General features: G+C 32.1%; 6 protein-coding genes and 2 long non-coding RNA genes across 11 annotated transcripts; 5 read left to right on the top strand and 3 right to left on the bottom strand.

Moving 5' to 3' along the window:
* The first annotated feature begins 6,343 nt into the window (after positions 1-6,343).
* AstC (Allatostatin C) lies at positions 6,344-8,852 on the top strand. Its single transcript, XM_080176057.1, has 6 exons — positions 6,344-6,463; positions 6,895-6,926; positions 7,281-7,328; positions 7,559-7,649; positions 7,975-8,021; positions 8,389-8,852. Exons 1-6 carry the CDS (start codon positions 6,370-6,372, stop codon positions 8,431-8,433), a joined length of 357 nt encoding a protein of 118 aa, XP_080032183.1. The 5' UTR covers positions 6,344-6,369; the 3' UTR covers positions 8,434-8,852.
* Positions 8,853-28,038: 19,186 nt separating this feature from the next.
* Positions 28,039-28,758, bottom strand: LOC145332338 (uncharacterized). The gene is made up of 3 exons (XR_013884162.1): positions 28,576-28,758; positions 28,218-28,288; positions 28,039-28,141 (listed from the first exon to the last, which is right to left on the bottom strand). It is a non-coding gene; the product is annotated as an uncharacterized LOC145332338 (long non-coding RNA).
* Positions 28,759-31,854: 3,096 nt separating this feature from the next.
* On the top strand, positions 31,855-42,087 carry LOC145332323 (carbohydrate sulfotransferase 10-like). Of its 3 annotated transcripts, none has more exons than XM_080177309.1 (16): positions 31,872-31,935; positions 33,064-33,135; positions 33,527-33,643; positions 34,048-34,089; positions 34,472-34,571; positions 35,588-35,713; positions 36,506-36,569; positions 36,805-36,874; positions 36,992-37,045; positions 37,983-38,045; positions 38,457-38,540; positions 38,896-38,962; positions 39,194-39,265; positions 39,967-40,013; positions 41,111-41,170; positions 41,411-42,087. In XM_080177309.1, exons 5-16 carry the CDS (start codon positions 34,530-34,532, stop codon positions 41,475-41,477), a joined length of 816 nt encoding a protein of 271 aa, XP_080033435.1. In that variant the 5' UTR covers positions 31,872-31,935; positions 33,064-33,135; positions 33,527-33,643; positions 34,048-34,089; positions 34,472-34,529; the 3' UTR covers positions 41,478-42,087. The 3 variants fall into 3 exon arrangements, with proteins under 3 accessions (XP_080033434.1, XP_080033435.1, XP_080033436.1); XM_080177310.1 differs by having other exon boundaries at positions 33,527-33,638; XM_080177308.1 differs by lacking the exon at positions 33,527-33,643 and having other exon boundaries at positions 31,855-31,935.
* Positions 42,088-48,134: 6,047 nt separating this feature from the next.
* LOC145331471 (uncharacterized) lies at positions 48,135-50,387 on the top strand. Its single transcript, XR_013883754.1, has 2 exons — positions 48,135-48,241; positions 49,495-50,387. It is a non-coding gene; the product is annotated as an uncharacterized LOC145331471 (long non-coding RNA).
* Positions 50,388-56,100: 5,713 nt separating this feature from the next.
* LOC145332273 (phenoloxidase-activating factor 3-like) lies at positions 56,101-66,392 on the top strand. Of its 2 annotated transcripts, XM_080177232.1 has the most exons (20): positions 56,101-56,157; positions 57,214-57,316; positions 57,960-58,031; positions 58,520-58,608; positions 59,107-59,213; positions 59,578-59,655; positions 59,986-60,048; positions 60,409-60,471; positions 61,115-61,190; positions 61,668-61,713; positions 62,203-62,251; positions 62,491-62,539; positions 62,837-62,890; positions 63,245-63,310; positions 63,637-63,722; positions 64,173-64,311; positions 64,765-64,833; positions 65,284-65,387; positions 65,724-65,825; positions 66,179-66,392. In XM_080177232.1, exons 1-19 carry the CDS (start codon positions 56,119-56,121, stop codon positions 65,821-65,823), a joined length of 1,452 nt encoding a protein of 483 aa, XP_080033358.1. In that variant the 5' UTR covers positions 56,101-56,118; the 3' UTR covers positions 65,824-65,825; positions 66,179-66,392. The 2 variants fall into 2 exon arrangements, with proteins under 2 accessions (XP_080033358.1, XP_080033357.1); XM_080177231.1 differs by lacking the exon at positions 65,724-65,825 and having other exon boundaries at positions 66,181-66,392.
* A 68-nt stretch (positions 66,393-66,460) lies between these two features.
* On the bottom strand, positions 66,461-82,856 carry LOC145332271 (protein-lysine N-methyltransferase SMYD4-like). Its single transcript, XM_080177230.1, has 29 exons — positions 82,711-82,856; positions 82,193-82,257; positions 81,979-82,048; positions 81,370-81,468; positions 80,591-80,685; positions 80,214-80,279; positions 79,785-79,852; positions 78,408-78,478; positions 78,265-78,334; positions 77,693-77,747; positions 77,432-77,551; positions 76,108-76,198; positions 75,738-75,822; positions 74,281-74,330; positions 73,607-73,714; positions 73,347-73,401; positions 72,479-72,539; positions 71,393-71,504; positions 70,788-70,860; positions 70,464-70,531; positions 70,018-70,078; positions 69,129-69,191; positions 68,854-68,918; positions 68,407-68,530; positions 68,082-68,157; positions 67,934-67,983; positions 67,528-67,589; positions 67,021-67,088; positions 66,461-66,605 (listed from the first exon to the last, which is right to left on the bottom strand). Exons 1-29 carry the CDS (start codon positions 82,834-82,836, stop codon positions 66,539-66,541), a joined length of 2,244 nt encoding a protein of 747 aa, XP_080033356.1. The 5' UTR covers positions 82,837-82,856; the 3' UTR covers positions 66,461-66,538.
* Positions 82,857-87,556: 4,700 nt separating this feature from the next.
* Positions 87,557-93,528, top strand: LOC145332941 (uncharacterized). Its single transcript, XM_080178055.1, has 12 exons — positions 87,557-87,637; positions 87,882-87,916; positions 88,642-88,722; positions 88,906-89,419; positions 89,485-89,516; positions 89,847-89,880; positions 90,003-90,068; positions 90,970-91,079; positions 91,935-91,976; positions 92,062-92,093; positions 92,916-92,973; positions 93,341-93,528. The coding sequence occupies exons 2-12, from the start codon at positions 87,885-87,887 to the stop codon at positions 93,396-93,398; spliced, it is 1,059 nt and encodes a 352-aa protein (XP_080034181.1). The 5' UTR covers positions 87,557-87,637; positions 87,882-87,884; the 3' UTR covers positions 93,399-93,528.
* A 7,078-nt stretch (positions 93,529-100,606) lies between these two features.
* On the bottom strand, positions 100,607-115,516 carry phtf (putative homeodomain transcription factor). The gene is made up of 21 exons (XM_080176697.1): positions 115,414-115,516; positions 115,053-115,109; positions 114,180-114,273; positions 113,395-113,506; positions 112,593-112,650; positions 111,835-111,881; positions 111,333-111,381; positions 110,839-110,892; positions 110,320-110,465; positions 109,745-109,835; positions 109,067-109,170; positions 108,600-108,695; positions 108,294-108,391; positions 107,372-107,504; positions 103,752-103,915; positions 103,308-103,411; positions 102,911-102,989; positions 102,262-102,333; positions 101,827-101,958; positions 101,421-101,511; positions 100,607-101,197 (listed from the first exon to the last, which is right to left on the bottom strand). The coding sequence occupies exons 1-21, from the start codon at positions 115,443-115,445 to the stop codon at positions 101,142-101,144; spliced, it is 1,869 nt and encodes a 622-aa protein (XP_080032823.1). The 5' UTR covers positions 115,446-115,516; the 3' UTR covers positions 100,607-101,141.
* Between the last annotated feature and the right edge of the window lie 22,580 nt (positions 115,517-138,096).

Here is a 138,096-nt window from a genome sequence, read left to right on the forward strand (position 1 = left end):
ATGGGGTAGTGGAAATGGTCAATGAAGAGGTTCTAGCTTCATTAAAAGCTATAGCATGAAAATATTATTAGGTACTTATAGCCTGATAAGGAACTGTCATACTATGTCAAACAAGATCCCAAGAACGGTTTTAGATAATCGGTTTCGTCAATATGAAGTTATTAGTAGTTCAGATGTTAAAATAGTCTTTCTTAGTTTTGAGATAATAAAGATGTTTTTAAAAGCGAAGCTTTTCTATAATTAGGGTCGGTCCGTCCGTCCGAGATAGTTAGCTATTATTCATTAACTTAGGCATGATAAAATTGTCCTATCGATTTCAAACTTTGCATGGGGATTCCTGTAGTAGAATAAAGGTACTAAGAAAGAGAGGGAATGTCTGATTGAGCCAATAGGAGAATCGCATCGGAATTTACATTGGATCTCATTGGTTGAAATTATGTACACATTTTCCTACGAAGGCATGTTTTTTTTCATTTCATACATACATAAAAGTCAGCTGTTAACAGTATATTTTCTTAGTAGAAAGCTTTGCGGTATCAGAATTAATTGCCCAAAAATTTCGTTTACAATTTGAAAGCTTGAAACAAAGTTGGATTCTTAAAAAAAAAGTTAGGCTAGCAACTCGCTGGTGAGGCAAAATTATTTTTGTGAAAAATCCTCCAAAATCGAATAAAAAAATTTACAAAAATGAAATAAAATCTTAAGAGGGTTATTAACATATGATTTTGTTTAATTTTTGTAGATTTTTAATGTGCTTTTGGATGATTTTTCACAAAAATAATTTTGCCTCACTATCGAATAGCGAGTCTATCATTTTTTAAGAATCCACATCAGCTTGAGTCGAAAGTAAACAATACTTTTGTCTGCTAGGAATGTTCTCTCTTAGATTTGACGAAAAAAGGGTTCAGAATATTCTTCTACTCTTCTATTTCTATTTGTAGTAGTTAGGTACGACTTAGAAAGCGTAGCAACTCTATAATCGTTACCAGAATGTCCGTACGTCCATTTTAAACAAGTTGATTTTTGTACTTTTTTAATAACAATTTTTTATGTGATAAAATCATCCGATCTATCTGATTTTTTATTACTGATTCTATATTTAAGAAGTTTTGCAACAAATTTACGTATAATTTTGTCAAACCTTTTATTTTCATATTTTGTATATTCAGTTCTGACACTCAACGAAAGTTAATGTTCGTCTGTCATATCGTTTCAGAGCTTCGTTTTTATGGATGTTGTCATCCTTGTTAGATTATATTCTTATTTGAATAATTTAAAGATAACAACATCCATAAGAAGTTAACAAAGCTAATTAACTTAACAAAATAAATAACATGAATTGCATACATAATATACGCTAAAAACAATTACTTTATCTAGAAATTAAATTAAATTAAAACAAAATTTTATCTGTCGGACAAAAAATCGCAAAAGATATAGCCAAGATGTATGAAAAATGAATGAATATATATATCTACTTGTATTTTATTGAATTCATGGACAAAAAATTATAAAACAGAACACAAAAAAACTTGTCAACATAGGACCAAATACATATACACATACATTTTTTCGCAATTCTAGTGCAAGTTAAAAAAACCACATTGATGGGAAAAATAAAAATTTTTGCTACAAGATTTCAGCATACCTGCAAAAGAACCCATTTTTACCAAACTTAAAATAATTTCTAAAATTCTAAGAATTAAAATGCATTTTTAATTGTTGTTTTGTCCGTGGATATGAAAATGATCTAGATAATTCCGCATGTAACAAACGACTGAATTTAAAAATATTATTAATTTTAGCTGTTTTGTAGGAGTTTCCTTGATTGTAATGATGATTTTTTTAGCTACTCCCCAAATTTATCTCTTTTACTTTTTCTTGTTGGTAATAAAGGGTATTCCTGAGTTAATTCTTAAAATAATTCTTTTTAAATATTCATATAAGACTTGCTACTTCAAACACTTACCATGTTTTTGGAGTTTTTTCTCTTGATAAAATAAACTCATGTATATTTATTTATTTGTGGGACCTGACACTCATTCAGGATTTTTTAGGCTCTGGACAGATAAAATCAAAAAAGGGGTTATTGTTCCCCTAACATATTTAAGGCGTAGCTACTTTTACTAAAACAAGGATGACAACATCCATAAGTAGCGAAGCACAAATATTATAGATGGATATCCGGCGAAAATAAACTATGTTGCAGTTTCATAAAAAAACATTAAACTAAAAAATCACGAAACCTAGTATTTATATCTTGAAAATCTAAGAATCGCTCTAGCACCTCAACCAATAAGCAAATCTTAATGAAACCTTGCGGGGATATGTAAATTGTTAACTTAAATAATCCCTATAAATATCAGCCGTCTGTCTTGAATAGGATTAAAGAAAATAACGAAAACTTAAAAATCTAGGAATCGAACTAGCACCCCGACCAATAAGCAAATCTTAATAAAACTTGATAAAAGCATGCAGAATATGAAAGTATTCAATCCCTGAAAGTTTCAGCCGTCTATCTTGAATAGGAGTTGAGAAAATCATGAAAACTAAAAAATGTAGGATTCGATCTAGCACTTCAACCAATTGACGAATCTTAATGAAACTTGGTGAAAATATGAAGAATGGTAACAAATTTAATCCCTGAAAATTCCAGCTCTCTATCTTTTATAGAAGCCGAGAAAATCACGTTTCCCCTTTTCTGTCTCAGACGGACGGACGGACGGACGGACGGACATTTCGAATTATAGAGTAGCTTCGCTACTAAAAAGGATGAGAATTAAGGGTTAAAGAGGAAGTTAGCTTTATTGATGAATTTGCTTCTAAAATCATCTGAGACAGTTCCTCTGATTAATGACCGTCTATACTTTATTTAATTTGTTGATATACTATAAGATTTTATACTTCTTTACATGATGATGTTGTCATCCTTGTTAATCTTTATAAAAAAGTAAGAGGATATCTCTCTGTTTTTCTGTCTGTACCGAAGGATCTCACGAACCGCCACACCGATATGGTTCTCCTTTACCGTGTAGCTTCCCATAGGTCCTGGGAAGGTTTATAGCTATTTTAGGGGAGGCTGCCATCACACTTCCAAGAGATATCGCAAAAAATATAACTAACCCCATCTAGAGACCAAAAAATATTTTTTTCTTAAAACACCTGATCCTAACATAGCTTGAACAAAAAACATTTTATGTGTCCCTAGAGGCCTCCAGGTGCGTGGCAGCTGGTAAGTAAATAAAGCAAAAAACTCTAGTTTAGACATTTCCTACATGTAAAAATTGATAATCATTTTTAACAACTTGTAGTTTGTTAATTACTTTCAATGCATTTTTGCGGGCGTAGATAATAGTTTAGATTTAATTAAAATTAAAGTTTTTGCATTAAATCATATAGTAATCAGTTTTTAAGTAGTAAAGCTTCTTAATAATCCAAAAAGTACGTGTTTCGCTTCTTGCAACGTAGTTTTCTTAGCTAAATTTAAAGATATTTGATAAATTTGTATGTAAATTCCAATTAGCATCAAAACTATATAATATGTTTATTCATCATACTTTTGATATTTACATAGGATTGCATTATATATAAAAACAAGGATGACAACATCCATAAAAGCGAAGCACTGAAACGGTAGGACAAACGGACATTAACACTTGTATAGTGTCTAAACTGAATTATCAGAATATAAAAGTATAAGAGTCGAAGCAAAATTGTAAGTAAATTTGTTGAAAAACTTCTTGATACAGGATAATGTTTATTGAGTTTATGGACACACTTACATTTTTAGGATTTAATTATAGAGTTGCTTCGCTTAAAATATTGTTCTTTGTTGTCCCAGGAATCAATATACCAAAAATCAGATCAAACGGATAATTAGATCACATAAAAATTTGCTGTTTAAAAATTAGAAAAATCAACATGTTTAAAATGGACGTACGGACATTTTAGTAATGATTATAGAGTTGCTACGCTTTCTAAATCATACCTAACTACTACAGGAATCATCATGCAAAGTTTGAATCGATAGGACAATTCTAACATGCCTAAATTAACGAATAAAAGCTATCTATCTCGGACGGACGGACGGACCGACCCTAATTATAGAAAAGCTTCGCTTTTAATAAGAAATGTAATTTTATCGGCTGCTATTATAGATAGCCAGCTGATATTCTGTGAAGACTAAGAGGCAGGTCCGAAGGTGCATGCTTTTGAGATCTTTGAACTTTATTGAGAAACTGTAATTAACCGTCTACTAATTATGATTAATGGATGTTTTTTTTACAATGAATTCTTTGGCTGATCTGTATCTATTTTATAACTACCTTTGTCAGTCTGTCTGTCTATTTTAAACCCTCGACCTTGGATCAACACGTGTTGCATCCACTCTTTGCGAAGAGGTGATAGGTTGGAATCTCGGCCCGACACCGCGTCTTAACTAAAAAAGTTAATAATTGTTCCTACTGCTGCTATGTCAGGTGGCCTAAAACAGGCTCAATTCATCACCATGCACAGTTAGGACTTCTATGGCTAAGGTCGCGCACCAACCTCCCTAGAGTTCATCCATTATGGTAAATCTGCTATTTGATTTCTATGGGTATAAGAAAGTTTACAGCTATTGTAAAAATTTAGCATCTGCTATTTCTTAAAAGGTTTTTTCGGTCAACTAAAAATCAAATTTTATTTTCTCGTATTCATTCGAATCCGGTGGATAAGAACCGGTTCTCATCCATACGAAAAAACTATGTCTAGCATCGTATTATATCCAGCTTTCTACTAATATAAAATGTACAATCTTAAGATTAAAACCAGTATTTTTAGCCCGTGCCTTCGGCACCTCGGGGCAAAAAAACTGGTTTTAATCTTATAATTGTACATTCTTTATCCACGGAAAGCTTTTTATAATACGATGCGAGAAATAACTATTCTTGTGTTTTTCCAATTATTGCTCAAAAGCAAAGATTGGAACTAAATAATAACGTCATAAAATGTAAAAACATAATAAAAAGAGATAATATATTAATGAAGTAAATATTATCAATATATTTTTTATATAAATATGGTGCTTAACCAAAACTATGTTACAGTAGCTTATTGTCATTTATCAACTATTGTCTAGTAGAATAAAAGTAAAATGATGTCTAACAGTCTTTATTGAAACATTTAGCTATTGTTTTAAAAATGAAATTGGCAAAAGCATAAAGCTACTTTTTTATATAATATTCATTCGAATCCGGTGGATAGGAACCGGTTCTCATCCATACGAAAAAACTATGTCTAGCATCGTATTATATCCAGTTTTCTACGAATATAGAAATGTACAATCATAAGATTAAAACCTGTTTTTTTAGCCGGTGCCTTCGGCACCTCGGGGCTAAAAAAATAGTTTTAATCTCATAATTGTACATTCTATTCCCGCGGAAAGCCATTATAATACGATGCGAGAAAAAAACTATTCTCGAGTTTAACTCATATTTTAGTAGATACACATCTGAAATTTCTTGCCAATGTCCCCTTCATTATGCACCATAATTAGGTATAAAGAATCTATGGTAGTCAGACAGCTTTTCTTTTTACAACTTTCAAAGACATAAACCTTATTTTTAAGGTTTCGTGATTTATATGTTTGCCTATTATCTCCCTTTCTTTTCTTTGTTATGATAAAGGATAATCTGCTCTACAACTAACTTTGTCAGTTTGTATATTTCATAATAGATTTTGTGTTTCGCTACTTATGGATGTTGTCAACTTTGTTATAATGATTATCTTCTAGAATGTACTAAGCAAAATTATCTTTTATTTAATGTTGAAAAAGTATATGTTAAAATTTAGTGAACAGAATTGGTTATATTTTATTTTCAGTCATGTAGTATGCAAAACAATAAATCCAATAAAAACAATCCTTTACGGTTCAAAATAGTTTTAGCATACCTAGATTACCTCGTACGGGCGGGATTGCAGTACCGGACCTTATCAACTTGATGTACTGTCCAGGTCCTGGTCCAGCAATCCAGGAGAACTAAGGATGACTAACGCACCCTTCTCTGTCCAAACACCCAAGGATATTAGGCTAAGTAACATCCATCAGACAACCAACTCTCTGTGATGCACGACCTTTGTCTGAGAAGTCCCAACTGTGCATGGTAACGAGTTGCGCCTGTTTTGGGCCAAGGCATTCCCCCTACTCTAACTATTTATGTCGCGCATCTGACATAGCAGCAGTAGGAACCATTTTTAACGTCTTTTAGTTATGACGCGGTGTCGGCCCGAGATTCGAACCTATCACCTTCCCGACGACGAGCGGATGCGCTACGTGTTGAGCCACGGTCGCGGGTTTAGTTTTAGCATAAATATCCCTGCTTATGCTTAATGCAATTGTGCTTGTTTTCATATAACAAGATGGTAGGAGCTAAAATATGTCTAATTTTGGTCTTCATAGCAGCTTCTTGTGGAGCAAATATAGGTTAGTTCTAAGACAGATAATAGTTATTAAGCGCAGCGTTTTATAGACAGCATTTCGTGGATATCAAATTGAAAATTATAAGATTAATTCCGGTTATATTATCCCCGAGGGGCCGAAGGCCAGGGCTAATAAAATGGTAGAGAATTATCTATAATACGATACATGATTTTTCGGTATGGCTTAGAACGGGTTATAATCCACCGGATGTTAAAATTGGTTTCGGAGCCATACTGGAAAAGTGCATAGAAAAACATAATAGATCTTAATAAATATACATCTCAAAGTAGAAGAGAGAGAATTGAATACATTGTTTAGTTGTATTTATTGGATTTTACTAATTTACTAAAATCATATTTGGACGACGACGTTTTAAGTAACTTTGTTTTAGTTTTACTACATATTAAAAACTCTTTATATTTTCATTTTAATAGATAGAGAATTACAACCCAGAGAAGATTTTAAGGTATTAATTATTTCCTATTACTAATATATAAGCACAAACAATGTAAAAGTAACTGGTTGTCTATGTATGTCTCTGTCTTATTCTATATATATTATAATGAACAACTTTAGGAAGCGACTTTTTTGGGCGATGATATTTCTCTCAATATATTTATAAAACTTCCCTAGAACTATAGGAATAAACGTTGAATAAATTTAAAAGTTTGATGCCTTGAGTTTTTCTTTCTGAGGATTTTACATGTTGGGTCCGTAACCATTCGCCCTACTTATAGGAAGTTACAATCAGCGGTTACCGAGATCCTTCAGTTCAGACAGACAGACATACATCCTGTTACTTTTATTTTTTTTTTTGTAGGAAATGCCAATGTCTCTGAACCAGTTCAAGAAAGAAATTGTCGAAGAGGTATACATTTTTGTTTAGTAACTTCAAGTGGGAAGGGCCCACTGAACCGTAAATTATACATGCTCTATTCTTCATTTGCATATAAAGTTTTCAAATCTCGGGACAAAAACAGACGACCTTACTACTTTATATACTTGGATGATTTTCCTCTTTTAACCTCTTAATAAGCCAACTCACATTTTAAGTATTTTATACCTTGCGCATTTTTCTGGCAACTAATGATGTTTAAGGTTTTGACTGCCCTGCATGGTATATATGAGAAGAGAAATGAACTGGTATCACAAGGAATGCTCCCTGAAAAACGCTCGGCTGATTCTCAAGGTAAATTTTTATGTTGCATCAGATTTTTTATGTACACCGCTGGCTACACCCATCATTCATCGCCTTTTCCACATCACCTCCTCTCCTAAAACTGGCTTATAAATGAGGTCTATATCAGCAGGCTATATTCAAGACAAATTTTCCCCGCGTATATCCTATATCCATTATTAAAAGTTTAAACTAATAAAAGTATGTTCTCTTTTTACTTTTGAAGTTTAACTATCAATATTAGATTGATTACATTTCTAACACAAAGAATGATTTTGCGACTATCATACTTAATTGTCTTTGTCATCATTGAGAGATGTTATATTTTTTTTTGTAGGAAATTGGATCAACAAAATTCCTGACAGAATTAGGAGAGAAAAGCAGGTCCTTTTAATAAACCATTGTTAAATTTTGTTAGTTTATTTATAGAAATAACATATCTTTTTTTATTTTTTTAAATCTTAAAGTTATGGTATAATTTACAAAATAAATTTATTATGAAAATATGGTAAATTCAATTAAAATCTACCTTTTACCCAATTACACTAAACCATTAGCATCAACAATACATTTAAAAGTATGTTTTTGGTTCATATGCGATAAGAGTGAAAAAGCCTAAACTTTAGAACATTTTTTTTTAAATGCCATAATAAACAACTGATTATGTTGATATAATATCTGCAATTAATTTGGAAAGGATAAAAATTGCAAGAATTTTTAAAACTATGTAACGTATTCATTTATGTTTTAGGTTCGATTCCATCAATGCTACTTTAATCCTATCTCCTGCTTTTAGAACATCCACAAAGTTCAAATAGCTATTTATCTCATCGTATTATAGACAGCTTTCCGCGGAAAGTAAAATTAAAAAATTATAAGAATATAACCAGTATTGTTAGCCCCTAGGGGCCGAATGTCCAGGCTAACAAAAAAATTTATTTATTTTATGATTTTTTATTTTAATATTTGTGGAAAATTGACTGTAATACAATGCTATACATGGTTTTTTAGTATGGCTGAGAATCCTTTCGAATCCACAGGATATTTATCGGTTTCGAGGCCATACTGGAAACTATTATATTTTAATTATGTTATCATAATCCCTATATAATTGTAACAAAATAGTATATAAAGACACATATAGAGGCTGATATTATTTATATAGAATTGTCTATTATATTATGCTAAACAAATATATATATATATTGAATAAAATCATTTTTTTGTCAATTTTTTTATGGTAAAACAAATGTCGTCTTACTAGTGTGATATCAAAATAAAATGATTATGTTCAGTTCATAGCTAGGCAGCGAATAAAAAATTTTTTTTTTGAATATAATATCTTCCTTGAGTTTGTCTTGATATCTGGTATAGTCTCCGAGACAGAAAGGGGGAAATATTTTACACCCCCCACCCCACAGAATAATGATTATTTAATGTCCCCCCACATGAATATGGTTCAGTATTTTACTACAAACATAGCGAGGTGGGAGTGGACATAGGACTGTAAATTATACTAATACCCAAAGTTTTATGAATATTCCTAACCGCTTCAGAACCTGTAACTGCGGTGCCATAACCCCACGGGGCTACCTAGTACCAAAATCCTGACACAAATTAATAAACAAACAAAACTAACCCCCCCCCCCCTCTTATTTTCTATTCATTTCAAAAAGAGTGGGCAGGGGAACGTCCTCAACTAGTAACTTTGAGGGAAATCACCATTATTTCTGATTAATATATATAAATAACACCATTAATAATTAATAAGGTAAACATGGCTGAAACTTTATTTTCATGACGATAAACAAACATACTGTAGAAAGTCAGAATAGTTCCTTTAGTTGGATTTAGTAGTTTTATAGTTAAATGTTTGTTATCAAAAACAGATACTTTAAATATTTAGGATGTTTCCGTAAATATATAAGACCTTTAGAATCATCCTATTAATTTGAAACCTTATTGAATAGTATTCCAGAAACAATAAAAAATAACTAATTTTAGAGTCATCTCTAAAACCATTCCATTTTTAAGTAAGACATTTTTAATAATTTTTATGCTAAACTTTTCAGCGTTATTACGTTAAGTAGTTTTTTAAAGGATAAACAATCAGTTTTTTGTCTGCTTTTACAGATGTTAAATTTGTTGAAGTTCTTCTAGGATGATAAAATTAAAAAAAGCAAAGCTCACAAAATAGCAATATCACTTATCACACATTTTAATGATATGTCAACCTAAGATAAAATATTAATTACAAAAAAAACATAATAAAATCATCTCTCAAAAATTGGTATTATCCTCTTATAAATAGTTTGTATCGGAACGCAATCCTAGCCGTTCTCGATATCTTAATCTCAAGCCCTCCGAATGACCAACATGTGAAGTTTACAAATGTGTATTTATTACCATGAAAACAGTGAATCTAAAACAAAAATATAAAAATTAATTACATAATATTAATGGTTTATTATTTTTGTAGATCGAGGTTGCGTGATTTCAATTTAATTAAAAATATAAAATTTCTAAAAAACTTTAAATTGGCACGAAACATATTAAATAGCATCAGAAATTGATAATTTTAGATTCAAATGATCAATAAAATTAAGGAAAATATTCGTATGTCAAAAGCTAGCAGTTAAATGGTCTATTTGTTGAAAAATTAATGTTTTAAATTCCTTCGTAAAAATATACCATACTACACTTATTAATAAGAATTGAAGATAAATTCTTACCACATTATGATGTCAAACTAAGCAGAAGGCTTATTTGAGATATTCCACACATCAGAGCACATGTATATTAAAGCAATACATTATTTTTATTCACTTAGCTCCTCACGTGGGACTAATCAAAGGAAAAGTGCGCGTTTCTTTTGTCCGTTTACAAGCCACGCGCCGCGCGGAGATAGTTAGGAATGCCGCGTAACACACTCATTCTCTAGGAAATTTGGTGTAAGGAAACAGGGATTAATGGGTTCGAACTTGCCAGGGAATACAAGAAAACATACCGAAACATAGTTGTTTTCAATTTTTTCTTCTTAAATAAGTTTTGTTCTACTTTTAGTTGGAGGAGAATTGCTACAAAATTATGAATGGGTTAAAAATACCTTCTATGTCTGCGTGTATGTTTTTCATGTTGAACATTAGTAGAGGGCAATAAATTCACCAGCAATGTAAAGATCGACCAAAAGTCGTTTTTTAAATCTTCATAATCCTGATATGAAAGTAGCAGGATATTAGTCTATGCTGAAGGATTTTGCTAATTGCTGAACCGATATGGTTCTCATTTACAATGTATCTTCTCAAAGGACCTAGGAACCATTTTCGGAGAGGGTACCACCACTCTAGTAAGATTAACACCCCTAGAAAAAAAACTAAAAAAGAAAAGAGGGGTAGGCACTAGTTATAAATAACAGAACTACAAATTTAAAAATTTAAATTATGACTTTTTTTTAAAGTATTAAAATTCTCAGGTTATGTTATTTATGTTTTATGTTATTTTAACATGATTGGTTGGATAAAATTTGCAGCGTTCAAACTTTTTAAAGAATAGTTTTATCTTGAGGGGTGATTTTGTGTATATTCAGTGATAATTTATATCAAATTATGTACATTGTCTTAACCCTTTGGATATCTGTATATAATAGCAAAACGATTGTAAGATTCATTTTAAAAAACATTTGTAGACAAATGCCATTGGTTCGACTATCCGTTTCCATAATGCGTTATTTAAAAAGAGTAACAAAAATGTCTTGGTCTAAAAAAAGTATTGAATAAAAGTATTATTTTTCCCTGAAAACATCTTTAGCTGTTGGGTAGATGGGAGAATATTTGGCTTACGCCCTCTCATACATATAAATACGCTGTTTTTTGCGTATACATATATGCGCCGTAACAAACAAACCTTAAAATATTTCCAGTATCTGGTAAACTGGTTCTCAGCCACATTGAACAATTATTTAACCATCTGTTTGAATACAAAAGTTGAGAAGTCCTAACTTTGCATGGTAATTAGTTGTGCCTTATTCCTCCTAATCAACTCCCCGACAACGAGTTGAGCGCTATGTGTGGTGGGTATAAATTGTATAAAATACTAACTTACTTAGTCAAAAAAATGAAACAATGTTTGAAAGGGTTTCCTTTCCCACTTCTCCTTTCATCCTTGTTTTTTATGACGTCACACGTAAAAAAACATAATTTCCTTAGTTAAAAAATCAAAATATTTGATCTATGATATTTGATTAGGGGGCGCTGTGATGCGTACACGTCGTGCGTAGTCGCTTTAGCTTAGCGCAACTGCGTAACTGTACGCAAAAATGCGTCAGTTTTAAAAAGTTTTTTTCTGCTTCTTTCTTTTACAAAAACAAAACAATGAATACAATAACAACAATTTTTCTTTTCTATATACCGTATATAAAACAGTTAGGGAGTTGAATCCATTTTTATAGAAGCAGAAACATAATCTATGATTATGGTTTTGACCCTCTAAAACTGTTATCTACCCTTCCACTTTCCCCTCTCTTGGTGAAGATATCTTCAACGCCGATACTATTTTTGAAATGTAAGATTCCACTTTTGCCTCTCTTGGTGAAGATATCTTCAACGCTGATACGATTTTTGAAATGTAAGATTCCACTTTCAATAGAGGCGAAACTAGAATCATGGTTTACATTTTTAATATCTATGTTTCTGTAATCTTCCATTACTTTTTTAACATCGACATAATAGAAATGTACCATACTATTTTAAAATTATGTCAATTGTGAAAAAAAGCATAGATTTTATACATAATTTAAACATTGTTGTATATTCTTAATTAAGTAAACAAAACATACAAAGAGCCTTTTATAAAAGATGTTTTGTTTATTTAAAAAAATACTTTTAAAAGTGTATCAAATGAGTAATGAAAATTATTTTAAGAAAGTCGTTTATTAATTAATTCAATTGTATATATTTGTAATTTTTTTGTTCAATTTATTTCATCTTAATATTTCCCTAGTAATCTCTCACCATGTAAGTAAGCACTTAAAGGTTAGTTGCTGATCTAATTGTGCATTTTTGTGGTAAATTACTGATCAATTACTGAACAATTTGGTCTGATTTGTGAGTTAAAAGTGGATGGAGTAAATAAATGGACATTTAAAGTAAAAGTTGCTTGTATCAGTTGAAGTGAAGAAAAAGAAGGAGGAGTAATAAGGGGGGGGGGAAGGAAGTTCTGACACGTTTGCGTAAACCTGGTGTATAGGCTTTATCTTTGGACTGAGAGGATAGGTTATTAGGAATAAAATCATTCTTATATGATGAATTTCCCCCAGATTTAAGATTTTTTGGATAGGCCTCCAGGTTCCGGAGCTTCAGGCCTCCAGGTGGTCTCTGTACAGATAAAAATTAAAAATAAGATTTTTTTTGAAGGGTTAAAGGTTAACTTATAAAACAAAATATGCTTCTTTTTTGTTGTTATTCACATTTTTGAAGAAAAAACATACATATTTTGTCTCATAAGCTGACTTCTAACTCTTAAAAAATTTTTTTTTTTTCATTTTTACCTGTAGAGAGACCACCTGGAGGCCTGATTTTGTATATATATATAAGTCAAATAATTTTCATTGATTACTTAGTAGGGGTGTCATGCTTATAGTAGCACACTGAGCTAAATTGGTGAGAGTTCAAGTTCAATTCTCCATATGTTGACTCTAATTTCTCATTCGCAACATTAATCGTGCATCATCCCCTGGTTGTGTAAGATGGGGATTATTGAGTAAGTTTGGATACCCAATAGTCACTTACTTACAGTACTACCTTTAACCCAAGCTCCTCTTTGGAGAGCGTCATTCATTACCATGACTTAATTTGGGACTAATTTGGGCCATATTCGGCAAGAGTAAGGTAAGAGTAGATCTTATGAGATAGCAAGTCAAGTCAAAATGTGCTTGAACATGGAGATTGATAGCCCTATTTCTATGGAGAAGTGTCTCCGCCTACTCCAGGTCAAAACTATACAAAACTATGGCTAATCAATCAAATTGATTACTTAAAAGTATTTTATCATAATATAGCATGATTTGGTATATGAGCCAAATAAGCAATAGTTTTTATTGATTGATTATGAGTATTTTTTTGTAAAATTACCATGATTTGGACAATAGCAAAAATTTTGATTGATTGCTTGAAAGTAATTTATCAACAAATGGTATGATTTGGTATAAAAGCCTAATAAACAAAAACTTTCATTAATTTCTTATAAACAATTAATCAAAAGTTCTTTTTGTACAAAATGAAAGAGTTAAATTTTCTTGATTTTTTCAGTTTTTGAAGAAAGAAAATAGGGAAAATATTAAACTGTTTTTAACCTATTTTTAAAACATACATCAAATATATACTATGACACCATTAGAATCAAACTGCAGAGCCTAAATTTGAATTAAGTCCCCAATAAACTTTTTGGGGGGATTTAAAAATTAATTTTTACTGTTGCTGTGGTCCTTTGTGATCAGAGCAAAAGCTCTTTTTTTATTTGGTTAAAATTCATAGCTTTTAGAATGTTTTGCTTCATAAATATTGTATTCTGGTAAAGAGTAAAATTAGGCCTTTTGATTTCATCTAAATTAATTCATTAAATAGTTAATTCTTTACAATATATCAATGAATTAACATTATCATGTTTGTTTTCTATCACTTATTTAAAACACATAAAAATCAGCTGCAAAGGGTTAAATATATTATTAATAATGTAAGATGACAACAAATGTTTATGCAATACAACAAATTTATTTTTGTCACTTATACAAATATGATATAATATAGAATTATTCAAACTTATTTTTTAAAATATTTTTTAAAAGTATGTATGTTTTATGTGTATGGTTTTCATTCTTTTCATTTTGATTAAATGAAAATTATTTAACTACATTGGAAATGAGTCACTTTGTGAATACACTCTTTTTTGAAATGTAAAGAATTGAAATGAAAGAAGACTTCTTATTGGTTCAGACTTTAGAATTATATGTTTTATTGTATATGTTAGATTTTTCAATGAAATTAATTGTTTTAGAAAAAAAAATTTTTCCATTGAACAGAGTTATGTTTTTTTATTGTATCAATATAAAGTGAATTATATATAAATTGTTCCAAATGCCACAATATAACCCCGAGTAAAAAAGACCTTTGCTCTAGTCAAAATTACCAGAGCAACATTAAAAAATAATTTTTAAATCCCCCCAAAAAAGTTTATTGGGGACTTAATTCAAATTTGGGCTCTGCAGTCTGATTCTATAGGAGTCCTAGTATATGTTTGACACCCAGGGGCGTCCAAGCTATTTATTTTGGGGGGGGGTAAAATGGCGCGCGAAGCGCGCCGCAAATTTTTTTTACCCCCCCCAAAATTTTTACCCCGGGGGTAAAATTTGCTTGGGGGGGGTAATTACCCCCCCTGAAATCTGTTGGCAGGGGTAAAATTTGTTTCCCCCCCCCAAAATTTACCCCCGGGGTAAAATTTTTTTGGGGGGTAATTTAAATTTTATCAAAAATTTAGTATTAGAAATGCGCGCGAAGCGCACAAAAAATTTTTTTGTTAGAGATTTTCCATTTTGGGGGGGGTATTTACCCCCCCAAAATTGTTTGGGAAGGGTAAATACCCCCCCCTAAATGGTTGGGGGTACCTACGGCACCCCCAGGGTAGGAGTAAATTTTAAATGGGGGGGGGTAATCGCCCCATTACCCCCCCCCTTGGACGCCTATGTTGACACCCCATTTAAAAATAGGTTAAAAACAGTTTAATTTTTTCTAATGAAACCAAGAATGTTAGAAAGCTTACGGAAAAGACTATCAGGTTATCCTAGGATTTTAGAAGTTTGATATAATTGGACTTAAAGTCGTTACTGATTAATACCCCACAGGGGGGCTAAACCAATAACGTTTTTTTCAACCTAAAAAAAATCAATGAAAAACAGTCAATTAAACATAATTAGGTTAGGTTAGAGGGATTATCCACAAAAAATTTCATAAGGATTAGACTATTCCTTCTATGTCAAAAATAATTTTTTTAAAGATGGGAAATTTTATTTTTTTTTGCAAAAATTTTCTTTAAAAATAAAATATTTTCATAAAAATCCACTGTCCTACCCACTTTTTGGCCTAATTCTTAAAAAGCCCATATTGAATTTTTGAAAACCTGAAAATGGACCTTAAAAATCAAATTTAAATTTTTTTTCAAAATTACCTGAAAATACCCCGCCACCAACTCTGGACATTTTAAAAAAAAATATTAACTCTATTTTAAAGCTCTCAACCGATTTGAAAAGTATGGACAATTCTTAGTTAAAAAGGTTTTTACGGATTAGTTCTAGGTCTTACAAATTTTTATGTAGGTTGATCTTTAACACCTACTATTTTGTCCAACTTTGAGACCCTAAAAGTACCCTTAAAGGGCGCCTGCAAGAAATACCACGCTCTAACTGCTAAAAGACTGCCACAATTAGACCCAATACCCCAAATTTAAAATCTTTAGCTTCAATCAATAACAAAAAAGTTCTAGGCATTTCAAAATAACATGTTATGTACAATGAAAATTTTGAAAGATTTTCAATGCTCATAAAAAAAACAATATTAAATTATGTTGCCTATAACTTTATCTTTATCAGAAACTTAGATTGCTGGTAACTGATTATATTTTTAAAATAAAAACACCAAATTTCATAGTCAAAATCTATGAAAAAAATTCGATTTAAATTGCATTTGTAAACCAAAATCATAGAGGAAACAAAGGGGTAAACTAATACAAGCTCAGCTGTGTTTGGTTGCTTAGCTGATTCAGCTTTCTGATTGGCTACAGTACAATCGGTATAACGCGAGTTAAACTTAATTTTTTTTTAATGATTGTGACTATAAAAATGGGTATTTTTATTGTAAAAATATAATTAGTTACTGGCAACCTAAATTTATGACAAAATTAAGCTTATAATTTTGTTTCTAGGTCACGTAGTTTAATTTCAAAATTTCTAACATTAGCACTGATATTCTTTCAAAATTTTCATAGTACATAAAATGTCATTTTAAAATGCCTAGAACTTTTTTGTTATAGAAGCTGAAGACTTCAAATTTGGGGTATTGGGTCAACTTGTGGCAGTCTTTCAGCAGTTAAAGCATGGTATTTTGCGTGGTTTAAAGCTATTTTCTTGGGGGTTGGGACACCCAAAATCCCCCCAAAAATGAAAATTCCCCCCCCCAAAAAAAAATAATTTTCTTGGGAACACATTAGACTATAAGCAGCACCAGTAGTACTATATTTTTTTTATTATCTCTTGGGGCAAAGCCCTTAGAGGCTAGGGGCGAAGCCGCTAGTTACATATAAGCAATCAATGAAAATTATTATTTATTTGGCTTATATAACAAATTATGCTATTTTTGATAAATTACTTACAGGTAATCAATGAAAAACATTGCTTATTTAGCTTATATCAGTCAAATCTTAATTTTTTTCATAAACTGCATACAGGAAGGAAGGGATCAATTATTACTCCTCCTTTTTCTTCACTTCAACTTATATAAGCTACTTTTACTATAAATGACTGAGTATTTAAAGTGTGCTACCTTTTTATATGTTTCATTATTATTTGGCCACAACTTGGTCAAAAATGCTCACAAATCAGACCTTTTTCGACCAAAGATACTCAAATGGTTCCTTTACAAGCCCAATCAATCAGTTTTAAGATATCTTTATATTTCAAGGAAAATACCAAAAAAAGGCATATTTGGGTGTTTCCTTGGTAATTTCCTCTATTTTAAAATTTTGGTACCCCCCTCCCCCCCAACAACAAAATAATTTTTTTCTGTAAAATATTATTATGTTGGACAAGAAGGAAGGGAGGGGTGGGAGGGAGGGTAAGTGGAGAAATAAGCCTCATTAGTCTGGTGAACAGAATCACAGTTCTGCACCACAAGCCATGGGCAACTGACATTCAAATGTCCATTCAGCTTATTTATATGCATCTGAAAAAAAATCTGCTATGCTCACTGTTCTACCCTCAGATGTAAAAACTTTATTTTAGTGTTTGGCCAAATTGACTTAGCAATTGTATCTGTAAGTACGTCTAATAACACCCTTTGCTATTTTTAAAATTCGAGAAAATTTTTTTGGCAAGAAAATTGCAAAAGTTTGCAACCTTTTTTTGCACCACTACTTAAATCGAGTTTGAAAACTTTTTATATAAAATCATTTTTACAAAAAATATCAATAATTACTTAGAATTAAGCCTGAAAGCAAAAAATCTCATTACAAGTGTTAATTTTCATGTTTTAGGTCTTTTTTTGAGGATAACTTCTCCTTTTTTGACAATAATATATTTTTTAAACAATTCAAAGTAAAATATAATAAAACTTAATAATGTTTTTAATTATCAGTTGAAAATTTCATCAAACATGCAATTTAAGTGATGAAAATTTGATGAAATCATTTTTTGAATGTTTAGAATTACCAATTTTCTACAATTAAAACAAAATGTTAACAAAATTTAAAAACATTCTAATATATAATTTTAAGAATCAATAACATTTAATAAAATGATGTTTTAAAAGATAAATCATTAAAAGGTATTAAAATGCATTTCAAGTTACTTAAAATTAAAACAAGAACATCTTTTAACACTTTATTCTTTGTAATAGAGTTTAATCATTATTTGATGAAAATGAAACATTTAATAAACTAATTGAATCTTTTTGTGACCATATTTAAACTTTTAAATTTTTACACTAAGGTGTCTTTTAATGAAAATCTTTGTTAATTTCTCTTTTGTGACAAAAAAAGAAAGGGGCCTTTTTACTATTTCTAGGTTATCTTATGTAATTTAAACTATATAATATGAAATAAATTTTAATTATCTTTCTTTTTAGCCATCAAACACATTAAAATGTTTCATATATGCAAAAATAACATTTTTTTAATGAATATTAAAATTTCCTTATATGACGTTACATCACATCATATTCTTCCCATCATATGTCCAGGAAAAGTAGCTACAACTTGGAGGGTTGTGATATTTTTTTAAATATTAAATAAACTTAAATGGTAAAAATATTAGCATAACCTTTGTTAATTCAAATGCTTTATAATATGATTTTTTAATGTACCTAAATTCCTGATAGCAAATATTGCGTTATTGGTATACGAGGTAAAAAAACAACATTTTAAAGAAATTCTTTAAATATAAAACCCAACATGTATTGGCAGTACAAAAATCTTAATGCTAGCAGACATATGTTTATCAACATTAGCAGAAAACTTTTTCCACAAGAAAAATTATTCAAGTTTCTACTTTATAATTTAAAATATTTTTTCTGATAAAATGTTTGACATATATCGTATAATCATTTACCAAAAAATTATTTTGATAATTTAGATTTCAGAGAATATAGATCCCTTAGAAAAACTAAGACAACATTTTTCATCTTCTACTATGACATTTTTCAAAAACAATAAAAAACCAAAATTTAGTATGAAAACTATTTTCATCGATTTTTCTGAAGTTATTATTGTATTTTATGGGTTTTTTATTATCATTTACTTATATCGAAAGTGCCAAACATTGTATCCTAACTTATTCATTTAATAAAAAACGAACCGTGATGCTATTTGCTAAAAAAAACTCCAACCAATGAGAGTCACACTCGGAGGAAGGGGGTAGTTACCAAAATTTTCAAAATTGATAAAAGAAAATTCTCAGAGGTTAATTCCATTTCCTTTTATATGCACAGATACCAAAAAATCAACAGAAAAAAAATATTTATTTTTTCTTTTCTCTCAGTGATAATAATCAGCCCAAAAAGTAAAACAAAATCACGCATGGTATATTTATCTTTTCTTAGACAAAGATTATTTTAAATGTGCATTTATTTCAAACCAATAAAAATTCAAACTGAAGTACAAAATAGAATTCAGAAGTTTTGCCTATCTATTTTGGCTTTCATTGTAGGTGGATTGAATTTATGTAAAGGTAATTCTTTAAAACTGTAAAAATAGATTTAAATATATTTCAAATAGCTTTATAAATTAGATTCAAAGGCCTTATAGATTTAATTAACTTTGGGATAATGGTAAAGGACAATGGAATATTAATTACCCTTGCCAAACCATTTCATTTTTATGTAAAAAGGTATGATAACCAATCTGCCATTGTCCTATCACTCTCAGATAAAGTTTAAACTTTGGCCTATGTTATATGTTATAACACATACTTAATAAAACTTAATGTAATGAAAAGCTTTCACTTAAAGGGAGTGTGAACGTAAAAATTTCTCATCTGATTATCAAATCTTAACATTTTCTAAGCACATTTCACTACACTGATCAACCAAAAATGTCCTATTAACAAAAATATCTAGGAATAATGCATTGATTTTATGGTATTTTGGGAGGGAAAAAGGAAAAAACAAGGAAAATCTGAACGTTTTTGTTTCTTAAAATGTTTGTAGGGGTATTTAACTTGTCATATATAGTTGAAACAATTTAGTTACTGTTAAGGAATTTATTTTGTAATATAAAATTGCCAATTAGTTTTTTTATAACGTAGTAATTAGGTAATAAAGATCTATCTTAAATTTGTATTATTGACAAAAAAATACCTCAAAGTCTACAACGGGCTGAATCTCATAGGTTATTTAGAATAATGATATCCTTTTTTATTGTGTTGGACAATAAATGGACCTTTATTATTTTCAAATTTGTAAATAAAGGTGGGCAAGAGATGGGCCATCTAAAGTTACTTGGATACTAATAAAATAACCTGTTTCTAGCTTTGTTATTGTATTTGGTTTTCAATAAAAAATATTACTTTATCAATTTTTAAGTAACTATACATTGGTTTACAGAAAGAATATTGTTAAAGGTGAGCTTAACCGTTAGGAAAAATAGAGAACTATGTCAAAAAGTTTAGTTTTAGCTATAGAAGGAAAAAAAGACAATTAACTGCACATTTATATAGTCAGGAAATTTTTTCCCCAAACTTGGACATAGTAAAAATCGTTGGAAAAAGCCGTTTTTTAAGGAAACAAGAGACAGTTTTGCCCTATATTTGAGATTATATTAATGATATGATGTTAAGGTTTGATAATCTGATGAGAAATTTTTTCGTTCACAGTCCCTTTAAGCAAAGCAAACAAATAAAATTATGAAACATATTAGGGATATAAAGAGATAAGACAATGGCTGATAAATTAATGCACATCCATAATGATGACGCTCTAAATAACCCCTTCTGTAGATTAAAATTAGTGGTTCCAACGTTTATAAACACAATTTAATCAACCAAAAAATTCAGTAAAAATCGCCAAAGCCAATGAATAAGAAAACGTGGTTGTAAAACTTTGTGTACTATTGTAATAAACAGTCAGTTGTCTCCTCCCTCTCTGGATACGAATACTAACTAAGAAAGAATAAAATGCAATGGTACTCTACAATTCACTTTTCTGCCTGTCCGCCATTCTGTCCATGATTTTTTATGATTTTCCAGTATGGCTACAAAACCAATTAATATCTGCTGGATCAGACCCGTCTAATCCATACTTGAAACCATGTATTGTATTGTATTATAGACATTTTTCTACAAATAGTAAAGTAAAAAGTTGTAATATGAACACCAGTTTTGTTAGACTGGGCCTTCGCCCCTTCAGGACTAACAAAACTGGAAAAACAGATGCAATAAACAACTAATCTTGGCTGTTTAGTTTTGACAATGCCAGTTTTTATCAACCAATTAAGATTAAATAAAAGTAAAAAAAATTATAAATCCAACAAATGTTTATAAAACTTTGGGTACTACTGAAATTTAAACCCTCTCTTATTATAGGCATTATTATGAAGACATAGTTATAGAAACCTGCAAACCATAAGAGTGATTTTTTTAGACATACATATAGACTTCTACCAACCCTTTTTGTAGAAAACGTCACTTAGAAGCAATAACATTTTGTATGTATCTTATCAATTTATATTGTCATAACTCTTATTATAATAAGCTTCGTCAAATGTTTTAAATGGACATTCAGGACTTTCTGATAACGATTACAGGGTGCTACTGTCCTTCTCATTCTGTTTTCTCTTGTTATTATAGACAGAATTTATTTAATTTTTCGTCCATTTTTCCCTTCCTTTAGACAACTTTTATTGTACCCAGGGAGGTAGGGAACATTGAACTGAAATTACCTTCTTAGCTGGTCCAAAACCTCTAGGTACTTTAATTCAAGTTTATCGCCACCAGTGATCTGATGAGTTTAAGACAATAGCCGATAAATGGATGTACATTCCCAAAAATACCCCTACTGTAATTTGCCTTCAGTGGTTGAAACGTTTTGACACTATACTAAATAAACTAACCAATTAAAATTCAGTAACAGTCCCCAAACATGTTAAGCAAACAAAAATGAAAACGTTATTGTAAAACTTTGGGAACTAGCATAGAGAGAGGTGAACAATGGACTGTTTATTACACTAGTCCCCAAAGTTTATGATAACGTTTTCTTATTAGCTTGCTTAACAACTTTTGGGACTTTTATTGGATTTTGAATGGTTAGGTTATTAAGTACTAGCAGCTTCGCCCCTAGCCTCTAGGAGCTTTGCCCCATGAGGTAATTTTAAAAAAAATAAAAATTCTGGTGCTGCGCCCATAATTTATGAGCATCACCAGAATATTTTTTTTTTTTTGGGGGGGGGGAATTTTCATTTTTTGGGGGGTTGGGGTTGTACCACCCCCCAAGAAAATAGCTTAAAACCACAACAGGACCAATAGGTATATACCCTGAAGAGTAGAATCTGATCGGTTCTGTTGTTACTGAGATCTTAAGGGACAGACGGATGGTAGGACAGAAAGACAGAAAGACATCATTCTACTTTGTATTATAGATAGTAGATCCAAATTCAGTAAAAGTCCCCAAAGTTGTTAAGCCAACGAATAAAAAAATTTATGTTTTGAGATTTCTAATATAAAATTTACTTTAAGATAAAAATTTTCTGAAAAAAATTGTTCTAGCTTCAAAAATAAGGAAATTAAAACCATTTAACATTTTAATTAACCTTAAAAAGAAAGTTGTTAAATGAAAGGGTGAAGTAAGCAAAAAATGACTTTGTCTCACTTAAAGTCCGAAATTTATTATTTAACAGGGAACATGCACAATTTTTTTTGCCATCTAACTCTAATAGGAGCTAAGATGATATGTAGGGGGGGGGGGAGCGTTGAACTATTAAGGTCCGGAAATGGGCCTGGTTGTTAAGTGTTAGCAACCTTTATTTTTAGGTCCTTTTTTTCTTAAAAACTTCAAACTAATAAAAATATTAAAAAAAAACTAACTAATATGTACCATTTCTACTATGTCGATTTTAATATATGATATGTTATCTTGAATGTATCATTCCAGTTTTGTCTCTATTGAAAGTAGAATAATACATTACTATTATGTCGATATAAATAAGGAAATCAATGTTTATGAAAACGCTGATATGTAAACATGAATGTATGATTCCAGTTTCGCCTCTATTGAAAGTGGAATCTTACATTTCAAAAATCGTATCGGCGTTGAAGATATCTTCACCAAGAGAGGGGAAAGTGAAAGGGTAGATTACAGTTTTATAGGGTCCAAACCATAATCATAGATTATGTTTCTGCTTCTATAAAAATGGATTCAACTCCCTAACTGTAAAAGTAAAGTATGTCTGTCTGTCCCGAAGGAACTCTCTAACCGCTGAACAGAAATGGTTCTCCTTTTCAGTGAAGCTTTTCATAGGTCTAGAAAAGGTATATAACTATTTAGGGAGAAAGTATCAACAACATGCAAAAAAAAAAAATCACCAACAAAAAATTTTTTACTTCTCTAAAAACTAAGTCGTTTTTTATAGCATTACTTTTTGAAGTTTTATTAAGTATGGAATAATCATTCTAGTTATTCTGGATCACAGTTTACTTCTCTATTGAAAACAAATATATTTTCAGCTTGTCATTGCTTTTTAACCCTAAACAGTCGGGGAAGGGAGGGGAGGGGGCGTTGAAAATTCATTTTTGAAAAATTAAAAAGATAAATAATTTTGAAAACCGAAATTTTTTACACCACTCTCTTTTTCTAACATTCCCCACCCCATCTTTAATATTTACTTTGGAAATGTTTTTCAGTTAGAGCTGAAAACTTTAAAGTTAAAAGTGAAAGGATAAATGCATGCACAAGTATAATTTGTGGAAAAATGTTTAATAATTGATTTTGTAATGTGAGCTGAGGCATAACTGTTAGGCTTTTTTTTTTTGCGGAGAATCATTATTTAGACAAGACATATTAAAATATTAAATATTAGTAGAAATAATAAAATAATTTTCTTTGGGTCCGAAATTGCAGTAAAGTATAAAGCTCCAAAAGTATTTTTTATTCGTTTTGGTTTTTATCCATTTTTGACTAACGGACCTATTTTGATATCTTTATTTATTTAAAATAACAAAAAAACTAAAAAAAAGAAATGAAAACATTTTTACCGACAAACTGTATCTATCTAGTAGCTGCGCTTGTGTAATATTACGTTGTAGTTTAATTTGATTGATTTATATTTGTCTTTATTGTCATTGCTCAATTAGGTGTAAAGCTACTCTAAATGTTTGTTTTTGTAGTAGCAAATTCAAAATGTCCGTCGGTCCATCTGAAGAAACAGAATTGGTTAACAATTTTTCAGGGGTTGTTCAAGATAAACGGCAGATTCTATGTACTATTGATCACCTAGTCTTTTATGATTCTCTATATTTGACTCCGTGCATTTATTTTCTTTTAAAAATGTTGTTATCCTTGTTAGTACAGACAGACGTAAAATTTTAAAGTTTGACTGCGCTATTGAAGAGCAGATGCGGTAAAATACAGGGATCTAAAGGAATAAGACAATGGACTATAAATGCACTTACATCATCCCCAATTGTGATAAACAAAATCATTCCCTCTGTAGATTAAATATAAATGGACACAGGAAGTAAGGAACTCCCAATCAAAATTCAATAAAAGTACCCAAAATTATTTTACTAATGACTTGGTTATAAAACTTTAGGTACTAATGTATAATTTACAGTCCAATGTACCCTCCCTCCCTGTTTAAAATTTGAAGGAGGAAAGGAAATGAATGATTAAGTCAAGTTCAACACTCTCCGCCCGAATCATAAATGGATATAAATATATAGGCCCCACAACTGTATGTGTATGTGTAGCCATTGTTTCTTAGTCAGGACTAGACACTTTTGTATAGCCACTAGGGCTATAAAGCTTTACGCTCAAGTACATTATGACTTAACCCTCTGTTTCATGGGAGCTACTCATTATTACCTCACCCTCGCTAAGTATGGCAGGTGTCCCAAATTAAGTCATTGCAATGAATGATGCTCTTCGCAGAGGAGCTTGATATAAGGGTTGTACAGATATTATGTAATTGACTATTAAGTATCCAAATCACTTAATAATCTTCCTTCTTACACAACCAGGGGAAGTTGCATGAATGTATTACTGCTGAGAAATTCAAGTTGCCACATGGGGAATTGAACTTAAACTCTCACTACCATAACTTAAAGTTTTATGGATGTTTGCCAAATACATTTTGAATACAAAAACTATATTCCAAAGAACATTTAATTTGCTTTTTACAAAACATATAATAAAAAGTTTAGATAAATTTTTGGTTTAAAAAATGCAAATATACAAATAAAACAGGTTATTATTTTCGTTCAATATTTTTTACTTTTGTTCTTTATTTTCTAAGCTGTTTAATGTGAAGAGCTGGACAGTGTTTAGATTTGGAAAATGTTTACAGAAGGAGAGCAACAAATTTAGAAAACTCTTTCCAGGAGTTATATTCCTCTGAAAATTGGAAATATTGATATTATTTAGTAATCTACTCTATGATTCTGACCTACAGTATATCATTAAGAAATGCATTGGGGGAAATGTGATTTTCTGGCAAAAGGGCTAGGGAAAATTATACAAACAGTCTAGAAACATGTAAAGATTACCTGAAAAAAGGGTTGAGGAAAATTATACTAACAGTCTAGCAACATGTAAAGAATACCTGGGAAAAGAGTTGGGAAAACTTATACCAACAGTCTAGCAACATGTAAAGATTACTAGAGAAAAGTATTGAGAAAAGTTATACCAAAAGTCTAGTATCATGTAAAGAATACCTGAGAAAAGAGTTGGGAAAAATTATACCAACAGTCTAGCAACATGTAAAGATTACCTGAGAAAAGAGTTGGGGAAACAGTCCAACAGTCCAGCAACATGTAAAAATACATGGGAAAAGAGTTTGGAAAAATGATACCAAAAGACTAGTAACATGTAAAGAATACCTGGGAAAAAAGTTAAGGAAAATTATACCAACAGTATAGCATCAGGAAAAGAATACCTGGGAAAAGAGTTGGGGAAAATTATACCAACAGTCTAGCAACATGTAAAGCAGGCGACAGCTGTACCATAACTCCTGCAAATGTTCTAATTAGAAACTTTGTAATTTAAAATCTTCAATGCATGTTCTTCAAACTTTTTCATTATTCTGCTATTTCAAAAAATGTTTATGTGTTTAAGTTAACTACATAATAGAATCAAATAATTTCAACTACAAACTCTTTGGTAATCTTTTACCTTAATTAAGAAGTAACATACACAAACAATTTGTCCATATTCTACAGCAGAATTTTTATCAAAGTAAAGTTTCACCGTTATAGCCTCCAAAATATATCTAAATAATAAGTTTAATAGACTACATAAAATATTTAATTTACTAACACCAAATTTCACAACTAAAATTCATGAAATCATCCATGAAATGCTAGTTATCTATTGTTAATAAAACCAGTGGAATTGACAATTTGCCAATTATTAATATTGTAGTTATGAAAAATACTTTTAGGTGTACAATGCACTGTTATAAACAAAACAGACAATCACAATATTTAAAAAATAGTGTGTATTTTCTTTTGAAAGAAAATTGGTGAAAATTATTCTCTGAAAAGGACAGCTTAATCAGTTAAGTAGTCACCCAGAATTTAAGCTTCAAATGGATATATACATATATATATATATAATTTTAAATAAATTATACCTCCAGACTATCATTTCAAACACTAAAACAATTAGTTGCCTGAAAATTTTTAGAATGTGAAAATCTAAAAATTATATGTATTACATAAAATAAAAAATTGAGAGAATGTATTGTACCTTAATGTAAGAATATTCATCCGCTGTTTGACAGTATATTTCCCCAAACTGCTTAATTTCAACACCCTTAATAAAAATCAATATAATTGATAAATAAAAGCATATTTATAGTTTTAAATATAACATCAAGTTTCTACATTGCAAAAATGGAAAATAATTTTTTTCCTTCAAATTTGTGATTTAGTATATTTAAAAATAAAAAATATTACCTTTCACGCTTAATCATATTTCTTAGATGTATAATTGCAATCGTGAAGATAAGTGTTATAATTGCAAAATTCATTAATCTAACCTATCAATAAATATCTTTCTAAATACTATCTTTAAAAACTTGTGTAAATATCTTAGACCATCAAAATACATTTTAAAATATTTAATAGTTATTTCTTTCATCGTATTATAAACCGCTTTCCGCGGATATAGAATGTACAATTATAAGATTAAAACCAGTTTTTTTAGCCCAGAGGTGCCGAAAGCACGGACTAAAAAATCTGGTTTTAATCTTATGATTGTACATTTTTATATTTGTAGATAGCGGATTATAATACGATGCTAGACATAGTTTTTTCGTATGGATGAGAACCGGTTCCTATCCACCGGATTCGAATGAGTACGAGAAATGATTTTAAGTGTTTCTTTCGTTTTATACCTTTTGAAACATGGGACTTGTGTATTCCATAACAATGGTGGAATTTCTATGACAAAAATCAATGTAAATATATAAGAACATCTTCTTAAGAAAGCTGTAAATAAATTTTCTATTACTTATGATATATATAAAAATAGAGGATATTAATCAGTTTCAAAGCCATACTGGAAATTATTAATCTATTTATTATTATGTATTAGTCTAAACTTACCCTTCAGAAAGCACCGCCAAAAAGTTTTTCCTAGGCAAGTTAAAAACATAGGTTCCATCTGCAAAGAACCAATTGACATAAGATATGCAGGTCATAAGAAAACTAAATATCATGTACACATTGCACAGAGTAGTCTCACCTAAAAATTATTGCATTTTTTTATTCACACAAAGTTTAAAAATTAGTTTTACGTGACATTGTATTGAATAGTTTTTTAAAATTTTTTCATATATAATAGCTAAGTTTTAAAAATAAAATATAAATAATTTATCACAATTGTGGAAAGTTATAGACAATTTATGAGAAAATTATTAGTTTTATAAAATCTTTACCTTCTTGGATCAATTGTTTAGGATATAGAACAAGAAAAAGTCTCAGAGTTATTTGAATGCTTAAATTCCAGAACAGTTGGTTCATCAACATAAAGTCTAAGCTAAAAAGAAATTTTCCAAATTTTGCTTTTATATTATTGTTTTTTTATAGCTTAAATAAACAGTAAATATACTCACCTTAGATATTTTAGGCTATTAAAATAATCCTGTTTTTGTAACATTATTCCAAATGCATTTAGACTCAGTGGCTAGATAAAATAAAAAATTATTGTGCAAGTTATAAATCAAGATATAAAAAAATGTATATGTGTAAGAGATGCATAGATTGCCTTCCAGTTAAATTAAGCTTCCATGTAAAATCTCTTTGAATGCATCTAGTTTTAAAAAAAAAAATTTAAATAGATAATATGACTTTAAAATGTTAAAAATAAGCAAACTGCATCTTTTTCTAAAAATCTGTTCATTACAAAACATAACTAGAAGAAAAACAAAAGTGAAACTTTTCAATAAAATAATAATTAATTTTAAATCTTACATTGAGAATAAAATTGATTGCAAAGTTTGCTACTAATCCTTTATTTGGTATTGTCCACAGGCTAAAAAATAAATTCCAGTAAGTTACAAATAAAAGATGATTTCAATTAAATTATCTATAATACAAAGTAGAACGAAGTCTGTCTGTTTATTTGTCTGTTTGTTTGTAGCAAAGGATCTCGCTAACCGCTGAACCGATCAGGTTCTCCTTTACAGGGTAGCTTCTCTAAGGTCCCGGGAAGGTTTATAACTATTTTCTTGGGGAATGGGACACCCCCAACCCCCTAAACATGAAAAATACCCCAAAAAAAATCCCCTTCGCAAAGAAATTTTTTTTTACATTCTTATTTTAAATCTAAAATACGAAAATTTGGTTTTATCAAACCTCTTCAGCCCCTAGAGGCTAGGAGCGAAGCCGCTAGTAATATAAATAACTATAGGTCATTATAATTTTTTTCTTTGAGATCAAAGGCATACATTACCTACATGACATATTGTTATACTCCCTAAATTTACATAATATAATGTGAATTGTAAATGGAATTTAACTTTTAAAGATAAAAACGTTGCATACATTGCATTGGATTGAATTGTTTACAGTATGTAGTAAAATTTACCTGTCTCTTTTATAGAAGTTATAGATCAAAATTCCAGTTACTGTTGTATTGAACAATATCAGAAAAGGGACTATGGATACAGTATTAGATAATTTGTCTTTTCTTTGTAGTTGTTATTTTTTTTTGAAAATAGCCTTAAACCTACCCCAAACTAAAACAAATTTTATAATATAAAAAATTCTGTCTCTATTGTAGAAGACACCAAAAAAAATTTATCACCTAGCTGTTAAAAGATAGGGTAAAATGAGTTGAAATATTACTGTACAGATCATAAAAATAATAGTAAATTGAAATTTAAGAGTAAGTAAAGCATAAAAAGAAAATTAAAGTCAGAAGTCTTGATGTGCCAAATCAGGATTTAATCTTATAACTTTTATCTGCAGAAAGCTGCCCATAATACATTGCAATAAAAATTATGTTACCAATTATGTCAGGTATTATTTGTTGAAAGTAGACAAACATATAATTGCTAATCATTTTTCTAAAAAGGTTGAATTATTTATTTAAAACATTATGCAAATACATTTTGTTTAGATGTACATTTTTTTGTAATAGCTTTAGACAAAAAAGGAATAAGTTATTTTTTTATTCTAATTCATACACACATAATTCTAAGGACAGATGATTAATGCCTTATGAGTAATCAGTGCACTGCACTTTTGTAAAACTTTGGGTACTAGTATAATTTACTGTCTAATATATTCTCCCTTCCTCAACCTTCTCCAAATAATTTCCTTAACTTACAATAAAAAACGCAAAATAAAAAAAAAATAACCATTTAATTGGCTGTTTTGGATATCTAAATGCCTAAATATGTTTAGAAACATACCAGTTCTATGTTTAACAGTTCTTAAGCAATTGAACAACAAAAGCAAATTATATTACTTTTATAAGGTGGAATCATCTAATTTTCATAATTTTAATATCTTTTATTGCATAATCTTTAGTTTTCAAAATTTAATTTAAGATATTACTTCATGAAGGATGAAAACGCCAATAAATGCGAAGCAAATGTATAGAATACTGTTTAAGGGTATACTTACATTTCCAGGACTTGATTATAAAAATGCTTTCCTTATAGCATTATACCTTGATGTAATAAGAATCAATATTCCACAAATCAGATAAATAGAATAAATATATAAATAAAAAAGCTGTTGTTAAATGATTAAAAATCAACATATTTTATTTGGACGTATGATTATAGAGTTACTACTCTTTTAAATTGTACATAAAGGAATCACCTTGCAAAGTTTGAAATCGATACAACAATTCTTACTTGTCTAAATTGACAAAAAGATCTGATTGTAACGGACGGTCGGACGTAGGGACCAACTCTTATTATAGAAAACCTTTGCATTAAAAAGACTAATGTTTTTACACTTTAATCCTTGACTTAAATCTGTAATCTTTAATCTTGCAAAATCTTTAGTTATTTTGAATTTAATTTAAGAAATTGCTTCAAAAGGACTGACGTTTTAAAACTTTTCTTGACGGTAAGTTTATGTTTATTAGCCAATGTATTGTCTCTGATGTTACTGCACTTTTCACGTGTTTGACTTAGCAGTAGAAAAAAAAGTATTGAAAAAGTCATGGTATTAAAGTGATACAGCAACTTTCAAAAAAGACTAATTTATGAAAATTGACTTTTAGGTTGTAGCGCCAATTTGCTATGACTACCATGTAACGTTTCCAAATTAATATGGAACATTTAACAATTTTGGATTTATCTATAACTAAAAATACAGCCCTTTTATATTCTTTAAATGTACCTTTAAGTTTATCTTATTATCTTATTTCTCTAATGCTCTTATATGATAATCTTAATACGGATATTCAACAATTTTGTAGATTAAAACTGAAAATGATAATCCAATTGCAATATATTAGATTGTGTGTTAGTATATGCTTTAAAATAAAAAAAAATATAAGATTAAAACCAGTTTTGTTAGCCAGACCCAAGCCGAAAGTTTCATGATTTTTATTTTAACTTCCACAGAAATCTGTCTATACAATGATATACATTATTTTTCAGTAGGGCTAAGAACCGGTTCTAATTCTTCAAATATCAATCTGTTTAGAAGCCATTTAGGAATATATTATTTGTTACTCTGGCGAGGTGTGATAGGCGTCAAACATTATGTACACTTACATATTAATTTATCAACTCAGTTTTAGGTTTGTTATTGTTTCGTAGTTTATATCTATAGCGTTATGAGAAAAGAACGTGTCCTAACTTTTGTGATTTTTCTTTAACCCATTCATGACAAGCTTCCAAGGTTCAAAGTTTTGATTCACCTTGGTTCAACAAAATAGATTTTTTCAATAAATACTCCACAGATTTCAAAAAGTAAGGTGTCAAATTAAAGATCTTACTATTTTTGTTCAGAATGGCATTTTTTTCGTTTTTTGTTGAGTTTTAGTACCTTAAAACCAACTTATTTTTTAAAAACTTAAATTACTTCAAAAATAAGAGGTCTACAAAAAAAAACGATTGCATATCTAAATTCTATGGATCATTTTACATCTACTACTTACTAAAAGCACCGACTAGCTATTTTTTTTATATCACAAAAGTTAGGACACGTTCTTTGATAAATAACTTTAAAAGTAAAAGCTGTAAAAGCAAGTAACTGATCATTAGAAAATTTTATCCATTTTTTAGATAAATGATACTACAATTATAATGTTTTAATTTGAAAGTTAATGTGATTAAGCATGAAGAACAAACTTCTTCTAATCAGGTAAAAGTTTAGCATAAGATAAAAAATTCATCCAAAATATTTTCTGCCGCAAGTGCCTTTACAAGGGTTTGAATTAATTTTGTTAGAAAAATATAACCTATGTGTAGTGAATACATACCTGAGAGAATACACTGTAAAATGTCTAATAAACAACATTATATTTTTCCAGCAAAGCTTTTCTTTAATTAGGATCGGGCTGTCTGTAATGATTAAAGATTTACTCATGTTATAATTGTCTTATTGATTTCAAACTTTGTATGATTATTGCTAAAACAGTTCGGAATGATACCAGAAAGTCCATACGTGTTTTAAAAAAGCTGTATTTTATCTTTTAGTGTAAACAGCTTTTTCATGTTATGCTCTTATTCATATGATTCCAAGGACCACTAGATATAATATTATAAACGATGTATTTCTATAGTATAATCCTAAAAATGAAAATATGTTTTGTTTAGACTTACAAATTATGATCTGCCTTTAAGTTCTGAAACTCTATAAGAGTTATTGTTCGTTTTTCCTTCCTTTTGATTTTAGAGCCTCTTTTATGGAAGTTGTCATCCTTGTTCTGCTGAAAATTTCGTCAAAACTTTATACATCACTCCAAATTTTTATTTTCAAAAGCGAATCTTTTCTATAATTAGGGTTGATCCGTCCGTACTTCCGTCCGTCCGTTACTGTTAGCTCTTTTCGTTATTTTAAACATGTTAGGATTGTCCTATCGATTTCAAACTTTTTATGCGGATTCCTGTAACAGTACGACATAGAAAGTGCAGCAACTCTATAATTGCCACCAGAGTCCGTACGTCCATTTTAAAGAAGCTGATTTGTTTCTACTTTTTTGTATGTTAAAATTATCCTATTCATCTGATTCTTTATATGGTGATACCTATTACAAAAAGGTACAATGTGATATAATCAAGTCCTAAAAACGTCAGTATGTCCTTATACAGTATCATGTATTTAATCAGTTTTGCAACAAATTTACTTACAATTTGTTCATATAAACTTATCCATTAATACTAAGATTATTCAGTTCTGACACTCTACAAGTGTTAATGTTCGTTTGTCCTTCCATTTCAGAGCTTCGCTTTTATGGATGTAGTCATCCTTGTTTATTTATGAATTTAGATATTGTGCCACCTGCATAGCGGGGTTATGGTTCTCCTTTACAATCCTAGACTTTGCTTCATTTCAATCCAGGTAGATTTTGTGTGCATTTTTATAGGTTACTTTTTATTGTAAATTTAATTTCAAATTTACTAATGCATGATTTAATTAACACAAATATTTCGGTTTATATTCTTTATTTCTCACTTAACCTTTTTTATAAGTCCCAATTCTGGACATTTTTAGTATAGAGGAGGAGGGCATTTAACATTATTTTCATTGTTTTCTATCTTAGAGCAAGAAAACTATTTAGATTTAATAATTATTTTTTTTAAATTGTGCATGTTATTTTTCATTTCTATTAACATTTCTATGAAGGATATTTCATAGTTTATAGATTTTCTCAACATCACGTTTGAACAAAACCAAATTATTTTGGTAAAGCACAATATTTATATTGCATAAATATAACCTTTAAAGACAGGCTGCCTATGTGGTGCAACCACAGAACACAACCATCAATGTATCATCAATGCATCATGTTGTTGTGTTTAAACCCCTCATACCCCATCCCTCATCCTACATCATCAGATTAAGTAAGGTAAACTCACATCTGGCTGGTGCTAAATTTTGTTCAAAAATATGTTTAAAATTTATATTATCAAATCGGTGGTTTAAGCTATTTTTTCTGATTAATTCCGCCCTCACTTGGAAGCAACTGGCGGAGAAATGATTTCTCACTTCCTTTTCGTGGCAATGCAAAATTTGCAAAATTATAATTGCAAAATAATCAAATTTTCTTTAGAAAAGTAATACCCTTTTTAGATTTGTATATCTCTTTTATAAATAAAAGAAGTTCTTCAAGTAAAAAACTGAAAAAGTACCTTTAAAATTTCAATACTGAATTAAATAATACATTACACATATATTTTTTCTAGCCAGGTGTGAAGTAAATTCATTTTTGTTAAATTGATAAGAATTATGAGTTTATTTTAATATGTTCAGACAACTACAGCCAAAGATAGTAGATCATCAATATCATTCCAGGTATAATTCATAATTAAACATTAGTTCCAACTGTTAAATTTATTTTTAACAAGTATATAGAGATGGTATAAAAAGACCTAAAATTCGCCTTTTTTATTATTTGGAATTTTGGTAATAGAACTAACGCAACTTTGCTTATATTGGCTAAATTTTAAACTTTGGGTACAAGCGCAGAATGCCGCTAAAATTGGTACGCTCCTAGCAGACCATGATCATTAAAATGATCTTAATTGATTATTTATTCAACCTTATCTATTTGTAGTTCTATAACCATATTTTCAGTGATATCTTGCTGGACCAATCAAATTACACTTTTCAGGGAAGGGTAGCATTGATCTATTAGTCTATTCAAATTAGATAAGATTATATACAACTATTTTAGGGTTGATAGAGAACTTTTGGAGTCTAGAAATGACTATCCGACTTCTACAGAACAATCTATGTCAACAGAATCAGTATTTGATAGTTGGTTGACAGAACAGGTATCATTACATAAAAGTAACGGGAGGTCTGTCTGTGTGTGTGTGTCTGTCTTTTTGTGTATTTATAGGTTTAAAACTATTTTGCAGGAGGCCACAACCACCCTCACAAGAGAAAACGCCAAAAAAATGAGCCCTCCGCCAAATGTTTTTTTTTTTTTTAAATTAAAATTAAAATAGAGGGGGGGGGGAGGTGACATCAAAAGTGCCACTAGTGGCCTCTAGAGACAAAGCTGCTAGTTTAGATATATAGAAACAAGTAGGTACGATGAGGGAGACTTAATTTTACTAGTTGGTTTAAAACTGCAAGAACTTTTATGATTAATAGTGTCCAAATTTTTCAACCAATAATTTTTATATGTAACAAGGATGACAACATCCATAAAAGCGAAGCACTGAAACTGTAGGACAAACGGACATTAAGTATTAACACTTGTATAGTGTCAGACCTAAATAATCATAATATAAATGTATAAGAGTCGAAGCAAAATTGTTAGTAAATTTGTTGAAAAACTGCTTGATTCAGGATAATGTCTATGGACATATTTACATTTTTAGGACTTGATTATAGATTTGCTTCGCTTATTACATTATACTTTGTTGTCCCAGGAATCAATATACCAAAAATCAGATCAAACGGATGATTAGATCACATACAAATTTGTTGTTAAAAAAGTAAAAAATCAACATGCTTAAAAATGAACGTACGGACATTTTGGTGATGATTAAAGAGTTGCTATGCTTTCTAAATCGTACCTAACTACTAAAGGAATCACCATGCAAAATTTGAAATCGATAGGACAATTCTAACATGCCTAAATCAACGAAAAAAGCTATCCGTTACGGACGGACCGACCATAGTTATAGAAAAGCTTCGCTTTTAAAAATATGCATAATATTTAAAGTTATAGTTAAACCAATCACTTGTACCTCAGACTCTTCATTTTGACAAGGATGACTGTTTAACTGTAAATACCTTTCTTTCTGAAAAAAAAACTGAAATAATAGTATTTATTTAGGACCGAAGGAGAAAGGTTATCCAACAAGTGTGTAAAAAGAGCCCTTCACTTCATTTCAGCTACCCCTCTCTGCCAAGATTTATCTATGAACCTTACAATAATATTTTGTACTGTAGACATGCCAAGGTATTCCCCAGTTTTTAGTATTGAAGCTACTTTATAATTTTTATTGTATTTTTGTCTATAATTGTTTGTGTATGTTTGTCTATATTACTACAAATTTTCCGATCATTTTCTACTAGCCCTTTTATTAAAGGAAGAAAACTACGCTGGCTACCAAAACGAGGGAGATCTCTTATCATCATCGCCATTTATTTCTTCTTTCCAGAGCATAGGCCACGCACAATGGTTCTCCATTTATCTTTGAATTGGGCCTCAGTAGAGGCATCACTGAAATTGATAGATTCTTATCTCTCAGTTCATCCAGGAATTCCCTTCTTCAGGTTGTTTTTGGTCTACCTGGTTTCCTCTTTCCCATGAAGGGGTTCCAAGTCAAGGCTTGATTGGTTAAATCATCATGCCCTTTCCTTAGAGTGTGCCCCAACTATCTCCATTTTATCTGTTTAATTGTCATTTTGATGTCTCACATATCACTGCGATCTAAAAGCTCAGGGAGATCTCTAAGCTTGGTAAATGCAGGGAATAGGGAATGTAATTCTGACAAACAATTCTAAATGAAAATTTCCCCCAAAAAAACCTTCTTTAATTTCGCCCTTCCTTACCCACTTTCCTACAGTTACACAAAAAACAAGTTTTACGCCAACTCTACGCAAACAAAATATTATATTTTTGACAATTTAAAATGGAAATAATTGGCTAAATTGCAGCTTCTGGGTAAATATAAATTAAATTAGGGAAAGAAAGATGTTCAACTCCTTAGAATTTTCATTTTATAGACATAAATATATTTTGATTAAGGTTGGAACTACAACTTGGCTTTCTGAAATTCTGAATCACTCAAATCTATCAATGAATTCAGAAGGTAACGACACGTTTTTTTTCTTCAAAAAACAAATAAGTAAAAAAGAGGCTAAATATCCGTAGAGAAAGTAGAGAAAACTGAAAACGTGTAAAAGATGTCTTTTTGGCGCTTTTATGTGCGCAGCGAGATGATCGCTATAAGCCTATAAAGTGCTTAATTTTTTTATGTTGAATTAATAAATTACAGAATAAATTTTACAGCATTAGAGCTGATTAATTAATATTTTTCACTTCAGGTAGGTCAAGTAAAGAACTACATGAAAAGGTTCCGAGGTTATTTAGACTAGGTTCTATAAGAACATTGAGGTAAATGCTTATAAACTATTTTGGGACCTGTTTGATTGAGATGTATCAAATTGACCAAATTCAAATTTTTTATAATAGATTTGCTAAAATTACAAAATATTAAAATACTCAATTTAGAAAAAAAATTCCGACAGCAGAATCCTTTACTATGGTTAGACATCCATTTGAAAGGTAAACGGAATATTATTTCTCGTATTTATTCGAATCCGGTGGATAGGAACCGGTTCTCATCCATACGAAAAAACTATGTCTATTATATCCAGCTTTCTTATAATTGTACATTCTATATCCGCGGAAAGCCGTTTATAATACGATGCGAGAAATAACTATTCCCGTATCTATTCGAAACCGACTAATATCCGGTGGATTAAATTAAGTTATCAGCCATATTAAAAAATCATGTATAGCATCGAAATACAGACAAGTATCAACGAATATTAAAATCCTAAAATTAATATCAATTTCGTAAGCCCAGGCCGTCGGTCCTTTGGGGCTAACGAAACTGGTTTGAATCTTGATTTCTGCAGAAAGCTGTCAATAATACGTGATGCATTAATAACTACTAGCGGCTACGCCCCTAGAGGCCTCTAGTGGCACTTTAAATGTTTTTTTTTATATTCAAAATATAGCTATTTTGCGTTTGACGTTTATTTTTCGTTGAACTCTCTTTCTAAAATCGAGAAATTTAAAAAGAATTTAATTTCTCTAGGGAGGGTGGTGGTACCCTCCCCCAAAATAGTTATAAACCTTCCCGGGAGATATGAGAATCTACCCTGTTAAGGAGAACCCAATCGGTTCAGCGGTTAGCGAGATCCTTCGGTACAAGCATACAGACACACAAACACACAAACATCCTGTTACTTTATTATAAGGATTATTAAGTTCTTAATCTCCCCCCCTCTATTTTCTCTTCTTTATCTCTCCTCTTTCTAGCTTTATAATATTTTCTCTCGTGTGTAAAATTTACTTTTCTTTGACAATTTTTTTCTTCTTTTTATACTTTTTCTGTCTTTTTGATTCTTTAACCCTTTTCTTTTAAAATTTTGTGAATGTGAACTTCTAAAGGTGCACTACCTATGAACATAATTTGCCTTGCTTTATTGTACAGGATTGTGTCAGCCTACAAAGACAAAATCAGTATTAACATAGATCCAACATTTGCCAAAGTTAGGTAAGAGTAATTAATTGGTTTAAGTCCAGTTTGCCTTCTATTATTATTTATTGTTATTTTCAAAATGTTGCTTTATGAAAATATATCGACTGCGCCCCTAGAACTTGCTAGAACGTGCTCTATTAATTAATAGGAATAAGAAAGTAGAAAAGATTGAAGCATAAAACCATAACCTGACTTAAATCTTAGAAATAAATTGCTTAAAATCATCCCGAGGCCCACGTTAATCCTCAAAAGAATTGAGAATTTAAATGGTCCAGTAGTTATTGAAATCTTAAGCTACAAACAAAATACCTTACTGCTTTAATAATAAGATTTGTTTCTTGTTTTGATTTTAAAGTACATATCATCTTGTAATTTTTTTTTATTTAGGGAATGTTTTAACATTGATTTATAAACTATTTATTTTAGAAAACACATCCTAGTTGTTTATGGCGATTTAAGCTTTAAATCTTTCACAACTTTTATAGTTGACCAAGCACAGCATGTATGCAGGTAAGCCTGTTTGTCTTTCTCTGGTTGTCTCACTGAATGTCTGCAGTGTTATTCATGTTTGTAAAAATCCAAAAGACCGCTAAATTTCAAATTTTCAAGCATCTAAAGTCGATAGGATTTATATTTTTAACAATCTGTAAAATAATTCGCGAAGTAAAAGGTAGCTGAAGGTTATATAACCTTACCTGTGTCAGCACTTTAGTTGTAGGACACTCAAGATATAATTGCATAAATTGTACCTTTAGCTGCTTAAACCACATTTTTTTCCAAAAATATGCAGAAAATCCACTCTACTAAGCCATGCAAAAATAAGATTCCAATTATATATTTCCCTTATTTTATATTTTTTTTATAGAAGTTATTCCAAATGCGGGTTAGATCTCCATTGGCTGCCATTTGTAGCCCGCTGTGGGTATTGCCAGGTATAAATTGGAGAACAATTTTATCCATAATTAGCACGGCCACAAAAATATTATACAGATAAAAGAGCAGCAAACAGTGATAAAGAAATAATATCTATTTGTAAAGTAAATTTTAGGTGAAATAAAGTTGTCCCCAGCTACGTAAATAAAAAGTAGGACAGGAAGTGATAAAAAAGATATTAATTTTTTTTTGTTTCAAAGAAATTTTTATTTTGAAGAAAATATATTTAGGTGCCATATAAATATTTACTGAAAGCAGAAGAGTTTGAACAAGAAATGGACAACTTCTCTTTAGCTACAAATGTGAGTAATTATTTACTCTATTTATATGAAACTAGCAGATGGGCCCATAGTTATTAGAAGAGGAAATAATAGACAGAAAATAACATTAAAGCATCTCAAGAATCAAATATAAAAATAGCCTTAAACCAAACCGGGTTATTGTTAAGCATCACTGTAAAGTAGAACCAAATCGGTTCAGTAGTTTTTTAAGCTTTATACAAATAACAAGAATGACAACATCCATAAAAGCGAAGCATTGAAACAGCAGGACAAACGGACATTAACACTTCTATAGTGTCAGAACTGAATAATAAGAATATAAATGTATAAGAGTCGAAGCAAAAATGTAAGTAAATTGTTGAAAAACTGCTTGATACAGAATAATGTTTATGCACTATTGCACATACTTACATTTTTACGACTTGATTATAGAGTTTCTTCGCTTATAGACTTTGTTGTCGCGGAAATCTGTATACCAAAAATGAGATCAATCGTTGGCATTTCCGTCATAAAATTTAAATATAAGAGTAAAAGGTGGAATAATACTAAAAGACATAAACATATATATCTATTTCTAAAGGTTTCGTGATTTTTTATCTATCGTCATGTTTTCTCTTTTTTTATGACTTGTTAACACTCTGCATATTTTTTCCGTTTTTTTCATCCATGTTTTGTTAGAGCTTCGCTTCTTATGGAGTTGTAATCCTTAATTAATTTTTTAGGTACCATTTACAAAAACCCAGTACCATAAGAGTAAAGGCGATACAAGGTGACTGTTTTAATGTACATTACTAATTGATTATCTGGTATATAGTAGGACAAAGTGTCTCAAAATCAGCCATGTGACGTCATGAAAAATTAGGGAGATGGAGAGAAGTGGAAAAGAAAACCTCTAAAAAATAAGGATAATCCCTCATTTTTATGACGTCATATGGCTGATTTTTGAGACACTTTGTCCCGACCCATTATCTGTAACTTTTAAATTAATTACGTTTGATATTTACCACATTTATCCTAGTTTAAAAATTTAATTTGAGTACACATCAATAGCAAACACCTTTCTAAAAATTAAATTTAGATTAATTTTTCATATAAATTATAATGTAAATTCGTCATCTAAGTTGCATTACAATGTTAGTCATCTCTTAACAGTATGGTTTTGAATCCGATTAATATCCGTTTGATTGGAACCGGTTCTCAGCCATACTGAAAAATCATGTATAGCATCTTGTTACAGAAAATTTTTCACGAATGTTAACATAAAAATAATAAAATTAATACCAGTTTTGTTAGCCAGGACCTTCGCCCCTTAAATCTAACAAAACTAGTTTTAACTCTGTGATTTAACTTCATATCCGCGGAGTGATGTCTATAATACTATGCGATAAATAACTATTAAAAATGCTCTAGTTTAGTGTTAATAAGAATTAGTCAGATATCTTTTTGCTAAGTTTTTGTAATAACTCGAAAATATTAGTTTTAAAACTAAAGTAACAGGATGTCTATTTGTTTGTCTGTCTGTGTGTTTGTACCGAAGGATCTCGCTAACCGCTAACCGATCGGGTTCTCCTTAACAGGGTAGCTTCTCAATGAGAAGTTCTCATAGGTCCCGGGAAGATTTACAATTATTTTCTTGGGGGTTTGGACACCCCCAACCCCCCCAAAAAATGAAGAATACCCCCAAATTTTTTTTTGACTAAAATTAAAAATGAGGGGGGTCCAATCCCCCTCCCCCCAATTTTTTTTACTTTTTCTTTTAAAATCTAAAATAAGAAATTGGGTTATCAAATTCGACTCCCCCCTCCTCAAGTGCCCCTAGAGGCCTCTAGGGGCGTAGCCGCTAGTTATATATAAACTACTTTTTAGACGAATGGTGGCTGATTACTTTAAAACTGTACCTCAACATATTATTGATAGACTTAAAAAGTAAGTAAAGACACCTAAAAGTATATGGAAAAAGTTAGTTTTATACTAGCTTTGCTACTAAGTTGTTTCAGAAAGAAGGGGACTGTTATTACACTACTCCCCAAAGTTTTATAATAATGTATTCGTTGGCTTATTAACTTTGGGAACTTTTCTTTAATTTTAATTGGTTGGTTCATTAAGTTAAGTGTCCAAACGTATCAACCACTAATTATAGTCTAAAGAAAGTGTACATTGTTTTAGGTTATATGGACCAGATTTTGAGATGTTTGAATATGACCCCGACGAATTCTTTGATAAGAAATTTTAAAAATTCACTTAAAATAGAGAAAAACTATTTTGTTTTTATATTTTATTTATTTTCATATTGAAATTTATTTACGCTTCTACTGAATTATTTTACTCTTGTTCGTAGCACAACTACTTTATAAATACACATATTATTTCAATGTCAATTTGTCTTTAATTTACCAATATAACTCCAAATCCGATTGATATCCGATAGATTAGAACTAGATTTCAGCCATACTGAAAAATCATTTATAGCATCGTATTTCCATGGATAATAAAATATGAATCATAAAATTAAAACCAGTTTTGTTAGCCTGAGACTTCGGCCTCTCGGGTCTAACAAAACTGGTATTCATCTTTTAATTTTTATATTGATAAATGTCTATAATACTATGTACTAAACAACTATTAAAGTTACTGGCAAAAAAATGTTTTTTTGCTACAGTGTTTTTTTCATGTTAATTATCAATATATACCAATAATGTAATAATATTGTATCAATGGGACTCTCTGCAATTTTATAAATTATGTGATAATCATTTTACTGTTTTAAGTTTAATCTTATGTTATATATAGCTTTAGTTTTTATGTTTATAAATTTAAGAAATAAATTCTAATTTGAATATTAAGTTAATAAATATTTTGTTGACTAAACCTTGTCTTGAAGTCCCAACTGTGCATGATAATAAATTATGTATGTTTTGAGCCAAGGCATTCTCTAACTATTTATGTCCTGACATAGCAGCAGATGAACCATGTTTAACGTCTTGAGTTATGGATCAATGTTGGGCCAAAATTCGAACCTATCACCTTACAAAAAAACAAGCGGGTGCACTCTAATTACGCTATAGTCGACAGTTGTACAAATAAAGTAAAACAATAGACAACAGTATGTCCCCACCTCGTGGACCCTGAGCTGACTTTCAATTGGGTCTTAAATATCAGCAAATAACGTCGGAAATATCGGAAACACAGCCAAGTCGCTACAAAAGAACAGACAGCAATTTGCTATCAGAAAAGAGATAAGAGATAAGGCTCTAGGGGGCTAGGTGTCGCTTTGGGTACTAGACCTCTTCTTCACGCACCTAGGCCAAGGCATTACCCCCCACTCTAACTATTTACGTCGCGCATCTGACATTGTAGCAGTGGGAACCCTTTTTAACGTCTTTAGTTATGACGCGGTGTCGGACCGAGATTCGATCCTATCATATTCCCGACGACGAGCGGATGCGCTACATGTTGAGCCACGGTCGCGGGTTGCTATCAGAAAAGGTCCTAAACACTGGATCCAGTTAGTTGTCTGGCTTGTATGTCTATACTTATACATTTATTGTCACATACAAACATCTACTTTAGTATAACGGATATAACTTTTTGCTGTAAATGAACCAGGATGTTAAAAAGGAAACGTGAGAAAATTAGAAAGTAATCAAAAGTATGATTTCATATCTAACAAGGATGACAACATCTTTAAAAGCGAAGCTTAAGTTGGAAGTAATTCTAAGTAAACATGTTTCAAAATAGCCTTAATGTATAAGGGCATATGTAAATTTGAACCTTAAAGGATTCAGACCTTTATTGGTCGGGGAGGGGGTGGGCGGTGAGTAGGCAAAACCGTCAATCCCTATTTTCTTTATTCCTAATATGACGAATAAATTATTACAATTATTTCCTCCCTTTATGTAGAAAAGCTTTGCTTTTTAAAGATTTAAAAAAAAGTTTCACGTTTAAAAATTAACCAGGATGACAATATTATGAAGTAGCGAAGTATTAAAAATGATAAAGACAAACGGATGATATAAAGAGCAGATTGTCAGTTGGCATAAATCAAAAAAGACAGAGAAATAAATATATGATGATAAATAGAAAATCACAAAACCCTTACAAAAAAATTTGAAAGAAGTTGTATCAACTTTTTTGCTTTTTATTTAAGATAGCTAGCCGGTCCTTTCAGTAAGTAGTAGATGTAAAATTTTTCATAGAATTCAGATATGCAATCGTTTTTTTGGTAGACCTCTTATTTTTTAAGTAATTTAAGTTTTTTAAAAAAATAATTAAGTCGGTTTTAAGGTACTAAAACGCAACAAAATAAAAGAAGAAAATAGCTAGTATAAACAAAAATAGTAAGATCTTTAATTTGACACCTTACTTTTAAAATTCTGTTGAGTAATTGTTGAAAAAATCTATTTTTTTAACCTCGGTTTAATCAAAACATTAAACCTAAATATTTTCTCATACAGACATAAAAAATATGGGTTCATATATACCATTAGAATGAGAAAAATAATATGAATCCATTGTAAGCAAAATTGAAAAAGTTTTAAAAAATTGTAATAAAAAATAGAAAAAATAAAAAAGTTATTTTAAGAATTGTAACTACAAAACTAGCCAATCACAAATCGCAAAAATTGACGAATTGGGAAGCTTAATCTATAAAATTAACCTATAGAATTGCCAGAAAAAAAAAAGAGAACGTTCATACAATATATACAATAGATACTACAATAAATATAGTGATATTAAAGAACATGTAAAGAATGAAAAATTATGAACAAATATGCATCAGTCTGTTTATAAACATCAAAACAATGCAGTTAAAAATACATTATTGTTTCTTGTGTTTAAAAAATATCTGCTACATTGCATTGTCTTTTGTTTAGGTTTGGTTCAGGTTTGGTTCAAGCTAACCCTTTAAAGCCGAAAATTATGATTCTTAAAATAAACTTATTTTTTTATTATAGTTTTATAAAACTTTTTCAATTTTGCTTAGAATAGATTCGTAATATTTTTCTGATTCTAAAGGTATATATGAACCCATGTTTTTTATGTCTGTTTGAGAAAATATTTAGGTCTAAAGTTTTTATTAAACCAAGGTTAAAAAAATAGATTTTTTCAATAATTACTCAACAGAATTTTAAAAGTAAGGTGTCAAATTAAAGATCTTACTATTTTTGTTCATACTGGCCATTTTCTTCTTTTATTTTGTTGCGTTTTAGTACCTTAAAACCGACTTAATTATTTTTTTTAAAAACTTAGATTACTTAAAAAATAAGAGGTCTACAAAAAAACCGATTGCATATCTGAATTCTATGAAAAATTTTACATCTACTACTTACTAAAAGGACCGGCTAGCTATCTTAAATAAAAAGCAAAAAAGTTGATACAACTTCTTTGTATTGTGTACAATAAAAGTCAGACTAATGAACCAAGTAAGTTATATACTGGACGCTTATTGATGAGGGGTATCTTCACTACAACAAAAAATCAGCATATTTAGAGAAATAATTAATCATGAATACTTAAATTGTCATAAATCATTGTTTTTTTTTTTTGATATATTATCAAAGATTCAGTTTTTTTAAAGCGAAGCTTTTCTATAATTCTTAGGGTCCGTCTGTACGTCCGTAACGGTGTATCTCTTCGTTAATTCAAACATTTTTTTAGGATTGTCCTATCAATTTTAAACATTGCATGATGATTCCTATAACCGTTAGGTACGATTTAGGAAGCGTACCAACTATATAATCTTTACCGGAAAGTCCTTATACATATCTATTTAAGACATGCTGGTATTTAACGTTTGACAACAAAATGTTGTATTATATAATTATCGTAATTCATCTATTCATCAATAATTAATTCAAAAAAAAAATAAAAGTATGCACTCTTACTGCATCCTATATTTAAACAATTGTTCAGACTTACAAATTAATGACCTGCTTATGAAGTTCTGACACTCTATACTAGATTAATTGTTTGTTTGTCCTTCCTTTTCAATTTAGGGCTTCGCTTTTATGGATGTTTTCATCACTGTTAATTTTTTTTCCGCAGCATTTTTTTTATAAGCGAAGCTATTTAACAGAGCAGGATTTTTCTGGCTTTAGCAGAAAAAAGGAAAGCAACTTTTTCAGCTCACTGAATAGGATCATAGGGTTATAAAAAAAACAATGCTCTAAAATAAGATTAAGAACAAACGATGAGGAACATTAACTCTGGTGGAGTAGAAGATTCCTTTGCTTTCATAGTTTAACTATTCGTTGAAATACTTGTCCATAATTGCTTTAACTAAAACCACTTTGTTATATAGTTGTCCGTCTGATGAGCTAAATTTTAATTTCCTAATGTGTACACAGTTTCCTCGGTGTTTCCTTCTCCTATCTCAATATTTCCTACTAGCTAAACAAATTCAAACTTCCAAAAACTGTGTGCACAACCGGCAACTTAAATTCAACTGACCGTCCGTCTAATTTATTACACATTGGCTTAACAGGTTCATTATTAGGAATTGATACAAATCTTTTTCTTCCACAAGTCCTTTACCATTTATTTCTACACTTAACTTTGGAGAATCTTATCATAGCAAAAGACACTATTCTTTTGATTGCATCTCAATGGAATAAAAGTATGTGAAACAAAGATGACAACATCCATAAAGCGAAGCACTGAAACAGTAGGACAAACGGACATTAACACTTGTATAGTGTCAGAACTGAATATTCAGAATATAAATAAGAGTCGAAGCAAAATTGTAAGTAAATTTGTTGAAAAACTGCTTGATACAGAATAATGTTTATGGACATACTTACATTTTCAGGACTTGATTATAGAGTTGCTTCGCTTATAATATTGTTCTTTATAATCCCAGGAATCAGTTTACCAAAAAGCATATCAATCAGATCTAATATCTTATAATATCACATAAAAATTTGTTGTTAAAAAAGTAAAAAAATCAACATGTTTAAAATAGACGTGCGGACATTCTGGTAATGATTATAGAGTTGATACGCTTTCTAAATCGTACCTAACTACTACATAAATCAACATGCAAAGTTTGAAATCGATAGGACAATTCTAACATGCCGAAATTTATGAAAAAAGCTATCCGTCACGGAAGTACGGACGGACCTACCCTAATTATAGAAAAGCTTCGTTTTTAAAAACTCTCATCTATAGTTAGGAGTAAAATTTAACTATTAATGTACCTTTAACCTGATATATAAAGTATTAAAAAAAAACAGACGAAAAACCCCCGCCCGCCCCCTATATTTTGTTTGGAAATATTGAAGAGGAGAATTTCTGTGCTCAGCTCAACAGGGTTATACTATGACGGAAACCGCCGTTTATTTACGCTAATATAAAAGGGTGATGTCATATTTTCATAGATTTTTAAATTATCGGTGAAACAAGGATTTATTGGAAACGCTTCAGCCTGGCGAATTGCATTTATTATAGTTTATTAAAATGACAGTTTGCCAGGAAAGGAGAATTTTTATTTTTGGGAGGTTGGTACAAAATAATAATTATTGAAGAAGTGAATCAAGTTTTTTTTTATGGGAGGGGGGAAATATTTATTTTCAAAACATTAGTGGGGAGGGGGTTAAACACCCTATTTACCCACTCATTGAAAATCCTTGATGCTAAGTGATACTTAAACAATTTCTTCCAATGTTTCTACTATTTTAAATTACATATTTTTATTTTTAAAATATAAATATAACAGTCTTTGGCGTTTAAATTTTTAACAAGAATAAATAATTTGTCTCTACATATATTCTGGGAATTCTGTGCGAAACTAAAATTATTTGGTGTTAATATGGAGCAGTCAAAAATATAAAAAATATAGCGAAGCAACGATATATTTGTTTCATTTTAGTAACATTACCGTACATTTTGACGTTTTGTTTAAAGCGAAGCGTTTTTATAAATAAGGTCAGCAATTAGTACTTTGTAATTGTCAGTTTAGACAGGTTAAAACTGTCCTTTCGATGTAAGAATTTGCATGATTTCATTAGAGTAAAACACTAGAGGGAGAAAGGGTTAAATAACTGTATCTCACTATCGCAACCACCTTTTGCAACCCTGCTATCGCTTATATTTACACAGTCAAGTTGCAGTAAATAATTAAGAAGCAGACAAAAGAGGTCTTTGAAAAAGAAAGGAAGGTAGTTGTCTGTATATACATCTATACTATAGATCTGTTATCCCCCTCCATTCTCAGTAATGTTTCTTTGTCTGCTGTAAATATGTTTCGTTGTTTGAAAGGGTACACCATTAGTTCGAACCAATTTGTGCATGATATCATCGATAAATAGCCGGCGTTTATTCAAAAAAGGGGGAAAATGATCAAAATTCATAGCCCGTAAGCTTCTCTAAAATAAGTGTATGTTCTTTAGTCAGTCCACCTGTCAACTTATACATATGGATGCACAGTCAAAAACTATAGATGGTTTTAAGAAAATTAATATTTTTCAAACATAGAAATAGAGGTTTACAAAGATTCCTTTTAGTGAACCATCTATTTTTCCTCAAAAAAGGACCCTTAAATGTAAAGAAAGTGTGACTTATATAGCTTTAGGTGGATGTTTCTGGGATTTAGGCCCATGTCAAGTCGGCTATTTAGTTGTCTAGGGGGTTGAAAACCTCCTTTAATTTGCCATGGGGATGAATACGCCCTCTTCTGCACTCCGCTGCTAAAACTGTAGGCTGTGTTATATAGCATTGGAATTTAATTGATTTGCTAACAACTCTTTTCTCACTGTTTTCAAACTTAGTCAAATCGATTAATATGCCAACAAAAAAAAGAGTCATAAAAAGGGGTAATATTTTTTGCGAAAAGGGGGAAATTTAAATGAAAACGGATCTAAAGTAATTCTATAAAAGTATCTTGATTAAAACACTTTCCACAGTCGGTTCGCAATCATAAACAAACAAACAATCTGAATAAATTTTAAAAATCCGCAAAAATGTGCTCAGAAAATGAAATAGTTATTGCAAAGTCTTTAGGTATTTATTATAAACACAAATTAGAATAATGTCTGTACGTCTGTTCGTCTGTCTGTTCGTCCGTCTGTCCGTCCGTCTGTCCGTCCATCTGTCCGTCCGTCTGTCCGTCCGTCTGGAGCTTAAGATCTTGAAAACCACAGAACAGGTTGGACTCCACTCTTCAGATAATAAAGCTATTGGTTTTGCGGTGGTTTTCAGTTATGTTCAGCTCATTACCTCTTTGGGCATAGTTAATTATATAATCTTAACAAATTGCCTTTACAGACAAGAAGTTGTTAAATTTTAATAAATTATTTTCTCGTATTCATTCGAATCCGGTGGATAGGAACCGGTTCTCATCCATACGAAAAAAACTATGTCTAGCATCGTATTATAAACAGCTTTCTACGAATATAAAAATGTACAATCATAAGATTTAAACCAGTTTTTTTAGCCCGCGCCTTCGGCACCCCTGGGCTAAAAAACTGGTTTTAATCTTATAATTGTACATTCTATATCTGCAGAAAGCCGTTTATAATACGATGCGAGAAATAGCTATTAAACTTTGAGTACCAGTTTAATTTATAGTCAAATATATCTTTCCTTCCTAGTTTATGGTATGACAATAGGGAATAAATGTTAACATTAGCTGAAATTTCATCAGAAGATTTCCATGGTTCTCAAAAACTTTTCGGTTAAAACTTTTGTTTTGCTGTTGTTTTATCAAAGTTAATGGTTCTTTAATCGAGTGGGTTTAAAATAATGCCACGGTTGTAGCGTTCATGCGTCTTGCGTCATATTGGAAGGGTAACGCAAATTTCAGATCACAGTTTTCGCCGTTTAATTTACTATTTTTCTCTATAAGATTACAACGATGCTTGCTAGATTATCTAATTCGCTATAATATTAAGAATTTTTTTTTTCAAATCGCCAAATCTAAGGTCTGAAATTTGCGTCACCCTGCCAACCTGAAAGTGGGAAAGAGAATAATGGATGGGGTAGAACCGGTTAATGTTTTATCTTCTCGACTTTAAGTTTAACTCTATCCTTTAATCATAGAACAAAAAGTATTTTTTAGGGGGGGGGGGGCAGGGCTGGTGGTACCCTTCCCAAAAATAGCAGTAAACCTTCACTTTAGCTATGGTAAACTACACTGTTAATTAAAACCGTATCAGTTAGCGAGATCCTTCTCTTCAGTAAAAAAAAACACCTTAATACTTTATATTAGAGGATAAAAAATTTAAAGATAAAACTCTAAATATTAAAAATTTCAGAAGGACAAACGCCGAGGCCGCCAATGAAAAGAACAGACAGCCAAACGGAAGGAATCGGCAGCCACCACTATGACTGGTATCCTGGCCGTGTTGACCCATATGTTATGGTTGTTCTAATGCAACTCTAGTTTGTGAAAGTCTTGGAAGATTTCTTTCCAGTTTGGCTTCGAAACTATCTGCCAGATTAGAACCTTTTCTGAGCCCCAATGAAAAATCATGTTTCGTATCGTAATTCGTATTGTAGACAATTTTCCACAATAAATAAAATACGCTCATAAAATCTATTCCAGCTTTTTGGGCCATTGCCATCGGCCCCTCGGAGCCAACTAAACTGGAATTAATCTTATATTTTTTCATTTATCTATCCGCAGAAAGCTGTCTATAATACGATGCTATAAGTAACTACTATTTATTTGGAAAATTCCATGAAAGTATTTCTTTAATTTTACATTTATTTATTGTTTGAATATTGTAATTTGTATATCAATGGCATACCTATCTTCAAAGATGGTTTAGTCTATGTTGAAGATAGGCATCCACATTTTAAAGCCAGGATCACCTAATTTTATATTCTAATATGTAACTATCAACTTCAAGGCTTTTTTGTATGTAGTAGTTTCTAATTCTTTAGTTATAATTATTTAACTATCAAACCTTCTTTGTTGAAACTTAAAATTCCACCAATAAAATTTAAAAATCCCCCCCAAAAAATGCAAATTTTTTTTACTTTTTCAATTTACATGCACTAAATATTTTATGAGTAATTGTATTTTCTCTCTTTTCTGAATTTTTATATGTGCTTTAATTTTGCAAATGTTGATCTCCTGTTTATTATCTACATTTTTATAATAACTAAATTCTTTACCAAAGATTTTAATAAATTAGTAATATTTTTTTGTCTATTTAATAGGTTCTTAACAGTTGAGTACGTTAATAATAATGACACGTATGATTAATCTCCAAAATCAAAAACAAAATAGGTAGGACAAACTTATAGAGATGCATTTTGGTAGGTACTTTATCTTCCCAGGAGTCACCATTTAAAGAATCAAGATGATATAATGTTAACCCTTAACGGTCGCAATCCTTGCTGCACCTTAATAGTATTGTCTCAGTTCACCCATCCCCCCTTTTTAGGGTTAAAACATATTATATTATTGAATTAAAACCATCTCAGGACCTATATGAAGCTCCACTGTACAGAAAGATCACATAGGTTCAGCGGTTAGCGAGATCCTTTGCTGCAGACAAAAAATGCTTTATATAATAGGATAATAAAAATATAACTTTTTATTGCAATAGAACTTTATATGTTATAATTTTTTTTAAAGCGAAGCTTTTCTATAATTAGGGTCGGTCCGTCCGTACGTCCGTCCGTCCGTACGTCCGTAACGGATAGCTTTTTTCGTTAATTTTGGCATGTTAGAATTGTCCTATCGATTTCAAATATTGCATGGTGATTCCTTTAGTAGTTAGGTACGATTTAGAAAGCGTAGCAACTCTATAATCATCACCAAAATGTCCGTACGTCCATTTTAAACATGTTGATTTTTTTACTTTTTTAACAACAAATTTTTATGTGATCTAATCATCCGATTGATCTGATTTTTGGTATATTAATTCCTGGGACAACAAAGTATAATTTAATAAGCGAAGCAACTCTATAATCAAGTCCTAAAAATGTAAGTATGTCCATAAACATTATCCTGAATCAAGCAGTTTTTTAACAAATTTACTTACAATTTTGCTTAGACTCTTATACATTTATATTATGATTATTCAGTTATGACACTATACATGTGTTAATGTCCGTTTGTCCTACCGTTTCAGTGCTTCGCTTTTATGGATGTTGTCATCCTTGTTAAAACTATGTTTGAGCAATCTATCTATCTATCAATGTTAATATTCAAATCTGTCTATTTATTATTATTATATTATAAATGATGGCGCAATGAAACTCAATTGAGTGAAACATGAGTCGTCTAATATTTGAGATGTTCTATTAATACGACAAATAAAATAATGAGAATTAATATAATTCTTTTTAGATAAAGAGCATCTACTCCAAAATTTAGACTTTTTAATGACTGGCGGTTTACCTCAATATGCATGGTTGAACACATAAATGCCACCTCCCCTTTATTTAAAATAAATTGAAAATAAATGGAAGTGGTGTTTATTTTTTACTTTAGGTCAGGTTTGATAGGTTATGTAAGGCACAGAATAGCTAGCCCCGTAGGATTAAGCATAGAAATACTACCCCCTGTCCATACTTTTTTAGAAGTTATTTATTAATGAGGGACGGTTTTTTTTGTGCTCGCTACGAACTTTTTAGGGGAAGTCACGAATATCTAGAAACTTTAAAGAAAATATCCTATTATATAATATTTGGGTTATTTTTTGTCTGTGGCTTAAGATCTCAATAACTACTCAAGTTATGAATTTCAGAGAAGCTTTACATATGTTTCGGGGTTGTTTTAGGCTATTTTAATTATATATTTTAGCCTAGTTCATGGTTGGTTGGTCGGACCAACAAATTGTTGGTTGACTTTGCTCGAACACTTTATACTAAGCAGAGAAACGGGGCTTCAACTCGTATGTACTGCAGAAATTCATCCTAAAAGTTTGAAAAAGTACCCAAAAAACAATTAGGTTACTTTTGTTTAGAATTCAAGGTGTTTTTTTTTGTTACTTATTACTAGCACAGCTCGTTGTTTGATCAATCCAATATTGAAATATTTTTGACATATTTTCTAATAAAATAAATTAATTTAGACAAAATATTTCAATTGATTTGCAAAATGTAAATGTTGAAAATGCATTTATATCAAGAAAAAAAGTATCGTAAAAGTCGTAAAAAAGGCATGCAGAAGATGATCAAAGTCCCTCAGCAGATTATGACGTCATACGATAAAATAACCAATGAGAGGACAGCATAAATTTTACCATCGGTCAATTACAGTGTATACTGGCCTCTCATTGGCTATTCTATCATATGACGTCATAATCTGTTGAGGAGGGACTTTGTATTTTATCCCCCAATTTCTAACCATGACATAGCATTTAATTGCGTATTGTATGAGCTACTCCATTAAGCGATTGTATTGGTATGCAATATTTCTCTTGTTGGGTTGAAAAGTTATGGTACTTTTCCTTTGATCTTGATAGGGTTAATAATTTTAGTGTTTAAACCTTTCCATCATTAATTATAATGAAAAGAAGTGGTGATTTTGTTTGTCGTAATTTGGGGTCAATTTGTTTTATCGTCTATTTTCTTATCCCCGCGTTTAAAAAAATAAAATAATTACATACCTCCCCTTACCTCATATACAAATTATCAGAGAGAGGGGGGACAAGGCGATATTTAATAATTGTCCCCAATATTTTTTAATAACGTTTTCTTATTAGTTTTCTTGACAACTTTAAGGACTTTTATGAAATGTTGGTTGGTTGGTTTATTAAGTTCAAACGTTACAACCACTAATCATCATTGGGGATGTACATCAATTTATCGACCATTGTCTTATCCCTTTAGTTCCCTGATATTGGTTATCAAATTATCCAGACAAATACCTGTTTTACCTCCCTTGATATCTAATTGAAATGAAATTGTTAAAATTATCTGAGGATCTTTAAGAGTGCATGGAGATACCGGTTTCGTGTTTCGTGTCATATCAAGAGTTTGGGGGCTTTGGGCAATATTACAAAAAATAATACTTTTGTTATATTATATTTAAATGAGCATTTTAGCACCTAGATACCTATAGGGGTTCCAAGACAAACTCAGAAGTCCTAATATAAAAGCTGCTGGATATAACGTTTATTAGGATCAAGTTTTGCAAATCAGCAAACGTTTTATTTCATATTATTTTACCTGCAAGGAAGGAATCATTAGCAGGCATATAAATGCCAATGTTTTCCTTAAAAGACTGCTATCATTAATTAATTGAATTTTTCAAGCTAAAAAATATTCAACAACAAGAACGTTACTGTAACATAAGATAAACACTAGAAAAAGTTGAAATATATAAACTTTTTAAATCTAGGCCTGAAGTGTTGAATTAAACTAACAAAAATAATATGTCTACAAAAGGAGCTATTATATGAGACAGCATAAAGGGAAATAAAGAATGACGTCATACAATAAAATTGATCAATGAGAGGCCAGTAAACAATGTAATTGACAAATAGTAAAGATCTTACTGGCCTCTCATTAGTCACTTTTATCATATGACGTCAGTTCTTTGGAGGCTTTTTACGCTGTCTCTATAATATGGATCAAATCAAGGCATTCCCGCCCAATTATTTTTAACTTCTTCAGTATAAATAGGTTTTAGTACATTTTTGAGTTTTTCCATATGTAAAAGTAAGAGGATGTCCATCTGTCTCAATGGATGTCAATCTTAAAACAAAAATTTTTATCGAATTTTTGTTTCTATCATGGAGAATAAATAAATAAACATTGTTAAATACTTTTCTCGTATTTATTCGAATCCGGTGGATAGGAACCGGTTCTCATCCATACGAAAAAACTATGTCTAGCATCGTATTATATCCAGCTTTCTACGAATATAAAATGTACAATTATAAGATTAAAACCAGTTTTTTTAGCCGGTAACTTCGGCACCTCGGGGCTAAAAAAAACTAGTTTTAATCTTATAATTGAACATTCTATATCCACGGAAAGCCGTTTATAATACGATACGAAAAATAACTATTCTTGTATTCATTCGAATCCGGTGGATAGGAACCGGTTCTCATCCATACGAAAAAACTATGTCTAGCATCGATGCGAGAAATAACTATTCTCGTATTCATTCGAATTCGGTGGATAAGAACCGGTTCTCATCCAAAGGAAAAAACTATGTCTAGCATCGTATTATACCCAGCTTTATACGAATATAAAAATGTACAACCATAAGATTAAAACCAGTTTTTTAGCCGGTACCTTTAGCACCTCAGGGCCAAAAAAACTGGTTTTAATCTCATAATTGTACATTATATATCCGCGAAAAGCTGTTTATTATAACGATGCGAGAAATAACTATTCTGCTAATTTAATTCCTTTTGCGTTTTTATCGCCACACTGCTATAGCCTGGGAAATTGAATTATAAAAGTCCCGAAATCCCAAGAAGTCATTCTTTGACTGAATAAAAGTCAACACGTATTTTTACATCTATCTATTTGAGTGATTTTTAAAGTGATATTTAAACGAAATTCAATAAGCGATGCATTAGTTAAAATGAGATATTAGAAAAATAAGTGACCATTTCTACAACTTTATCTTGTTTGATCATTAAGATATTGTAAACAGCATAGTATATGAATTTTACCTTGTCAAATCGATAGCATATTCTTTCTGTTTTTTTTCTACAAATATCTATTAACATTTAAAAAAAAATTTAAATGAAAAAATATGTGAATTTTTACAGACAAGAGTGTCACAATATACAATGTCTAGTTATTCAATTAAATATCAAGTTTATTTATCAAATATATATGTATATGTCAATATTTTCAAAACTTATTGATGAACACTGCCTAATATATGCAAACTGTAGGGCTTACAAGGATGAGAGCATCCATAAAAGCAAAGGTCAACAACAGAAACGGTCAGACAAACAAACATTAACAGGCTATCAGACATGTGTAATGATTCTTGGAATTTATAGAAAATAAAGTGAATGTGATGATGAAATCATACAAAAGCTTACATATGCCTAAATTAACTTGAATAGCTATCCGTCACAGACTAACCTAAACGCTTTAAATGTAGAAAAAGTGTCAAACCTAAACATTGGTGTACTTTTAGATGGTGAAATATAGAGAATTTTTCTTTCTTTGATTGTACTTGGAATTTTGACATTTTTAGAACATAGATACATAGAATGTTTAACACTGGATATGAACAAATATCTATCACCTTAAAAATTAAATGTCTTCATGTAAAATTGTTAAAGTAGTTAGATTAATGATAATAGTGAACATGTATCTTCTATATTCAAGAAAATAAATGTGGTATTACTATTTCTTTGAACTCTAGACATTGTAATCTAGTAGTTTTCCCATGGATTTAACGTTGGTTACGTATTTACATAGTACGTTCATTTTAATCTAGGTTTTTAAACCATTCAAATTTCTAATCTAACAAGGATGACAACATCCATATAAGCAAAACATTTGTTGTCATAAAGTAAACAAATCATCATGTTTTAAATTGACGCATGTTTTTTTGGTAACGATTATAGAGTTGCTGCACTTTCTAAGTCGTACCTAACTGTTATAGGAGTCATAATGCAAAGTTTGGAATCGACAGGACAATAACATGCCTAAATTAACGAAAATAGCTATCCGTCACGGACGGACGTACAGACAAACATCAAAAAGTAACGAAGCAAATAATTAAACTGGTCACGAATGACTAATTAACGGACCAAGTTAGTTGTACGCTGGACGATCATTGGTACGGGAAATCTTTCAAATATAAATTCAGTCGTCTATCTTTAATAGCGCTGGTAAATACAATTTTCGCCATAATTTAGGGCGAACGGACAGACAAAGTAATTGTCAAAGTAGCTTCATACAAATATATTTTTTTTTCTTTCAGAATAATTTAATTTAATATGAGAAGAGCGGTTGTTGCGATTCTCATATTTGCTTTCTCAGGAAACTTTGAATATTAAGTTTGAAAAGTAAAGGTATTCTTCAAGTATCACTTCTTCAAGTAACCCGCGGTCGTGGCTTTACTCGTAGCGTATCTTCTCATCACCGGGTTTGAATCTCTGGCCGACACTGCGTCATAACTAAAGACGTTAAAAATGGTGCCTACTGCTGCTATGTCAGGTGCGCGACATAAATAGTAAGAGTAGGACGAAGGCCTTGGCCCATAAACAGGCGCAATTCATTATCATGCACAGTTAAGACTTTTCAGACAAAGGTCGTGCAATCAAAGGGTTGGTTGTCTGATGGATGTTACTTAACCTAATATCCTTGGGTGTTTGAGTATCGCATTACATTACACGTGGATGATGCTCTGAATTCTCTAGATGATCACATAAATCGAAGGAGAATCCAGCCCTTACGAGGTAATGGTATTGGTAATCACTTAAGATTTGCTTCCCTATCTGAACCATTTACATTTTCAGAAAATATTATTCTTCTAGCGTCATAAAAAATTACAGCCGTTTCAAATTGTTTCAAAGTAATAAATGAAGTATTGCTTTCTCTCTCTCATTTTGAATCTGTATGATTATTTTTATTAGATGGCTCTTTTTTCTATAACTCAAGTAGTGGATGAAAATAATGAAATCCTAACTGCATGAACCATAAATTAGCCCCCCTCTCCAAAAAAGTTTCAAGAGAATAGAGAGCTTGAAATGGAATGATTACCTCCAAAACTAATTTGGATTTTAGAATTACGCAAAATTTTACCCTCTTTCCCCAATGAACAATACCAAAATAATACATGTCTCAACTACTACTAACCCCAGTAAAAAACTCGCGCAACTTCATTTTAATATTTATTGTCCAAATTTTTAGGACAAGAGCCTAATTATCTCTCCTTAAAGAATTTTCTATGTAGATTTCTTTCTCCCAAAAAAATACTTACTTAAAATTAGTTTGTCTTAAACTATCCAATAAATCTAACATTTTCTCATTTTTTTCAGTAAATTTTATCTTGTTGTATGTTAACTTAATAACAAAGTTATTTGGAATGATCAGAAATAAGCTGTCAACTAAATTCCAACTGCTTGTTGCCATCTGGAGGTTTAGGGTGGTGTACACCACTGCAAGAATGTGACCACTTTGTAGATTTATTAAGTAAGTCAATAGATATAATAGCGGCTACACCTCTAGAGACACTTGAAGGGGGAGAGAGTTGAACCTACCTCCCCACTTTTAATTTTAGTTTTAAAAATATTTTTTTTTATAATTATGTGGAGGGTGTAAGTTTTGCAATTTATCTCGGGAGGGTGGTGGTACCCTCCCAGAAATATTATAAACCTTCCCTTGACCTATAAGAAGTTGTGTAACCATATCGATTCTGCGGTTAGCGAGATCCTTGTCTACAGAAAAAAAAGCTTTCTACTTTATCTAATAGGACATGAAATACGTTTAAGATACTTAAAATTAATGAAGAAATAGATTGATAAATAAAGATAACCAATAGATAGTTAAATTGGTCAACAAAATGTTTTTTTTTAAGTGGGTATTTTTCCACAAAATGCATTTCGAGTACTAACCGCCCCCCCCCCCCTTATTTTTCAATTAAATTTAAGGCTATCCAGTATTCAATATAACATAACCTTAAAGCAATATAAACAAATGATTAAGTAGCCCCCCCCCCTTCATTTCAATTTGTTTTAAAATAAGGGTCAGAAGGTGAAAAGGCAGTTTCGGCACTCAACAAGAAAGACACTTGTAGGGGATAACGCAACACATCCTAATGTTCTTCTAATTTCAGAAAACCTCCAGAAACCTTTGCCACAGGACGTGGGTCTTGTTTTAAGAGAATCTTTCTTTTGTGAAAATAAGGGTAAATGTTCGTGTTAAGATGTTTTAATGGCTATTCATCACATCGTATTATAGACAGGTTTCAGCGTATTATAGTAAAAAAAGGAATTATAAGTTTAATTACAGTTTGGGAGTACCGGGGGGCCAAAGGCCCAAGTTAACAAAACTGATATCAAATTTATGATTTTTATGTTATTAATTATTATTCGTAGAAAATATATGATTTTTGAGAACTGGTTCTAATCCAATGGATATAATGCCGCCACACTGGCCTACCATTGGTCAATTAAAATGTATACTGGCCTGCCATTGGTAATTAGTCTGTATATTAGCCCTCATTGGTTATTTGTAAGACGTAATTTTTATAGGCACAATATAGAGCTTCATTTAAACTGGCAAATATTTAGATTATCCACTAGCAGCGCTACTAAGCAATTTTTTTTTTTATAAAAACAGACATCCTAATACCCATCATAAACTTTATCTAAATAAATTACATGATTGATTCAGGTGGAGCTATATTTGTTTGCTGTTCTGGAGATAATAAAGGAACAGAGAAAAGTCTTGTTGGTCAACAGAGGAACACCTGTGAACTACAGGTCCCAGCCAGGGATATCAGGGATAAGACAATGGCTGATAAATTAATTCCACAATAATGATACACAAAAGTACCCCTTCTGTAGAATACAGTTAGTGGTTAAACGCTTTGACACTCAAATTAATGACCCAACCAATCAAAATTCAATAAAAGTCCCCAACGTTGTTAAGCTAAAGAATAGGAAAACGTTACTATAAAACTTTGGTGTAACAAACAGCCCAATGTCCAATCCATCCTTGGATCTCTGTACTTGTTTGTGGTCATTTTCCCTTAATCACGGATGACAACATCCATAAAAGCAGCATGTTTTAAATGGACATGCAGACTTTTTGGTACCGATTATAGAGTTGCCATGATTTCTAAGCTGTACCCTATTGTTACAGTTTGAAATCAATGTGACAATTCTAAAATGCTTAGATAGGAGCTAACCGTTACGTACTGATGTAAGAACGTACAGACCCTGACATTACTTACGTACAATCAATCTTTTATATTTTAGGGAGGTTTAGCGTCAGAATGTACGCCCTACGACAAATGTTCCCCATTCATACAGCTGATGGCAAATTTAAGAAAACCTTTGCCAAAAAGTACACCAACATTAATAAGGTATTATTTATCATCAAAAAGTATGATTTATAAAAGGATTTTTAGAAATGGTGTTTACAGCAGCTTTATTTTTAAAAGCACAGCTTTTCTATATTATTTGTCGATCAATTCGTAGTGACTAGTGGTAAGTTTTTTTATAGTAGATTTCAATGCCAATCGTATCCTAAATTTCCGCAATTTTGCAAGAAATTTGGATATAGTTTTCTTTAAACTAGCCTAGAATTATAATTCTGCTTATTATTGCTGACACTTTAAATTTTTGAATGTTCGTTTGTCCTACCTTCTGATTTTGGAGCTTTGCTTTTAAATATGTTGTCATCCTTGTATGAAATTGGTATATATATAAATGTATTCATAATTTTAGATCCAGCTTTTTATGTGGTCAAGACAGTGAGAGACAGGTTCCCAAGATTTGCTGTCCAGCTGCTGCTTTGACCTCCAGGTAAGGTTGATGGTATTGGTAACTAAGCCCCTATCATCAACCGCGTAGTTTACAGATTACTCACCGCCAGCCTCGCGGCTACATAAACCACCTAATAATATTCACTGTCAGTCTCTGATTGCTTAGCCACCTAGAAAGTCACAGCCACCAAATTTAAGCCAGCCTAAGACATCTGAAACTGTAGTCTTGTACTTAGCCTTAGCCGCAAGGCTGACGGCGCCTTCGCGGGCTTCTTGTTTTGTGAAATTAACTTATATTATTAATATATTATCTTCTTTAAGTATTTTTAAAATATTGTTTTGTAATATTGTTATTAAACTTTCTTTTTAGATTAGATGAGACCACAACTAAAGCCCCAGAACCCACTACAGAATCAAGTAAACCTGTTGACAGGTATTGTCTATAAATTCCTGGTTTAGAAATAAACAAGATTTCGTGACAACTCCTCTTAAGGGGTGTTTTGTCGTATTTTCACTGTAGCTTTTCTCCTATTTATAGCCTCTGCGGGGCAATCACTTAACCTAACATAACAAATAACCTATCAAACTATCACTATCACCTGACTTAAAGTAATACACAAACAAACGGCTTGGCGGCTTGGAACTCTTAAATGTTCCTTTTTAAAGTTCAACTTTTCTGTGGATAGCCAAAAAGGCACGGATCAGCTGCAGCAAACACTTTAATAACTTTTTTTGCGGCAAAAAAAAGGAATGAGCTATGTCCATGTTTCATTTTTTTGCGTTTTTTTTTTAGATTTGCTGATCACGTGGCCAGATCTGCCCTTAGTGATACTTTGACATGTGGTATTCCAACAGTGTAAGTATATTTATTTATCAAAATATTTAGAAATAAGGCGTTGCTACAAAAGACCTACTCTACAAAAGACCTACCCCTACAAAAGGTCTTCTCTACAAAAGACCTACCCCTACATAAGACCTACTCTACAAAATACCTACCCCTACCCCTGTTTAGTATTTCTTAGAATTGATGGTATAAATTAAAAGCCAGACACATGCAAAAGGTCCCAAGACACACTATTATGATTGCAGACTACAAATATTTTGAAAGCATTACATCAGGTCCTATGACAAACGCAGGAGTCCCAAACGCAGGATTGGACAAACGCAGGAGTGGACACTTAACCTAACCTAACCTATTTTACACCTTCTTTTAGGTTTTTTTAATGCCTAACCCCTGCGGGGGGCTTATTTGTACATTTATATCTTAACCTAACCTAATCTGTATAGAAATACTTAATAAAATTAATATTCTAACACTCCTGCGTTTGGGACTCCTGCGTTTGTCCTGGAACCTTACATCAGTCTAGGAATAACAAATAATTAAACGTAATCTCTCATATTGTCTGTCATACATAACAGCAGAAGGTACAAACTTTTAAGGTATTTAATTATGCGAAAAAAGCACAATTTGTTAGATAAGCATTTTTTTTATTTTAAAGAAATACTCGAATTGTTGGTGGCCAGTCAGCTGTTATTGGTCAATATACCTGGTTAGCTAATCTTGGTTATGTTCAGGTAAATCCTCATGATAAAGTAACAGGATGTTTGTTTGTTTGTACCTAAGAAATTCCGATAACTGCTTAACTGATATGGTTCTCTTAGGTCCTGGGAGGGTTTGTAAATATTTGGGCTGAATACAACCACCTTCTAAAGAGAATTCGCCTATAGAAAAAAAATAACACCCCCCCCCCATTTTTTTCTTTTTCTTTTTAATTGTAATATAAAACTCCCCACTACTTGAATAAAAGTTATTATTATCATTATTATTATTACTCAATTGTCCCTAGTTAAATAGATATAGCGCATCTAATCTATTACTGGTATTTTAGTTATGAATAGCACTTGTATTTTATTCTACAGACTCATAATTTATTTTCTGAGCTGTGTGTCCTAAATCTATTATGTATAACACCATATAAACCAAATTAAACGAATTTGCATAATGAATGAAATAGTGGAGCGATGTTTTCAATGAAGCTTTTTCTCATTTAGGATGGAGGATCAGAAACACTATTCAAATGTGGAGGATCTCTTATAGGTAAAAAAATATATTAAAAACTTTTCTCGTATTCATTCGAATCCGGTGGATAGGAACCGGTTCTCATCCATACGAAAAAAACTATGTCTAGCATCGTATTATAAACGGCTTTCCGCGGATATAGAATGTACAATTATGAGATTAAAACTAGTTTTTTTAGCCCCGAGGTCACGATGCGAGAAATAACTATTCTCATACCTAATGTTTTTGCCTACAATATGACCTATCACTAATCCTTCTGTGAAACAATGGTTATCCCATACTAGAATATTAATATAAATAGAAACTGTCCTTGATTGTAGAAATATTGGATACATTATTTTCATCAATTGTCCTATCTCAAGGCAGAGATGCAACTAGATGTTCTTTTTCTAAAAGAATGTATTAACCACTGCCATAAATACATTTAACACTCATTTTTGCATCCATTACTTGTATGTCTAGTGACACATATACATCTATTAGTTAACAGTAACTATAATTATTTAGGAAAGAAATATGTGATAACAGCAGCACATTGTGTTATTCAGTTACCAAGGTAGGTTTTCTCCTATTTCTAGCTCCTGCGGAGGGCTCTAAACCTGTGGGATAATCACCTAACCCAATATAACCTAACCCAACCTAAAATAACCTATAAAAAGCCAATTTAAAGATCCGACAAATCGCCCCTTAAGGTGCGATGTCACGAAAGGAACTATTCCCGAAAAATGTTTCATTTTTAATTGATATTATTCTGAACCTAATTCTAGTTAAATATGTTGATTGTCTTTGTTTTAGAGGATTTTCTTTAGCTAAAGTGAGACTTGGAGAATATGATTTAGATAAGGTTTGTTTTATCTTAAAAAATGCAATTCTTATGTTAAAATTGAAAAATCAGAAGTTTATTTAAGGGTCTGCTCAAAAAACACTGTTTTGTATGACTGAGCTTAATGGCATTGAGAAGTATTTTTTTTTTAAAGATTTTCCAACCAATTTTTTAAAAATAGCCTATAAAAATAGGCTTCTTTTCAGAAACTTTAGTTTATTTTCCATAGAAAAAAAGTACAATTAACTTTTTAAAAATCGTTTAAATTAAAGCTTACATAAAATCTATAAATATATCTGTTTCATAACATATTTTTAGGATGTGGATTGTTCTGATGATAATTTTTGTTCTTCTCCCCCTCAAGATTTCGAGGTATGGATTACAATTGAGTATTCTATATTTTTCTATATCAAAACTACAAATTCTATCATATAAAGCAGTAAAGTATTATATAGTTTATCCGTTAAGACATTGGGAAGTTAGACACTGCGAATCTAAAAAATGCATCCACAACCTAATAAATGATTGTAGCTAGAGGGAGGGGGGGGGGGGGTAAATATGAAGTTAAAGAGGCTACGGTTGAAGCCCTAGTAGTATAGATTTAACAATGTGGGTTTTCTGGCAACTAGATTAAAATTCATGAAATTTAAATAATAATAAAACAATATTTTTTTATAAATTGAATTAGATTGATATGTGATATGTCTTTTGATATGATTATTGCAGGTTGAAGCTGTGATACCACATCCTGACTATGGATCTGCATTTGAGAATGATATAGCAATTGTAAAGGTAAATGTCATAAGTAAATATCATTGTATTGTTGGTCAAATGAATGGTTGGATTTTGCACTATTATCTAAGCTGCCGCTAGGTGTTAGAGAAGGGGAAATAGGCAAAACCTAAAGTTCCAGATAAAGGTAGAGCAATCAAATGGTGTATCTAATGGCAATAAAGAAACTTAGAATCTTAATAAGATCAACCTATTTAATTTGTTAAAGGGGGGGAAGGGATGTTGTCAAGTAGGTGGGGGGGTGTAGGTGGAGAAGGCTGATAACTTGATAATTTTCAAGGTACTTAAACCCTAACTTCTATTCTAATTTATATTCTTGATTTTAGTTAGCTAATGAGGCAATCATCAATGATTTTGTCAGCCCAATTTGTTTACCTTATACACATGGAGATGATAACTACAGAGAACTAAAGTATAAACATTTTTTATTGATATTTAAAAAATGAATTTTTTTAATGGCTTTAAAGCATTGGCGTACCCAGATGATCACCAGGGGGGGGGGGGGGGGTAGGGGGCTAGACACCATTAGGTATAGAAAAAAATGGTAGATTGCAATTTTATTTTTCATGGTGGTGTCTATACTCCCTTACCACCCGCCAAATAGCCTACATAGCTTACAGAGTCTTATAGAGCTATTTATAAAATAACTCTCTGCTTTCATTTTTTACCTGTAAGCTTTCTAGATTTCAATCCTTTAAAAAATTCCTTGGCTAGCTTTCCGTTTTTATGAGAAATAAGAAAGTCTTGGGAAACCCTAACTCTTAAGCTAGCCCTAGATATTTCATAGGACTTAACAGAGTTTATTACAATTGATTTGCTTCAGCTAAGTCTGTGTGAAGAAAATCAAAATTATAAATTTCAGTTCTAAGTTGAAGGATGGTACCGACTTTGAGCACAAGATAGAGGTGGCTGGGTGGGGTGCTACCACCAAGTTTGGACGTGAACCTGCTAGTGTGCTCCAGTGGCTAGCTGTCAATGTCACTGATTTTCAGGCTTGTAAGGTAATGTACCTAACTTTATAACCTAGTTTTGGCTTTGTTGCTGTCTTGGGTAACAAGAGGGAACTTGGAATTAAATTTTTGACCACGCGATTAGGACCTAACCATGCAAAAATTTCAATAGTTTACAGGAATTATATAATATATACTTACAGGGAATAAGGGAACTATATAAAATGTTTTCCTGTTTGATTATTTAAAATTCTTATGAACCTTTACACAACTTGTACTAGTTGGTTGAAACTAGCAGTGCTCAAACTTTACATCCAGTATTATTAATCTACACAGGAGTTTTACTTTTATCATCCATTGTCTTTAAGATCTCTAGTTATCCATTCCATTCCAATTAACATATCTCTTTCTATTGTCTTAGAATCATTTTACATGTAAGTCACTTAGAACCTATTAGGCCATGTAAAATGTTTTGAAATTAACCTCAATGTTTTTTTTTTGTAGGAAGCCTATGCTCAGAGAGGAGGAAAACTGAATCCTAATCAAATATGTGCTGGGGGCGAAGCAGGAAAGGTATGTCATTCTAGATTTTATTAACATTTAAAAAGAAAAAAAAAGTAAAGAAATACATATTTAAAGTGTCCTTAGAATGTTGATAGGCATTTCATCATCATACATTAGACTTATTACTAATCAGATCTTATGCATTATTAGCTAATATAACAGGTTTAGTATGGCAGTTGTCATACTTTAATTTACAATGATGAAACATGAAGTTATTGGGGAATTTTTATTTAAGTAATCTTTTTAAACTTTACAAGCTTTTAATATGAAACAATAAGTGTCTCATTTGTTGATTGACTAACAGGTGGTTATGGCTAATTGTGATAACAATGTAAATTTAATATTCAGGAAGGTATGCTGAAGATAATAATAATATTCAAGGTTGTAATTGAAACTCATTTTAATGGCTTTTAGTAAATGAACAGTGCATATGGCTTATAGTAAATAAAATATATTCAGGATAGCTGTGTTGGAGACAGTGGGAGTGCACTGATGAGAGATGAAGAGGGTCCTAGTGGTTTTGGTCAAGTTTCCCTCATTGGAATTGTTAGCTTTGGACCAAGGTTAGTATCTAACAATTTTTCAATTTTAAAAATCTTTCAAAACTATCAGATCACAAACTTGTGAAAAAATATTTTTGAAGGTTAATTTATGCAAACTTGACTTAAAACTTTTATAATAACTATTATATTTTAAGGAAAGGAGGATTTTTATAGTTTTTAATCAATTATTAATTAATTGATTTAAGGCAATTTCCTTATTTAGTCAAATCACTGAATGAGGAAAACTGAATAAATAATCTTAAATTAGCCTGTATCAGTCTTTTTATCTTTTTAATTAATTACTTAATCTCTATAACTTCTTCATAATCTTTTGTCTAAACTGAGACTCTAATACAGGCTATGTGGTACAGAGAATGTACCCAAAGTGTACATAAGAGTAGCTAGCTTCATACCTTGGATTCTTGATACTGTACAGGCTTTAGAAGTTTTTTCTTGAAAAGGAAATAAGTGTATTTTCCATTCACAATTTTCTTTAGGTTTATATAGTTATTATTCTAAAATGGTAATTTTGATATTGTCATGCCCACTGACCTTATTTATACAAAAATAAGTTCATGTGTTCCCTTATATAAATAAAAGTTTTAAATGATTTAGACAAGATTAGGTTTCAAAGAATAAGTTCAAGAAAAGGGGACATAAAAACTTTATTTTTATAATTTTTTTTTAAATTATAGATATAAAATAAAAATAATTTTGACATTAACATTATAAAAAAATCTGGCAAAAGATTTAGCAGTTATTGTAGTATAAAATTACAAAGTTTTACATTTGGAAAATATACTGTTTTCTTTAGATTGTGTGGTACAGAGGGAATACCTGGCGTTTATACAAGAGTTAACAGCTACATTCCTTGGATTCTAAATACTGTACAAAAATTGGAACAAAATAGTTAATGTATTTCATTTTTTGTTCATTTATTAGTTTGTATTTAGGTAAAAATAATGTTTGCAAATCTTAAAATAAACCATTTATTTGATAGTTGTAAATTACAATAAAATATGGTATATGTATATTTTTTTTTAATACATAAATTTTTCCTATCTATATAGAAAAAGAATATAAAACAATGTTGTTTTTTTGAAATACAGACACATTAGGTATACCTTTAGAAAAGTAAATATTAAATACTAAATAACAATATTAAATAGTATTTATTCCTCTTCTTCATTCAACATTTGTGGGATATTTGCATTTGATGAAGATCTTCTCTGATTTATTCTAAAGCAGTGTAAAAATTATTGTTTTATGTCCAATTTTTCTTTGGTAAATTTCTTAAATTTACCTAAATTTGGTACTTGCATATTTATGTAGCGGGACAAAGTGTCTCAAATTCAGCCATATGACGTCATAAAAATAAGGGAGGTGATAGTAGAAGTGGGAAAAAAACCTTAAAAAAAGATGTATAATTCCTCATTTTTATGATGTCACATAGCTGATTTCAGAGACACTTTGTACCGATACCTTGCTTATATTTAAACTTTAATATGCAGAAAGAAAACAATTATACATTTTGTCGTATAGTTATATCTTTTCAAGAAAAAAGTAGGAGGCAAAGTGCTATACAACTACATATGACAATCTCAGTTCATACAAAATTTAATGCAAGGAAAATATCAATTATTTTTTTTTTTACCTATGATCTCTGGGCTTTGGTGCCTGTAGTTTTAAACCTCTATTTCCCCATCTGAGCCACAGGACATCCTTAAATATTTTGATTATATACTTTTATAAAAGTAACAGTTTGTTTGTGTTTCTTTCTGTCTGTCTGTTTGTACCGAAGAATCTCATTAACCACTGAACTGATAAGGTTAACATTTACAATGTAGCTTTTCATAGGTCCTGTGAAGGTTCGTAACTATTCTGGGGGTGGGTAACACAACCCTCACAATAGTAATCGCCCCTAAAAAAAAAGACCCCATTCAAATTCGTTTTATCTTAAGTTTTAAAGATAAAGTTTAAAATTCAGGGGGCGACTTCCCCCAAATTCAAGATCCGCTAGTAACATAATACATCCATACAATTTTCTAAGTACATATATAAAGATATAAATCTATTATTTTGACAACTAAAGCTCAATCAAAAACACTTCATATCACATCTTATTTGTAGAGTATTCTGTTTGAGTCAATAATATAATTACCTTAATTCTGTTTTCAATTTTGAGGTAGCACTTATTTGGTTTCTCCAACACTTTAAATACCTCTAAAAATATAAAAAAAATGTATATTTTGAAAAGATCAAAAGTATTGTAAAGAATTTAAAAACTAGCATCAAAGTAATTTATAAACACAGTGATTTTACAAATTGGTGAAATAGGGGGGAAAGGGGACTGAAGATAGAAATTTGTTAGATTTTGAGTTAAAGGGGGGTTGTTTGGTTTCTCCTTCTATAAAAATCATCTCAGAGTGGTGTTGACCAGTGTTTGGTTGGCTGACTGACTGAAAGTTATCATTAAAAAAACTTTTTGTCAGAAGGGTCGGCGTTTTTTCAATCCAAAAATAGCTTTCCTCTATTTGCCTGCCATTGAAAAGAATTTATTATCTTACCTGGATAATAGTTAGCCCACATAGTGAGAACCCTGTCATAATGTCCAACACTAAAAGACACATTTTTTCAATATGGAAAACAATACAGGAAAAAAATAATTCTTATATTTTATAACTTTTAAAACATCAATGAATATATGAATTTTACCTTAAATCAACTGTTGTCAGTTTGCATTTAGTAGCAAACATTTTCTTTACATGTTGATAACTTTTCTGTTGTACACCTACATAAGTATTGAGTTATACACGGTGTCCCAAAATAAACTGTGTTTTTCGGTTTTGGGAATCAATCACATGGGGCATGCAAAAAATAATTAGAGGTCCATATTCTCTGTAAAAATGTACATAACATTTACTTAAGGGTATAAGGGTATACATACAATAAATTAATAGAAAGAAATTTACTAAAAAGATATTCTAACTTTATCAAAACTACAACAGAATGTACTTAAAATGATGAAAAAAATGAATACCTTTTTTAATAGCAGTCTTGGTCATAAATTCTCCCATTGGCCATTGTAAAGTACAAGCAGGGCATGTACAATCAAATCGAAAATGGGAGGTCAAATATTTTTTTCTGCTTGCTATCAATTTATCCTGAAAACATAATCATTTGTGTCTTTAAGAAGCTCAGCCATCAGTTCAAAGTTAACAAGATTTTAATTTTATATTATAAGCTGGACAAAGCAAATGTTGCCATATATTTGGTGAAAATATATATCATTTTATAAAAGAAACAGGATGTATGTATGTCTTAACCAAAGGGAATCTCTAAACGCTCGACCGTTATTGTTCTCCTTTACAATGTAGCTTCTCTTATGTCCTAGGGAGGTTTTTAACTATTTTGTGTGAGGGCCGAACCCCCACAAAAAAAAAAAAAAAAAAAAAATCGTTTAAAACTAAACTAGAATTTTTTTTACCTGAAAATGAACATTATAATTAAGTGTTATTTCTTGACCTTTCTTTATGTCATTTGTAGCTATCACTAAAATAAAGCAATTAATTATTTCAAATTCCTTAAATGTCAGTTTTAAGGAAAAATAAACTTTTTTTGCAGTCAAATTTTTCCTTATCTAAATAGAATGGGATACAAAATTATATCTCTATAGTAAGGCCTAAGTCTAAATTAATGAATGGTTTATCAAACTTATTATATTTATCATAGTTTATTATAGTTTATTATTAGTTAAGTTACCTAGACATTTGGATCCAATATTGCACCTAGTTGTGTTGGGACAACATGAATGATTGAACAAAGCTAAAAAAATAAATGATTTATAGTTAGAGTTTTGTTGTATTTCTATCATAAGTGTTCACTATATAATTTTTTCTATGAAAACTTCTCTATTAGAGAAAGATTTTCTAGTCATAGCGGTCAGACCGCTCCTTAGCCGCTATTTAGCGGCCAGCCGCTAAATATTAAAACAGCTGTAGAGCGGCCAATTTTGCAGCTAGGATGACCAAATTTTATGACGAACTTTTATTTTTCATAACAAAAAAATTACTTATTCAGATCATCGCCGAAAAAGGCAAATAACGGAAACCGCCATTTTCGGCGGTTAAGGATTTACCAAAAAAAAATTTAGGCCTCTAGCTGTAATAGAAGCCACGATATTCATTATATATGTCTGTAGTAAAAGCCGGACAAAAATCGGTCATAAAGTCGGTCAAGGAGCGGTCAAACGGTCATAACACCACTTTTCTCAGAAGGTCATTAATATCTAAGTATTCACCAAAAAAATTTTAGGTTTTTACCTTATAAACAAAAGTCATAATGTAGAAATTAAGATTTATTTAGAATTTTTTTCTAAATTTGGTTCCACCTAACCGACTTTGACCGGACGCCACGACCGACACAGACCAGATATCCTTATAAGATCAACTCTTGCCGACGTATAATTACTAAACTTAAAAAGTCATGAAGTCACAACTCTCTACCTTACCTACAAAAAAATGACATTGAAAAAACAGAGGGGGGGGGGGTCAATATGACCCCCCCCCCCCCGATCTGTAAGGGTTAAACGCTTTGTTAAAGTCTACGTGTATAAAAATCCACATTGATATAAAGATTATAGAATTATAACCTAAAGAAGGATAAATTCCACATCCAATTGTATCCAACTCTATTCCCTTCTCTTCAGTAAACTAAAATACAAAATTAAGATTTTTATAAGCAGCGCAGCAATAACAAGCCAACAAAATACTAATATCAAGATAGGTGGTTTCCCTCAAAGTAACTAGTCAAGCGCAGAAACACCCTCGCCTTCCTTTTAAATGAGTTAAAATAAGATAGAAGTAGTTTCCATGCATTAGTGTTTTACTTAAGGTTATATTGGTTAAAGGGTAGCCCCAAAAAGTTTATGCAGGTATAGACCCCGCAGGGTTAGGACCCCACTCATTGACATTTAAATGGAAAGCACCTAAAGATAACAGTCAACTGTAGTACAAAACTAGAGTAACGAAGATTCTAGAACTAATTTGCAGCATTTTTGATATGAAATTTAATGAAAGATTTATCTGTTATTTTAACCTTAGTAGCTTCCATTATATCATAGCAGTTGAATTGTTGGATTTCAAGCATGTGGTAAATAAGTTTTCCTAAAAAAAATATTTTTATACTAAATCTGCATTTTATTAATATGAACTAATATTCTATAATATACAGTAATAAGTTTTTTTTGTCTGAAACTAATTATATGATTTTTAAATGTCTACACTACAACTTAATTTCATATCCAATTTATTTTGCCTGACAATTGATATGAGCTGTGTTTTAACAAAAGGTATTAATGGATATGATTTAGTTTGTAGTTATTAAATCGAAATAAATCTTCCATAGAATAACTTTGTTTACCTATAAATAATTCTTCATCGCTTAATTCTCTTTCTTGTTCTCTCGAAGCAGAACATCCAAAATAATTATTTATCTGCATGAAAAAAAAGGTTTTTTTTTCAAAATATTAAATTTTTTATTTTTTATTTGAAATCTATTGGCTCACTCACTCGTTATTGCATAGTAAAATGTAGTATAATCTTTATTAGAAGGGTAATAGGTTCGAATCTTAAATAAGGGTTGCATATACTTCTTCTACTTGCAATAAAAGGGTTGATTGTATATACATAAGTCTGTTTTCTATTTGATGCAATCATATATGTTCATTCACCCGGCAAGAACACGCAAATGCGATAAGTTAAATCTTATTATAAAAAAGAAGTATGTTTTTTTTTGTCTAAGGCTTAAGATCTCAAAAACTACCGAACTGATTTGGTTCTCTATTTCAGGTATTTTAACATGGGTCCAGTGATGGCCTTTAGATATTTTATTATCACAAGTCATGGGATGGTTTTAAGCTATTTTTGCTTCCCATAATACAGAGCCCCTAGTAGCTATGCACATCTCCGCTTTTAAATACTAAAATAACCAAAAAGTTTTGAGCGAATTTAGCATTTATATATTACCTTTAGATAATAAATAAGTAGACAGGCGGAAGTTGCATATGCTAGATGATCCGCGTTGGAGGTTAGCTTGGAATGAGTCACCAAGTTGTACAGATTGTCATAATCTTCAGACCTAGATAAAAATTAAAAGTTTATGTTTAATTGGAAGATGATTAAAGTCCCTTTACAGATTATGACGTCATACGATAAAATAACCAATGAGTGGCCAGCATAAATTTTACCATTGATCAAATACAGTGTATACTAGCCTCTCATTGGCTATTTAATCGTATGACGTCATAATCTGTGGAATGACTTTAATCATCTTCTTGTTTAATTTGTTTGGTCAAATGATATTCGTGTGTCAGCAATCTAAATAACAAACAAACTTTTTATTTTTATTTTAGGTAAAAACATATAGGGTTTGGCTGGATATCCGGTTTTGCCGAATATCCGGCCATTTTGAATATCCGGTCGGATACATGATATTAAAACTATCCGGATACCGGATATCCGGTCAAAAAATTATCTGGCCCAACCCTAGTAGAATAGTTTATAAAGTCTCGCAGGGTTATTAAAAGATAAAAAAGTTTGGTATAATAACATAAATTTATTTCAACAAGATTATTAAAGATTCCATGAAAGGCACCTAAGAATTTGAGACAACTGTTTCATAGGTCTTAGGACCATACAAATAATAATAAAGCATTAAAAAGATAATATTATTAAAAAAATAGAGACTATTTATTTCAATATCTTTTAGCAAGATAATTAAAGACCAGAGTTGGATTCTTAAAACACTTTTTGGCTCACTGCCTCACTAAAATTTTCCAAAATAGCATAAAAAATCTGCAAAAAATTAAATAAAATCATAAAAGGGTTATTAACATAAGATTTTGTTTAATTTTTGTAGATTTTTTATGCAATTTTGGAGGATTTTTCACAAAATTTTTTAGAGAGCAGTTAGCCAAAAAGTTTTTTTAAAAATCCACCTCAGATGTAAGATACCTAAGAATTTGAGACTACTGTTTCATTGGTTCTTTGGACCATACATTTAAATAATTTCATTGGTGGAAAAATTTAAAACTCAGACTGAAAAATATGCACCTGTAGGGAGCATCAATCTCGTGAGATTCATCTTCAGATTCAGGTTCTGTTTCTCCAGATTCTAGACAAATATACTCATAGAAAACAGAAAGAGAGGCTTTAAAAGTGGAAGAAATTTGCAGATCAATCTCATAATTTTGAAAATAAATTTGATATTCAAAACTTATATATTGTCAAGAGAGTTAACATTGTTTGATTTAATTTCAAAATTTTGGTTGATAGGAAGGGACCATTTATGTAATAATAATTGCAATGGTAATTTAATTAAGCAAAGAAATTATATTTGAACCAGTGCATTGGCGTGATAAGGGTTTTGCCATAGGGGTTTCATTTGAACTAACAGATTTAAACCTAGTGACTTATTTTGTATGTCAAAATTATCCTATTTATCTGATTTATGGAATACTGATTCTTATTACAATAAGATACAATGTTATAAGCGAAGCATCTCAATAATCAAGCCCTAAAAATGTCTGTATATCCTTAAACATTAGCATATACTTAAGCAGTTTTGCAACAAATTGACTATAATTACAATAATTTTATAAAGACTTATGCATTATTATCCTGTTAATGTTAGTTTGTCCTTTCATTTCAGAGCTTCGCTTTTATGGATGTTTTAATATTTGGTATTAAATCTGTATTAAAGTTAAATGATAGGTGTGAATTGCTTGCATTAATGTGCTTTATTGTCATGGCAATCAGCATTATCAGGGATATAATGAAAATACCAATAGAAAATTATCTCATAGGGAAAAAGTGTGAATATTAAACTACTCTTGGGAAATATGCGTGGATACTCAGCTACTATTGGGGAATTTGTGGATACTCAGCTGATATTGAGCCATTTTTTTAATACTATTTGTACCTGAATCTGATTCGTATTCATAATTATAACAGCCAGCTCCACGATGGTAATCATACTAAACAAAAAAAATTATGGCTATAATTTCTTCTGTATTATATATAATATACATATATTATATAATAAGACAGTATTATAATTTTTTTTTTCCTGCACAGCTTTTTAAAAAAACCTGGTAGATGATTTAATAAAATCTAAATGATAAGATTTTTTTACGTTTTCGCAATAAGTCTAAATATTTCTATGGTCTTGTAAAATCTTACCTTTGAAAAGAGTTCCTTATGTGAGGTAAAGTATTTCAATGGTTTTTGAGCAATAATTCTGTAGGTTAAAAATATATTCTGATATGCTGATGTTAATCCATCTAAAGCCTAAAAGTACACGAAAATTATTTAATCTATTATAAAGTACATTTGTTTATTAAAATATATTAACTCTATGGCAACTAAATATTAAATTTTGCATGGTCATCCTTAAAGTAGAGAACCTCTTCCCCATTACTTTTTATAAACCTAACCAGAACCAATTGAAGATTATATCATCATTTTAGTGGACTGAATATTTAAATGTCAACATACAGAGCTGGATCTTTAAATAATTTTAGTGGTGAGCCAGATCGGGGTGAGCCGAATTTCAGCCAATCACAGCGCGGCTTTTTATAAAATGCTGTGCTCTCATTGGTGAAAAGTTGGCTCACCCCGATCTGGCTCACCACTAAAATGATTTAAAGATCCAGCTCAGTTTAAAATTCTTGTCATAACTTAGTTAAAGCTAAAGTTCATTTTCGTTTACATAAAATCTTGCTAACCTCTTGTGCAAGGGAAAGATAACCTTCTCAAGAAAAATGGCAATTTTTTTTGGAGGAGGGAGGATGGAGGCTACAATTGTTTTCAAAATGCGAAAGTAAAAGTTCATTATAAAGTAAAACATTTGTTACCTTGCACTCGTACTGATGAAAGTTATCCCATGCTGATTTCCTACATTCGTCTAAAACATTTACAATATTTTAATAAAAAAAACCTTACTTTTATAAACAAAGCTAAATATATAAAATGAAACTAAATAAAGTAATGTTTTTGAGGCTAGTATATAATTTAGGCTTCTTTAGCTTATAAAGAATTGTTTATGGTTTAAGAAAACACTTAATTTGAATTTTGGTGCTTTACCCCAAGTGGCCGGTTGAGCACTGATAAAGTTCAAATATATTGAAATAAAGGGAGAGGGGGACTAATCTATTTCAACGAAGCCCAATCTGTCCCACTTTTGAGCAAGACGATTGCTATATGACTTAATATAAAGGGAAAAGAAAAAGGGAAGGGGGGAAGAAAATCTCGTCATCTATTTCTTCTTACACTTAACATCTGCAAGGGTCCCTAACCTTCATGGGCCTATATTTGCACTGCCCTAACCCTGAGGGGCTACCCAGTGCCAAATACAGCCTAACCTTAAGTAATAAGCAATTATTATCTATTTTTAAAAAAATAAGTGTGGGGGAGGGAGGGTTATTAGTGCTTAAGAGGGTACTTTGTATGACAGCGCTAGAACATATATAGTTTACATATTTATAACTCGACTTTAATCTCATAACTACTTACATGAGCCAAAAATAAGAGTGTTACAAGTATAACAAGGAACTACTTACATGAGCAAAATATAAGAGTGTTACAAGTATAACAAGAAACTACTTACATGAGCAAAATATAAGAGTGTTACAAGTATAACAAGGAACTACTTACATGAGCAAAATATAAGAGTTTTACAAGTGTAACAAGGAACTACTTACATGAGCAAAAAAGAAGAATGTTACACGTATAACATGGAACTACTTACATGAGCAAAATATAAGAGTGTTACAAGTATAACAAGGAACTACTTACATGAGCAAAATATAAGAGTTTTGCAAGTATAACAAGGAACTACTTACATGAGCAAAATATAAGAGTTTTACAAGTGTAACAAGGAACTACTTACATGAGCAAAATATAAGAGTTTTGCAAGTATAACAAGGAACTACTTACATGAGCAAAATATAAGAGTTTTGCAAGTATAACAAGGAACTACTTACATGAGCAAAATATAAGAGTTTTACAAGTATAACAAGGAACTACTTACATGAGCAAAATATAAGAGTTTTGCAAGTATAACAAGGAACTACTTACATCAGCAAAATATAAGAGTTTTACAAGTATAACAAGGAACTACTTACATCAGCAAAATATAAGAGTTTTACAAGTATAACAAGGAACTACTTACATGAGCAAAATATAAGAGTTTTACAAGTATAACAAGGAACTACTTACATGAGCAAAATATAAGAGTTTTACAAGTATAACAAGGAACTACTTACAAGAGCAAAATATAAGAGTTTTACGAGTATAACAAGGAACTACTTACATGAGCAAAATATAAGAGTGTTACAAGTATAACAAGGAACTGGAGTTTCCACTGGAACCAGACAAAAGGTACAGTGATTTAAAATCTAAAATTCAATAATACATTTTATAAAGATATATTCAAATCATCATATGACAATAAAATTAATCGTGCAACAATGCTTAAAATTCAGGGGAGAACAATGAGACAGATTTCCGCAGATATAAAAATGAAGAACTAAAAATTAAAAGTGGCAGAAGTGGGGAAACTTCAAGATTATTTATCTGTGCTTATCAAGTCAATTAGATAAAAATAGGACAGAGAATACAGGGAAGAAAGTTATGATAATAACTTTAAAACAACTTAAATGCATAGTTTTTGAAGCAATCACCTTTTCATCCCAAAGAAATTTTGTAATTGGTTCTTCTAAAGCTAGATAAGTGCCAGCTTTTATTGTTTCCATTGCAACAGCATGTCTGCCCCTAAAAAATGAGATATATATGGAAATAGAAATATAAAAGCCTATACATACCAAAATATCTGTATAAAATTATTTTTTATATAAATCATTAATTTCAATTTATTTGAATTTAATACTTTTTAAAAAACCTTCCTAGTACTAATGAAAAGCTACACTGCAAAGGAGAACCAATTACATACTGCAATTACCTTCGGTACAGACAGACACAGTTCCTGTTACTTAAATATAAGGATACTTAGCTTTAACCCTTACAGATCGGGCCCCAATTCCCACCTTATCAGATTGGAGGGGGGGGGGGGGCTCTTAGACCCCCCTCCCCTCTATCTCGGCTCCTGTTACAGATAAAGGCGTACAATTTTTTTCTGGTGGTTCATGTGTATTTTTTAGAGAAAATTACTTTTTCTAGTCATAGCGGTCAGACCGCTACCTAGCCGCTTTTAAGTGGCCAGCCGCTAAATTTTAAAACAGCTGTAGAGCGGCCAATTTTTCAGCTAGGATGACCAAATTTTAGGACGAACTTTTATTTTTAATAAAAAAATACTTTTTCTGATCATCGCCGAAAAACGGCAAATAACGAAAATCGCCATTTTCGGAGGTTACGGCGGTAAAACAGCGGTTGGCGGCGCCAATTAATATTTCTATCTGTTTATTGTTGCTCAAGGATTTACCAAAAAATGTATAGGTCTCTAGCTGTAATAGAAGCCAAGATATTCATGATATATGTCTGTAATAAAAACCGGACAAAAATCGGTCATAAAGTCGGTCAGGGAGCGGACAAACGGTCATAACACCACTTTTCTCAGAAGGTCATTGATATCTAAGTATTCACCAAAAAAATTTTAGGTTTTTACCTTATACACAAAAGTCATAACGTAGAAATTAAGATTTATTTAGATTTTTTTTTAATTTTGGTGCTACCCAACCGACTTTGACCGGACACCACGACCGACACAGACCAGATATCCTAATAAAATTAACTCTTGCCGACGTATAATTACTAAACTTAAAGCTCCCCCCCCCCCCCCCCCCGATCTGTAAGGGTTAAGATAAACTTCCTATCAATTTATAACCATATAGATATGAATATACTAAATGTCCATTAGTTTATAATATTCATATATCTACAACATGAATATCCATGTCTATATCGAACTGTCCATGTATTGAACGATCTATAGTATCAAATATTTTACCTCTTATCTAACCATCTATTTTCCCATTGTTATCTCCTTACCTTTCCCTATCATATTTGATCGTAACAGCTCTGTGTAAGGCAGGAAATTTAAAGTTTCTCTCAAAATTGGGTTCTTTAGATGTTGTCAAAGATTTGTCTGGTATCACAGTATTATCATCACTAAAATAAATTACATAGTCAAACTTTGATGATCGTATTATATCAACATAGAATTATAATCAAAATAGGCCAAATTAATGGGTATAACTAATGGCCAACACAACTAAGTTTTTGTGTATAAAGTTTATTTCAAATGAGTACCTTTTTACATCATGTCCATTTTCAGATCCATTCTCCATCTTTTTTAGAGCTGTTTCTAAAAAAACAAAGCTTTAAAAGAAAGGGTAGGTGCTATGTAGGTTTGAATCTCGGCCAAATAGCTCGTTAAAACTAAAGACGTTACTATATGATTAAAGTAGAATGAATGTCTTAACCCAAAATAGGCACAATTTATTACACAGTAAGGACTTCAAACAAAGGTCGTGCAATCCAAAGGTTGGTTGTCTGCCGGGCGTTTGACAATGAAATTATGCACATTTGGTTCATTGATTCACAAAAATTTACATCCTGTAGAATATCCAGTCCTCTATACGCTATCAATCTAAGAAAGCGCCAAAATTTCAAAAACAACCATCCAAGTAGTTTTATTGACGAAGCCCAATCTGTACCACTTTTCCACCACTTTTGATTCCTGTGACGTAATAAAAATGAGGGATTCTCCTTGTCTTTTTTAGGGGTTTTCTTTCCCATTTCTCCTCTCATCTCCCTCATTTTTATGACGTCACAGGAATCAAAAGTGGTATAGATTGGGCTTCGTCAGTTTTATTGCTTACCTAAACCACTTTTTATATTGATTGCATCTATTGCTGCCTTCACTTCTGTTTCGATTTTCTTTCTTTGATCCTAAAAAAACATTTTTCTAAAAATTCCAGACCAATTTATTATTTAAAAAATATTTTTAATTAAAAAAACTTACAGCATTTAACTTTGATTTTTCTAAAGATTGTAGAGCTTGTTTAAAATGCTCTTTGGCCTCTTCAAATTTTCCTAAAAATATAGTAATAAGTATAAGTATATATTTAAAACAAGGACGACAACTTTCAAAGTTGTAAGTAAAGTACAATGAATATCATGGATAGACAAATGGACTAATTAAATTAAAGGACAGCTATTCAGTTAACATAAAAAAAGAAAGAAATTAATGTATTTATATATTAATATAAAATCCTTTTTTACATATGTTATATGTATGTATATTGAAACATTACCGACAGAGATCAATTACGTTTCCCAAAAACTGTTTCAGACAGAAGGAAAGACATACAGACTGGCATCATTAATTAAAGAGTAAGTTTGCAACCAGAAAATAGGTTGTCATATTTTCAAATACTCATTTTCAAGGAGTGGTATTTGACAATAAATAATACTTGTACCCAAAGTTTTAAAAGGGTGCTCTTTCATTTGTTCTCTTTAAAACTTTGTTTACTAATACTTTATCTTGATTGGTTGATACAAATTAGCAGAGTCCAAGCATTGCAATTTACTCTATCATAATTGGGGGTGTACATTATTTTATCCTCGATTGTCTTTGTCTCAACCATGACACTTTGGTTGAGTGTGACTTCCGAATTAGCGGGAAGTTCTCGAGATCTTGTTGACTTACAGACAAACCCCCAATACCAGGAACCATCAAGTTTCAACAGCAGGTTTGATTATAGATTTATTGAGGCAACTATTTCAAAGTCCTGAAATTACAAAATCAATTAATTCATAATTCCAGTTTTTTATAACCACGTAATCTTAATTGCTTTTTAAAATCATTTTTCTCTACGGTTAAGAATCTTTGGAAACTTTGGCTTTAAAGGAAAATTATTTGGTTTAATAAATCATTGTTAAATGCAAAAATAAAGGCACATAAAAATTACTAAAACATAATAATTACTCATAATAAAGTTTCATGTTTAGCTGGCTAAAGCCTTTTAAACTAAATATAATCGTCCTATACACCATTCCACTTAATAAAATTAACAAATTCTACCTGAAGTTCTTATGGTTTCAAATCCCTGGTATACTAGGGTCGTTCACGCACTATGAGACCAATGATAGGCCCAATTTTGTTCTCCGAAATCTTCACACACTCATATCTCATTCAAAAGTAAGAAACGTGGGCGCATCAAAATATAAACAATCCATGCCGCGTCTATTACTGAAAAGGAAAGTCAAACAAGACGACATTTGCGCTTAATTTGGGATAATGATAAGGAATTAATTTCGATCTTGATAAACACAAAGCTTCCTCGAAAAGAGGTTAAGACAGTCTTACCCCTTAAGATCCCTGAATGTTTTAAGTTACCTAAGTCACACAAAGCTTTTGCATGTCGTTGCAGAATTTTGTATCTCAAATGTTGAGGGTAACCAGACCTAAAAAAAATATAACAAGAAAAGTAAAAATATAAACAAGAAAAGTAAAATCTAAAAATGATTTCGTCATAACCAATAATTATATATTTTGTATATAAATCAAATCTATTCCATAGTTTTACGATCCTACTGAGTTAAACATATTTAGCAGTCAAAGGAATCCAAAAAATGGAGCCATCTACCTTTGACAGCAGCTTTAAAATTAGAATAGTTAGAAGAATATATACAAAATAAATTTGAATTTTCTTTAAAAATAAAGTTTTCATAGAGGATCTACAAAATCAATTAGGAGTTAAAGATTAGCTTCCCTGCCAAATAATATCCTCTGACTAGAAAATTATAAAAAAAAAACTGATCATACTTGAGTGCTAAAGAGGTATCTCTGAGACATTCTTGGTATCTTTCTTGTCTATACAACACTGCACTTCTACAAGAAAAAAACAGCATTAATCAATGATTCCTAGTCCAAATATGTATGAAATTCGTAATACAATATCATATAATTTGTATTGATCAGTCAATCAAATGAATAAATCTTTCAATTTACAGTCCAATATATCAACGAATAGATTATAAAAAGTAAGTTTTTATTTGTTTCAAGAAAATAATTGGCGTTCTCCTCTTAAAACAACTATTTTATAATAGGTTAGGTTTAGGCTAGGGAGCCTAGCGCTGTGGCTAGGCAGGCGGTGCCGAGCGCCGCGGCCAGAGTTCATAGTTCTGGGGCGAGTTATTTACCTATTTGCAAAAGCCAGTGCCATATCCTCCCCCTGTTCATCTCTGGGATCTGCTGAGGCTGCCAGCAAAGCTTTATTATAACAATCCAAGGCTTCCTAAACACAATTAAGAATTGTTATTTTTATAGAAAAGGCGTAAGGAACATTTTTATCGCCCCTTTGGTGGATTTTTATGATAACGTTTCTGATCAGGTTATCCTTTGCAGGATAGCTTCTCAGGTCCATAGAAGGTTTTTAACTATTTTTGGGAGGGTACCACTAGCCTCCAAAGAGAAATTGCCCCTAGAAAAAATCCCCTCCCAAATTTTTTTAAATTTATATTTATACTAAAATAATAAAATGAGAGGGAGAAACATACAAAAAGAATCCACCTTCAAATTTACTTTTATTTTTTAATCTAAAAAATATTGGGTCATCAAAATCAACCCCCTCCCCTTGTTCACCTCAAGTGCCTCTAGAGGCGTAGTCGCTAGTATTCAAATAAAATATTACACTTAAATGTTTACTTTTCAGAGACTTTTAAAATGTATAGCTTCTGGTAGCATTAGCATTAGTACATGTGATATTACAATGGACCATAACTTGATATACATCCCCATTAATGATAATCAAATTACCCCTTCTACATTTTAAGAACATTAGTTGAAATGATAAAAAAAGTACCCACGGTTTTTAAGCCAACGAATAAGATAATTTAGTAATAAAAAACCTTGGGTACCAGTGTAATTTATAGTTAAACGTCCCCCAACCTTTCTGAATTAAAGTAAAGTTTCTATTTACCTCGTCATTGATAATGGAAAAGGCAGAATTACCAGCGTCCCGCATTTGTCGGCTGTAAACGTCGTCTTTATCTGTCTTCTTTGCACTTATTCTTATACTCTAGAATAAAAATAATACTATAGTTCTAATTTCTTTTAGATATTTATTTCAATTTTTTGTGCTGTGTTTGTTTGTACCGAAGAATATCGCTAACCGCTGAACCGATAAAGTTCCCCTTTAAAGGGTAACTTCTCATAAGTCCTGGGAATGTTTATAACTATTTTGGTACAGGGGTAACAACACCATCCCAAGGTAAATCACCTCTAGAAAAAATTACCCCTCCCCAACAAAAAAATAATCCTCAAACCCAGAAAAAAATTACTTTCTAAATCTAAATAAAAAAATAGGTTAGTGAATTCAACCCCCCCCCGTCTATTCAAGTGCTCCAAGAGGCCTCTAGGGGAGTAGCTGCAAGTTTTTAAATGTTCAGCTGCAAATTATGTTTATCTATAAATTTAAACATTTATCTTGATCTTAATCATAGACGTCCAAGGGGGGGGGGTAAAGGGGTGATTACCCCCCACCCCCCAAATAAAAAAGCTTGGACGCCCCTGATCTTAATAAACTTACCCTCAACAGTGGATAATATCCTTCTAGCTTGTAAATAAACTTCAATCTTTCTTCTGCTGTTTCTAGTGCACTTAAAAAAAACAGTTTATATGAAAATCAAATAATTAAATTTTGAAATAAAGATGATAAATAATAGGATCTACTTAAACTTTTCTGAATTAAATTTATTTTCATTTCAAGGTAAAATAGATTTAAGAATTTAGTTGCAAATTACCTGAACTTTTTAATATTTTCAGTCTTCAAGAAAGAACCTATTAATTGCTGTACAGAGGCATTCATCTAAATTATGAAATTCATGAATTAAAAATCATTAATCTATTTATTAGCACTCTTATTTGGGGAGGAGTTGGTTCATATAGACTCATGCTATATTTAGGGGGGCATTATACCTTAACTGTTGGGCCCCATATCGGACCATTATCGCTTAATCGAGGGGGGGGGGGGGGTATAATGGAGAGGGGGTTGAACGCCCCCTGTTATCTTTTCTCCTATTAGAGGCTGAGCTAGAGGGCTAAAAATGGCCCATGTTTGATAAAGAATTTTCGACTTTTTACTTAACAATCTTGGCTTTTAGGTCTTTTTTTAATAAAAAATTCAAAAAGCAATAATTTTCTTACTTTTCAAGCTAAAAATACAATTTTTTCAGGAAATTAGTTCTATATAAATTGTATATCAAATTTTCAAACATAAATTTAGGCGACGGCGGCAGTCCAAGTACAAAAATGAGGTTACCTGTTCTTCATTCATCTGATTTTCACCCTGAGCCGCCATTTGTTGGCCAGCTAACTGATTAGCTAACATCAAAAGCTTCTCTTCGCTCATATTTCCCAGATTTCCCAGAGCGCCCAGTTGGTCCATTTTTATTTACTTTATATAGTCTATCTGTATCAAATGAAAGTTCATTATACATTTATATATTTGTCACAACTATGGTTATTGTTTTTTATATAATTAAATTATTTGATTATAGAGCTTTTACGCTTTCCAAGTCGTACCTAACTACTACAGGGATCATTATACAAAGTTTGAAATCAATAGGACAATTCTAACATGCCTAAATTAACGAAAAAAGCGGACCGACCCTAATAATAGAAAAAATTCGATTTTAAAAACTTTCGTCACTGTAACTCTAGATAAACTTAACACTTTACTGAACTGATGTAAATATAGGTGAACATTTTACAAATAAGTCAAACGCACATGTGTTTGTAAGCTTTGAAATAGTATTCCCACAAAACAAAATTTATATTATATTTTATGAGCTAAATTAAATATTTTTAGTAAATGATTTATGTTTTATGCCATTTCTAAAAAAAAATATTAAGAAACTTATGATAAACAGGAATTTTTGCGCTTTTTTACTTTTAATGATACTAGCGGCTACGCCTCTAGAGGCCTCTAGGGGCACTTGACGAGGAGAGAGTCAAATTTAATAATTTAATTTTTTTTTGCTTCCCGGGACCTATGAGAAGCTACCCTGTTAAGGAGAACCCGATCGGTTCAGCGGTTAGCTAGATTCTTCGGTACAAACATACAAACACACAGACAAACACACAAACATCCTGTTACTTTATTATAAGGATAATTTTTTTATCATTAAAAAATTGTGGAAATGTAGGAATACCTAAAGAAAGCTTTCGCAAAAACTTTCCCTCTGTAGAAATATTTTAGTTACTATACACTATTTCACCTAAATATTTCTTTAACATGTACTTTCTTTTTTATTCTCCCTGCATTAGAAAAGCAACACTTATTAGTAAAAAAGTTTAATAAATCAAAGTTGTCAAATAACAAAGATGTCAACATCAATAAAAGCGAACCTCTGACATCAGATGAAATATAAGCAATCAATAACTCTTGTATATTGTCTACTTAATAAATAGAACATTAATTTGTAAGTCTAAATAATATTGTTCAAGAATTTGTTGTTAAATTTCTTAAATACAGGATACAGTAAAAGGATACTTTTATTTTTAGGATTTGATTATTATATCTTGTTGTCCTGGCAATCCTTATTGCAAAAATCAGAGTAATAGGATGATTATGTCATAAAAAAATTTGTGTCAAAAAAGTTGAAAAAATGTATGTAAGATTAATATTATAGGATCTGAAGGTATTTGAAAAAAAAAATTTTGGTAGGGGGGTAATCTTTATTTTATAGAGGCATTTTTGTTTATTTGGGGGGGGGGGGGGTAAAAACTGAAAATCCAAAATTTTGGGCACCCCCAAATTCATTTGGGGAGGGGGGTAATCACCCCTTTACCCCCCCCCCCCCCCTTGGACGTCTATGGTATATCCCATGCAAGTTTATTTGGTTATCAGTGCCTTTCTTATCACTCAATATGGCAATATAAAATAATGTTTTGTGTAGTTAAGTTTATTAGAACAAGGATGACAACATCCATAAAAGCAAAGCACTGAAACGGTAGGACAAACGGACATTAACACTTGTATATTGTCAGAACTAAATAATCAGATTATAAATATATAAGAGTCGAAGCAAAATTCTAAGTAAATTTGATGACAAACTGCTTTATACAGGATAATGTTTATGGACATACCTACATTTTTAGGACTTTTTAGTTGCTTCGCTTATAACATTATACTTTGTTCTCCCAGGAATCAATATACCAAAAATCAGATCAATCACCATGCAAAATTTGAAATCGATAGGACAATTATAACATGGTAAATTAATGAAAAAAGCTATCCGTTACGGACGTACGGACGGACCGACCCTAATTATAGAAATGCTTCGCTTTTAAAAACCAGAAAAAATATGTACTTGTTCTTCGGAGAATTATCAATGGCTTTCAAGGAGAGGGCGAGTAGTCTTTAAAAACATGATTTCTGAATTTTGTTTCGAAAAAACCTCATAAAATATACCTTATAATTATAGTTAAACGGTTTAACAAACGAAAATATTCGTTCAAGGACATACTTAGATTTGGGACTTGATAATAGAGATGCTTCGCGTAGAACAATGTATCTGATTGTTCTAGTATCAGATTAATAGGATAATAATATCATGCCAAAATTTAAGTCGGACTTACGGGTAACGATTATGGAGTTGTTACACTTTCTATATTTTATCTAATTGTTACAGGAATCGTCATCTAAAGTTTGAAATCGATATAACAAATCTAATATGCCTAAATTAAACAAAACAAACAAACTCTGCAATAAACGTTTACATTCTAATTCTAGAAAAGCGTTGCTTTTAAAAAATAATTATAAAGTTAAATTTTGACGAAGCCCATTTTGTTCCGAATTTGTATCACTTTTGAAAAGTGCGACTCCTGTTACGTCATATTTTTCTTTCCCGAAAAAGAGAAGGGGGGAAGAAAATCTCTTCAAAAGAGATGGGGAAACCCCCCTTTTCTCTCATCTCTTTTTTCTTCCCCCCTTTCCTTTTTTTTCTTTCCCCCTTCCCTTTTTTGGGAAAGAAAAATATGACGTAACTGGAGTCGCACTTTTCAAAAGTGATACAAATTCGGAACAAAATGGGCTTCGTCTTAAATTTTCACCGAACCTTTTCATAAATAATGAAACTAATAAATAAAATAAAATGCAAATTTTATTCATTTATTTTATCAGTTTTTTGAGGTATCTTCTTGATTTAATGATTTGTTTCCAGACAAAAGCATGTACCATTTTTTATGTGATTTACAAACTTGTATCTGGGCGAAATTTATGCATTTTAATCCCGCAGCTACTCTATAGCGTAATATCATTGGTGCGTATATAATTAATAGGGTTAGGCCGGATATCCGGTGTGGCTGGATATCCGGCCATTTTCAATATCCGGCCGGATACCGGATATTGAAACTATCCGGCCGGATATCGGGCTCTATAATTTTTTATACTTTACACCAAAAATCTCTGCTTTTTAAAATCTTAAATGGCTATAATTTTCTTATTATTGAAGCTAGAAGAACATTTTTTCTGAATAAGTTTAACTTTATGTAAATTTATATAAGATTTCTGAAGAAATTTTTTTTTTACTACTTTAATATCTGGTAATTTGGCCGGTTATCCGGCCGGATATCCGGTAATTTGGCCGGATAACCGGATATTTGCTGGATATCCGGCGTTGGCCGGATATCCGGCCGGTTACCGGATATCCGGCATTTGAAATCAGCCGGATATCCGGTATCCGGCCAAAAAAGTATCCGGCCCAACCCTAATAATTATATAGACATTTAATTGGTTACCAGGGAGGGACTTAAAATTGGTTTATCACACAAATCACAAATCTTCTAAGTTTTCTTATTCGTTGTCTTAACAACTTTAGGGAATAATATATAATTTTGATTGGTTGGTTCAATAAGTAAAGTCCAAACGTTTTAACCACTAATTGTAATCTACAGAAGACGTAGTTTATGTATCATCATTGAGGATGTACAACAATTTATCGGCTATTGTATTATCCCTTTAGATCCATACCAGGTTATTAAATTGTCTAAAATCAAACCTTCTACTTCTATGTCAAATGTAAAACATAATATATTGTTTGAGCAGGGAATATGTCTTGGCCTAATAGTTACACTACATATATAGGTCAACCTCTAAATTGATTAGAAATTCATCAAATATATATTCAAATTTTTTATCTGAAATGTTTTTTTTCTCTTTACAATCGTTTTTCTTACAAAAATGTCCTTGTTTAAGTAAAGCTATATATACTGCACCCATTTTTGGTGTTATTGTTGATCTGGTCTTAAAAGTAATTACATTTCCATCCATTAGAAGCGGAGCTGTTTGAAATATAAATAAAAAAATAGTTTTCATAAAAGTTTTGCAATTAATGTACAAATGAAGCATCTTACAGTGCCTAATAAAAAATTACGTCACACAATTCAAATAACCAATTATAGGCCTCAAATACATTTTACCATTGGTAAATTTTAATGTCAACTGGCCTGTCAATGGTCATTTGTAATGTATAACGAAATTTTTTTATTAGGATGTTTCTGTGCAAATTAATTTTGATTGTTTTTCTGTCTCTCTGTCTCTCTCTCTCCAAATGTTGGCATTTTTGCATGAGTGGTTATTTGCGTCTACGGATTTATGTTTCGGCTTGAATTTGCAAACAACTTCTATTTTGGCAGATTCGGCTGTAAATAGTCTAGTTGTTGCAATTTCGACATTTATGTTTTTATTGTGTCAATAAATTAGTGTGTAGTTAAAATTTCATTAGACTATCGATATTATGTCAGACATATTTTTATGTCATATAATTGACAAAAAGTTGTCCCAAAAGTTTTTTTTTAAAAAGTATGTAGTTCTTTTGTCAGTCACAGCTTTTTTTATAAGAGCCATACAGACGTTATAAAACCTCGATATAATGCATAATGTCAAAAAAAAGGCTTATTGCAAGTTTCGAGTGTAGAAATAGGTTACTTGTAGAATAGATTAACTTATTTGAATATGCAAGTTTATTATTTTTACAACGCAGTAAATAGGCTTATCGTCTGGAACATTATTTATGTGCCCTGGCACGGACACGTTATGGCTGATCTACGGGTCTCCCTACCTTCCTATCTCCCCTTACTATCACGCCTCGCTTCGCTCGGGTAATTTTCTTTACTGCTTTCTTTTTGCAACAACTTCAGTTGTATCTTAGATTTTATCAAGCTAACAACTTTTAATAAGTTACGTAAGTTAAGATAATATAACTACATACATTTTTATAAATTTTTTATTCACAGTACTTTGATGTCTTTAAATCTATCTAAAGCTATTTGCTATTTATTAAGATAACTAGTAGATAATATTTTCCCCCTTGGAAACCAAGTAGGGGGGAGAAGACATTTGACTATTAATTATAACAATACTCTTAGTTTTTTCAACCCGTTATCTCATTCATGGAATTGAAGTTTGTGAACAATATTATATTTTAGACAATGAGGCAATTAGGAATTATTCTCGTATGTGGGTAGGTACTTTTAATTAAATCTCGACTGTGGCGTAACACTGTGCATCTGTAAGATGATAGTTTATAATCTTATCCTAACTCCACGTCAACAAAAAAGACGTTAAAAATGGGAGACATAAGTTAGAGCATTAGAAAGGCCTTGGCCAAAAACAGGCTAATTCCTTTACTATGCACAATTAGGATTTCCAGACAAAGGTTGTGCAATCAAATGATTGGTTGACTGAAGGGCGTTTGACAATTAATCAAGGCAAATGATCTTAATTCAAAATTCTTAATATATAAAAAAAATGTTTATTCATTTTATTTTAATTGTATAAATCTTGATATTAACTCCAGGCAGGTGCAAATTTAATTCAAAACTTACACTAAAATCTTGTTAAGTACCCTGTTGACAATTTTTAAAATCGACATTTGATTTTATAGAATTAGGTTCTTTTTTGATTCCTTTAAAGAAGTCTTCTTGTTAATAACATGCCAAATTAGATATAGGCTTATTAATCATAGGTCTCTATTGAGGTTTTTCTATGTCTAACCCCTGCGGGGATTCACAACCTGTCGGGCCTAAACTTCGGTACCATTTATCCAATATTACATCTTTTCTACCTCTTTTCTATTCATTTCAAAATAAGGGGAGAGAGGGGGGGAGTACTCAACTGACTAGTGCACTTATAAATGAAATAAAGAACCTAAATTTTAAAATCAATTGTAAAAAGTGTTTTTCAAAGGCTGATGGCTGGAGTGTTTGGAAATCCACAATCAGCAAGAGCAATCCCTAATCCCAATGCAGAAGGGTTCGATTTTGGCAGGTAAGTTTTCTTTAAACAAAATATTTTAATATTAAAAATCATACAACTGCTAATGAATTTTCAATGAAATATGTTATAAGTTAATCATAAGATTAAAATTATTCATTATTCGTGAAGAAAAAAAACATTATATTTTTAGTAAATTTTTTTCAATGTTTATTATTTTTTTTCCTTTGCAAACAGAGCACTTTCAGCAGCCTCAGCAGCAGCAAATGCAATTAGAGAAAGTGGAATTCTGAACAATAGACCAAGTGGAAGAAGGCCAAGTAACACTAGACCAAGTAACACAAGACCAAGTAACACTAGACCAAGTATAAGCAGACCAAGTGTTAGCAGACCAAGACCAACTCCAAGAAGAAATATAATTACCAGGCCTAGCAGCAACACAGTCTCAAATATTCGGTCGAATGTTCCCCGTGGAAATTCAAACTTCAATAATGCAAGACCTGCTCCCATAAGCACCAGTCAAACTGTGGTGTCTAATAAAGATAAAGTAATTGAAATCATTATAGATCTTGTTGGAAAAGTTGTAGAAGAAATTGAACAAGATATATGTGATGCTGTCAATGGAGGCACTTTAGTTAATGGAAGCTTAGGAGATGTATGTGAAGAAAATGTTGATTCTGGATGTACAGAAAGTAAACCATGTATAGCATATCAAGTAGCTGGCGAGCCGATAGAATCTACATCAGGAATAGTAAGTTTTTTTTTTTTTAAATATTTGAAAATATATATATGTATATATATCATGTATAATTTTAGGGAGGCAGTATATCTATCAAAGTGAAAACGAAGTAAGTTTTTAAAACTCTATGATTGGAAAAATGTTGCTGCATATTTTATATGCTGTTTATTAGGATAGGATAGGTGTTTTTTAAGATGTGTTTGTTAAGTGCTACTATAAATAGATTATTATAGCCGTATGCGTGGAATAGTTGTAGAGGTAAAACCTATTTGCAATTAAGACTATCTTCTCTACTTACATGTGTTTTATTAACAATCAGAAAAGCTAAAGAATTTAAATTTATTCTTGATATTTACACGATTGGATTTTTTATGTTGTATAATTGCATCCCATCAATTGACTCATTTTTAAACCAAAAATAACATTTGTATTATTCTAGCAATGGGATTTTTACACAGAGTTACACTTTAAAGGTAATATTTAAATATAGAATTTAATACTTTATGAAATGAAAGTTTTAATATATGCTTTTTTTTACCAAAATACGATTTTTTGTGTATTGTTAAAATAATAAAAATGTATTTAAATCATTTAGCGCTATACAGACTATTCAGCAAACTGTGTAAGGAATTTTACAACAAATACAACATTAAGAGTTGAGGTAATTTTATTTTAATGTTCATTTTAAATTTTTGAACATACTTCTTTTTAAAACAACACCAAAAAAATCTAAGCTCTGAAATGGTAGGACAAACAGACATTGATACTTGTAGAGTGTAAGAACTGAATAATCAGAATATAAATGTAGAAAAGTCAAAACAAAATTGTAATTAAATCTATTGAAAAAATGCTTAAATAAAGGATAATGTTAAAGGACTTACTTACATTTTATGACTTGAATATATCTATAATACAAAGTAGAACGATGTCTGTATGTTTGTTTGTCTATCTGTTTGTCTGTCTGTTTGTTTGTTTGTAGCGAAGGATCTTGCTAACCGCTGAACCGATTGGGTTCTCCTTTACAGAGTAGCTTCTCATAGGTCCCGGGAAGGTTTAAAACTATTTTCTTGGGGGGTGGGACACCCCCAACCCCCCCAAAAGTGAAAAATACCCCCCCCAAAAAAAAAATTTTTTTTTTTTTAAACTAAAACTAAAATTAAAATAGTGGGGTCGACTACCTCCCCCCCCCCCAAAAAAAAATCCCCCCCAATTTTTTTTAAAATCTAAAATACGAAAAAATTGGTTTGATCAAACCTCTTGGGGCAAAGCCCCTAGAGGCTAGGGGCGAAGCCGCTAGTTATAATTATATCACATAAAAATTTGTTTTTAAAAAAGTTAAAAATAATCATGTGTAAAATGGACGTACAGATATCATGATAACGATATAACGCTTTATAAATCATGCCTAAGTGGTAACTACTACATAAATCACCATGCAAAGGAGAATTCTAACATGCCTAAATCAACGAAAGCTATCGGTTCGGACGTACAGACCACGCCTAATTATAGAAAAGCTTTGTTTTTTACAATGAACATAATTTCATTTGCATGTAAAACCTTAGCCCTCTGGTTTGAATACCAACTTTGACATCAAGTGGGATACTCGCCAATGCTGTCTAGAGGAAACTTGTGAAGAATGTCCTTTCCTTCATCAACAGTTTTGGTCAAACAAGTATGACTTTTTAATTACTCTGATATTTTTAACCTATATGTATACTAGCAGCTGCACCCTAGCATCTAGGATATCTATATTCGAAGGGATATGGAGGAGCAAAAATACACATCAAGACCTTTAGGAAGCTTCACTGTAAAGGAGAACCATATCGGTTTAGCAGTTGGCAAGATTCTTTACTTACTACATTATATAATAGGATGTTGAAAAACAGAGATTTCAATTAAACAAGGATGACAACATCCATAAAAGCGAAGCACTGAAACGGTAGGACAAACGGACATTAACACTTGTATAGTGTATGAACTGAATAATCAGAAAAGTATTATAGTCAAAGCAAAAGTGTAAGTAAATTTGTTGAAAAACTGCTTAATACAGGATAGTGTTTATGGACATACTTACATTCTTAGGACTTGATTATAGAGTTGCTTCGTTTATGATATTGTTCTTTGTTGTCCCAGGAATCAATATACCAAAAATCAGATCAAACGGATATTTAGATCACATAAAAATTTGTTGTTAAAAAAGTACAAAAATCAACATGTTTAAAATGGACGTACGTACATTCTGGTAATGATTATAGAGTTGCTACGCTTTTTAAATCGTACCTAACTACTAGAGGAATCATCATGCAAAGTTTGAAATCGATAGGACAATTCTAACTTGCCTAAATTAACGAATAAAAGCTATCTATCTCGGACGGACGGACGGACGGACGGACGTACGGACGGACGGACGGACCGACCCTAATTATAGAAAAGCTTCGCTTTTAAAAACAGCGAATTACTTAATATAAAAAATCAAAGCCAATTATGCGAAAAATGTAGAATGTTAACTATGTTTTTTATTTTCTAGAATTACAATTGATGACCTGTCCTCTAGAGAGTGTGGAATAAAGTGAGATTAACAATTAAATATATAAAATTAAATTAAATATTAAATATTATAAATTACCATTTTTTATACATTAATTTTGTTTTAGGAAACATTGTTGTCCTAGATTTATTGTAACAGGTGAACTACATGGTTTAACTGCCAGGGATCTAGAGGGATAAGACAATGAACTATAAAATGATGTACATTATAAATGATGATACAAAAAATTACCCCTTTTGTAGATTATAATTATTAGTTGAAACGTTTGGACACTCAGCCAATCAAATTCAAAAAAGTCCCCAAAGTTGCCCAATTTCCCCTCCCTCCGTATTAAATGCAAAATATTTTTAATTCTTTAATTTTATTTTTAATTATCCTTTTTAATCTATCCCTAACCATTCAAGATAAACCTTAACAGATTATACTTAAACAAGGATGACAGCATCCATAAAAGCGAAGCACTATAACGGTAGGACAAACGGACTTTAACACTTGTATAGTGTCAGAACTTAATAATTTATATGAGTTAAAGCAAAATTGTAAGTAAATTTGTTGAAAAACTGCTTGATACAGGATAATTTTTATGGCGTACTTACATTTTTAGGACATGACTATAGAGTTGCTTCGCTTATCAAATTATACTTTGTTGTCCCAGGAATCAATATACCAAAATACAGATCAATCCGATGATTAGATCACATAAAAATTTGTTGTTAAAAAAGTAAAAAATCAACATGTTTAAAATGGACGTAGGAACATTTTGGTAATGATTATAGAGCTGCTACGTTTTCTAAATCGTACCTAACTACTAAAGAAATCACCATGCAAAATTTGAAATCGATAGGACAATTCTAACATGCCTAATTTAACGGAAAAATCTATCCGTTACGGACGGACGAACGGACGGACTGACCCTAATTATAGAAAAGCTTCGCTTTTAATAAAAATTATTATTATTAGGTGAAGAAATCAGAGAATGTCTGAGCAAAGGAGCAAGATGTATTAATTCAAGTGGAAAGTGAGTATTTTACTTCAGGAATAAGGTATAGCCAAGAAGCGAAATAAATCTAAAATAATATTTGGGGGCAGATAAAAAGTTCGTCAATTTTACTATATGTTGCCCCCACAATGACAGCTGAAAATCAAGTATAGGTTTCGTGATTTTTTTAGAATACATTTTTTCGTTGTTGGTATATAGAAGCTGATTTTATTGCTGAGCTCGTTCTTCCAGTAGGAGGGGAGTGAATGGGGTAAAAACTCAAGAGGTTGGATGTGGCATATCATTATTTTAGCCAACTACGAAAATTACTTTATTAGAGTACATAGCATTCTGATGTAACATCTATGTTATAAAACATCGATTCTTAAATTATAATTTTATTAAGATGTTGTAAGCAGAGAAAGACATGGCGAGGAAAGCTGTATTGTCCCAAGACTTGTTGAAAAATTTATGTGAAAAAATATATATATAAAAAAAAATATTTTTTAAAGCATATCATACTCATCTATATTCTATGTATTTCAAAAACTACATTTCGTTATAGATTAAATAAAGAATGAAATGTTTTTAAAAGTCGTATTATTTTCTATTTGCAAAAGACAGAAGATTCTCAGGGAGGGACCAATGGATCTAAAATTCATATTTCTGACAGCCTTGGACTTTGGGTACCAGGACACATGCAACTTTTATTATTTTGACAAATTTCAAATGGGTACAAGCGTGAAGAATGCCGCTAAATCAATTATTCCCAAAGCAGACGACTCTTCAAAACAAAAAAATTCAAAACAAGTTTTTTTGGTTTTTAAACAAAATAGTTTTCTTCTGAGAATGGGTGGGAAATAAGACAGGATAAGGTAATGTTAAATACTTTTCTTTCAGGGTTTAAGAATTTCTTATTCTACAAATCTAATAAAGATTGCTATATCAAATTTTTTGGAATTTTCCAGATGTATCTGGTTTGGAAGATTTTGAGTTAGAATGTGGTATTCGGCAACTCTGGGCCATGCAGAAACCAAGACATTATAGTGATGCTACGCACCCAGCTAAATCCTGTTATTCTACAATTGTAAAGCCACCTGCAAATATGTCAGATAACGGTATTGATTTCATCTCTCAGTTGTCCTGCAAGTGGAGGGAGGGGTGTTACCCCTCCCTCTCCCTTCTTAAGCACCGGAACCTTCCCCTTCAACCACCAAGTTATCAGCACCACCTCAGCCCTGAGGATAAAGGATCTAAGCCTTCCTTCACCCGATAGAATCACCACCCACACAGACTGTTGTTGTCACAGTAATCATCAAACCTTCCCTTTTAGTACCCAGACCTACCACTCAACCCCTCTATGCTTATCTACCTATTGTGCTGTTCCATGGGCTATCCTGCCTCCCCCGGACAGGGATAGCCATCTACCTAACCATTGCAACTATCTATGTTTTACTTGTATGATTTACCTTTAACTATCTCTATTCCTAATCCATCTGTATTTATATTATGTTGTACAACTTTAGTAAACCTTAGACCCTGAATAAAAGAACAACTGAATAGACTCTGTTTGTTACTTAGTGATTGCTAGAGAAGCATAGCTTCTCTATAATATATGTGTCCATGTCTGTTCGCACTGCCGTAGTCATTTGAACTCGGGTGTCTGCCATTTAACCAAGGCGGATACCACAACTTTTGGTGACAGCTGTGTGAGATTACGGCAAACCACAAGTGTAGAGCAGACGCGCAGCTGAGGCTAAGGTACTCCCAGCAGTGAAACTGGCAAAACTGACACAAGCAACCTGAATTACCCACCCTGGATAGCAAGGTCTAACTCTGTATCCGGCAGTTGTGGAAGCGAAACCTAGCGAAAGACCACTAAGTGTGGCGGAACCCGAGCTGCGGAGAGTAGCGAAATCGGACGAGAGACTGCGGAGAGCAGCGAAACTTGACGGAGAACCGCGAGAAGCGCCGACATCTAACGGAGGATTGAGCGCTCAAGGGCTGAAACAGGCCTGCGGACGGGCTGAAACAGGCCAAATAAGTGCAAACGGCTGAAAATAGGCCAACATTTACTGCAAGAGATAGCAGGATCCGAACCAGCGGCGCTGCAGGAAGGGACATTCCCTGCCGCCACCAGCCGGATTCGGATACACGGCGCTGCAGGACGGGACATTCCCTGCCGCCGACGGGCTGAAACAAGCCAAATAGCTGCGAGCTGTGAGCGAAAATACGAGTGTAGTGTACCAAGCAGAAGAAAAACTACGTTAACTCCAAGTATCCTGAGAGGCTACAGCGCAGCCACCCATCTAGAAAAACAGATATTATATCAGATTTTAGGGATTACCACCCTAGTGTGAAAGCTGAACAATAGATTTATGGGCAAGGCTTGGTAAACAAATTTGTTGTGTATTGTGATAAAGCCAAAAATAGAACCTAGATGTAATATAACAATGCATTGGTAAACAATCTGACCCCAAGCCTTCAGCACGACAAATACACCCCCTTATCCCAACGGAAGGGGAGGGGCCCACCATAAATTGAAGCAAATACAATTGAGGTGACATAACAATAAGCTCAGGATTAAGGAAAAGGCACAATTACCTCACCACCCAGTTACTTCAAACCTGCAGCACCCCCCTCCCCATAGGGGGGAACGGACGATTTTTCCCCGTCCCCTCACGCGCTCCCCCTTCTACCCACACTTGAATAAGTCCGTCCACGGTGTGGAGGTAGCGACTGGGAGAACAGAGCGCCATTTACGGGTCGCGCAGCAGAGCTTGGGACGCAACAAAAATTCCATGGACGAATGAGATAAAGCGGACCAATGAGAGAGCAGATTGAGGGATAGGTGCGCGTTTTACCTGTGTGCGCAAATCTGACGGCGCGTAGGCGCGTTGCAAGGAAAGGAGATTCCACGCACACACACACACACACAGGAGAGGGGCCACTCTATAGCATACAACAGAGATATTTTTTTAGAAGAAAAACTTGCAAGCTCCTTCCTCCCTATCTACAGTGTGATAAGGAAAACTAAATCAGTTCCTTAGACCAGCTCAGACCCTCAACATCTTCCTAGCTCTGCCAACCCTACTTCAAAGCTGAGTGGCTAGTGAACAAAATATATGTATATATAAATACCTAAGTGTTAACAACTCAATACTAAGCTGTGCAGCAACCAAGTGATAAATAGTGTTGTTTTTTTTGTATCATGGTTGCAAGTAAGTGAATATTAACCTCACCATACAACACTGGAGACTGATATGGTAACTTAATGAAAGTACGCCCACCCTGTGGAAATAGCCTGACTTGATGCCCCACACTGGGCAGTGGTGGTGTGTACCTTGACCATAGACCCTCATAGTTGTGAACTATATACAGAGGAAGCGTGATTTTTTTTGGAGCAAGGAGGAAAGCCAGCTAGCTCTGAGGATATTCCTCTACACGTATATATATATGGGAGTGTTGAGTACAGTGAACCTAAAACACATGCCAGGTCACAGACCCCTGGTCCCTGAGATGCCCTTGTCTGGAAGGATGACTGAATGTCCGCTGCACAGCTCCTGTACAGTTGGTGCTCAACGCACGAGAAATGGAGATACTGGACTGGGGATTGTTGAACCTGTATGTGTCCTCACGGGGGTGTTGAACGATGCGACTGAGCCCAATGAGAAGGTGACAAGCTTCAGAGACTTAGTGGCCAGCCCCAAGATGGGCACTACCACCAGAACTGAGACTCCAAAGGGGCCCAGCCCTAGGGCCAGTACCACCTGTGTCTGGGGTGGAAAGGTCCTCCCTGGCGCTGGCCTCACCAACCTGGAGGATGGGGAGCTGTCCCAGGGGAATAGGCTCTTCACCCAGATGCCCGACGCGTACCTGGGGGTGGGGGAGCCGCCACCCAAGCCTCCCTGGGAGCCCCCAGGCATGGAACGACTGGGGACCGGCCTAAGGATGGAGAATGGTGACCTGCTGCAGTGGAAGGCCTTACCCAGCACGGAGGGAGCAGGGTTGACCAGCAGCAGTGAGGCTGTTCCCCCACACTCCAAGACCAGATGCCTCTACTCTGTTGAACCACTGCACATGACCCAGCCAAGTCCCCCCATGCTGCTGAAGGTGGAGGCCCACCAGGATGCAGAGCTCCAGCTAGGGAAGTCAATAAGCAGGCCAACCCCTGCCAAAACCAGAATCACCGCAGGGGCTCCCCACCAGCAGCTGACAGAGCCTGGCAGGGACGCAATACCAGCTGGCAACTCTGGCCTAACTCAGGTGGCTACCAACAGCCCGCTGGCAGTCCAGAACCCAGTTCAGGCTACCATCAGTATGGCATCCTCTGGGCCTTGCCGGTTCAACTGTGGGTACCTGTCCACACACTGGCCACAGATACCCCCCAGAGATCATAGCCCACCTTCCGACTGGCACCATCAACGGCCTTTGCTACCAACTACCTGGAGTAACTGGAGGCAGGATCCCTCATGTGGAGAAGCACCTGCAGAAGCTAAGGCCGAGGCTGGCCTCGCCACCCAGGAGAGGAGAGCCACTGTTGTATGGAAGGGACCTGTGTGTATGGGGAGGAGGCTGAATGTAACCAAGGAGCCACCACAAGCAGCCCAGCACTGCCTGATCCCTAGTAGGGGAGACCCTGTTTGTCAGCTGGTGCCCCAACTGGAGGATGAGAGACCTGGCAGGTTGATACACCCTGTGGAAGCCGGACTGATGGGACCCATCTGGACGAAGGAGCGCTGCTGCTTCAACGGCCACACAGCCGCCAAGTGTAGAACCGGTTGGGACCAGGCAATGAAGAAACACCAGGTAGCCCAACAACCTGCATACAACCAGTCTGACACCCAGGTCTACCTAGAGGGAGATGCCCAGCCGTCACCCCAACCAGCTGCCGCCGCTGGGGCCGCGGCTACCCAGGAGTCTGTGTCTCAGATTGGGACCATAGTGGCCAGGATCAACGTGCTGGGAGGAGCGACTGAACCCAACCGGGTTGGCCTGGACTTCAGCCTCAACCACATGGGACCGGAGTTCGTGCAGCCAACCAACATTGCGGAGCCAGAAGTCCTGCGGCCTCTGCCGGTCGGCCTCAACATGATGGTACCTGTCAGACCGCGTCCCCCGAAGGAGGAGGTAACCCCTGTCACCCCCAGCGAGAGCCGAGGGGCGCTACCCAGCGCCACCGGGACGGTGCACGGGGAGGCCCTGGCGGCCGCCGAGCGGGAGAGGCAAGAGGCGCTAGCCAGCGAGTCTGAGTCGATGTATGGGACGCCAACCGGCGTCGCCACCTGGGAAGAACGAGAGGTGCTTCCCTGCAACACACAAGCTGATGTCTGGGGCGACAACCGTCGCCGCCACCTGTGAAGACTGGGGGGTGCTATCCAGCGCCCCACGCTGGTGCCTGGGGCGACAACCGTCGCCGCCACTGAGAGACCTGGACCCCTGTGAAGACTGGGGAGTGCTATCCAGCGCCCCCACGCTGGTGCCTGGGGCGACAACCGTCGCCGCCACCGAGAGACCTGGACCCCGGAACGAGCCCGCAGCCCCAGAGGAAGGGGTGACACCCGTCACCCCCAGTCAGCCAGAGCCCCCAGCCAGCAGGGAGAGTCCAGCTGTCCCTCACCCTCAACTGCGTCCAGCTGCCTACCTCCCTCAACCAAGCCAGGGTAATTGTATTGCATTGATGTACCAGGAAGTTTGTGCTGGGTCAAACTTGCCTGCGCCCCCTGCATCTGCCCCAGGAACCAGGATATCAGCCATTACCAGCCAAACTTTGGCCGCTGCCTGGGGAGTAACTCAACTAGATGCACCAAGTGCCGAGCATAACCATAGAAGTAGAGGATCCCCAACAATTATGTCTACCCAAGATGGAGACGATGTGCCTGGACACCTTCAGGCTAGGGGAGGAAATCCGGAGCCTTGTGCCTCCAGTCCACCAGCAGCAGTGGCCGTGGATTGGCCTGTCCTCCAGCCAATTAAAGCGGAGCCAACCTTGCAGATCCAAGACAGCCTCCGGCACATGGGATGGACTGTTACCTTCCCCTACCCTGCAGGTCTGACTGCCATGCACCACCCTGCCAATGTCCAGGATGAGCCTGAGGGAGGCAACGTTCCTACAGTATGGCAACCACCACCTGCCCGCGTTGACAGAGACCCTGGAAGCCGAATGAACCTGACCAGCCCCGAGGGCGAAGAAGCTGCGCCTGCATCCAGTAACCAGCCTGCCAGCAGCAAGGTGACCAACAAGTAGAGACCACCAGCCCAGTAGAGAAACCTGAAGAGGTGTATACCAGGCGGCTGTTGGTCCAAGCCCCCTCATGTGCTGTGCCATCCCTGGAGGTTGCCAGGGTGACCTCAGAAGTACACATCCAACGGCCAGAACATCCAACAGGACCAGCTACTCCAGCAGATATAGCAGATTCCGTTCGACCTGGGGAGGGCTGGAGTCTACCACCGTTCAGCAGCTGGTGTCCTGGCGGACCCATTTCACAAGGACAACAAACTGAAGGCCTCAACCACTGTCGGAACCCCTCCCAGCCTTCCGAGGGGAGAGTTGTGGTATTTGGCAACTCTGGGCCATGCAGAAACCAAGACATTATAGTGATGCTACGCACCCAGCTAAATCCTGTTATTCTACAATTGTAAAGCCACCTGCAAATATGTCAGATAACGGTATTGATTTCATCTCTCAGTTGTCCTGCAAGTGGAGGGAGGGGTGTTACCCCTCCCTCTCCCTTCTTAAGCACCGGAACCTTCCCCTTCAACCACCAAGTTATCAGCACCACCTCATCCCTGAGGATAAAGGATCTAAGCCTTCCTTCACCCGATAGAATCACCACCCACACAGACTGTTGTTGTCACAGTAATCATCAAACCTTCCCTTTTAGTACCCAGACCTACCACTCAACCCCTCTATGCTTATCTACCTATTGTGCTGTTCCATGGGCTATCCTGCCTCCCCCGGACAGGGATAGCCATCTACCTAACCATTGCAACTATCTATGTTTTACTTGTATGATTTACCTTTAACTATCTCTATTCCTAATCCATATGTATTTATATTATGTTGTATAACTTTAGTAAACCTTAGACCCTGAATAAAGGAACAACTGAATAGACTCTGTTTGTTACTTAGTGATTGCTAGAGAAGCATAGCTTCTCTATAATATATGTGTCCACGTCTGTTCGCACTGCCGTAGTCATTTGAACTCGGGTGTCTGCCATTTAACCAAGGCGGATACCACAAGAACTCAAAAATTTAATTAATTCCCCATTGTCCCCTCCCTTACTCCCTGGAAGATTCTAGCTAATTGAAATTTGTTTGCTTTGGCTTACTGGGTGGCTTAGTAAGTTTTGCAGTTGATAAAGCTGTAGGGTTGAATATAATGCTTCTTGAGTAGCTTACGAATTGAAGTAAATTTTGTTGAGTTGTAATAAATATGATCAAACTTGTTTAGGAATTGACAGTATTAGTATATGAATTAATCATAATTATAACACATTTATGATAAATACCTACTGTTTTTTAGACTTAAACAAAGCATTAAAAAAACATATAACACATATAATAACTTTTATTAGTACAGCTAATGTTTGTAATTAACTTGTTAAGAACGGTTGGCAGTTAATTAGTGTCTACTTTGTTTAAGAGTTTATCAAAAAAAAACACATTAACATCATCTAAAATTTTATTTCAAAAATAAGCTTTGAATAGATGGATATAATATATAAATTAATATTATTAATCAATTGCAATTGATTTTTATAATTGATAATGAATTATAAATGACTTGAAAAAAAAATAATACATTTTTATATTAAGTATTTTAGGTTAAGGTAAAATAGATTCTGTAAATTTATTGCTGTTTAACTTTTTGAGATCGTTTTAAATATTTACAATTTCATTTTTTAACAGTTAATTAATATATTATCTAATAATTAGAATATTTAATTAAATACAGGGAAAAGGAATGTGATTCAGACAAACAATTCTAAGTGAAAATTTCCCCTTAACCCTCTTCCCTTTTTCTTCCCTTCTTACCCACTTCCCTTACAGTTACACAAAAAACAATTTTTACTCCAACAAAATATTTGATTTTCGGCAATTTCAAATGGAATTAATTGGCTGAATAGCAGCCCCTGATTTAAATATAATAAAAATTAATTTAATGGTCCCTTTATCTTATAATATAACATGAGTAGGCATATATTTATAGTTTAACTTTGTAAAGCTTCATTTTGAACCCAAGTATTTCTGATAATATACCTAAATAGAAAAATCATTAAAAATTATTAAAAAATATTATCAGGGATATTAAGGGATAAGATAATTTGTAGCACCAATAAAAATAAATAGAGTCACAAATTTGTAGATAAAAATTGCTAGTTGACTCTACTAGTTTAAACTAATTTATTAACATTTTGTAAAAGTACTCAAAGCTTTAAACTTAAAATATTAATAAAACTTTGGGTACTTATATAATTTCTACCTGAAGCTGCGGATAAAGCCAGAATCTTGAGAAGATTATAAAATAATGGGTTAGTCCCTATTCCCAGGATGTTATAAGGTCTTTCCAGTTCCTAAATAGAATAAATGTGTAAGTACAGATGTATAACCATACAACTATACCTGGATCCTTCTGTTTGGCACCTTTTTCGTCTGCTAGCAAAATGTTTTCTGCTCTTTTGTAGCGTGTTAATATTCCCGACGCTATTGGTTGATTTTCAAGGACCCAATTGAAAGTCGGCATAAGGTACTCGGTAAGGAGACATGCCGTTATTTAACCCATTCCCTCTCTATTGTTTTACTATAATTTAGATAGTAAACAATATAAGAGAGATCCTTCGGTACACACAGACAAACACAGATCCTTTTACCTTTATTATAAGGATTACCTTAATTAGATCGCTGGTGAGCTTGAGTACATTATTAGCCAATACCAATGGTTCCTTCTTGTGAGGCTTTTCTTCCAGTCTCAAATAAATATTAATCTGTTCTGTCAGCAATACTGAAGGGTTCCAAAATTTCTAAAAAAATATAAAAAAATTATTAAAATAAATGTAAAAGTATAGATATATATTCCAGATAATTAACTGAATCCATTGCTGGAAACTTTTTACTTTCTGCTTTTGTTTAGCGAATGGCCGTGTTATTATTTTAGAAACTATTGGCTGATATTACAAAATTTATTTCCCTACCACGGGGTAGGGAAATAAAGTTATTTAACCCCTTCCTCCTAGCTCTATTGTTTTACGTTGATGATACAATTTATGTAATTTAGACCTAAGTAACGTGTTTAATTTATACTATTTAAGCGGCAAAATTCTAACCTTGTTAATGCTGTTTGATAGAATGATGAATCTTAGCAGAAAATAACCAACAAACACTCCCAAAAGAATCACCTGAAAAAAAATAAAATATTTGGGAATAGTCCCTTTCGTGGCAACGCCCCTAAAAGGAAGATTCGTCGTATTTTTAAAATGGCTTTTGATAGGTTATTTTAGGTTAGGTTATATTAGGTTAGGTGATTGCCCAACAGGGTTACGCAATAGGCCCCGCAGGGGCTAGAAATAGGAGAAAAGCTTCTGTGAAAAAAAACGAAGAATCAACCCTTAAGGAGCGTTGCCTCGAAAGGGACTATAGCCCAATATTTGAATGTAGGGATATGAGGACCTATAAAAAAGTGCTAAGGGCTGGCATGATAATAGTAAGTTATGAAAATTCAACCAACAGACAACCAACTCATTGATTGGCAAAGGAAATTTATCCTTCGTTAAATATAAAAAAATCAGGCATTTTCTACTGATCTCTTGAACAGTCAGGCATAAATTAAAAGTGTAGCTACTCAAATTCTTCAAAATCAAATATTTTTCAAAAATTTTTTGTAGTAGTTTAAAGTAGTATTAGGCGATTTATTGACATGTTTAGCTTCGTTCTATGGATGTTATAATGCTTTTCTGTCTGTGTATCTGTATTTACCTCTAAGTTGATAATAATCATTTGAAATAGTGGCATATCCTCTTCCTCCTTCAACATTTGATGGCAAATATACAGGATACTGAAAATATTTTATGTAATACATCTCAGGCATGGATGGGACATTGGACTATTTATTACTCCTCTCCCCGAAGTTTTCTTATTTGTTGAAATAATAATTTTGGGGAATTTGTGAATTTCGATTGGTTATTAAGTTGAGTGTACAAACGTTTTGATCACTAATTGTAATCCACAGAAGGGATAATTTGTATGTCATCATTGTGGATGTACATCAATTTATCAGCCATTTTCACTCATTTCTAAGAGTAGGGGCAAGATTTTGAAACGGACAAAAGTTCCTAGCTGTGTATTGTTCGAAAGATTATGTATAGCATTAAACCTGACTAAAGTGATAAGGCAGGACACACTGACAATTAGATCTATACTTCTTTTGGGCCCCAATTTTCTTAGCATGGATCTCACACATAACCATACTTTAATATTCCTAATTAACAGATACTTAGAATCTAAGATACTGTATAAAAAAAAATTGTAAAAGGTTATTCTTAGTTTTTACAAAGCCATCCTATTATAAAAAAAGTAGGTTTTTTGTCTGAAGCTTAAGATCTCAATAGCTATAGAACTGATAGGGTTCTCTATTTTAAGTTAGCTTCACATAGGTACTGTGATGGTTCTATGGTATCTCATTTTCAGCTTTAAGTCTTTGTTTTGTCCTATTTTTCTAGCCACTTTGAATACAGAGCCACTCGATGCTAGGGGCGCAACTGCTAACATGAAATAAGTAAGTAGCCTAATTACCCAGAAGATTATCTAAGTATCTGTCCCTGACTTTATACAGCCTGAAGTGTGGAATCTTAGAGCGTGCAGACCTACGGGAAGATGTTATGTGGGAGAAAAGCTTCGCTATAACAAACTTTTTTCTAAAGATTCTCTCTGTGACGGATAGCAGGAAAAAGAATCCACTGAACAGTATTAGCCTCACAACAACTAAAATAAAAATAGGTATATTTTTATCTTTACAAAGGTGCAACGATTTAAAAACATACCCCTTAATTTGCCAATTATAGGATGCTTTTTTAACGTTTGACTTTGTTTATTATGTAGTCACACTTTTCCTCAACAGTTTAGCGGATTTAAGACCAACACGCAACAAGCGGTCAATGAATCCTATAAATAGACACATTTGCAAAATCAAAACAGGTTTTAGCTAAATTGTATCTGCTCCTTCTTCCGGATTATATAATTTTTAAGAATTTGACTAAAAATGTGTGATAATTTGACTTTAAAATAGCCTTTGATGTAAAATGTATATTACCTCTAACACATGAAAGCAGTAGTTGTTGTAAAATATTTTTTGTAGATTAATTATAACTCATGAAATTGTCGACGGCGGTACCTTTGGGTTTTAATTAATGCTTTTTTTCTTCAAATTACCTTGAAATCTTACACTTAGAAAGTAAAAACAGTACCTAATGAAAAATCAACATATTATTTAACTAAACAATTATGACAACATCCATAAAAGCGAAGCACTGAAACGGTAGGAAAAACGGACATTAACACTTATATAGTGTCAGAACTGAATAATCAGAATATAAATGTATAAGAGTCGAAGCAAAATTGTAAGTAAATTTGTTGAAAACTGCTTGATTCAGGATAATGTTTATGGACATACTTACATTTTTATGACTTTATTATAGAGTTGCTTCGCTTATAACATTATACTTTGTTGTCCCTGGAATCAGCATACCAAAAATCAGATCAATCGGATGATTAGATCACATAAAAATTTGTTGTTAAAAAAGTAAAAAAAATCAATATGTTTAAAATGGATGTACGGACATTCTTGTAATGATTATAGAGTTGCTTGCTTTCTAAATCGTACCTAATTACTAAAGGAATCACCATACAAAGTTTGAAATCGATATGACATCTCTAACATGCCTAAATTAACGAAAAAAGCTATCCGTTTGTGAAGGACGTACGGACGGGACCGACCCTTATTATAGAAAAGCTTCGTTTTTAAAAATACTGACAGAATTGATTTACAACATATTTACTGTTATTAAAAGCTAAGCTTTTCTATAATTAGGGTCGGTCAGTCCGTACTTCCGTCTGTCCGTCAGTAAAAGTTAGATTTGAAGGTGGAAATGTTAGCTTTTTTAGTGGAACGGTTAGCTTTTTTCCCTTAATTTAGAATTGTCCTATCGATTTCAAACTTTGCAAGGTTATTCCTGTAGTTTTTAGGTACGACTTAGAAAGTGCAGCTACTCTAAAATCGTTACCAGAATTTCCGAACGCCCAATTTAAACTGTTGATTTTTAAAAATTTTTAAACATATTTTTATGTGATAAAATTATCCGATTGAACTGAATTTTGGGATACTGATTCCTAGGACAACAAAGTACAATGTTATAAGCGATGCATCTCTTTATCAAGTCCTAAAAATGTAATTATGTCCTTAAACTTTATCTTGTATTTAAACAGTTTTTTAAAAATTTACTCATAATTTTGTTTAGACTTTAATAAATTTATATTCTGATTATTCAGTTCTGAAACTTTACAATTAATAATGTTCGTTTGTCCCAAGGTTTCATAACTTGGTTTTATGGATGTTTTCATCCTTGTTTATATAGAAACAATAAGCAATTTAACACTCGAATTTTGTATGAAATACACAATAGTATAAGTTATCAAACACATAAACAATAGATTGTTGAAGAAATTAGGCATTTAATTGATTATATCAAAGGAAAGTTATTAATAAGTATAGTCTAATTATTTAAAAACTGAATAGTTCATTATACATTAAATAGTTATTAAGTAAATTTGTTGCAGAATACAACATACTGTTTAAGGACATTCCTACATTTTTAGGACTTTATTATAGATGTGCCTCGTTTATAACGTTGTGCCTTGTTGTAGTATTTATTACAAAAAGGTTTAAAACTTTTTGTAGAATTGCCATGCTTTCTAAATCGTACCTTACTACTAAAGGAATAACATGCCAAGTATGAAATGAATAGGACAATTATAAAAGGCCTAAATTAATAATAAGAGCTATCCGTTATGGACAGACAGACCAACCCTTAATAAAGAAAAGCTTTACTATTAAAATCAAGCATCAGAAAAAGTCTTGTTTTTTTTTTATATTATAATTATAGATCCACAACGACCAACATCTTTGACCTATGTAGATTATGATCACATTTGCCATGTCTTAAATAAGATACAAAATAAAATAAAAATTGTTTTCATTTGCTAAATGATCTTTAATACAAAAGATATTAATTTGATGTTAAATTAAAATATACTATATATATCTCTATATAAAAAAATAGCGATTGTGCCCCTAGCATCTAGTTGGTCTGTTTTTTAAGGGGTAAGACATAAAATCACCCAGAGACTTAAATCTAAAAATCAAATAGCCTGAACCCATCCTGGGTCCTATGTATGTGAAGCTTTCCTAGAGTGTAGAACTAAATCAGCTATCGAAATCTTAAGCTATAGATAAAATACATACTGTTTACATACAAAACATATCAGATGATCATTATCAAATTTTTGTCAACTTTAATGCAATTAAAATTAAAAAAAACATTTACTTTACCTAGTAACTATTAAGTAATAAAATGGTAAATGAAGTGTATTTAAGTAAATCTTTTAAAGTAATGTTTTTAAATGAACCTTTTGTGTCATATATCAACCTACTTACTGTTTCATTATATCAAAATTTTATCCATATAAAATTTAAAATGGTTTAGAACAGAAAAGATAGACTTTTGTGTAATAAACGGCTAAGTATCTAATCAATTAGGATTAGTGCTTTTTATATGACTTTTTATATCACTAATAATGCATAAAATAACCACTGTTATACATCCTAAATATGCAGTGTTGAATTGTCTATAAAAATTTGTTTTAAAGCCTCAACAAATATGACAAAATTATATTTACAAGCTTTAAACTTTAAGATGATTTTTGATTAAAGGTTATTTGAAAGTCAAATAATCACATATTTTTATTAAAAATCTTTGAAATACTATAGACACGAAGAAGGATCAGATACAATTTAGGTAAAACCAGTTTTGATTCAGCAAATGTGTATATTTATAGGATCCATTGACCGCTTGATGCGTGTTGGTTTTAAATCCGCTAAACTGTTGAGGAAAAGCGTGATAGTAAGGTTGGTATCTAGGAGATTATCAACTCCCCGGCCCTGGTAATGTAACAACATTTAGCTACTTTTCTGCTTTACACTCCCCTCAAATTTGTATCCCAAGGGTAAAAAATTACATGATTGATGTAAAAATTTTCTGGTGCGCTTCGCGCATCCCCATGGCACAAACCTGTACATGCAAATGCGTTCTTTTAATCAATTATATAATAATCAGATGTATTCAAGAAACAGCTAAGTAATAAGAAAAAAATAGTCAAGTTTACCTAAATTAAACATAATGATTTTGTCATGATCAACTTTAGCTGACAAGTTTTGCACTGCATGTGTTAGACTTGATCCATACAGCTGGTGGAAAAGAATAAAAACCTCCTCTTTGATGTTTGAACTTGCAAGATTCTGAAATAAGGAATCAAAATATTAAGTCATAGATGTAATATATAACTATCATGTATCCTTAACCATATTTGTTTATAAATGAACTAGTAGCCACAAAAAATAGTTTGTTCTATTCTATGTCTTGTTATGTCTAAACACTAATAAACTATTTGTAATAAACCACCCAATATTAGGATGAACTGATGCATGAAGATATGGTAAGGGTAAACCTTCAAGGATCTAAATGGATAAGACAATTTACTATAGAGATATATACATCTTGAGTAACGATAAACAAAATTACCCCTTTTGTAAATTATATTTATTGGTCAAAAAGTTTATACATTACTGTTATGGAAATAACCAAATACAATTCAAGTACCTAAATTTTTTGATCTAACTAATAAGATGATGTTTTAAAACTTTGGCTAACAGTGTAATTTATCGTCCAATGTCCCCTTCTTCCCTGTTAAACCTGAAGATCAATAAAAATTATGAGAAGATGAAGGCAACAGGCAGCAAGGCCAGGATAAATCATACCTGAACACTAACAGTTTCCATGACCAGATGAGACCTGCAGGTAGCTGGCAGCAGGGCCAGGATAAATCATACCTGTACAGTTTCCATGACCAGATGAGACCTGCAGGTAGCTGGCAGCAGGGCCAGGATATATCATACCTGTACAGTTTCCATGACCAGATGAGACCTGCAGGTAGCTGGCAGCAGTGCCAGGATAAATCATACCTGTACAGTTTCCATGACCAGATGAGACCTGCAGGTAGCTGGCAGCAGGGCCAGGATAAATCATACCTGTACAGTTTCCATGACCAGGCGAGGCCTGCAGGCAGCTGGCAGCAAGGCCAGGATAAATGCAAATACCACCCCAACAACTGCATGCACACTTGATTCTGAGTTTGATACTTTAAAAATACTTTATATACTTTTTTTGGATAAAAATATAGTTCATCTGTATTATATGAGTTATTTTTACGCTTGTTGTTTTTGATAATATCTTTCTTCATAACAAAACCCTATCCTGAACAACTAGTTTTTTACACCAATGAATTTTAAACTTAATATGAATAACAATTTTTTTTGATTTTTAAGTATCCATCCCTGGCAGATCAGCTGATTTTTCAAAGATAGCGGCTCCAACTTCAAGTGCTGAAAGTTTCAGCTTGTATGGATCATTATTGTTCCAAACTGTACATCCTAAACATTATTATGGGTTTAAACATTTAAGCAATATAAAAGTAATACTTATTTGTTTGGATACACTTAATATCATTACGTAATAAGTTTAGTAAACTAAAAATTTATATTCTTTTTTAAAAGTAAAAGGATCTGTGTCTGTATGTTTGTCTGTCCCAAAGGATCTTGCTAACAACTGAAACTAATTGGATTTCCTTTACAATGTGGCTCCTGGGAAGGTTTTATAAGTATTTTGAGAGAGGGCACCACCACTCTCATAAGATAAATAGCCCCTGAAACAACAACAACCCACCCCTCTCAAAAATAATGTTTTACTTTTTCTTTTTTTAACTGTAATGTTAAGTAGAAAGTCTTGTTATTATAAATCTTACCAATTTTCAAGACTGAAGCTGCATGGGCTTTGGATCTTACACTGTCTCTGGAATCATCTCTCTTGGATCTAAAGGCCTGCTTTAACTTCTCTTTTGACATTTTCCTAAAATGGTTGTAATTATAGAAAATGTAGTTTTAAACCTCCATTTTTACAGCAAAAGTTAACTAAAGATAATAAAAAAAATTTCAATTTCATTGTTTTCAAATTTTCATATGTAAAGCAACTTAAAGGGGTATCTTAGAGAAGAATGTCTTTCTTTGAGTTAGGCGTGAAGGAAAGATACTAATTAGGAACTAAAAATATTTAATGATTGTACATGAAAAAAATCCGTCCCCCCACGAAAAAATTAGCTATAGCTACATTGTAAAGGAGACAAAATCAACAATTAGCAAGATCCTTTATTACAGACAGATAAAGTAACAGACATCTTGTAGCTTTAATGTGAGAATAATGATATGACTTAGATTATATTGGGGTTGGGACTTATTTTCCTTGTTAAAACTACCTTGGGAAGCTGTTTATAGTGATTTTAAAAAAAACGACGTCATACAAATGACCAAATATATGCCAATACATAAACTAAATTACCAATAGAAGGCCAGAATTCATTTTAAAAGACCAATAGTAGGAGAGCATGACGTCATCTTTTATAGGCACTATACAAACCATACTATACCTTGGTGATGGTTTCTCTAGAAGATCAGAATCACTGATCAAGCTCTCTTTCTCTGATTCTTCGAATTCAGAACAATTCCCATTTCTGTCATCTAAAAAATTACAGAATGTACCTAATGAATAACTAACATTATTTAATGAATAACTATGGCGTTATCCTCTTTTGAAAAATTGACCCTCCACTATAATTTTTTTTTTAAATGCCTATAAATGTTAATTAACCCTTACCCTTCCCCCCCCCCCCCCCCGATCTGTAAGGGTTAATGGGGGGAGATGTGCATTTTGTTAAGGGTCAATTTCTCTTTGGAGCACTTTTCCCTGAAATAGTTATAAACTTTTCTTGGACCTGTTATTTATTAATCTATCTATGCAACAAAAGAGGGTGGAAGGTTTAAATAACTGTAAGTCCCCAACTCGTAAACCCTATGCCGACTTTTAATTGGGTTTTTGAATATCAGACAACAGTTCGTTAATATTAAAACTGTCAAGTTGCTAGCAGACAAAAAAGGTCCTCAGGACAGGTGCCAGGAAGTTGTCTGGGTTATACATCTATTCTAATTATATTTATATATTCACCTATATGATCACAATCTGAGCAGACATGGCCATTCATACTCTCATTGTCAGAATTAGCCTCAGCAGAAATCAGACCCTCAAACTCCTTGAATGTTCCTTTTCTAGGAGCCTCCCAGTTAAATAACTCCTCTTCAGAATTCATCTTTCTAAAGAAAAATTAGACGTTTGTGGACGAAGCAGCTTATTGTAAATGTAAAAAACGACTTCATACAATACAAATGCCAGAATACATTTTGATTGATCAATGGTAAAATGTAGGTATTATTTAATATCATTGGCTATTTGTATTTTATGACGTCATTTTTTATAGTCACTTCTTTTGGACTATACATTATTCTCAATGGTTTTTGGATTTAAAAATTTAATAAATGTCTCCAAAGTTGTTAAGCCAACAAATAAAAATACGCTATTATAAAACTTTGGACACTAGTGTAATAAACCCTTCCTCCTTGGGCCTAGGGAAATAAATGTCCTTTTTACCGGAAATTTAGTAAATTGAAAGAAGGTTTTTTTTAATACCTGGATTTAAGATTGATAGTTGTAAACAAGGTTTTCTGTTTATCCTGGCCACGGCTAAATAAAAAACACACCAAATTAAAAAAAAAGTTGTTGTCAAAATAGACAATTAAAAACATAATAAAAAAATTTAAAGTTTGAAAACCATAAGATGATTAGAACATGCCTATATAAAAACTATGAGTTTAAAACAATTGCAAGAATTGTTTACTGAATTAATATAATGCATCTAGATACCTTTTCAGTACATTGGACCAATATTAACACATGTAGGAAGAATCCAACAATATTATTGGTTAGAGAATGTACACGTTTTGATACAAAAGTGCAGTAGGTACTAATTTAGCTATAAATAGTTTCATTTCTTTGTTTTAAGCTAGTATTCGAGAATTTATTTAAATATAAGCAAAAATCTTCTGCTATAAATTATTTTTAAAGTTGGACGGACTATAATAGCTAAAAACCCATCTAGGGTAAAAAAGTATATTATTTCCTACCTTGCGTGAACATAGAGCTTGAAGAATATCAGAGACACAAACAAGATAACTGAAAAATAACAATGAATACTTAAAGAATAGAGGGGGCGAGAGTTGTATCCTGATTGTCTATTGACCCCATGATTCAACCTATAATTTGAAATTTCAAATGAAAAAAATTGCACCCCTCTTATTTAGAGGCTCTGAGGTAGGGGGTGGGGGGATGGACACAGAAAGCCAGCCTATAAATGACATTAAATTAAATTTATTGAAATACCCTTAAACAATCCCGAAATCAAAGTTAAGCTTGCCTAAAATAGAGAACTTCAATTCAGTTCAGATCTTAGCGAGACAATAATTAGAGAAAAAATAAATAAAAATGCTATTTTTCTCCTTTCTTCAGAAATAGTATGTGAGGGGCACCACTCGGCTTTCTTATTGATGCTACTCCCCAAGAAACTTATATTTGGGGGAGGGGGAGAGTCCAAAAAATATTGCAGGTGTCTTTAAAAAAAAAACTTACTTGGTGAAACAATATCTAGTTCTGAAAACTCAGATTTACCACCTTCCCTGAAAAATATAAAGTTTTTTTTGCAGATTATACCTATTATTTATTATAATTTTATAATTAATAACAGATCTATAGTATATAAGATGTATATACAGACAACTACCTCCCTTCCTTTTTCAAGGACCTTTTTCGTCTGCTTCTAAATTACTTTCTGCTACTTGGCCAACACCATTAGTTGATTTTCAATGACCCAATAGAAAGGTTGCACAAGGTTGGGGGAGATACAATTATTTAACCCTTTCTCCCTCTAGTGTTTTACTCTAATAAATTAGTAATTAATACCTAATTTAAAGTCAGAAAATACAAAAAATATTATATATGATATTTGCAATTTTGATAGTACAAAAGTTCAATGACATAATTTTACAGTCATTAAAAACCAAAAAATAGAAAAAATGTAGTCGACTTTGCTTTTATATGCAGTTGTCAAATAAAATGAAACAAGGATGATTGTTTCCAATAGTGCTGACGCAAAAAGTATTTTTAGTTATCTTTAAATAAATAAGTGTTGGATGGGATGATTCTTTTGTATTTTTAAATTTAACTTTAGATCATTTTATGTTAGGTTATATTAGGCTTCCCTAATATAACCTATAATTAATTCATTTTTGCTTGTAAGTGATAGGGGAGGGTCACAAAATTTTCGGATTCGATTGACAAAACTCTGTGAACGCCACTTGTATGCACTATGCTAAATAATGTAAGCAAACCTTGTAAGATTTAGATATAACCAGCAGTTAACCAAAACCATCACATAAACTGTGCAACCTAAAAATAATTGGCAGTTTCCCTCAATGTATCTTGTCGAGCAACCACAGGGTTTAGGCAGATAAACAAATTCCCACCCCTTTTTTTCATTCAATTAAATTAAATAAGGGGCGTTGATTCAGTGCTCTATAGGCACTTTGAGGTAAAGCAAAACATTTTAATATGATTAATTTAATACAACAAATCAAAAGAGTAGGTAAAAGAAAGAACTTTGGATAAACATAAAATCTCGAAACCTTAAAAATATATCTTTACGCCCTTTTGTAGAATAACGAACAGACCAACGAACAAAGTAAATTATATACTACTTGCATATTTTATAGGTAATTTTTAGCTGTCTTAAAAATGAGTCGAGAAAATCAAGTTTAAAGGAAGATATAAAAACGGACATTTCAAAGAATGATGTACCTTCGCTACTAAAAGATTATAATTTATTATTTTTATAGCTTAACTTAAAGAAAGGGTTTGCTGTATTTAGACAGAATAATAGTTATTTATCGCATCGCATTATAGACAGCTTTTTTCGGATATTTAAATGATAAGTTATAAGATTTAACCCAATTTTGTTAGCCCCGATCAGCCCAGACTAACAAAATTGGTATGAACTTTCATGATTTTTATTTTAATATTCGTATAAAACTGAATATTATACGAAGCTATACATAAATTTTCAGTATGACTGAGAACCAATTATAATCAAGCAGATATAAATCGGTTTTGAAGCCATGCTGGAAAATAACTAACCTAGATTGAAAACAGAAGAGCTTGATTTATCCCTCCACCATCTATACTGCAGGGGAAACAGTAAAGCACTGATCAAGGACTGCAGAACAACTTTCAGCATGCCTCTACTCCTCTAAATATATTAATAGTTTTTGTTGTAATATAAACAGCTTTCAGCGGATGTTAATTGTTAATATAAAAAATTAATATTCGTGGAACAAAACTAACGAAACTGGTATTAATTTTATGATTTTTGTTTAGATATTCATAGAAAATTGTCTGCAATACGATGGTATACATAATCATACAGTAAGGCCAGAACCGGTTTTAATCCAGCGGATATTAATCAGTTTCAAAGCCATACTGGATATAATGTTCATAGTTATTTAAACTAAAATATTAATAGATGATGCATAAAGATTGTGAAACTTTTTTTTCTATTCATATAAAACTTGTAAAAAAAACTGAATAAAAAAATAACTGTCTTATAGGTTATGGAAATGTTGAAAATTTAAACTTTATTATTAAAGTGTAGTAGACAGTTACAAAATGTTTTTATCGCATCATATTATAGACAGTTATCCGCAGATATTAAAGAAAATATATATTTATTTTAGTTATGTTGGCCCCGAGGAATGGTTACAAAAAAGTTATATAAATTAATTATTACCTGTTGATAAATGAATAGATAGAAAAAAATATATTTATGGCTTCAGGAAAGGTAAAACCTCTAACTAGATCCACATCTATCAGATTGGTTCATAAATAATTAGATAAACAGATAATTTAATAAATAAATGGAGTACCTTGGCTTTAGGAAAGGTAGAACCTCTGACCAAATCCACATCTATCATTTCACTCTTCAACCTGGTTCTTCTATCTGACTGAAAACCAGCCGTTCTAAAAAATATGTTAAATATTACGATATTAACTACCTTTAGTACATTGTCTATTATGAAAGTTGTTTTCCTTTTTAAAAGCGAAGCTTTTCTATAATTAGGGTCAATCCGTGCGTCCGTAACGGTAAGCTCTTTTCGTTATTTTGGGCAGGTTAGAATTGTCCTTTCGATTTCAAACTTTGCATGGTGATTCCTGTAGTAGTTAGGTATGATTTAGAAAGCGTAGCATTTCTATAATCGTTACCAGAATGTCCGTTTGTCCATTTTAAACATGTAGATTTTTAACCTTTTTTTAGTAAAAATTTTTTATGTGTTATAATTATCAGATTGTTCATATTTTTGGAATACTGATTTCCAAGACAACAAAGTACATTGTTATAAGCGAAGAACTGTATAAAAAAGTCCTGAAAATGTAAGTGTGTACTTAAGCATTATTCTGTATTTAAGCAGTTTTTAAACAAATTTACTCAAAAATTTTGTACCGGACATTTTTACATTTATATTCTGATAATTCAGGCATCATTTGTCTTACCGTTGCTGTCATCCTTGTTACACCTAATAGTTCCCTGTATACTGAATGTAATCAATGTTTATATACTGCTTTCTATAGAAGCTGTTCATAGTGCCTATAAAAAAAAATCCGTCATATAACCAATTATAATCCAATACACAGACTAAATTACTAATAGCAGGCCAGTATAGATTTTAACTGACCAATGATAGGCCAACATGACGTCATTTTTTATAGGCTCCATAAAAAGCTTCTCTACAAATTTTTACCTTGGAAGGTCCTGCTCCCATTGCTGACTGTCCAATTCAGTGATTTCTTCTTCATAACTGTAACAGATAGATAAATTGATAATCATTTAGAAATTAGATATGAATAGCAAGGGTCGGCAGCCGCGCCTCAGCCGCACATAAGCCTCAAATTTAAACCCCCTATAATGCAAGAAAAATATACAAAAAAACGGATTGTCTGTTAAAACAGGTTTGAATGTCCAGTTGAATTTTTTTACACTTTATCATTCATGTGGATTAAACAAAAAAATAAAGCACTGAATAGAATCTAGAGGTACAATGATTGAAAACTATATTTTATGTGCAATTATAATGGATTAAATGTTAAGAAAAGAATATTTACCTGGTAAAAATGGACCTGACATATCTATCCATCTAACATTGATCTGAAAGCATACATTAAAGTCTGTAGGTCATTTCATTTTTCATTTATTTTTACTAAGTAGGTGGGTATTAAATTTCAAATATTAGAATATTGTAATTTTCGATTAGCTCTGGTCCATAGACCCCTAGAACTAACCAAACAGAAATTGAACATAAAAGGTGCTTTCACTTATGAGTGACTTATGAGCACTGATAAACCCCACCCCCTTATGTTCATTTTTTATTATTAAAATCCTGTCTTGAAAGGGATGGTAGTTTTTTCATATGCCTAATCACTGCAGAGGGCCCAACCCCTAGAGGCCAATACCTGTGGTACCCTATTTCTGCGGGGCTACTCAAAATAATCTAATAAAACCTATCCTAACCTAACCATATGGAATAAATAATCAAATAAAATATCTCTCCTTCATTCACTCTTTTCAATTTATTATGTAGTAGGTAGGGTTATCAGCGCTGAACAGGGAACTTTGCATAAAATTGAAAACATATAGGTATACATTTAAACAGAAAAAATGTTTTATTATTTTAAAAGGATTTCTTTAAATAATTTCTATAATAATCATATTTATATTATTAAAACTCAAATGACTCTTTTGATATCTACAATTGCTTAGCGATAAGAAATCAAAACACAGCTCTACAAATCAGATATAATCATACATGAATATTTGACAATAAACAATAAATCTGTTAAAATTGATTAAATTCAGGATACTAATAGTATAATGTCAATACGTTTTAATTATAAAGTATAAAGTTAATTGGTAGGATAATTGTATTTTATAAATTATTGGGATTATCAAGCTACTAAGATAACATGTTTAAAATATACGTGAAACTAACTTATAATTATTATGTGCTTAACTTACTAAATTGTACCTTACTGCAACAGGAATCACCTTGTTATGTTTGAAAACGAATGGACGACTCTTAATTAACTTACATACACACGGACGAATCATAAGCGAAGAAAATCTTCATTTTTTTTTATAAAACTGAGTAGAACATAAAATTCACAATGTTGCCGGCTATAAAGCTTATAGTTAACTGAAGTCAAAGTAGTAATTTTTTGTTCGTGATAGCAGATATTGAAACAAAAAAGCTAAAATATATGTTTGTAAACAGCTATTTAATTTGATGAGTATAAAAAATAAATCCTTTTTAAAAATTAATTGAATGCATAAATAAGTCCACTAAGATCTTAAAAACGGTGTAAACGAGTCTGTTTATGATTCAGATAATGATTAGTAATGGAGAGGGGCAAGTTTTATGCTATTCACAAGTCTTTGTGCTTTAATCATATCAACTTAGTCAAGACAGTCTTACACAAAGAATCTAGGTATGTAATATACAAAATAGATTATAAAAGAAGGGATCTTAGGGATAAAACAATAGCCACTAAATTGATGTTCATCCCTAATGATGATACACAAAATTACTCCTTCAGTAGATTATAAGTGATGGTTGAAATGTTTAAACACTCAACTTAAGAGCAAACCAATCACAATTCAGAAAAAGTCCCCAAAGTTGTTTGGCTAACGAAAAGAACTTTAAGGACTAAATGATAAAAAGCCCAATGTCACCTCCCTCCATGTAGGCATATCAAAATTTTATTTTCAAACAAGCATTTTAACTTTTGCTAAAACTAGTATTGCACTAAATTGTGTGAATACCCTGATAGATGATAGGAAGATATCAACAGAGAAACTGGACGTGACTTTATTGGCCATTTCAACAAAACAGCAAAATTTCTTTGTATATGGTGTCGCTATTCTACAACATAGTCGTTACTATCGCCTATCCTTATAAAAAAAGTAACAGGATGTGTGTCTATTTGTCTGTCTGTATGCACTTAAAAACCTCGCTAACCGCCGAAACAATATGGCTCTCCTTTACAGTAAAGCATCTTAGAGGTCCCGGCAAGGTTTATAACTATTTTGGTTAAAGGTATTACTACCCTTTTAAAAGAAATGGCCCTTACTTAGAAAAATTGACCTTCTCCCCCCCCCCCCCCCCTCCACCTCAAATGCCTCTAGATGGGTAGAAGATGGGGTTAGGTTAGGGTTATAAAAGGAGGAGGGTAAAAGGCATCCTTAGGTTGGGAGAAACATTTTATCAGGGTATGCTAAAATCTCTCACAATGTCCACATATTATATATCCATTTATGTACATTTATTCTTTATCAGGTTACATTACAATATTCACAGATATTTTTCGAAACCGGTGGATTAGAACCGGTTCTAATCCATTCGAAAAAACTATGTCTAGCAACGTATTACATCCAGTTTTCTACGAATATAAAAATGTACAATTATAAGATTGAACCCAGTTTTTTAGCCCGTGCCTTCGGCATCAGGAGGCTTAAAAAAATTGGTTTTAATCTTATAATTGTACATTTTATATCCGCGGAAATATGTTTATAATACGATGCGAGAAATAACTATTATCTTTCGTGTTTGCTTTTTATGTAGTGCAGCTTCTATATAAGTTGTTGTCCAATATATAAAAAATATTTTAAACTTTGTACATCTCCCCCTACTAAGGACTAAGCTTTTTATTTTGGAGAAAGGGATAAAATAAGGGCGTTAAACGCCCCTACCCCTCCTCTGACCGATAAGATTAAATAAATAACAGGCAAAAAATAATAAAGAAATATCAAACATCCTTACTGAAAAGGCATAATAAAATAATTTTTGGCAGTTATTTCTATTCCTGGTCATTTATTATTTTTTTTGTATTTTTCTTAAATCTTATACTAAACAAAAAAATACGTTTCACATTTATTTAAATTTATGTACACTTTCACACAAAACTTTATATCGCAGATATAATAACTAGAAAATAGCAAAACATTATAACAAAACAAAAGTTTTAACTGAATCAAATTCATAGATTCAAAACTATGTCTGCTTTTTAAAAGTTTTATGACAAAAAGTAGATTTAATAACACTAGAAAACTAAATTTTTATAATAGGGTTAGAATATCCACCACTCATATGTTTAAATTCATTTCTAATTTGCTGACATGTTTAAGAAAGAATTCATATTTAGATTAGCTGCGCCTTGGAGGTGGGTTCAAAATAAATTAGTATCTGTGCATTCTAAATAACAAAATCTGTTATCTAACAAGAGGCCCATGAAAGAAAGCTTTCTAACTGTCAAAACTTTCCAGAATTGTATCTCAAGGAATACGACTTTTAAGTTTCAATCAATATTTATCAGGGATATAAAGAGATAAGATAAAGGCCGATAAATTGGTGTTCATCCCCAATGATGATACACAAAATTACACTTTCAGTAGATAACAGTTAATGGTTGAAACATTGGGACACTCCACTTAATGATTGATCTAATCAAAGTTCAATAAGAGTCCCAAAGAATAAGAAACTTTATAATAAAACTTTGGGGACTAATGTAATAAACAGACCAATGTTCCTTCCCATACTTAGTATTTATTATCAAAAGCGATGCTTTTTTACAAGTTACTATTGTTCTCGTGTTTTAATTGATATTTTTTGCCTTTGTCTTCTTAAAACAATTACTTCTTAGATTGTTAAGGGGGGGTGGGTGGTTGATGCAAAATGTACCGATGTGGGCATATTTTCATAATACTTCAATACGTCACGTAGACAAATCAGATGCGTGTAAATTATTTAAGGAAGTCGAAAATGTTCGCCATAGACGCCGTTCATGATAACCTGGAGGGTCGTGTCTGTAACCCCCAAAAATATTATTACTCTGGACGATTTTTAGAGGTGAGGTGGGACTTCCCTATCTGGGAAAATATATAGGAGGATATACCTCCCCCCTTTCATAATTATCTACAATACAAAGTAGCTTGATGTCTGTCCGTCTGAAGCTTAAGCTCTTAGTAACCGCTGAACCAATTGGTCCTGTGATGGTTTTAAGCTATTTTCCTGGTGGGTGGGACACCCCCACCCCCCCCCCCAAAAAAAAATATTCATATTTTTTGTAAAATCTCAGTAACTGCTAAACAAATTGGGCTCTTCTCTTCTGGGAATATATCTACTGGTCCTCTGGGGGTTATAAGCTATTTTCTAGTGGGAAACCCACCCCCCCTTAAAAAAATTTAAAAATCTATATTTCAAAATTTTTAATTTTTTGTTTTGTTTTGTAAACAAAATCAAGAAATTGCAAGGCCCCAATAAACCCCCCCCCCCCAAAAAAAAAAAAAAAAAAATCACCCAAAAAAAATATTGGCCTTTTTGTAATTTTTAAAAAAAATGGCATCTTTTAAAAGTTGTCGCACATATAGGTATTAAATAAAATTTACAGAGAAGAGTTTCCAATTTTTGTGTATACGGTGAACAACCTGGGTTTATTTTTTACGAATTGAAATTTTTGTGCATACGGCGCACAACATGGGTTTAATTTTACCAAAGAGTAATTAGGCAAAGAATAACTTTATTGAAAATATAACTTTAAAAAAATTCTTATACGAGGGTTGACTTTCCATTACCTCATGGGGCGAAGCCCCTAGAGGCTAGGGCGAAGCCACTAGTATTGCATAAAGTAGGAAGTTTTTTTTTTGGTCTCAATAACTACGAAAACAATTTAGTTCTGTATTCTAAGTAAACTTCACATAGTCCCAGGGTGGTTTTAGGCCATTTATTTTAGAGTAAAGTCTTGGGATAGTTTCTACCTGTTTAGCGAGTTGCTGCGATACACGCGCGGTGAACGTACAGTCGAACACCACAAATATTAGCAGAGCGTAGCTACTCTATGAGATTATCTGTCTCGCTGCTGTGGCTTATTTGCCTGATGAAATTTGAGTATACAATTTACACAATTCCTCTGATTTACCAGCTTTGCATGCATAATTTATTACTGTTTTTAAAAGCGAAGCTTTTCTATAAATAGGTTCGGTCCGTACGTCCGTAATGGATAGCTTTTAGTCGTTAATTTAGGCATGTTAGAATTGTCCTATCAAATTCAGACTTTGTATGGTGATTCCTGTAGTAGTTAGGTACGATTTAGAAATCGTAGCAAATCTATAATCGTTAGGGTACGTCCATTTTTAAAATGTTTTTTTTAATAACATATTTTTATGTAATATAATCATCCAATTTTTAACGTACTGATTATTATTACAATAAGGTACAATATGATAAAGAAAGCATCTCTCTAATCAAGTCGTAAAAATGTAAGCATTTCCTTAAACAGTATTTTGTAATTAAGACGTTTTACAACAAATTTAAGTATGATTTTATCAAAGCTTAAATATCTGTATTTTATATATTCAGTTCTGTGCACTCTACATGAGCTCGTCGGTTATACCGTTTCCGAGCTTCGCTTTTTTGGATGTTGTTATCCTTGTTTTAAACCTTTTATATGTCATTGTCAGTGCTTTGCTACTTATGGTTAATGACTTTCTTGTTTAAAGGATATTATTACGTTCAAACTATTGCTAGTATCACGTATGAATCTAAATGAAGTTTTTTTTAATGGAAAGTTTTCTTCTTTAAAGTTTGTTATGAAAGGGCAATCAGTAAGAATTTTTGTACTTTTTTTATTCTTAATGTTATGCTGTTTTTATAAATGGTTAAATAATTGTGTTAATTTCAAAACTAAGCTACTCTGATATCTTAAAGATTGTAAAATGCCGTTTAAAAATCTACATGGTAGATATTAGTTATTTATCGCATCGTATTACAAACAGCTTTCCGTGGAAATGAAAAATTCTGAGATTAAAACCAGTTTTGTTTTGTCCCGAGTGGCAGAAAGCCCGTTAACGAAACTGGTATTATGATCTTTATTTAAATATTTGAGGTAAATGACTGTAATATGATGCTATACATGATATTTAGTATGGCAGAGAACCGGTTCTTATCTAACGGGTATTAATCGGTTTCGAGGCCATTTGAAAGAGGATTCTTTAAAATTAGTGTCTATCTTTACACACAGAAAATGAAACAGAAAACAAAGATGATAACATCCAAGAGTATCAAAGCTAAAAGATTTTAAAAGGACATTCGGAAGAATAGCTTAGTTATGAAGAATAAACATTAAACTTGATAAAATAAATCACGAAGCGGATTTATAATGGTCTCTAGAAGCATTACAGACAGACCGAATGAGAATTTTTAGGAGGTATATAAAAAAATGTTTCTTGTCGGAAAGAAGTTGTATCAACTTTTTTTTTTATAGCTAGCCGGTTCTTTTAGTAAGTAGTAGATGTAAAATTTTTCATAGAATTCAAATATGCAATCGGTTTTTTTGTAGACCTCTTATTTTTTAAGTAATTTAAGTTTTTTAAAAAAATAATTAAGTCGGTTTTAAGGTACTAAAACGCAACAAAATAAAAGAAGAAAATGGTCAGTAAGAACAAAAATAGTAAGATCTTTAATTTGACACCTTACTTTTAAAATTCTGTTGAGTAATTATTGAAAAAATCTATTTTTTTAACCTCGGTATAATAAAAACTTTAGACCTAAATATTTTCTCAAACAGACATAAAAAACATGGGTTCATATATACCATTAGAATCAGAAAAATATTACGAATCCATTGTAAGCAAAATTGAAAAAAAATAAAAAATTAAAAAATTACAGAAATGGCCAATTATTTTTTTTGTTCAGACAACACTATTGTCTTCCCTTTTTTACCCCCTCTTTACCCCCTCTTTACCCCCTTCCCATTTTTATACTCAATTGAAGAATTAAGACGTTGCCTGTACAACATAATATGATATTTTCATATAATTCCTTTTATTGTAGTTTATATACTATATTGTAAACTTTTTTTTTCAATTTTGCTTACAATGGATTCGTAATATTTTTCTGATTCTAATGGTATATATGAACCCATATTTTTTTATTTGTGAAATAATAAAATTAAGTTCAAAGTTTTTATTCTCGTGGGTTTAAAAAAATCGATTTTTTCAATAATTACCTGACAGAATTGAAGAAGTAAGGTGTCAAATTAAAGATCTTACTATTTTTGTTCATAATGACCATTTTCTTTCTTTTTTTTGTTGCATTTTAGTACCTTAAAATCGACTTAATTTTTTTTTTTTTAAACTTAAATTACTTAAAAAATAAGAGGTCTACAAAAAAACCGATTGCATATCTGAATTCTATGAAAAATTTTACATCTACTACTTACTAAAAGAACCGGCTAGCTATAAAAAAAATAGTTGATACACCTTCTTTGAAAACCTTTCAAATGCCACATTAACCATCTCTATTATGAACTTAACTAGTAAGGAAAACGTAAACATCTAGGAAACAACCTAGACGAAGCCCAATTTGTCTACTTTTGATTCCTGTGACGTTATAAATATGAGGGATTATGCATTTCTTTTTTAGGGGTTTTGTTTCAACTTCTCCTCTCATCTACCTCATTTTTTTGCCGTCACAGGAATAAAAAATAGGACAGATTGGGCTTCTTTTAACAGTCTAGTACCCCAACCAAAAATCATATAACAATGAAATTTGAAGTAATTAAGAAGATCTTATTTCAGCCGTCCAACCTGCTCAGAAGTCGAGAAAATTAAGAAAACCTGAAAATCTAGGAAATGATCGAGCACCCCAACCAATTAGCTAATTAAAAATAAAACTTGGATTAATTATGTATTATTTTAAGTTATTCAACTGTCTATCTTGAATAAAAGCCGTGAAAATCATGTTTAATCCACAAAAGTTTAAGACGAACATTTCAAATTATAGATTAGCTCTGCTATTGAAAAAACGGAGGGGTTAATGAACTTATCGACCATACACTCTAAATAAAATATATCTCTGCCCCTTTCTAAACGCCTACATATCGTTTTCAAAATATTATATTAAACACAACAGTAACAGTATATTCAAAGTGCATATTAGATCTTTTCATGAAAATACTCTTTTTCGAATTTTAGTCTTCTGCTAACCTCAAAAGTTACTTTAGGAGCCTAGAAATACATGTACAAAATTTTAGCTCTCTATCTCTACTGGCGACCTAGCGCCAGGCATGTAAAATATCAACAGATAACGGTAGCACGGCGGTTTTAACAATATCTCAGCAATGTGCAGGTTTTAAGCTCTTCTGCATATTTCAATTTAAACACATAAGGACAAAGATATATTATCCCAAAAATCTTTTGTCAAAGTCTACTCTACACCTAGCGCCAGTCAGTTTTCTAAAATCATGCATTTTATACCTGTGAAAATAGAAATCACCAGCGCTAGGTGTAGAGTAGACTTTGACAAAAGATTTTTGGGATATTATATCTTTGGCCTTATGTGTTTAAATTGAAATATGCAGAACACATAAATTCATCTTCCAAGCTATTCTCTAGGCATTTAATTTTTTTTATGAAATAACAGGATTTCAAAACTGCCCTTTGAAAAGGCCTAAAAAATATCTTTCTTTGTCACTTTATTCACTGCTTATAGTTACAACTTATTAAGATATTATGCTCAGTTAGAAAAAATCGGCGCCTCCAGCACCAAAACCGGCAAAAACTGGCAGTTAAACTTCTGTGCCCCTACTTGCCCCCCTCTTTGGTAAACAGTAGTTATCTCAAGAAGTAAAAGAGATATCAACACACAAAAAGAAAGCTTTTTAAATAAAAATGAACTAAGTAACTATTACACATTTAATTTTGGGACTCTCCTTCTAGGGGCTTGTGGAGCAAAAGACCCACCAAAACACTAATAATATGAGTTCTGAGCTTATTTTTAAAGAAATCAACCTGATTTTTTTTTGAAATCTTTTGTTACCATAATTGAACTCAGTAACATTTACAGATTTCATTTTGGGACTTTCCTTCAAAAGACCCCCAAAAACTAAAAATGCGTCCAAGCTTTTTTTTTTGGGGGGGGGGAAAATTTGCTTGGAGGGAGGGGGGGGTAATTACCCCCTCTGAAATCTGTTGGTAAACAAAATTTGCCCCCAGGGTAAATTTTTTTTTTTTTTTTGGGGGGGGGGTAATTCAAATTTTATTAAATATTTGGTATTTTTTTGTTAGAGATTTTTATTTTGGGGGGGTTTTCAAAATTGTTTACCCCTCCTAAAATACCCCCTCCTAAATGGTTGATATCTTTAAAAATAAGTCCAGAACTCATATTTTTAGTTTTTGGGGGTCTTTTGCCAAACAAGCCTCTAGAAGGAAAGTCCCAAAATGAAAACTGTAAATGTTACTGAGTTTCATAGATGTCCAAGAGGGGGGGTAAAGTGGGGATTACCTCCCCCCCCCAAACGAATTTGGGGGTGCCCCCCTCCCCCCCAAAAAAAGCTTGGATGTCCCTGCTGAGTTTGGTTATGTTAAAAAAGTTTCCTTTTAAAAAATCAGGTTGATATCTTTAAATATCAGCTCAGAACTCATATTTTTTGTGTTTTGGGGGGTCTTTTGCTCCACAAGCCCCTCAAAGGAAAGTCCCAAAATGAAATTTGTAATCATTACTGAGTTCAGTTTTATTTTAAAAATTTTCTTTAAAAATTTGAGGGTAAATTTTGGTAAACAAAATTTGCCCCGGCCAACAGGTTTCAGTGGGGTAATTACCCCCCCCCCCCCAAGCAAATTTTACCCTCCCCCCCCCCCCCAAAAAAAAGCTTGGACGCCCCTGCTGAGTTTGGTTATGTTAAAAAAGTTTTCTTTTAAAAAATCAGTTTGATATCTTTAAATATCAGCTCAGAACTCATATTTTTTGTGTTTTGGGGGGTCTTTTGCTCCACAAGCCCCTCAAAGGAAAGTCCCAAAATGAAATGTGTAATCATTACTGAGTTCAGTTTTACTTAAAAATTTTTCTTTAAAAAATCAGATTGATATCTTTAAACATAAGCTCAGAACTCATATTTTTTGTGTTTTGGGGGGTCTTTTGCTCCACTAGCACCTGGAAGGAAAGTCCCAAAATGAAATCTGTATAGGTTGCTGAGTTTGGTTATTAAAAAAAGTTTTCTTAAAAAAAAATGAGGTTGATATCTTTAAAAATAAGTCCAGAACTCACATTTTTAGTTTTTGGGGGTCTTTTGCCAAACAAGCCCCTAGAAGGAAAGTCCCAAAATGGAATCTGTAAATGTTACTGAGTTCAATTATGGTAACAAAAGATTTAAAAAAAAATCAAGTTGATTTCTTTAAAAATAAGCTCAGAACTCATATTATTAGTGTTTTGGTGGGTCTTTTGCTCCACAAGCCCCTAGAAGGAGAGTCCCAAAATTAAATGTGTAATAGTTACTTAGTTCATTTTTATTTAAAAAGCTTTCTTTTTATGTGTTGATATCTCTTTTACTTCTTGAGATAACTACTGTTTACCAAAGAGGGGGGCAAGTAGGGGCACAGAAGTTTAACTGTCAGTTTTTGCCGGTTTTGGTGCTGGAGGCGCCGATTTTTTTTAACTGAGCATAATATCTTAACAAGTTGTAACTATAAGCAGTGAAAAAAGTGACAAAGAAAGATATTTTTTAGGCCTTTTCAAAGGGCAGTTTTGAAATCCCGTTATTTCATAAAAAAAAATTAAATGCCTAGAGAATGGCTTGGAAGATTAATTTATGTGTTCTGCATATTTCAATTTAAACACATAAGGCCAAAGATATAATATCCCAAAAATCTTTTGTCAAAGTCTACTCTACACCTAGCGCTGGCGATTTCTATTTTCACAGGTATAAAATGCATGATTTTAGAAAACTGACTGGCGCTAGGTGTAGAGTAGATTTTGACAAAAGATTTTTGGGATAATATATCTTTGCCCTTATGTGTTTAAATTGAAATATGCAGAAGAGCCCAAAACCTACACATTGCTAAGATATTGTTAAAACCGCCGTGCTACCGTTATCTGTTGATATTTTACATGCCTGGCGCTAGGTCGCCAGTAGAGATAGAGAGCTGAAATTTTGTACATGTATTTCTAGGCTCCTAAAATAACTTTTTAGGTTAGCAGAAGACTAAAATTCGAAAAAGAGTATTTTCATGAAAAGATCTAGTGCATATAAAAAAAATATGTATTTCTAACTTAAACAAAGTATACGAAAGAGTAAGTGACAGTTTACTAAGTTTTTTTTTTAAATCTAAGCTAAGTATTTCAAAAATTTTACATCAAATTTTTTAGCTATAGAATTTATTTAACCTTTTTGAAACATCGTTATTGTCAAAACGATAAAAATACAATAAAAAGCGAAGATTCTCTTTTTGTTGGGTCGTTCCTTTATTTCATCCCCTCGTAATGGATAATCTTAAAGTTAATTTAGGGTTAACGTAGAGTCTCGATTTTAATAAGCATAGTTTTATAATTGCTCAGACTAAATAATTTTGTTTACTATCTGCTCTATACTAGTTAACTAGCGGCTTCGCCCCTAGCCTCTAGGGGCTTTGCTTCATGAGGTTCGTTCAACCTAATTTTTCTTATTTTAAAAAAAGTTAATTTTTTTGCTTTGTTTTGGGGGGAGGATTTTTTTTTTTTTTTTGGGGGGGGGGGGTAGTCGATCCCAATATTTTAGTTTAAAAAAAAAATTAGGGGGGGGGAGGTTAAAGGTGTTCCACCCCCCAAGAAAATAGTTATAAACCTTCCCGGGACCTTTGAGAAGCTACATTAGTTGATTATTAATATTTGTTTTGAGGTTTTAAAACGTAAAATAGATATGTTCACAGATACGGATCAGGGAGGAAGGGGACATTGGACTGTTTATTACACTAGTCCCCAAGTTTTATAATAACATTTTCTTATTCGTTGGCTTAAGATCTTTGGGGGATTTTGTTGAATTTATTGTTCATGAAGTTGAGATTACAAACGTTTCATTCACTAGTTGTAATCTACAGAAAGGGTAATTTTGTGAATCATCATTGGGGATGTACATCAATTTATCAACCATTATCCTTTTAGATCCCTGGATAAGGATTGAATTATTTGCCCTAATCAAAGAATGGCCTAGCTTTCATTAATACAGAATTCTTTTAGATGCAAGATAATAGAGCAAGTTCTGTTTTCAACAAATATAAAATGATAAATATTCTAAAATTTAACATTTGTACAGTAAGTGTGCTATGATTTGTATTAGCACAGTTACTATATTATAATCAACCTGCGACTCGTTGTCGGGAAGGTACTAGTTTTGAATCTCGGCCCGACACCACGTCAAAATTTGATTGCACGACCTTTGTCTGAAAAGTCCAAACTGTGCCTGGTTATGAGTTGCGGCTGTTTATAGACAAGCCATTCCCCCTACTCTTACTATTTATGTCGCGCACTTGACATAGCAGCAGTATGATCCATTTTTAACGACTTTAGTTATGACGCTGTGTCGGCCCGAGATTCGAGCCTATCACCTCACCGACGACAAGCGTTTGCGCAACGTGTTGAGCCACGATCGCGGGTATTATTTCAAGCATACTCGAAAGCAGCCTACATTTTATAGGAAGATGATTAAACTCCCTCAACAGATTATGACGTCATACGATAAAATAACCAATGAGAGGCCAGCATAAATTTTACCATTGGTCAATTACAGTGTATACTGGCCTCTCATTGGCTATTCTATTGTATGACGTCATAATCTGTTGAGGGACTTTAATCATCTTCTTTTATAGAATTTACAATTTTATACGAGAAATATTTTTAGAATGCTTGTCAATATTTTTGAAAACGCAGAGAAAAAATTATGTTTATATTATTCAGTTGTGTTTAAGATTTCTAATCGTAAACATATTTTGCAGTGTTTGAGTTTTTTGGTGATTTGAATCAAACGTTATTGTGACTATAGTAAAGTATTTAATGTGTATTTTAATTCGCTTTGTTATTCATTACATTCACTACTAGCGGTTTCACCCCTAGCCTCTGGGGACTTTGCTCTAAGAGGAAATTTTAAAAAATTAAGTAAAATGGGGAGGATTTTTTTGTTTTTGTGGAGGTTGTGGGTGTCTCACCCCCCAAGAAAATATCCTAAAACCACCACAGGATCAGTAGGTAAATTCCCTGAAGAGAAAAATACAATCGTTTCAGTGGTTACCGAGATCTTTAGGGACGGACAGACAGACGGATTGACAATCAGACATCAAGCTACTTTGTATTATAGATTGTTCAGACCCTAAAAAAATTCTATCATAATTTGATGCTATAATACAATTCAATCAATAGGCATGCCCTCATGTATACAAACAGCGCGACAATAACGAAAAATAATATTAGAATTAAAGTTGACATCTCAATTTTTATGCCATATTCGTTGTTAGCGGCTAAGCCTCTGAGAGCATTAGGGTAGTAGGGGTTGACTTCAACTGCACCTCTCTTTTTTCAAAAAGAAAAGGTAAGCCCCCTCCCCCTCAATTTTTTTTTTGGTGGGGGGGGGGCAAACACTTAAATAGTTATGAACCTACCCTGAGAAGCTACATTGTAAAAGAAAACTATACATATAAACCCAGAACCACTTCATTATGCAATCTACATTTTCCTGGATATTTTGTCTACGGTTGTCCATAAGTGTACAGCTTTACAGTACATTGTTTCTATTTGTTAAATCAACACGTATGATAAAAGAAAAAGATTCTGTTTAAATTAAAATGCTTATATTTCAATCAAAATCTAATTTTTTTTTTATTTTTTACCGATCCATTTCATTATGCAAATCAAAAGAAAATCAATTGGAAAACGTTTGTTTTGCACTTTTCTCCACTTTTGAAAAATTAGTCTGATAAAATAACAATTTTTTAAGGGATTTATGCATTAATTATAATGAAAATCAGTTTAAGGTAGATTTTAATGATTTTTAAAATAAGAAATAATTGAAAAAAAGAAATTCTATCCCTATCACTTTAGAGGACAGCTGCTGACCCCCAGTCTTATGGATGAAGCTAAATACATGTTAAAGATAAAAATTACCCTGAAAAGTATACAAAAATGTTTTTTGATGTGTTAAAAAAATCCATTTTAAAATCTTGATTTTGAGGATGATGGCCTTTAAGATGCTCTTACTGGTGGTGAAGGTGAGCTAAATGTTATCTAAGTACATGACCATTACAACAACTTGTCTATTAACCTATGTACTAGTTTTTGTAGTCATAGCAGCCTCCAGTGGAGCCTCTCGACATGAAATATAACCATTATCTAAAAACTACATTATTTACTTTATGAATTTTAGTAATTAAAATTGCAATTTTTTTCTTTTTTAATATTGCTTGGCTGGAGGCTGCTATGACTACAAAAATTGGACCATAGTTCAATATATAAGTTTTCATCATGGGCATGCACTTTGATAACATTTAGCTCACCATCACCACCAGTAAGAGCATCTTAAAGGCCATCATCCTCAAAATCAAGATTTTAAAATGGATTTTTTTAACACATAAAAAACATTTTTGTATACTTTTCAGGCTAATTTTTATTTTTAACGTGTATTTAGGTTCATCCATAAGACTGGGGGTCGGTAGCTGTCCTCTAAAGTGATAGGAATAGGATTTCTTTTTTTCAATTATTTCTTATTTTAAAAAATCATTAAAATCTACCTTAAACTGTTTTTCATTATAATTAATGCATAAATCCCTTAAAAAATTGTTATTTTGTCAGAATTTTGATTTTTAAAAGTGGAGAAAAGGGCAAAACAAACGTTTTCCCATTGATTTTCTTTTGATTTGCATAATGAAGTGGATCGGTAAAAAATACAAAAATATAGATTTTGATTGAAATATAAGCATTTTACTTTAAACAGAATCTTTTTCTTTTATCATACGTGTTGATTTAACAAATAGAAACAATGTACTGTAAAGCTGTACACTTATGGACAACCGTAGACAAAATATCCAGGAAAATGTAGATTGCATAATGAAGTGGTTCTGGGTTTATGTTCAGCGAATAGTAAAATTATTTTGGTACAGAGATCCTGTATTTTTAAAGAGAAGCTTTTCTATAATTAGGGTCAGTTCGTTCGTCCGTCCGTCAGTCAGTATTATGTATTTATGCAGTTTTGCAACAAACTTTCTTACAATTTTGTTTATACTTATACAATGATAATCTGCTTATTCAGTTCTGACACTCTACAAGATTTAATGTTCGTTTGTCCTTCAGAGCTTCGCTTTTATGGATGTAGTCACCCTTGTTTATATGAGGATTAACAGTTTTCATATAAATACAAAAAATAATCGGCTTGAGTAACTCACGAACATATTCTAATTATTTAAACTAATACATTAATTACTGAAAATAATCATAGAACTTTATAAAAAAAATTGAATCTATACATACATAATTAATTTTAAAACAAGGATGGCCACATCAATAAAAGCAAAGCGCTAAAACGATAGGACAAACGACTTTAAAACTTGTAGAGTGCCAAAACTGAATAAGCAAAATTTATTTGTATAAAAGGTAAATTTGTTTAAAAACTGCTTAAATAGAGGTTACTGTTTAATGACATGCTTATATTTTTAGGACTTAATTAATAAATAGATGCTTCGCTTATAACATTGCACCATGGTGTAAAATAAACCAGTATACTAAAAATCAGATGAATAGGATAATTATATCACATAAAAATTGTCTAAATTATAGAAAAGAGCGGACGTACCGACCCCAATTATAGAAAAGCCTCGTCTTTGAAAATATTTTGTGACAACATGATAGGCGTAGCAACATTACAAGCATGTTACTCAGTTTACACAATACATTCGGAAAATTCCACACTTTTGCCAATATTTGTTTTTGAACTCTAACTCAGCACAGTTTATTTGAACCAAAAAGAGGAAAACAAGGATGACAATATCCACAAAAGAAAAAGAATAGCGAACATAAACATAATGTATTTGTTTAAAAAACTACTTAAAGGAAAGAGCTAATCGCCATGGACATGAGGACCCAAATTAAAGAGAGGCTTCGCTTTTTATAGAACTATTTTTTGTCATATGCCTCTACATTGCATTTAGAGCATTTTACATGGTTCAGACTGGCATATCTTTTATTTTTTTAAGGGGGTGGAGGGTAAACCCCTTCCTTACCTGTTCAAATGTAAAATAAGTTCTTCCCCTTACTGATAAAAAGTCCAGAAGGAATTAGAATAGAACACATGCAGTTTGTAGGCCAACAAAGTGAATACAAGACCAGGGAGAGAGGGGACATGAAGCTGTTTAGTATACTAGTCCCCAAAATTTTATAATAAAGTTATTATTCGTTGCTTCTACAACTTTGGGGAATATTTTCAAATTTTGATTGGTTGTTTTTTTAAGTTGAGTGCTTAAACGTTTCAAACACCAATTAAAATTGAAGGAGTAATTTTGTGCATCATCTTTGGGAATGTGAAACAATTTACCGGCCATTGTCTTATCCCTTTAGAAACCTGATAAAGAAAACCTTCTTCCATATCAAAACAACTGTGGTGTTTGTTAATAAAAAGGCACCTGAACCTAATTTTCTGGTCAGTTCAGCATAAATATCCTAATTCGGTATTGTCAAATGAAACATTTTAATTTAAATTTTATTTCTTAGTGCGAATATTTATATATAAAACAAAGATGACATCATCGATAAGAAGCGACACATAAAAACATGAAAAGATATAAAGAAATAAATATGATGAGTTTATGCTTTTTAATCAAATTACCGTTAAACCAACGGCACAAATCAATTTATAGCTTAGATTCACTTTGGCCAAATGTATTTTTACGGTGAAATCTTTACTTATTGAATAGCCCATAGCTTATACATATATAGTCTTTTTTCATTCAGCCATACGGACAAACGTTGGACGCTCGAAAAAAAGTGAGTTATAGATTAGGTTTGTTACCAAAAAGGGTTTTTATTCATGACACTTCATGTCTATCATCAGCCAAAATTGTTAACACATTTATCTTTATTAAAATTAATAAGTCTCACATTTTATACTATGAATTTATTACAATTACAATAGCTTCTCCACGATTTACTTTGTATGTCCGTCTGTCCACTTCAGAATGTGATGTCATCTTTATGATAAACATGTAATAAGCAAACACTTTCAATTATATAATGCGATTTCTTTTTTAAAAACGTGAATTTGAAATAATTATGATTTTCCAATGTAACACATAAAAAAGTTTTACATTTATAAACTTTAATTAAGGAGAAACATATAGGTTCAGTTCCTTTGGTACACATAGACTGACAGACATCCTGTTGCTTTTATATGTATGTATACTTTGTATTGATACTAATAGCTTCGCCCCTAGCACCTAGGGGCTTTGCCCCAAGAGGTTTAATGAACCTAATATTTTGCATTTTAGATATAAAAGAAAGAAAAAAAATATTATTTTGAACTTAATTTAAAGGGGAATTTTTTTTTGGGGGGGGGGTAGTCGACTTCACTGTTTTAATTTTAGATTGAAAAAGAAATTTTTCGAGGGGAGGGGTATTTTTCATTTTCTGTCCCACCCCCCTAGAAAATAGTTATAAACCTTCCCGGGACCTATGAGAAGCAATCCTGTAAAGGAGAACCCGATCGGTTCAGCGGTTAGCGAGATCCTTCGGTACAAACAGACAGAGAGACATAATTCTACTTTGTATTTTAGATGGACATTTTGTTGTATTGATATATTAATTATATAATAATCATATATGTTGTAATGCAAAAACATATTTCAGGCCTACTATTGATCAAACAGAAGTTCCTTATTATTGGCTTAGTTTCATTCTTACAGTAGAATTACAATATACTTTAGAGTGCTGGAATAAATCAGGAAGGGGGTATTATTCACCTGTACAAAGGGTCAAATAATTTCAATATATGGGTATGACACATAATATTCAATATCAAACAGGGGACTTGCACAAAACGTTTTAGTATTTTAGCTCTAATAGAAGCTGATATAATAGGGTTGGTTGGAAGCGTTGAACGCTCCCTCCCCCCCACCACCGACAAAGGTGCTGCTTAGGGGCCCGACTGTCAAGGGTTAAGGGGCATTTAGTCTAGTTTGGGTTACATCATCAGAAATTTATTTTGTCAACTTTACTTTTTTACGACCAGAGATCTTTGTTAAATTGACCCACACACCTTTAAAATCAATATTAATATATGCCCTTGGTATGCAACTTTTGTAATGAGACCCTATTTGGTCCATTGGTTTGTAATGTAGTGTCAAATAGGATCATTTAATTGTACCTTTTTATTAATGATTTGATACATTTCAAACATGACGATTAACGTTAATAATGTCAAAAATCGTCAAAACAACGTAAAACACAGACAAGCCCACCTACCCAAGGAAGTAGAAATTGAAGGTTATGTTTATTCTATGTAACTTTCTAGTCTCCTTAATATTTGAGAGACACTTTGTTTTCGAATATTTCGTAGTTTATGGTGGATTAATTTACTGTCAGCTTTCATTTCTTTCTGTTACCGTTTAAAAAGGGGTTGAATTTCTTGAATTAGGGTCAGTCTTTTCGTCCATACGTCCGACCGTTCGTCCAGAACGGGTTGCTTTATTTAATGTTTAATTAATTCAGGCATGTTAGAATTCTCCTATCAATTTCAAACTTTGTATGGTCATTCTATAAGCGAATCTTCTCTATAATCAAGTTCTAAAAATGTAAGTATGTCCTTAAAAATTATCCTGTATTAATTCAGTTTTTCAACTAATTTACTTACATTTTTCTCAACTTCTTTAGATTTATGTTCTGATTATTTAGTTCTGACACTCTTCAGGTGTTAATGTTCATTTATCCCACCAGTTCATAGTTTTACCTTTATGGATTTTCTCATCCTTGTTTTGGTTAAAATTCTGTCTTATTCTTACACTTATCATTTCCTGTAAAAAGATAAAATTAATACATGTAAAGTACTAATAAAATATGTGATGAATGAATATTATTTTAATTAATCTATTTGACAGAAATTAATATATTCTTTCGAAGGTCCTGTTTGATGATTTTGTTGAGCAAAATTTTATTTCACATGGCTTGTTCGTTCATTATTCTGTACATTCATATGTCTGATTAAAAATTCCTCTATCTGACCTTATTGTTGATAGGGCTTCTAAGAATCTCTCTATTATAAAAAGCCTGTATATGATTAGATTATCCTTTTCCGATGAATTTCAAAATTTTGATTACTCAGATTATTAGGTAGCATGTTATAATAAGGAACTCTATAATCAAGTCTTAAAATGCAAGTATGGTCCATATTAGGAATTCAGAATTTAGGTAATTTTTTTAAAAAAATCTTTGCAAAATTTTGTTAATTTTTTTAGATAATGTTAAATGGGATGTTACTTATGTTAATGTTTGTATGATTTTGTTGATCTTTGTTTCTTTGGATATTTTCAATATACTCATATCTTAACAAATTAGTATTAAATTAAATTCTAGGCAAATTTTATACTTAACCCTTAATGGTCGGGGGGGGGGCGTTGAACGCCCCCCCATCCGGTTTTTTCTATCTCATTTTCTGTGTGTAAAAGATAAAGAGCCCAAACTGCGTGACTTTTTAAGTTTGGGTATGACACATAACCGAGAGTTGAAATTTTTTGAATATCTCCATCCTGGCGGGCACAGGATGCCAGCAAACCTGGCAGGGTCATCCAGGTAAAGAGCAAAAATATATTTTTGACTTAAAAAAGCATTTTATCTTACCAAAATACTAAAATATCCTTTAGTAGTACATCCTCATATTAAATACAGGTGTTCAAGTCAATTTCAGGTTCCAGGTATGATCCTGCAGGTCCTGATCCTCCAGGTCTCCAGAAATATTTAAATGGCTCCTGTGGCCGCAATTTTTGACTTAGAGACTTCAAATTTTAAACTTAAGCTTTTCTTACTTGTCTTCATAACGTATTTCATAAAGATCCATCGCCAACCGTTTTCCCGCCAACCGCCGACTGCGGCAGCTGGCAGCTGCCAAGTACAGCTACGGCCGCTGAAATTTATATTTTGATATTTGAAATATAAAATTTACATAAAGATTAACATTTTCTGCAAAAAAATTTTTATTCTAGCTTCAAAAATAAAAAAAATTACAGCCGTTTGAAATTTTTAAGTAAAAAAGGACCTAAAAACAAAGGTTGTTAAATAAAAGGGTGAAGGAAGCGAAAATTGACCTTGACTTACTTAAGGTCGGAAATTCATCATAACACAGGGGACTTACACAAAACATTTTAGCCCTCTAGCTCTAATAGGAACTGAGATAACATGGGGGGGCGTTGAACGCCCCCCCCCCCCCCCCCCCCCCCGACTGATTAAGGTGCGGCAAGGGGCCCAACTGTAAGGGGTTAAGTATAAATATTATGCAGTTTTAGGATAAAATTCAATATGAAATTAATTTTAAACAAATTTTATCTTTAATTTATGATGAGTTGGTTTGACTTTTAAGAACAAGAGAGGCTCCAAAGAATACTATAGAATAGAAGTTATTATAAAATATATTACCATAAAATGGTAGAAAATAATAGCAAAATGAATGTATTTGACTGATCTTCTGCATAAAAAAATTAGAAATAAAGAATAAAAAAAAAACAGGAATAACATTTTTATTCATTTAAGTTATATACCACCATATACAAATATCTATATTCTTTTATTATATGTATATTTTGTAAATGTGTGTTTTTTAATTCAACATAAATTAGGTTGCAGGGTAAGGACTTATTACAAATGAAGTTGGGGGGTGGATGGGTGTAAGCTAGACATTTAGTGGGTTGAAAAGCAGAAAGTCAATAAAAAATTTATAAATCTCCACATCATAATTAAACTTGTTTATTGTGATTCATTTAAATGGATATGAATTTGAAGAAACAATGTCAAAGCTTTTAAAATTAGTTGGTTTTACTATTTTGTGCTATATTAAGTTTTGATTAGCACCAAATAGAATTTTTTTCTCAAAAAGGTACCCAGCATTTCATGAATATTTTTCTGTGGAGTGACTAGATTTACATAATTGAATAAAATATCTACTTGAATGTTCAGATATTTGAAACTTTCTTTATTTGATTCAAATATCTATTCCATATGTGCTGTCATCTTTCATAATTTAAATGAAAGAAACTCAATATATATAATATCCTATATCAGCAAAATTCTTGTAAAATTGTTAGTTTTGTAATTATACCTTACTCTAATCTATAAGTAAGTCCTTAGAGTTTAATTTTGTTTGTTGCACACATTTACAGGTATTGATGAAAAATGTTTCTAAGTAAGTCCTTAGAGTTTAATTTTGTTTGTTGCATATATTTACAGGTATTGATGAAAAATGTTATTTTAGTAGTCTAGCAATCCTATAACTGAGGTCAGTGTCTGATACAAAATAGTAATGCCTTAGTAAGTTTGATAGAAAGACTGTAAGTCTAATAACTTTAAAATTTCTCTAAAGTTCTATTTTGTTTTCATTTACAACCTAATTGTTTTATATTACACTAGCGGCTACGCCCCTAGAGGCCTCTAGTGGCACTTTGAATGTTTTTTTTTTATTTAAAATATCTAATTACAGAAATAATTGGTTTATGTTTCGTTGGAGTCTCTTTTTTGGGAGGGGTAATTTTTTTTCCAGGGGCGATTTCTCCTGATAGGGTGGTGGTACCCTCCCCCAAAATAGTTATAAACCTTCCCGGGACTTATGAGAAACTACCCTGTTAAGGAGAACCCGATCGGTTCAGCGGTAAGCGAGATCCTTTGCTACAAACAAACAGACAAACAGACAGACAAACAGACAGACAGACAGACATCGTTCTACTTTGTATTATAGATTATTTTTCTTTATGTTTGGAATTAATCCAAATGCCTTAAAAACCCAAAGCTACACCCATTATAGTTGATTGGTTGGAATTTCAGAATCTCTGTGTGATAACTAAAGACGTTAAAATGACTCTTGTGCAACCAAATATGCATGCACAGTTTGGACATCTAGGTTGTGCAATAAAGAGTTTGTTGTCTGTTGGGTGTTACTAAAACGAATGCCCTGGATATTTGGCTAGGGTTATTCTTAGTTGTTGGATCTGACGTTACAGTACAACGGATAGCACCCTCGCCCAGAGGAAAGAAATTGTTGAGGTAAACCCGAACCAAATTGATCCGCCCATGAGCAGGTTGATGTGTATTATTATTCCCCCCTTCATTTAAGCAAAAACACCGCCACTTGGCCAGTAACAAAAAATATAGGAAATCACAAGTTATAACTTTGTAGCCAGAAAAATGGAGTGATATTGACCTTGAAGATTTGTGTGTCTGTTTTATATATCTATCTATCTTTCTGTTTATCTCTTTATCTATCTAATTAAAAATTATTGTGTAAAGTTTTAATACCATCTCTAGAGGTTTGAAGCTTGTCTGTCTGTCTATTATTATGGATCCATCTCGTTTTGTTATTGTTTTTATTTATTTATACATACATCATCTATTTATATCAAGGTCCAATCACCTGATTAGAATCCATCTTTCAGTTTTTTTAAGGCAGAATCATTTCAATCTATTCATATTATATTAATTTGTCTGTTCATCTTGACAGATTATTATAAGTATTTAACTGACCATCTATTCAGTCACTTATCAATCTAAGAAAAAAGGATGACAACATCCATAAAAACGAAGCTCTAAAACGGTAGGACAAACGGACATTAACACTTGTATTGTGTCAGAATTGAATAATCAGAATATACATAAATGTATAAGAGTCTAAGCAAAATTATAAGTAAATTTGTTGAAAAACTGCTTGATACAGGATAATGTTATGGACATACCTATATTTTTACTTTTTAGGATT

The sequence above is a fragment of the Acartia tonsa genome, chromosome 11 (genome assembly GCF_053477335.1).
Source record: "Acartia tonsa isolate MP-2025a chromosome 11, ASM5347733v1, whole genome shotgun sequence".
Taxonomy (NCBI): domain Eukaryota; kingdom Metazoa; phylum Arthropoda; class Copepoda; order Calanoida; family Acartiidae; genus Acartia; species Acartia tonsa.

Coding starts and splice junctions, on each gene's coding strand:
- AstC (XM_080176057.1), top strand. CDS start 6,370: ATGCAATTGTGCTTGTTTTCATATAACAAGATGGTAGGAGCTAAAATA. Junction 6,464..6,894: donor TTCTTGTGGAGCAAATATAG/GTTAGTTCTAAG, acceptor TCATTTTAATAG/ATAGAGAATTACAACCCAGA. Junction 7,650..7,974: donor ACGCTCGGCTGATTCTCAAG/GTAAATTTTTAT, acceptor TTTTTTTTGTAG/GAAATTGGATCAACAAAATT.
- LOC145332323 (XM_080177308.1), top strand. CDS start 31,910: ATGAAGAACAAACTTCTTCTAATCAG. Junction 36,875..36,991: donor GGTTCTATAAGAACATTGAG/GTAAATGCTTAT, acceptor TACTCAATTTAG/AAAAAAAATTCCGACAGCAG. Junction 38,963..39,193: donor CCCGCTGTGGGTATTGCCAG/GTATAAATTGGA, acceptor AAATATATTTAG/GTGCCATATAAATATTTACT.
- LOC145332273 (XM_080177232.1), top strand. CDS start 56,119: ATGAGAAGAGCGGTTGTTGCGATTCTCATATTTGCTTTC. Junction 61,714..62,202: donor ATGTGGAGGATCTCTTATAG/GTAAAAAAATAT, acceptor ATAATTATTTAG/GAAAGAAATATGTGATAACA. Junction 63,723..64,172: donor GATAACTACAGAGAACTAAA/GTATAAACATTT, acceptor TATAAATTTCAG/TTCTAAGTTGAAGGATGGTA.
- LOC145332271 (XM_080177230.1), bottom strand. CDS start 82,836: ATGGACCAACTGGGCGCTCTGGGAAATCTGGGAAATATGAGCGAAGAG. Junction 70,079..70,463: donor ATATAATGGAAGCTACTAAG/GTTAAAATAACA, acceptor TTTGTATTTTAG/TTTACTGAAGAGAAGGGAAT. Junction 67,984..68,081: donor CTGACAACAGTTGATTTAAG/GTAAAATTCATA, acceptor TGTGTCTTTTAG/TGTTGGACATTATGACAGGG.
- LOC145332941 (XM_080178055.1), top strand. CDS start 87,885: ATGAGGCAATTAGGAATTATTCTCGTATGTGG. Junction 90,069..90,969: donor ATACAACATTAAGAGTTGAG/GTAATTTTATTT, acceptor GTAAAACCTTAG/CCCTCTGGTTTGAATACCAA. Junction 92,974..93,340: donor TGTATTAATTCAAGTGGAAA/GTGAGTATTTTA, acceptor AATTTTATTAAG/ATGTTGTAAGCAGAGAAAGA.
- phtf (XM_080176697.1), bottom strand. CDS start 115,445: ATGGATAGATATGTCAGGTCCATTTTTACCAG. Junction 111,882..112,592: donor TTATATCTAAATCTTACAAG/GTTTGCTTACAT, acceptor TATATTTTTCAG/GGAAGGTGGTAAATCTGAGT. Junction 110,466..110,838: donor ACTATCAATCTTAAATCCAG/GTATTAAAAAAA, acceptor ATTTTTCTTTAG/AAAGATGAATTCTGAAGAGG.